This window comes from Carassius auratus, chromosome 4 (genome assembly GCF_003368295.1).
Source record: "Carassius auratus strain Wakin chromosome 4, ASM336829v1, whole genome shotgun sequence".
In the NCBI taxonomy this organism is placed as follows: domain Eukaryota; kingdom Metazoa; phylum Chordata; class Actinopteri; order Cypriniformes; family Cyprinidae; genus Carassius; species Carassius auratus.
Window position 1 is genome coordinate 28679948 of NC_039246.1, and position 144179 is coordinate 28824126.

The following is a 144179-nucleotide window of genomic DNA, read 5'->3' on the forward strand; positions in this document are numbered from 1 at the left end:
TCCTGATTTGATAATGGCAAAGCCTCTAAGCAATATATACATATCAATCTGGCACTTTAAAGAAGGAATCGAAATGGTAAAAATATAAGATTATTTTTGACTTAGGTAAATTCTTTAACTATGAAGAATGCAATGGAAGGGCAATACATTCACTAACAAATACATTGCTACTTTTTGCAATCTATATGGTTGGGATCCTTTTAGGACAGTCCAAGTGTTGTAAACGTATTATAACACACAGGTTTTTTTTGTTTTTTTTTTTACTTTAATCATACATCCAGCAGGTTCCCTTTCGTTTCTCTCTGGTGACCCCTTGTGGATTATTTTGTGCTGCAATATTTTGAGTTGTGTCTGGTTTCAAACACATTTTACTGTCATTTGTGCTTTAATAATTAAGCTCCTCCTCCAGAACTCAATGGTGAAGTGCAGTATGTGTGTGTGTGTGTGTGAGAGAGAGATTGAGGGGGGATTGTGTGTGTGTGTGTGTGTCAGAGAGGTAAGTGTGTAAAAGGTGGTGTGGCAGTTTAAAGCATCTCTTTTTACTTGAGGGAAAAAGCTAATATCACCACACTGCACTGGACAAGAGCTTTACAGTGAGTAGAGCAGAGGTGGGAATAAAATTAATAATAAAATGATTATTATATCTATAAATGATTTTTTGTTTCCAAATGGCGTGTTTATTATTTATGTTGTGAGATTTAAAAAGTATAAATATCACCCATAATCATATATCTACACAAAAGGACCATGTTTTATATCTACACAGTTTTCTGTGATGAGAGCCTGTTTCCTGCCTTTAAAAAAATAGTTAAATAAGCAAAAAAATTTAAAGATTATTGTGAGATAGAGTGTAAAATAAGTTATAAAGGCACTTTATTAGCACATAAATGTTATAAAAGCAGCATTCAAAATAGTTTTGTTATTGTTAACTAAAAATAAAAAAAAAGGTTATTTGAAAAGTCTTAGATGAAAATGTAACCCTGAATGACAATTAAAAAAAATTATGCACTGGCAACTAGTTCAAGTGCTAAAAAAGAAACTTTTCTTTACGTTAATAGATATGTTTACAAAAAGACAATAGTAAAATGGCAAAAGCACAAAACAAAGTGAATTATATTTAAAGTAGAATTAAAACTAACTTTTAAAACTAAAAGTTAACTCTGAATATTTCTCAGATTGGGAGACGTATCCCTCAGAATAGATCAGTGCTGAAGTGTGAGCTTCGATTAGCTCTCGCTCTCACATGCCTTCACAGCATCAGAGTCTTAACTAGCTTGCTGCTATTATATTAAGTGAATATACTGAGGTCTGAAATGAGTCTCGCAGCCGTCTGTGGCACATGTGCTCCCATGTGTGTGTGTGTGAGTGTGTGTTTGCCAATGTGAGGCTCAGCGCCGAGTCTGTTTGTGGCAGAACTGAGGTGTCTGAGGTGCATTTGTCCGCCTCAGGATCACCCAACACTTGACTGTTTGTGTCCAAACTGAGTCTAAATGCCTCTAACTAATTTAGAAGAGAGCTGAGCTGGGATTTTACAACGTGAACATATTGTTTTTTAGTAACAGCACTTTGCTCTAAAAACCAAGAGTGATGTTTAAGATCACCTCATTTTTAAAATGTAAAAATTATGAAAACTATGCACATATGTGTGTGTGTGTGTGTGTGTGTGTGTGCGTGTGTGCGTGTGTGTGTGTGTGTGTGTGTGTGTGTGTGCGTGTGTGTGTGTGTGTGTGTGTTCGTGCCACATTGTTGGGACCAAATGTCCCCACAAGGATAGTAAAACCTGAAAAAAAAAAAAATGTTCGGTCCCCACGAGGGAAAAATATATATATATATATATAAAATAGTAAGATATGTTTATCTGAAAGTGTAACAGTGCACAAGGTTTTCTGAAAGGGGTAGGTTTAGGGTTAGGCGATAGAAAATATTGTTTGGTCAGTATAAAAGTAATAGACGTCTATGTAAAGTCCCCACATTTCAAAGAGACATTAATATATAACACAAGATTATTAATACATATTTTTACATATTATTTGTTTGTTTGTTTGTATATTCAGACAGACAATTTCAACCTTTTGCTTAGACATTTTAGTGACACTAATTTACCCAAAACACCCATCCAGTTTAAAGTACTGGTGGGTATAACTTAAGCAAAAATTATAAATATTATATATACGTTTGTTTGAGCTTGTAAATGTAATATTTTTATTAATTCATATTTTAATATATTATTTCTTTCTTTGTTTATTCTTATATTTTAGTGACAAAAATGTTCCCAAACACACACCCTGTTTAAATTACTGTTGTTATATAATAATAATAATAATAATAATAATACACGCACACACACACACACACACACACATATACATATATTTATGTGCATTTATTATATATTATTTTTTATTAATACTTATTATATTTTATTATATTTGTTACATTTCAGAGCAAATATTAATAAATCCACATAGATTCAAATAAGTTGCATAAAATGTAAAATACATTATAAAGATCACTTGAAATCAGGGCACAATTTACACACTTTTTTAAAAAATTACATAAAAAAATGTATTTTGATTTACATGCACCTATATGTATAACTGCATATATTTTACACAAATATTTTAATATATGTTTATATAATGTTATATGTTAACTGATTCATAGAAATAAATATCAGCTACATTTTCCCCCTTTTTTTAACACATTCACACTAGACAAAATCATCAGATTAGTTTAAAAAAAACCTCACTGAATCATAGCTAGATTCACAATATTGTTTTTGCCAGAAAAATCATCACAAATAAAGAGACGCTTTTAATATCTCTAAAGTGAAGTGTTGTCTGTGACTTAAGTGATGGATAGCTATGATTCATGTAGCGTCATCTCAATACCTGTTAATAAAAGTAGTTCATGAAGCTGACTGACAGACCAAGGTTTGTTTTGCTACTCTGTTTTTCACAGTAAACATAAGCCATATTGAAAATTTTGCAAAATCAGTTTATTGCTGACAAAGACATATTGTAATGGGAACCATATGAGGTATAATGAATGAGTATCATGACTCAGCTCAGAAAACAAGATTAAAAGGTTATAGTAGCAGCCTGACAGTATTTGGTTTTGCCAGTAAAAGTCATTTTTAAGTGTAAGACCAAGTAGAAATAGCAACTTAAGCTAAGGAGAGGAAACATTATAAAGCTGTTGACAAGATCAGGAGAATCAGTTTTCAGATAGATTTGTAAAACATGTTGCAATTCACTCACTTGGATTATTACAATATAACCTTTGTCTACAAACATATCTGTCTGTCTCCAAAGCATCCAGGCCAGGAAAAATGAAGGTTGGAAATAACGAAACTTGACTGGAAACATCAAGACCCAGACGCAGTTGTCGACTTTCCTGTGCGTAGTTTTGGGAATTTATCCACTAATGTCACTGTAAACTCATGTAGGTGAGATGAAAAGAGGAAATGGTAGAAATCCTCAAGCAGACAGATTTCTAAATTGGAAAATGCTGGACCTTTTCGTGGAGCTGGTGTGAAGAAGCTTTCCAGGGATCTTCAGGATGCTAAGGTTTTCATTTTCCGTGTATGATAATGTCCAGACAGGAAAGACAGGGAGAACACAGCTGGACAACAGAGTACTCTTCCAAAAAAATTAACGGGATTGGACAAAGTTGGGCTGGAAAAAATCTGGCTTGGGGAGACACAGGCTTTATGGTCAAATAAAAACATTTATGGTCAATAACAGCAACAACAACAAAACTGCCAACTGTGGTTGCCGGAATATTACTGGAAGAAGAAGATATATAGTGTCAGTGTTAGTCAGTGTATATTTTGTAGTTAATAACTGTGAGTCATTTAATATTAAAATACCGAACTATTTAATTTCTGTTTGTTACTGTGAACTATACTATATCATAATGCATTTTAATTTGTTAATAAAGGGTATAATGCATGATAATTTTTCATAATGTGCATTGTAATATATTATATCTTGCTGTAAATAACTATAACCAAATTTAAAATGCATAGTGTAGCAATGAATTGATGTGTGTTATAATGTATTGGTTACAGTTATACATAAGCTTATACAATGCATTATAAGGTGCATTATTAGGCATAATTAATGCATAATTAATACTTTCATAAAGGCTTTAAGTAAAGTCTTATCTCAAAAATTTTTAAAGCAGTTTTCTGATTTTCATTTAGTTCCATTTTTAACTTAAATAATCTAAAACCGCAATAAAAATCAATAAAAAAAGAAACATGTAGTCATATTTACTGAATGAATATGAATGAATGAATAAAAACATGAAGGAAGACTAATTATTATTATTAGTAAAATTTGACTTTATCCGAAATTAACATAAAAACAGAAAACATAGAAATAAATACTGATTCAAAATATTGGCAAAAATTATAATTGTATCCCAGTGATATTAAAATAACAGTGTTATCCTCTAACCAAAGCTAAATGCCATCAGTTAAGACCAGACTGAAATGAGCGTGTAAAGTGTAATAAGTGACTGAATATATATGTATCATGTAAAAAAAAGTGCTTCTGCAGCCAATTTTTATCATTCAGCAGATGTACCGTTTTTCATGATTTGGGGGCAAATGCAAACCGGACATACCTGCATCAGGTAGAGCTGCACAGGTTTGCCCTGACTTGCCCCTGCTGTGTAACTTCATCCATGATGTCCCAACCTGAGCTCAGCACCATGTGCCTGCCCCACAGGCCTGACAGATGAGTGGAGTGAGAGAGGGGTGAGCTGTAGGGGACGTGACATATGAGGAATGGATGATAAGGTCATAGAGCTGTTGTTATGGGACAGGTATGAGCACTGCAGCAGTCAGATTGATCCAGAGCAGTTTAAGACCCAACGGCATCAGATCTATAGCCTAGCAGTAAATGCACATGCACAAACCATGGTTCTCGAGTATATAACTAGTGTTTGAATCTGACTCTCTCTATCAAGAGATAGTTATTTTTTGTAGCATAGTGATATGTTTAAATTATTTATTTGTTTACATTTATTATAATTTTTTCTGATTACATTTCCTAATAATTTTATAGATTTTTTTGTTTATACTTTATACTCTGTTTTAAATCTGCACTCTAACTGAACGTGACATCTTTGAAGTAAAATTATGATCATAGACCCTACATGGTTTGTTTATTTCAATATTTTATTCATTTTTCTATTATTTATTTTGAATAAACATTCTCAGTGAACCTGACATTTAAATGATGACCATACACCCTGATTTATTAAAAAAATAATAATAATTTTTGTATTTTTAATTTTGAATAATCTTATACTAAGTATAAAAATAAAAATTGTATAAAGTATAAAAATTGTAATACGTATATAAAATCTCAAAGATGTCAGTTTACAAATGTCCATTTACTATTTCATAAGTTTATATATTTTGTTTTACATTATTTTGTGTTAATTCTTCTTCTTATTATTATTATTTATTTTATATTTGGTATGCAGATTTTAGCTTCATATTCTTTACTGATTTTTCAGTAGTAATCAAAGACATAAGTACATAATTTCAGCACCACAGATACGCACAAGGCTTGCCGAACCAACCTCTCATCTGGTTTTCTGGCTTTACTGCATTCCTAAGAAGTGATGTATGCTATTAAAACTAAACTGACCGGCAGTCAGCGCCATCCTTCCCAGGTCACTCATGACACACAGCCCACCACCGTGTGCAAGCTTCCCATCACATAAGTCCATGACCACAGCCAGACAGAAGCCGTCTGGATTTTATGAGGCTTAACATTAAAAGATGGCACACCGTTTGATGATATACAATCTACCAGCTGTTAAGAATTTGATACACTCTCCGTTCAGATAGTCAACACGGTTATGTAAGTCTGGTTTGGCCCACTACTGTCTTATTTGGTCAGTTTTTCCAAATCTTATTTACCTCCCAGTAGTATAATAGCAGGCAGCTGCCATCTCAAGTATAGCCAATTATTTTGCAGAAAGTTTTCCAAATAGTTTCATTAACCTTTGTTTTGTTAAGAATATTTATTTTTATGAGGAATGCTTGCATTGGTTATGATGGAACCAGTGATGGAGGTGTTTGTTTGTGTCTCACACACAGTAGTTGAATGTTTTGTGGGATTGTTTGGAAAGGATGGGATGGAAAAGTGTGTGCGTGTGTGTGGCGACTATACAGGTATATATATTTTGCAAATCCTCCCTAGTGAGCCTTGAAGCCTTGTCCCATGAAGAACTACATCTCCCAAACTGCTTTGCTACACCTGAACCTTGCTAGAATGCATATATTTCTGAGGGAAAAGATGCTGATATCTCCACACTAGACCCGCCTGACTGCTGTTTTCTATCAATCTTGGGTGACTAAGGTCTGGCTTGAGTGTCTCTCTCTCTCTCTTTCTTTCCCTCTCTCTCTCTCTCTCTCTCTCTCTCGATCTCTGCTTTCTCCCTCCCTTACTCTTTCTCTCCCGAGTCCTCGGGGCCGCACACATCTCTACCTGAAGTCGTGCACAGAGAGAGAAGCAGGAAGGTAAGGATATCTAACATCTGCAGTTATAATGCTCGGTTTTGTTCTGTCTGGATGAGATTATTAGAAATCTGCTTGGCAGATTTTTGGGGCGGACTGAAGAAAAAAATGTATTATCATATTGGAGATATTCAGCTTGGTGATGTTTGAAAAGCTTCCATGCATGCATTTTATTCAAAACATTGTGTTAAGTTATTATAAATAGGTTTTTACATAAATGAAAATGCATGAGCTGATAGAAATATTATGCATGCATGAATTCTTTTATTGTGCAGGAACAGAGAGAGATTATGCAGTATTTTCCTTGAATTGTTATTCACAAATACTGTTGCGAAATTGCATGCATGACACCTGATATAATTTATTTTTCTTGTCTTTTAAATTGAAATATTAATTAATTAGTCAATATTATAAAAGTACTCATACATTATTCATCATTTGCAATGCAATAATTCTTCATCATAGCATGCATAGACAAAAGCGATCTATAGGTATGATGTAAGGATAAAGTAACTTGAGATAAACTTGGATCTGCACACAAGCAATGTGGGTCTAATTTGCAAAGGGAGGAACGGCTGCCTTGGCCTATTTGCATTCTTCAGGATGATGTCATCGATTTCCATTAGAAGAATGTTTCTGAGCTTTGTTTATGTCTGAGGTTGACCGTAGAAAGTTCTGTTATTCTTAAACACATTCACATTTTAATATTGCCACTTATGTAACCATAAAACCCCCTACCTTCCCTTCCCTTCCCTTCTCTTCTCTTCTCTTCTCTTCTCTTCTCTTCTCTTCTCTTCTCTTCTCTTCTCTTCTCTTCTCTTCTCTTCTCTTCTCTTCTCTTCTCTTCTCCAGGTTGGATTCGACTGAGTTGTGCCGCCATGTTTGCTCTTGGCTTCTTCCTGTTGGCTGGACTGCTATGTCAGAGTTTGGGTCAATATGACTACTATGATGAATACTATGTCCCCTACGCACCAATGGAGGCAGTATCGTCTCCTAATTGTGCCCAGGAGTGCGAATGTCCATTCAACTTCCCCACTGCTATGTACTGCAATGACCGCAACTTGAAGTTCATCCCTATTGTTCCAAGCGGCATTAAATACCTCTACGTACAGAACAACTTAATTGAGGAGATCAAGACTGGCGTGTTCGATAACGCCACGGACCTTCGCTGGCTTGTCCTGGACAACAACAACATCACCAGCAGCAAGATCCAAGCTGGTACCTTTGATAAACTGATCAAACTGGAGAAGCTCCTCTTCAGTAATAACAAGTTGACCAAGCCCCCTAGTCCTCTTTCGAAGTCTCTGGATGAGTTAAAGTTGAACGGCAACCAGCTGAGCTCATTCCCTGCTAACACCCTGTCTGGGATGGAAAACCTGACCACCATCCACCTGTCTGAGAACAAGCTGACCACCGAGAGCATCACAGGTGCCTTCAAAGGCCTGAAGTCCCTGGTTCTGCTGGATGTGAGCGAGAACAAGCTAAAGAAACTTCCCTCAGGAGTTCCACCTTCGCTTTTGATGCTCTACGCTGACAAAAACGATATCGACAGCATCCCTAGCGGCTACCTGGCCAAGCTCCCGGTCCTGCAGTACCTGCGTGTCTCTCACAACAAGCTGGTGGACTCTGGAATCCCTGCAGGTGTGTTCAACGTGTCTTCTCTCCTTGAGCTTGACCTGTCTTTTAACAAGCTGAAGTCCATCCCGGAGATCAACGAATCGCTTGAGCACCTGTACCTGCAAGTCAACGAGATAAACAGTAAGTCTTGCGCCATTTCCATCTGTTCAAGCTACAGATTTTGCATGGTTTTTACTCCATTTCCAATTCTGTTTCTTCAGAGTTTGACCTGACGAATATCTGCAAGTTCAGCTCTCCGGTCAACTACTCTCGACTCCGGACCCTGCGCTTGGATGGGAACAACGTCACACACCGCAGTATGCCAGATGACACAGCTAACTGCCTACGCCAGGCCTCAGAGATCATCTTTGATTAAAGTCCCATCTCTCCAGTATTTTATCAGACAAATTAAGGCTATTGCTCTTAGTTGACACTCAGATTGACTTATGCGCATCTTTATTCATGATCACGGCAACCACATCTGGTTACATGCAATATTTTCTCTCTAAAAACATAGACATCTGTATGAAAAAATGGGCAGCAGTAGTCTGGGATCTTGAAGATAAAATCTTCAAGTCTTGTACGGTACTGTATAAAGAGAAGTAGTCTAATTAGACAAGACATTCCCATCTAAAGAGAGACATATTTGTGCAAATTGTGAATAGCCAAGTGTGCACTCTATAAGAAACTGCACTATATGGCATCTAACTGCATCTTAATATTTCCGCATGTTAAACACCTTATCATTCGAAATTGTAATCATGTTATTATTAAGCCTGCCGGTAAGGAAATTAGATTGTTTAGAGAACAAGTTATGGAAAATCACTATCTAATTGTATATAAAATGGCTAAATGTGCAGCAATGTTGAAGGATATCTAGAATTCAACGAAAATTGAAATGCACACAAAACTGAAAAAATGCTGGACACTGAGTGAATTTGCTGAGGTTTAGCTAACTGCTAAATACATCTAAAGTGTTTTGTTGTTGTTATTTTGTTTATTATTTAAATGTTGTATTAATAGCAAATCAGTATCAGCTTGAATTTCTGAACTCTGCCAACATTTATACAATATTTTCTGCATGCAGTTCATCTTATTTTGTAACAGCGATTGTTTTCAATTCTATGGTAAACAATACTGACATTTTTCATGTATTCAATACACCATTTCACAGCATCACAATGTTAGTCAAATTATTGAACCCTATGATTACAGTAACTTTGGCGGACTGTTGTAAAAGTTGTAAATTCCCCGATTTGTTGTTTTATTTTGTTAAAAAACAAATACCAAAGCAGTTTGTTCATCTTTATTTGAATAAACCAGATTTCTCACATGTGTGGATGGATACAGATGGTATCAATCCTTATAATAAGATCACATGTAGAAATTAATAGGTTCATATTGTACACATTATTCAGATAATATAGCCAAAACTGTTATCTGTTAAATGTGAATAATTCCCTCTCCATTTTATCAACAAAATTCTCTGAAGCATCATCACAGGAAATCTTCAGTAGATATTAGAAGTCATGAAGTCATTTGATTCATAAACATAAATGCATCGATCTTTACTACACTGAAAGTAAACCCCAAAGCTACTCTACTACTCCTCTACTTCTGTTTTATTATTTTCGTCTTATGGCTCATGTGGATTTCCATTTCTCAGTCCTGCTGTCTGGGATGGAAAAAAACTTGTGGTATGAATCTGTTCTCCATCTTCCTTCTTTCTGGCCTCTCAGCCAAACTTAAGGATGAACAAAGGTCTATGAGTTTTGCTCTGTTTGAAGCAGAGCCATGATGACAGAACTACTTCCTGCAGGAAATGTGTTCTCTTGATGTCTCTAGCTGAAGTACAGGCTATGGATATAAATATAGTAATTGTAAGATGAAAAGGCTTTTGTATGGAAGAGCTCGTATAAAGTGTTATTTTTGTGTGATGCATCCGATGGCGTGGAATGTAAGAAACTACTGCTGCCAAAGGTAAGAACATATCAAAACATCTCATAATAATTGTGATTTAGTAAGGATTATTAAAGTAGTTTAAACAATAAATCCCAGTCTACGATTACATTTCCAAACTTTCAAGCTATGTACTGAATTTGACAACAAACTAGATGAAATATGCAGTTGTGTGGAATAAATAGTCCATTGGCCAACTACATCTGCAATGCTGACATTGACCTTTGACTATATGTTCTTGTCATGTGATGTAGCCCTACTAGCAAAAACCACAAAAAGATTTACATAAGTGTTAAACAACTACAGTTCAGTAGTGCAGAGTATACTTCCTGGTAATTACAACATTTAAACCTGAAAAGAGCCACTCTAGTTCTAGTCCGACACTATTTTTAATTCATCTATTGGCCACATGGGATAGCAAAGCATTCATTGGCTGCACATTTCAGAAGCTCAGTGGCTTGGCGGATGCAGAAGGTCATCCGAGTTCGCCTACTGTATCATGACTACTAAGCAGTCTGACATCCTTCCCATTTGGCATACCCTTTTTTGCATACTGTGTATCTGGGTTGTTTGCATATACAGATGCAGAGCCAGTATTTGAGATAACTGTAAACATTCATTCTCTTCCTCAGCTCAGAACATACCTTGGATGAATCGTAAAATAGCCCAACATTTGGTCCGTTCTTTCCCTTTACCTCTTCCAAGCATCTGCTCCTTTCTCTATCCCAAACCACACCTTTATGTCAGGCATGTCAAAAGTTACTTTTAACGTAACTACAGATATTTCTGCACAAGTCTGAGCTAGCATTAAAAATGAGTGTTTTATGTAAAACAGTAGAGTTGCAGTCAGACATCCCAGCATTCCAGAGGAATGGAGGGTCTGTGGTGACCATGTGATAGTTATACAGAGAGACACTGGGGGAGATCTTTTGTCCATGTGTTAGAAATAGATGATGGATAGGCAGTTCTGGCTTTTTGTTTGAAATATCTTCACCAATGTAAAGCAGACTGGGCATTTAAGTTCACCAAAAAATGAATTTGCAGGACTTTTGATGTTGATGACCAGATGCTGATGATGAAAAGCAGTTTTCTGTGTCCTCACCCACAGTCTTTGGAAACCCTTTTGACTTTATTCTGTGGTGCACAAAAGTAGTTTAGCATAGCATGAGAGTTTCTGGAATTTGGCAGGCCCTGCTCTTTTCAAATCATTGCATGCATGATAGCAGGGTCTTGATTAAATACATTGATTGTTGATTGGATAAAGGCAGATCTGAATGTGAGCTTGCAGGGGATTGTAAGAAAGGGGGAGGATTGGAGAAGTCCAACAGAGAGAAGTCGCTTTTTTTGATGTTGGAAGACTAAGTTATGACTTTTTTTATTTATTTAATATCACAAGCTGGTGAATTTCCATTGCTTTGCTTTGTGTTGTTTCATGGAAGAAAGTCAGTCATCAGTAACAACATGATGACATTTTTATTTTCAAATGAATTATTCCACAACCTACCCTAAGTGCATTGCTAGGATAATGTAATGTTGCTGTGACAAAAGTGAATGTTGCCGTGTCATATGTTTTGTGTGAGTGTACTTGCCAGCTGTGCAATTGAGGTCTTGCTAGAAAACCACAGTCTGTTATTCAGCGTCTAGAAACCCGAGAGACTTAGTGGGGAAAGAGAGCATTGTGATGTTTCTTAGCTCTTCCTCCTACAGTACAGCTGATCTCTTTAGAGAGAGGACACAAGAGTTTAATGTTGTTTAATAGAATAGGACCACTGTGCTGCACTCTCATGCTATGTGAGAACACATAAAAGGCTTGCAAAGGTTCCCTGAGGCGATAAAATCTGTTTATTTGATACATGTGATATCGTCAGAACATTATAAACTTGATTTGTGTGGCTCTGCAGAGAGAAATGTTGGGATTTTTTATTTGAAGTCGACATGAAATGGAAATTTACCATATCTATCTAAATGCATCTTAATGGTTTAATTAAAAAAATGTTTCAGTGGAATGACAAACTTTTCTCATACTTCTCCAATATTTTAGTCAACCCCCCCCCCCCCCCATTCAGATGGCAAAAGGCATTCAGATGATCACAGCTCTACATAAGAATGCTGAAAGTTGCTTAATTTCTGTAATGTGATGAGCAATGTTTTGGTTGCTCTTTTACAGCATAATATCAAGACCATGATCAATCCAGCTTGGGATTGAATTATTCAGGTTCATGAATGATTAGTTTAACATTTAGATAAGACTATGCTGGTGTAAATACTTCTTTTGTGGACCTCTTTGGGCTTGCCCAAACATCTGAAGGACTAACTGGCATGTGTGCTTTGTAAAGTGAGATTGTGTGAGATTTGACATGAACTATTTTAACAATGGCCTTACTACCTTGACTGTGTCAGTTGTGTTGTTGTCTATGGAGGTTCAGAAAGCTTCATGATTTCATCAAAAATATCTAAAATTGTGTTCCAAAGATGAATGAATGTATTACCGGTTTGGAACAATATGAGGGGGAGTAATTAATAGGCAGAATTATCATTTTTGGGTGAACTATTTGTTTAATAACATAAATTATGAATCCTCTTTTATTCAATAGACGATATCATCCTTTTAAAAGGATAAAGATTTGCTTCTTTTCAGCTATGCAATGGGACTTTAATCAGTGCCCTACCCAAATCAAAAGGCCTTCTATATCCCACTTTCCTTTTCTACATCTTGAAATTTCTGTAACAGGATCCAGATGTTGAAACAGATGCTCCCTGGTTACTACCCACTGCCTTTTCATTCATTGTGAAGCTATGTGCAGCTTAAGAAGAGAGAGGGACCTGCTGGGATATGACTAGAGTGCAGGATTAACTCTCTAACATTAATTCTTCCTTTCACGGGTTGGGACGAGTCTCCATCAGTGCAAAGGAACAACCAGATGATGTGCATTACCGGAGGGGGCGGCCTAGTTTAACAGGGTGTAAAATATCCCTCAAAGTCATGAAGGATGGAAATGAGATATGTCCATCAAAAAGAAAAAGTTAAATATCTTGAAGCCACCTGCAACTGTTTGGAGGGTTTCATATTTGCCAGTGGCCCCTACCTCCCTAGGCTACACAGACCCTCACTGAACAAATAAAAAAAGAGTAAGAAAACAGAGAAAAAAAATGCTGTGCTAGCAATAAGTAACCAATGCATGCTTGCGGAAAGACAACTCCACACATATCTTTCGAACTTCTACACACACCCTTTTTTGAAGATCACCAGCTGATGTCAAAGGTTTGGCCTTGGGGAAGTTACACTACCAACAATAGTAATCTAATAAGGCTGTGTCTTCTGATGCATGTCCGGGCCAGAAAGAAAGTGGGAGAAAGTGCAGACTGGACTCAAACTGGAGAAAAGAGCAGTCGGACCAAGAGATTGCCTCTAAACCCAAAAACAGAACCAGACACTTTGCCTCCACCTGCACAAAACAAAATGAGCAGGTAATATTTTTTCATTTCTTTGTACTTTTTTGGTGGTGATGCGATAAGCAAGTGGGTGGTGGATGTGGGGGTACATGGTTTTTCTGTAGTTGAGTTTGAGAAATTTTTTAACGCCACTTCCTTATATTTTCCATATACGTTCTAATTTTCTGCTGCATGACTTTATATAAGTGAATTTTGTATTTTAATTGTAATTGGAAAAAATATTGAATTGTAATAGCTAGCAACAGGATCATGAACTTGAAATGTATGTGTATTACATATGTACTGGCAACTAATTAATAACTTGTTTGATTCAACACAAAAGTGCCAACAAGAAACAGTGTTAGACATTCACTATGATAGCACCATGATATTTTTGAAATACCATGGTAAAGATCAAAATACGATGGTATGACCATATCACCCTTGTATCATGTTACCTGGAAAGTTAGATTTTAAAGGAAAGTCTTTGATTTTGCTTCGGCAGAGGTGTGTTATAATGTGCAATTCAATATTTTAACATTCATTTGTTTATCTTTTTGTAAAGCTAGCATTAATTGATGCTCTAAATGCGAATTCTGCTGATGATAGAACTAATGCAGCTTTTTGATGTTGGCTAAAACAATTAGACCATACAAAACATTTGATTAGAGGTTTCTGTTGGAATCATGTTTCTTAGAAGCATAAAGATGTGAAAGTGGACAGTGGACATTTGGACTGCACACTAGCCACAGAGCTAGAGCCAAATGTGGAACTGTGTGTAATTAACATAGCTGCCAGAGACACAATGCCCCAAACAGGAAATTAAACCTTTTTGAGAGCATGTGTTTTCTTTTAGGTAAAGCATAGAATTTGTGTTCACAATGTTGTATGTCATAGCCTTTCCCCCATCCCCCCATTACTGCATTTGATTTTGATGATTAACTTCTTTTCTTTTCCATTAAAAGATGCTGCTATATTAAGTATTTTGCTTTTAAATGTATTAATTGACCACAAAGACCTAGCATTCAAATATTGTTTACCAGTCTTAGAGTTCAAAAAGTTTAGATGCCTTGTAGGATTTCATGGAGATACTCTCAAATGCATAACAGTTAGCATTAGCACTTAGCACTAAGCAGTTTTGACTGTTCTGTTCATGACCAGTAGATGTGACGATTTAATCCCTGACTTCCTGCTCTCATGCAAGTTAGGAGACAGTTCACCTATTTTAAGACTGGGTGACTAGAAAATCCAGGTTGAAATCTGTAAACCATGTCTAGTCTCACAGTTGTGGCACCAGCTATGATCTGGGGCTTTTGTCACTAACTGTTTCAAAGTTGGAAACAGTTCTCCTGCTTAATATTTTTTCAGAACATGTGATACTTTTTTAGGATACTTTGATGAATAAAAAGTAAAAAAAAAAAAAAAAAAAAAGATGCTATGTTTTTAAAATATAAGCTATTTATAAACTACTGGTCAGTAATTTGGGGTCAGTAATTTTTTTTCTTTCTTTTAAAAAATAAATAAAATCAATACCTTAAAATGTGTTTAAATGTGTTAAATTGATAAAAAGTGATAGTAAAGAAAATATATTATTAGAATATATATTATTAGAAATTGTTTTTTATTTTAAATAAATGCAGTTCTTTTTAACCTTTTATTAATCAAATATATTAGATAGCTGAACTGTTTCCAACACTCATAATAAATCAGAATATTAGAATGATTTCTAAATGATCATGTGATAGACTGGATGTTACATGTGACACTGATGGGTGGAGTAATGATGCTGAAAATTCAGCTTTGCATCTCAGGAATAAATTATATATTTTTTAAGTATATTCAAATAGAAAACTATTCTTTTAAGTTGTAATAATATTTCACAATATTACAGTTTTTTCTGTATTTTTGATCAAATAAATGCAGGCTTGATGAGCAGAAGAAACTTCTTTCAAAAACATTAAAAATAGTAATGTTTCCAAACTTTTGGTCTGTACTGTATATATATATATATTTTTTTTTTTTTTTTTCTGCATGTATTGAAGCCATTATTGTAATATACCCAAGATACAGAGTATTTTAACAGGGTTAAACCTCCTACAGCTAGATGCTAATTGCTGCCCTGAAAATGACCTCTTGTCATGTCCTGCCTAATGCTCTTAGTTGCCAATTTAGTGTTGTAGAGAGCTTGACACAGACGTATTCCATGTTCATGCTTTTCAATTCCTGTGAATAATAGTTTTTGAATTCTGTAATTGGATTAGGTTGGTGTTTGAATGCTTTGCCCTTTAGACGACAGGTTCTAACGTAGAACTGCACCATCCTTGCCACAAGATTCTGGATAATAGACTGGATTGCTAATGGTTGTAGATTTTGACTGTAGGAGACCATTACAGGGCATTACAATGACAGAGTAAGTAGTTGTTGTTGTCAGCAGAACTGAGAGCTAGTAATGACACATTCAGATCAATGATTGGCAGTAAAACAAAGACACAATATGTCAAATCATATTCAAATCAGCCTCTAAATCCAGACTAGTGTTCCGGTGTGGACAGAAATTTCAGCACATGAATTTTGTCAGTTGTGCACACTAAATAACAAACATATGATGACTTTTCTCATTACTCATTTTGCAACTGTAAGCATCTCCAAAAATAAAGCAGATCAGTTGTCACTTCCTCTCAGTCAAGATGAGAGGAAATGCATAGATAGATAGATAGATAGATAGATAGATAGATAGATAGATAGATAGATAGATAGATAGATAGATAGATAGATAGATAGATTTAATGGCCAGGTCTTGTTAAAAACCATGAAGTATTTAACTAGATTTTACAGTAATTTATATATATTTAGCAAGATTGCAAATTTTCGAATGACCTGACTCGCACAAATTCATAAGTTTTGTGAAAAATTGTACATATTTTACAAGGTGCCCAATTTTGTAGGAATTCGTACAAATGACCACTCCTAACCCCACCTCTAAACCTAACCCTCGCAGTGGGGTCGTGCAGAATCATACAAATTAGCCACCTCATAAAATATGTAAGAATTGGTCATGAGATAGCATTGCTATGTTTGGTATACCTTTTATTCAGAAATAGAACATATTTGAACCCTTTTGTTTGCCAGAGTCCAAGTTGTAACTTCTGAATGGAGATGAGTAGCACTGTGCCACGCTAAAGTCAATTAAGGTTGACCTGGCAGCATATTCTGAGTTTAAGGGCATTACTAAGAAGATGAAGACACAGAGAAAGATAATCTTGCAGGGTGGATCTATGGATATTCTTAGTATGGGGGACAAACATTGTCCCAGGCCCAGTGACAACTCTTTATCTCTAAGAGTTATATGGTTTCAATATTGTTAACAGCTGTTTCTATCATTTTTCAGGTTAGACCTAACCATGGAGTGGCTCATGGTTGCATTTGTAGCCCTACTTCTGGCCGGCCAAGTCAGCTCTGAAGAAATTCCATATGAACACCTTATATCTCAGATCCAGGCATGTCCTAAAGAGTGCCACTGCCCTCCAAGTTTCCCTAATGCTGTTTATTGTGACAATAAGGGTCTGAAACGCATACCTGTCATCCCTCCATACACATGGTACCTGTACCTCCAGAACAACCTGATTGATGTCCTGTCGGCTAACTCTCTGCACAATGCCACACAACTAAGGTGGATCAATCTAAACCATAACAAAATCACAAGCGAAGGCCTGGAGGCAGATGCTCTAAAGGCTATGTCTAACCTTGTACACCTCTACATGGAAGACAATTTGCTGACTTCCATTCCATCTCCTCTGCCTGCCAAATTAGAGCAGTTACGGCTCTCCCGAAACAGAATCTCAAAGATCCCACCCGGTGTTTTCTCTGGAATGGACTATCTCACCTTGCTGGATCTGCAAGGCAACAAGCTACAGGATGATGCAGTAACTGAGGTCAGTCTGAAAGGCCTCAACAACTTGATCCAGATCAATTTAGCCAAGAATCAGCTAAATACCATGCCCCTCGGCCTACCACCCACAACCAAACAGATCTTTTTGGACAGCAACAACATTGAAAAGATTCCGGCTGAATACTTCAAGGGTCTTCCCAAAGTGGTGTCTCTCAGACTCAACCGCAATAAGCTGGCTAATGGAGGTATCCCAAACAATGTGTTTAATCTTTCCAGCATCCTGGATCTACAGCTTTCTCACAACCAGCTCACAGAGATACCCGTTATCTCTTCTGGACTGGAGCACCTGCATCTGGATCATAATAAGATCAAGAGTAAGTTCAAGATTAAAGTTCTGAACATGCACTATTGTATATATTGACTTCCTTTGTATTTTTGGTGAAATCCTTTGGTAATTAGTTAAAGACAGGCCCCAAAGTATCTCTGTTCATACTGTTGGCCGTATGGTCACACTATTGTTCTATCCAAAACACATGACTTAATTTTATTTAATTAAATAAGCAATATAGTCCATTTTAGTCAATATAAGTTTCCTTAAGAAGAAACTTCATAAGCAAAACATCATGTTATTGACTGTTATTGTAGTATGTTATTGACTGACTGGGCAGCAAGGAAGCCATCCTAAGGCTCTGGTCAACTTACTTTTCCATGTTCTGCTACATCTTGCATGCAGCTGTGTCCGAATCCTCCTGTACGCGGAAAGTACTTTGGACTTTAAACTTTTGATACACGTCTATGACTTTATCAGTAAGATGTGTATTTTTTTCTTTAATTTCCATAGGTGTGAATAGCTCTGACATCTGTCCACCTGGTGCACTTGATGAATACCTTGATGAGAAGGGTCCACGTCTCCGTTACCTTCGTCTGGATGGTAATGAGATCAAACCCCCTATTCCACGAGAGCTGATGATGTGTTTCCGTCTCCTCAGGGCTATTGTCATATAAAGATGCCACACCATCTAGATACTCCTGTCCATTACATTTACCAGACCTGAAAATGAATGGAAACAAAAAAAAAACTTGAAAAAATTGCAAAAACTAAAAAACAAGGACTATCTGTTTGCAAAGTCAGAAAATAAATATTAACAAATGTACACTGCTGAAAAGACTAGTTAAGTCAAGAATGAATTTCATTGCTGGTCCAGTTTCACTTATGCTGGTCTAGTTCTGGATTAGCTAGTGAAACTAATCTGATAAAGATTTTGACCAAGAAAGCCCTGCTAAATAAGCAAGTTGAGATAGCTGGCAGGAATTCTAGTATCCAAAATATGACAGTCTCCTATTTTGGTCTTTTCAGCAGGGTAGAAATCCACAAGACTGGTTCACATTTGCATTTATAGATGGTTTCTCATGACTTTATTGTAAAACCACTGTGCCTTTCTTAATTTCATACATATGAAAAACTAGCAGGCCTGATTTGTGGGAAACACCATTATCTGTTAAATGTTCTGTATAATGAAGAGAGCTCCAAAACAATTTCCTTATTGGTAAGTAATGTAATTTCCCCATACTGTGCAGAAGAAAAAAAAAAATTCCATCTCAGTAGGTGTAGCATTACCCAAAAGCTTACCTCACCACACATTCTACATTGCTTTTGGACAGAATAGTTGTGGTCTGATTATGGATCCAAATGTTTGGTAGTAGACTGAGTGCATACGGTGGTTTGTTTGACTTTATTGAATGCATGGTTACTCTAAGTTACAACAGCACCAAGAGAAGATTAACTTCCAATTGTTTCTTGTCTGTGTTATAACGATTGACATGTACTGACATTTAATTTTTTTTTTTAAGTAAGTTTATTTTTACTTTTTAAAATCTCTTTATATCTTTGTACGATCAATATTCAATCAATATTTAGTGTGACATTAATATTAAAAGAAGCAGCCATTTTAGGAGAGAAAGATGTACTGAGACTGTTTTAATAATTAACGTGTAAATATAGTTTCAATTTAGCAGTTGACAACGGTACTACCAGTGGACCTTCTAGACTGATTTTAAAATGTATTTTTCTCTATAAAGTATTATTTTTCAACACACAAATGTGATTATTATTTTTCATATTTTCATTTAATACTGCGAACTGTGAGAACCATTAGGCTTGTCAGAGGGAAAACATAAAATGATTTGTTTGGTATTCTTGATTAAACTGGTTTCAACTGTCTCTGCATTGTCTCCGATTCCGTTGTCAAAGTAGATTAACCAGCAGGTAACCTCTTTATAAAGGAATTTATATATCCACAAGCAACATATTCATCTACAATAATGTAACTTGTGGTTAAACTTGTGATTTATTTTAATTTCCACTCAGTTGTAGCTTTTGCTAAACATTCAGTTCCAGCAAAAGCAATTCCCGTCTATTAAGAAGGTTTGTTTAAGATTTTCAGATGCATTGCTAAACTTCTCATGAGAATGTGGTGTATGAGAAAAGCTGCCAGCACGTATTTATGATCCAAGAGAGTTGTGGTTACAAAAACCTTCAAAAAATAAAAAATAAAAACAACCTTGTGCGACTGAAGACTCTAGAACACTTTCTTTTAAATATTTATACACATCTGACAAAGAGAAAGAGCAACAGTGAGTGTACAGCTATCAGTTGAAACAATAGCTTCATTTATTCTGCAATGCCTGATTCATATATTTTTGGTTGCATCAGTTATGCTGACTTTAGACCTGACTGACCTTGTTATATTAAGTTCTCCACTACACAGTGCAGGGCTGTGCAGCTTAAATTGATTGTGCAAGTAAATGGATTTCCTTGGCACTATCCAGTAGGTTTGCACGGATATTGATGCGTCTAGCTAAGGAACTTCCTGGTGCATTTGGTGTGCCTTAAAGCTCAACTATATAAAACATGTTGTAAATCATTTATTAATAATTAAATAAGTAGCTGCATATTACATTTAATTAAAGATGGCAGATAGTAGCACATAAAAGATGTTTGCACACCCATAACTGTCACATATAATCAAACGAAGTGAGATTAGTGGTCAGTAAGACTGCCAGGCACATGCAAACATGTCAATGAGACTGAAACAAAATGCAGTATGTGTCAGATGTTATTTAAAAATCTGAATTGCTCGACAGTCCCAGTGCTTAATAGGCTAATGCTGGATTTTTATTTCATGCGACTCGGCAGCAGAAATATGATTACTGAATCGCAGAGTAAGAGAATTAGTATGGAAAAATTGACTGAGGCCTGTAAAAACATCCCACCGAACATGAAGCGGGCACTTGTACGGCACTTCCTGATAGGTTAGCAGGTTTTCTGCAGTGCATCTCTGCACAGAGGGACTGAGCAGAGTTGTGGAGTTTTAGCACCAAATCCTGGCGTCGAGGAGAATGGAGGCCTTTTCTACCTCTCAGCATTGCACTAACAGAGGAGCCTCACAGAGGGCCCATTGTGCACCGGGGCCCGGCAGATCCCTACATGAAAGCAGAGTACCCCTCATGCTCACCTCAGGAAAAGGAAGACAAATATCTCAGACTTAGGACTGAATAACTTATGTGTCTCTTCAGGAAACAAAAAAGAAAGATGGTTGTAAGGGATTAAAGGATTTTCGCAGTTGGGGGTCTGTCAGCGTGCAACTTTTGTGTCCGTTCAGTGTGTGTGTGTGTGTGTGTGTGTGATGCAGTGTGGTATGGGGTGGGCGCTGCTGTAGATGCGACCAAAACTCGATTTCTCCCTTTTCTCAGTCTCACTTCTTACCTTCACACATACAGACAGGTAGGGCACAGGGTTCTGGGAGTGTGTGCACACGTACACATCGCACACATCCAGAAGTATCCACACACAGATACACACTCACCGTGAGTGACCCATTGCCATTGGCCAGGCCCACCAACCCTCTGCCTGTCCGAGCTGAAGAACAGGACCATTTGGGAAAGGAGGAGAAAGAGGTAAGGGTTCTACTGTATGTTCTTCTTAATCCTCTGCTATGCTTTAGAGCAGGGACTGGACCTAAGGGCTTCTTGGGGTCCCTTCTGCTTCTTAGCCTCAGTGGTACTTGGCTAGCCTAAAAAAGCTAAAATGCAATTCATTGGCTTTACTGAGGCTTTCATTTTTTACAGTTTTGTCTTGTATATGATTGGTTGAACACCGTGGTCTCTTTATAAATCTTGTAGTTCTTGCAATAGTAATGCACATTTGCTATGTTAAAATAGTTCAAGTACACATGACCTACTTTACTGAGGCTATTTTTTTTTCTTCTTCCATTTTGTTTGTGGATTTCTGGCTTGATGATATAATACTTCCATTCTCCATCATCTTCATGAAATTTCTGATAATGACGACAGTCTTGTTGAAATTCCTTGATTTGTGGGGTTTGTTTTGTGTGACGGAAAATGTAAAGCTTTTTATTTAATTTTTAAGCTTTATTAATAAAAATATGACTATTTGTTGAAAATGTGATAGGAGAGCTGTAAATACTGTTACAGACAAGAGATGTTTGGTCATTGGAAATGCGTTTAGGTCAAGGGCCATATTATAGAAACTTTACTTTATTATATCGGTAATCGCCAAACAGATGGAAATTTAACAGATATGCATGTAATATGTGTCTAATTAAGCTACAGTGTGTGTATATATTTATGCAATCCGACTTATTGGAAGTAAATAAGTCATCAATTTGGCAATATTGGCAGAACCACTAGAGAAGAAGAAATTGTAAAGTCAATGAGTATGTGGAATGCTGTCGGGGAGAGCCAAAAACAACATTGGTATAGTTAGCTCTCACAAACACATACTCACACGGGGTCTATGCACTGCAAACACTGTTGAGAGTGTGTAAAAGCCAAGCTCTGTGTGCAGGATAGTCCCTCTTTCAGCATTTCCTAGATGAAGCTGTCAGACATTGGTACACTGAAGCTTTACTGTGAGACGATTTTTCTTTCATAGATACAGACTTAACTAGTTTGCGACTCTAATCGATATCACCACTATGTAATCTCTCTTCATGATGTGATGTGATTGCATGTGTTGATTGGCTGTCAGAAACCCACAGGGAACTGATTTATGTCTAAAACTGCAGCGGTTTCTAGAGTGCAGCTGCTGCCCCAAGATAGCCTTTCATGGAGAGTTACGTGGATATGTATGTGTATGAAAGAAAGAGAGATAGAGGGAGATTGTAACTCATTGGCATGCTGTCCACAAACCTCGGTGGAATTTCGAACTTGAATGTAGAGTCAGACACTCATAAAGGGGCTCTGTCAGAGTTCTCTCTCTCTTTTTCTCTCCGTCTCACCCCGAGGACCATGGTCTGCCCATCTAGTACACCCTGCTCTTCCTCCACTCCAGCTGGTCATTGCTTTCCTGTGAGCCTCTTATCATTCATATATCTCAAATTAGCTCAAATTCTAATGACGATAACTGTTGGAGAAAAATAAATGAACAAATATATATATATATATATATATATATATATATATATATATATATATATATATATATATATATATATATATATATGAGTTTGACAACAAAATATGAGAAAGAAATATGGACATTGTTAGTTATTAAGAACTTATGATTAGGGCCATGTGGATTCTAATCCCAGACTTTTATCCAGTCAGCAGAATTTTCCACCAAAATCAGCATAGACAACCGAAAAAACATCTGCAGATTTCCTCTGGGTCAGCTAATCACAATGTGAATATGATGTTTTACTTACTTTCAATATGTATGCATTTGTGAGCCTTTTAGTGAACAGTTCCTATAAAAAAAAGTCTTATTGTATGGAATATTTATTGATCTAAATGAACCTTTTGTGCAATGAAAAACGGATTTTAAAGGTTTTTCATGGAACCATATATAACTTAATATATATATATATATATATATATATATATATATATATATATATATATATATATATATATATATATATATATACATATATACATATATATATATAAAGAAAATTTCCATGTCATCATTATGTTTAAAAAAAAACCTTTTGTGATGTCAGGCATCACACCTGTGACCTTTCAACTTTAACACACAAAGCAGTCATTGAATGCTTTCTAAACGGCTGCAGCGTTATGTGGTGACATTTTGGCTCTTGCAAGTAAGTTAAAGACTTTAGAGGTTTATATTTCAGTATTACTCTCTAAACCCTTGTAATGAACACTAAGTTACCCAATCTTAAAAATGTATGTCCCACAAAAACATCTTTATACTTGTGCCCACAGAACCATGCAGAGAATGTAAATGCAAGGAAGGTAACAATAGACTATTGATTGGAATTTTGCTTTTTAATTTATCTTTGCTTTTTATGTACCCCAAAATAAATATGTATGTATATACCCAAAAAAGAATGGATGTGTATAAATAGCACTTGGTGAGCCAAATCCTTGATTTTAAGATATGTATGCCTCTTGTCCCAAAATGTAAATTAATCTCCTGAGGGTGTGATATATATTTGTTTCAATTATCACAAATGTTACCTTGGACCACAAAACCAGTCAGAAGTGTCAATATTTAAAATTTATTTCAATTGATGTATGGTTTGTTAGGATTGGAAAATATTTGGCCAAGATACAGTTATTAAAAAGCCTGGAATCTGAGGGTGCAAAAAAAAATCTAAATACTGAGAAAGTCTCCTTTAAAGCAGTTCAAATTAAGTTCTTAGCAATGCATATTACTAATTAAAAATTAAGTTTTGATGTATTTATGGTAAGAAATGTACATAATATCTTTATAATCTTTTATATTTAATATCCTAATGATTTTTGGCATAAAAGAAAAATCAATATGTTTGACCCATAGAAGTAGTTTTTTTTTTTTGGCTATTGAAGTGACATTCAGCCAAGTATGGTGACCCAAACTCATTATTCATGCTCTGCATTTAACCCATCCAAAGTGCTCACACAGCAGTGAACACACACCCGTTTATGTTGCGGCGCCCGGGGAGCAGTTGGGGGTTCAGTGCCTTGCTCAAGGGCACCCAAGTCGTGGTATTGCCGGCCCAAGATTCAAACCCACAACCCTAGGGTTAGGAGTCAAACTCTCTAACCACTAGGCCACAACTTCCCCACTTTTTATTCCTAAAAAATATACCCAAGCGACTTAAGACTGGTTTTGTTGTCCAGAGTAACAAATATAAGAAATGTTATAAGGTTATGTCACTATATATATTGTGGACTTGCTATATTCAACAAGCCATTCTTGTCCTCTGTTTACTAACTCTAGTGCAGCTCTTATACATTAACATTTTAAGACATTAATCCATCTGATTCTATGTCTAGCAGGAAGATGGTAACGCTGAGGTTGATGTGGGGACTCCTGGTCCTGTGTGTGGTGGCAGCCTCTCCCCGCAGATACGTCCGACAAGCAGAACTAGATAAATTCTACAACAACAATGTGGATTTAGACCTGAATGTGGATACCGATGATGTCTATGACTATTATGATGGAATTGATGAACCACAGGTGAGAGAGTCATTCATTAATATCGGGATGACCCCATTTTTGCAGCTTTACTTTCCATAAAGGAGTACATGAACTCTTTCCTTTCAAACAAGCAAGTAAATGTAAAACTGTTTTCCAGTTTATGTCTCATCTAAATGTTTGACTCAAGCTTTATTCATATTTGGACCGTGCCTGCTGATTCCTTTCTCTCTGCATATTCATTAGTTTCCACCAGTCTGTTGAGATGGCTAATGTTCAAGCATTGGACTCAGTTCTAATAGTCATGCAGGAATGTATTTCTGCAGGGTGTTTGACAACTTTTCATTTGCTCTGCTGATCCAAATGTTCCTGGGGATAATAGTATCCAGCTATGTCAGTCTTTGGTTTATGATTTCCATTTAAAAACCGGTTTTAACCCAGCTGCTGTGCTTCGGGGTCGGTCACTGAGGGAATGTGGGCCTGTATTTACTCATCCTCTCTGATTTCAGTTCAGTGTTCGGCTGTGCTTACAAATATTCGTCCCTTCTCAGTGAAGAGAAACTTCATAAGAACCACCATTTTCAGTAAATAACCTATTTATGATACAAAGCATTTGCTGATTGAATTTGCATTCAAAGGTTAGTTTTGGTTCTTGTACGTTGATTAAAAAGCTGACTTTGGACAGAGGCATACTGGTGCAACAAAGTTCAGACTGATTTATCATTCTTTTTTAATGTAAGAAATACTTTTCTTGGACATATCATCGGTATTATGGACAGACCAGATGTTGTTGAATGTGAAATGTTCTCAGCTGAATTTTCCACTGGCAAAACCTTATGGAATAAGTGGTAGACACTGGCATTTTGTACTGTACTGAAATACACTCAAAATCAATAGTTGTACAAGACTAGTCATTCTTGTGCTTGTCAGATTTCTTCACTTAAAGTGATAGTTCACCCATAAATGAAAATTCTGTCATCATTTACTCAACCTCATGTCGATCCAAACCTGTATGAGTTGCTTTCTTATGCTGAACATAAAAGAAGATATTTTGAAGATTGCTGGTAATCAAACATTTGTTGGTTGCCATTGTCTTCCCTAGTAGGAAAAAAACAAAGGAAGTCAATGGCAACCACCAACTGTTTGATTACCATCAATTTTCAAAATATCTTCTATGTTCAGCATAAGAAAGCAACTCATACAGGTTTGAAATGAAATGAGGGTGAGTAAATGATGACAGAATTTTTATTTTTGGGTGAACTATCCCTTTAAGTGATATTTTTTGCCTAGATGCACAATGTTATCATTGGTGGTAGCTCAAAGCATCAAGTTTTCTGTCTAGTTGGTTGTCAATTCTTAAACTACATTTACATTACACGCTTTATTGTATTAAATGTTGTTGTAAACTGAGTTGTACACTGAGGTTTAATAGCCAGACGTTAAGCTGTGGGTATGAAAAAATGTATTCAGTAAAACGATGACACAACAACAACCAGTTCATCATCTTCAGCATGGAAAAAAGTTGGGCTAAAACTATGTTTGACTGGCACAAACCAAGCTGAGTTTTTAGAAGAATTACATTGAAGCCAAGAGGCTTAACTTGATCCTGATGTGAACATTATGTAGTTAAACCCACAATCAAAAGCACACTTGTGAGTTACAACTCATTTTCCATGTGCAAGGCTCTTCATTTTCAACTCTTCAGGATATAATGAATGTTTCATAAAGTGAGGGAATGTTTGTTGTTCTTCACCATCGGGAGAGTTTTTATTATTATTATTATTATTATTGTTATTATTATTAAGAAAAAAACTGTTTCAGATGTGCTACGAAGAAATGCTTCAGGATTGTTGTTTATTTTGATTTCTGGTATAACTTTTATCTTACATATGAGTACATGTTAAGACTCTGTTGAAGTTGCTTGTACATGTAAGAGTGCTTCTAGGTGCCTTAGGTGCATGCCTGTATTTGTCTGTGTAAATGCATGCATGAACAGGGACATATAATGTATGTGCAGGTGTATTTATATTACTCTCTCTAGAGTGACTGCTGAAATGTTGCTCCTGATGCCATATGAATGTTGGGCTCTAAAGTTTGGACTTATAATATACTCAATATACCAGTTCTAGAGGTTTCTGGAAAAGCAAAAGCTATGTCGACAAAAAAGTATGAAATCATAGAATCCTTTATGTATAGTTGCAATAAAATCTATGTATATTTGGACATTTTTATGCTTGCTTTTCTCTATTTTACAAATCAGTCCTGGCATGATGAAAAAATAAAACTAACTTTCAGTTCAATCTAATGACCCCTTTATGTAAAACCATAAATCTAATTGTATCATTGCTTCCACAACAAAAAAAAGATACTTTCAAACTTAAACAACATTTATTCAATATACATTAATTTATAACATCCTCTTTTGTTGACTCTTTTTGTCTGAAGAACAAAATGCTGACAGGCTTGTGAATCACAGGCCTGGCTGCTGTACAACAGATTTTGGTAGGGGTTTCAGAAAGCTCTCATGCATCCTGGTATCTGAGTCACAAGAACTGTTTACACATGGTTGATTCCTCTTAGCCATCCCTTTAGCCTTTGGCTTTGCGTGTTCAGCTAGGTTTTTTTTGTATGAAAAAGCAAGCTTATTCTAAGCAAGGCCTCTCAAAGGCCTGTTGTTTTATGGACTGTCAGCATAGATTTTGGCCATTTTACAGCAAATGGCCAAAATCTATGCTGACAGTCCATATCCGACTGTTGACAAAATTAATAGTGTAGTGCATTTGAATGAAATTACTGTTCTATAGCTTAATGGTGTTTTTTTTAAATATATTATTTAGTATGAAAGCTTCAAGTTGGCCATTCGGTGAGACAACCGAGATACATCTCTGGAGTTATTTCAACACTCGTGAAAGAAGATGTGCAGAAATATGTATTTTTCTGCTACCATGTATGTCTTGGTTCCACATGGACCATTTCTAGAGAATTTCAGCTGCTTGCAGATGAGACAGTGAATGGTTTCACAGCTCCCCACTCTGGATTGTAGTGGAATCGAATATAAAAAAAGCTGATAACACTAGTCAACATTACAACATCTGCAGAGTAAAAGAAATGAAAAATGGATAGTTTTAAAAATCAGCACATCAGTATGATCTGTAATTTGTCTCACACCTTCCAACAATTAGCATTTATAAGGAAAAGGCTGACTCTGAAAGCTTTGAATGCATAGGGCAATACCAGTGAAAAGCCTATTCTCTTCTAATGGGACAGGCATTTGCTGAGTAACACCTTTTACTGAAGCTCTCCTTTTACTGAAACTGTTTCTGTCACAATCTTGTGTTAACGTGTCTGCAATTTTTTTTTTTTATTATATGTGGTGTGAATCAGTTCAGTATAGCTCAAGGGTTTTCAGTCCTACGCATGGAGGGCAAATATCGTGCAGATTTTAGTTCCAATCTGCCCCAACAAATCTACCTTGAAGTTTTTAGTCATAATCACAACTTTGATTCAGTTGTGTTTATTCAAGGTAGGAGCTAAACTCAAGTACTCCTTCCAGAAGTAGTATTGGATGCCTTAACAGAGTGAGATAATTATGTTTTACTTGTTTTCTGGAGTCTTTTTAAACCAGAACTTTAAATTGCTTTAGCATGCTTAAACCACTATTATTTAAACCATTGGCAGTCCAAAAAGGCATTGTTAGGGCTTATAACAACAAAAATGAGTACAGCGTACTGACCTAAATTCTTCTTGCAGATAGAGATTGGCACCTTGAGACCTGATGAGGACGTTGATCCTTCACATCATGCCTCATTGGAGGAAGAAGAAGAGGAGGAGGTGGAGCATGTGGAGCCTGAAGAAAGGAGGACAGCTGAGGGGAGTGAAGACAATGAATTACCCATAAAGCCTCAGCATATTCCATCGGGCTCTGGGGAGTCAGGGACTCTGATGGGCCCTAGTGCACAGGGAGGTCTGTACTATTCATGGACAAATGCACACACTACTAATTGTTATTACCACCCTGTCAACCATTTCATCATGCTGTCATTCCATTTAACTGGCAATCTGATTGGTTAAATGTGTCTTAATAATTTGTTAACTTTCAATTTTTGTGCATCTTATTAAATTCTTCACTTACTGAACCACTCCATATGGTATGGTTCCAAGTGTAATTCTAATTCTAATAACTGTTCTAACACCTAACCTTGTCTTGAACAAGAGGAGGAGCTTCGTCTGACGCCCATTGACATCCTTCAGATTTCTGGGGACATTTCGGGTTCTGGTGACTCGGGCTCTGGAGACTTACTTGATGAAAAAGCGTCCGGTTCTGGAGAGCCTTTGGGCTCTGGAGGTTCTGGGGACTCTGGGGACATATCAAGTTCTGTGGACTCAGAGGACCTTGGTTCTGGAGTCTCTGGGCTTTTTGGTTCAGGCATAATATTGATCTCAGGTGGAGGTCAGTACCCAGAACTTTGGTTTGCTTTATACATTTACACTTTCAGAATAAAAAATGCTTTAAAATTGTATCTTTAGGGGTACAACTGCTTGTCACTGGGGCAGTAACCTTATGCCTTATATCCCTTTAAATAGTGCATATTAGATATCCCTTTAATTTTTAAATAGTATAACTTGAGAGGAGTCTTGATTACTTTAGCACAATATTTGTTTTTCTGTGGATGGAGTACAATTTATGGTCTCTACTTGTTAGAGGTGTTGGCGAGGTATTTCCTGAGGATTTTAAAGCAAGGGATCATGATCTGTAATTCACAACCATGTAATAGTTTGGTATCTGTTAAAATTTTGATCCAAAATGGCTAGCTCATAATCATTGCCAGCACTGCTTTTATCTTGTCTACTTTTGAGGAGGCTAATTTCCTTCTTGCTACCCCACCTTGTCTCTCACAAGAGGAGGAGCTCCACTTGATGGTTGAAAACATTCCACACGAGGCCTCTGGGGATTTTGGAGAGTCTGGAATCTCTTTGGTATCTGGAGCTTCTGGGTTCCCTGAGCTGTCAGGCGAGCCTTCCGCCTCTGGGGTTCTTGGAGATCCTGTGGCTTCTGTTGTACTTGAGGGATCAGGAGAGTCTGGGGCTTCTGGAGTACCTGAGCTGTCAGGAGAGTCTGGGCTCTCTGAGGTGCCAGAGGTTTCCGGATATTCCGGGACCTCCGGGCTGCTTGAGAAATCTGGAGAGCCTGAGGCATCTGGGATGCCTGCGGCATCTGGAGGACCTGAGGCATCTGGAGAGCCTGAGATCTCTGGGTCGCCTGAGATCTCTGGGTTGCCTGAGGTATCTGGAGAGCCTGAGGCATCTGGGTCGCCTGAGATCTCTGGGTCGCCTGAGGCATCTGGGTCGCCTGAGATCTCTGGGTCGCCTGAGGCATCTGGGTCGCCTGAGATCTCTGGGTCGCCTGAGGCATCTGGGTCGCCTGAGATCTCTGGAGAGCCTGAGGCATCTGGGTCGCCTGAGATCTCTGGGTCGCCTGAGGTATCTGGAGAGCCTGAAGCATCTGGAGAGCCTGAGATCTCTGGGTCGCCTGAGGCATCTGGAAAGACTGAGATCTCTGGGCTGCCTGATGCATCTGGAGAGCCTGAGATCTCTGTGGTGCTTGGGGTCCCTGAAAAGCCTGGACCCTTTGATGTTGAATTTGTTTTAAAAAAGCCTAGGGTCCCCGAAGAGTCTAAACAGCCCGAGGTAACTTTGGAATCAGGAGAGTCTGGGAGCCCAGAGGAGTCTGGGGTGACAGAGGCCCCAGTCATCACAAACGAAATATTAATACCCGACTTAGATAAAGGTCAGTACCATGATATCAATACTACACACTTCTATGAAATCTTGTAGTGTTGGTTAGAACTTACTAGAGTCATGTTTAGAAGAATAGTTTAGAAAAAGCTTAGCAAGAATTGCGATCACTTTTGAACTCATTGTTGCACCCATCAATCCTAGGATCTAAGCATTTTCTACCAATTCCCTGATATTATTCCCTCTGTGAGCCCCATATATTTAATTTAACTGTCTAACCTTGGTTAAATGTATGTTCATTTGCTTTGGTGTTCATTATAACAATAATAATCATTATAACTTCTCAGAGTCAATATTACTCACTGTCTGTCTTGTGCCATTGTCCATGTGCTAATCTGTCACCTAACACCTTCATGTTGTTGTGTTTAACAAGAGGAGGAGATACTCCTAACTACCCCGACCACTCCCTTGGAGGGGACTGGGGTACCTGATATTGACATAGATACAACAGGTCAGTATTTCACCTGTATTTAATAATTCTGAAGGCAACTGAAATTATTTCATAATATGCATCCTCAGTAGTTCTAAGACCTGTTCAGTATATCTACTGAAGTTCTGTTGCTACCGGAGATACCTAGGTATGACTATGAAGTTCTGTTCTGCAATATTGTGCAGAGGTGCCAATCCTGCTCCTGGAAGGCCACTATCCTGAAAAGCTCCAACACACCTTCCTGTAAGTTTTTTAGTCCTCTTGAGGACCTTGATTGGTTTAGGTGTGTTTATTTGGGTAATGGAGCTAAAAGGGGCTTTCACACCAGAGGAACCTTTCCATAGTTCCTAGAACGAATGTCGGAAGTTCCTGCTATTTAGCGTGATCACATAGCTGGAACTAGGAACGTATTTAGTTGTAAAAACTCAGTTTGGGGGAACAAAATTATCTTAGCTACTTTAGATTAGGGTCTAAAACAGTTCTATAGGAACTACCAGAGACATACATGTACGGCATTTGGCCAAATGCATACAAAGCACCAGCTACCCAGCATTTTTAAAAAAGCAGTGTAAAAATATTTACTCCATAAACATGGAAAACAACAATGATGGCATTTACTTGTTGTCTGCAGCATTGTGTTCTTTTCTCAGCCTCGATGATATGTAACACTGCAAGTTGTCATAGGACATAAGAGTGTATTCACACCAGGAAAGTCCACTTGTTTTGGTCTGGACCAGATTCAATGTTGATTATTATTATGTATTTTTTTGTAGCTGTTTGCTTTCACGTTGCCCTTTCTGAAACAGAAACTATAAACAAAACCACATGTGTGCTTAAAGTCATCCATTCATTGGTTCATCCATTCAGCCATACCAGAATCTGTGTGTAACCTAATCAGATGGGTCTCGGTACAGTTGTTTGGTGTGGAACCGAGTGTGAATGCTGTATTCACACATGCCCAAAAGATCTGCACACAAAGGGGGAAACAAACTTGAGTTTGATTCAATCGAACCAAACAGGACAGGTGTAAGTACATCCTTAATCTGATTTTCATGCTCTTCAATCGCATAAATTGTACATTTACATTCAATTTTCGTTATCATGAAACCCCTCAACACACAACAAAAACAACTCAGATCAAGGCATAGTCCATTCACGGGTGTTGACATTTGTATATGCCGTGAATAAAGATGTTGGTGTTGGCCACTTCAGAGTTCCAGGTGCCGGTGCATATGAAACCAGGAAACACCCTGCTGGCTAGTTCCTAGAACTACATTGTGCAAAAGCACCTAGTGTCTGCACTAAAGTGGCCCTATGGGAGCAGGATTGGATACAGCACATTCATGTAACCTTTTTAGTCTCTTAACAATATGATACAAAAGTGTAAAAACTATTTGCCTCATGTCTCCAAACAGGTGGCCACATTCATATGCATCAGTACAGTTTCTGTGTTTTAATGTGTATTTGTGTTTGTCTTCTGAATACCACCGGTTAATTTGGTGGTAAGGTATGGGTACCTGTTTGCTCTGCACCTGCCTGGTCGGATCTGTGTACTGTGATGACCTGAAGCTGGACCATGTTCCTCCCCTCTCCAAAGAAACCACTCATTTCTATGCCCGCTACAACAAAATTGCTAGGATCGGCAAGTCTAGCTTCGCCAACCTGAGTATGTGTTTCATCAAAGGGACAGTCAATGTTTTAATCATGTCATTGTTTAATTCAAGTCAATATGAAATATTCAAATCAATCTCTGCACTATATGTTTTTCTAGCTGAATATCTGGTTTCAGAAAAAAATACATCAGATTACTGATTTAAAATAGGTTCCAAATGGCAATGAATTACTGTTTACTTGAAGCCTAGAGTTCATATAGACAGCAGTTTGTCTCACTACATTTCATAACCAGATCTGTTAGCTTAAGCAACATTTGATAATGTTAGCTCGATGCTAAAATATGAATTTGATGTTTTCATGAACTTGAGTGAATGGTCTTTTTGTCTTCTGTTGTCATAAAGATAAATTAAAGAGGATCGATCTGACTAGCAATGGCATTTCCTGGATTGATGATGATGCTTTCTTTGGCCTTCCTGCTCTGGAGGAGTTGGTTTTACGAGAGAATAGTATTAGACAACTTCCTGCTCTGCCACACTCTATGATCCTTATTGATGCCTCTCTCAACCACCTGGGCAGCACTGGCATTCAGAGAGAAGCTTTCAAGGTATAAAAAAAGCAATAATATGGAGTTTAATAGCAAAGCATTATCCCATTCTTAACCCATTCTTTTGTAAGCGTTCATTGCATAGTGTTCCTTGATCCTGTGATAGCCTACTGTTGTGCATCCAGACCTGAGGGAACAACTTACAGTTCATTTAAATAAGAGAAAAAACAGACAGCAGAAAAATGCCCACTTTCTATGGGATTTGCTGCTATTACTAGCTGTGTTGATGTACCTTAGATAATTACTAAATTCTATTTAGTTTGATAGAATTGTCATCAGCTCATGTTTTCTGTTTCCAGGACATGCCAGGGCTACTTTACCTTTACCTGACGGACAACAACATAAACCACATCCCGGTTCCTTTGCCTGACAGTCTGCGCTCTCTGCACCTACAGGTACCTGTACTCCCACCTCACTAGCGCCACCTTGTGGACATCTATGACACTTGCCACCTAACTGCAACATTAACATTTACTCATAGATTTTAATTTAAAGAGCTAGTTTACTTTAAAGAAGTCTTCCTGGTGATCTACCTAGTGCTCTTTAATGAACATTGACATCTTTGCTGAATGCTACATTGAAAACATTCTCCATTTTTTCATTCAGAATAACAATATCCAAATGATGCATGAGGACACCTTCTGCAATCCACATGACTTGAATTACATCCGCAATGCTCTAGAGGACGTTCGCCTGGACGGTAATCCCATCAACCTCAGCAGAACCCCACAGGCCTACATATGTTTGCCACGTATCCCCATTGGTGCCCTTATTTAAGCGGAGAAAACGCACATTCAAATGCACGTGTACAAAACTCACACGTATGCACATGCATCAAAACTCCTCTGTGTGTACCTCTCTCTCCTTTTTTTTTTTCTTTTTCTTTTTTTTTTACTTTGGGCCCAAGCAAACACTTGGATATGAATGGCTGTATTTAAAGGAGGTTGGCATAAATACATAAACTCACACTCTCACAGGAGTTCTGGTGGACACTTCCAACTCTACGCTGCTTGTGTTTCTACCTTTTTACACAGTGCATACTTTTCATTATGTAGGTGGATCTGGATTTATGACGTCTCCCAAACACATATGTGTCTAGCCTCGTAAACAATCTCTTTTAGAGAAACAGAGAACCATGCATAACTCCGAAAGTTTTTTTTATTTATCAAATACTAGTGAACCTTTGAGGAAAACAAGATGTCATTAATTTACAAGTGCAAATACGAACCAAGCCGCACAAAAACCCTCTTTTTGTGTGCTGTGCTGGTTGCCTGTCTGGGGTTAGCTGCAATAGCCAGCCCGAATTGTTTAAATATATTTGTTTTGTAAATGAAATATTGTTAATATTCATATAGAATTTAACAAATGTTTATCATAATTAGCATAACCTAATTGAAGCTGGCGCTCACTTCATTTTTTGAAAGGTAAATTTGACTAATGCAATAAAAGAAGCAGTCTAACGATGAATTTGTTGTAAAGTCTGTACTGTAATATATATATATAAGCTGTTTTCTGTTTTTTATGAGAACTGCAAAAATTTTGGAATATCACAATTCAAGCTGTTGTTATGACCAAAGGCCTTCAAAATGAACATTTCAGAACTGTTGTATTAGCCGAGGGGGTTGAGAATGGCTGGGGGGTAAATATTAGCATTGTGTGTTTTGTATGGAAATAATCACACCGAATAAAGTTTTCTGATGACCTCTACAAAACAGAGGTGCCTTAACATTTTCATTGTCCGCTTCAAAGGCATGAAAGCAACACTTATCGCTCTGTTAAACAAGCATAGCTATTAACATTACAAAACCAATCACTGTAACACAGCACAATCCACTTCTGGGAACAGAAAACGGTTTTACTTCAAACAGAAGGTGTACAAAAATAATAACATATACATAACGGTTCGCATTCAGAACATTCAGTTCCATTTTAGAAGTTCTCAATGAGCTTTTCAAACAGGTTGAGGAATTTCTGCCTCCTCTCTAAGGAAGCTGGTTCCATCACTAAAGGAATCGAGGTGTCAGTTCCTTCTGTATTATCGTTCAAATTAGCCGTCTGCTCCTCTTTTTCCATCCCACGCTGCTGCTCTAGTATGGCACGCTCTCGTTCAAGCTTTGCCCTTTCTCTGTCAAGAATCGCTCGTTCTTTTTCCAGCTGAGCTCGGATGTACTCCACAGAAGCCCTGTCTCTCTCCACAGCGGCCTTTTCTCTCTCCAGAGAGGCCCTGTCTCGGTCCAATGCTGCGAGTTCTCTTTCCACTCCCGCTCTTTCTCGATCTAAAACCATCTTTTCCCGCTCCAGGACCATCCTCTCATATTCAATAGCGGCTTTGTCGCTCTCTAGGATGGCCCTCTCCTGCTCCATCTCGTCCCTGTCTCTGTCCAGCTCGACCCTGTCTCGCCCCATCTCTTCAGACATCATATCATCCTCCTCGACGAACAGCTCGATCTCGCTTCTGTCCGGCTCACGCGCTCTCTTGCTCCTCTTGCGCGAGGTGTTGTTCGGCCGATACTCGCTATCGTCGCCCACTGTGGAAGTGTCTAGAGTGACTTCACTTCCCGCGAGTCTACCCTCCATGGCGTCGTCCATGAGGGAGAACCACGGCCAGTTAGTGGGGTTCACCGAGACGCCAGGTGGGGGATTCTTCATTTCCTGATGCACACAAGGCACACAGGTACAAACAGTTTAAATAGTGAGCAAAGTGCTCAATCATGCAGATTGCATTTACATTTAGTCACTTAGCAGACGCTTTCATCCAAAGCGACTTACAAACGAGGACAGGGTTGTAGAGAGTAATAACACAGTATGTGTGTGAATAATTATAATATTGATATTTTATGAAGTTTGGATGTTTATGTTTATTAAACTAAATGACATATGTGACCCTAGACCACAAAACCAGTTATAAGTAGGTATGTTTGTAGCAATAGACAACAATACATTGAATGGGTTAAAATTATTTATTTTTCTTTCATGCCAAAAATCTTTAGGATATTAAGTAAAGATCACGTTCCATTTAAAGGTGATTTTCTCAATATTTTCATTTTTTTTGAACCCTCATATTCCAGATTTTTAATTAGATGTATCTCAGGCAAAAATTGTCCTATTTTAACAAAAGTGAAAGTGACGTGACATATGGCCAAGTATGGTGACCCATACTCAGAATTCATGCTTTGCTTTTTAAGCCATCCAAAGTGCACACACACAGAGCAGTGAACACACACACACACTGTGAGCACACACCCGGAGCAGTGGGCAGCCATTCATGCTGCGGCGCCCAGGGAGCAGTTGGGGGTTCAGTGCTCAAGGGCACCTAAGTCATGGTATTGAAGGTGGAGAGAGAACTGTACATGCACTCCCCCCACCTACAATTCCTGCCGGCCCGGGACCCGAAGTCACAACCCTTAGATTGCGACTCCGACTCTCTAACCATTAGGCCACGACTACCCCCACAATCAATGGAAAGCTTATTTATTCAGCTTTCACATTATCAATCAGAGATTAAATTACCCTTATGGTTTTGAGGTCCGGGCTCACATTTAGTTAATTTGTGTAAATAATACATTACATAATACATTCATGCACAATACTTTTAAAATAATTTATTTACATTTTATTATATATTTTTATCAATTATATATAAAGTTTATTACATTCTGATCTTTAATATTAAAATGTAATTTTAATTTGTAATTTTAATTAGTTTAATTAAAAAATAATTAATGCATAAAATACATTCATGAAAATATGAAATACATATTAATGTTAAAATTATATATATATATATATATATATATATATATATATATATATATATATATATATATACACACACACACACACACAAATTACATTCATATTTGATGACATTGTGGTGTTTAATATTCAAATTTCCTTTTTTGTGTAATTTTAATTGCTGTTATTTGTAAGTTTATAACACACATAATAATAATAATAATAATAATAATAACACAAAAATAATTACTTATATATTTACTATATGTGTGTGTGCTATTATTTATGTATATAATGCAATCATTCAAATGCATAAATGTATCTGTAATATACTATGAAATATATAAAAAATATGTAATACCTAATAATTATTAAAAAAAAAAAAAGATTATAAATTAAAACCTTTAGAGGACACTATCGGAAGACTGAAAGGTTCATGAAGTCCTGAACCTATAAGTTGAATGAGGTATGCTAATTATGGGCAATATCCTAAATGTGAATTGCTGGAGGCCAGTGGGACAGAGTCAACAAATAGCAGATAGTCGACAAGGCATTAACATACCTTATACTTCATCTTAAGGTTTTCCCATTTCCTCCTGGCCTGGCTGGCAGAAATTTCCCTCTGGAGACCCAGCTCTTTCAAGATGGCCCTATGGCAGAAAGATGTGCAGACTTTACACACTAATTTCTGCAGGTTGTTGGCATAAACATCAACTGTATGCTTCTTTATAGGTGCAAGGACTTGAATGTGTGTGTATGCATGTTTAACTGTCAGCTGGTGGTGACTGGTTTACCTATAAGCCAAAGTTGAAGAATTTCTCTTTCCAGTGAAAAGTGAGTCATTGGTCACGCGTAACTTCACGAATCTAACGAATTCTTCATTTGACACTTGAAGCACATACACACACATAATCACAAATGCAGATATTAATAACGGTAGGTAACGTGATTTGTATAATGCATGCATCCCATTTACTTGGCCAGCTCAGTATTGAACTGCTAAAATAAAACAGTTGATTAAATGCATTAGGACTTTAAATGCATACAATTAATTGCTACTCACTTTTATAAATGAATTCCGCATGATCTGGGCCATCCTTGATGTCATCAGAGGGACTCTGTACAGTGTAAAGTTCGTGGTCCATACTTGCGTCTGTTGTCTTTGAGTCATCAAGTGCGCTACTCATGGCGCTAGTGCACGAGCGAAGGGCACTAGAAGAGAAGATGGAGGGATTATGTTAATTTCTTCTGCTATTGATTCATGGAGGTCCGAGTGTGCATACCGCCACCTACTGGACTGCTGTGAAATCACAATGTAAAAAGTCCGAGAAAAACGTAGTGTATAAATATGTAATTAAAGTGTCTCTAATACCGTAAATCTTTAATAATGTGGAAACATTTTTGCAGATATGCACAACACTGTTGGTTTGCTCACATCGTATCGCAGTAGAATGAAATATTTGAAACAAACATTCTTTATTATTGTAAATCTTAACAAAAGCCTTTTGTTTTCTACCTTTTAGTATGTGCTTGTTTACAGACGATAAAATGACTTCAAATCGTTTCTTCGTAAAACTGTAGTTTCACAGAAAGGGGAATTAATGGTTTAGTGATGGTCGACAGTCAAATCCAGATTGATGGAGAAACCTACAGCATGAAAATAGTATATTATGAAAAATACTATATGTTCAAGAACAACACACTGTATATATACGCACCCTCGTGGAAAACTGGGTGTTATAATAATGCCTCGTGTAAACTAAAGCACCACAAATGTGTTTATCTACAAATTCAGCCAAAAGTATAATATTTTAATCGCTAGGAAGGCGAAAAACATCCCGTTTTGTGTCAGCTGTCGTTGTCTCTGTCTCGTCACGTTAAGTTAGAACCGACAAAAAAGCACATACTCACTAAGATAGGACTAGATGTCCTCTCTTTCATTTTTACATTGTCACTTGTCATGTTTACTAACTCGAGTCCCGAAACTGTTGGACTAAAACTGCTGGCGGTGCTGTATTGGACTGTAAATGGCGGTGCAGAGATGCAAGCACGCCCTTCGATACAAACAAGACACTTTGCTTAATGAGAGAGCTTTTGTATGTAGGGTCAAAATATTAAACGTCTCACACATTTGGGTGGGTTTCTGGAAAAAAAGGCAGACGCGGCTAAGTTTTGTTCCGCAAATAAATGTATTTTATGTTTCGTAAGAATCTCCGATACAAAGATGGCAGCAGAGAGCTTCAAGAGACAAGTTCAAGAAGATGTTTACACTTTCGACATGGACGTAGTGTTTACGTCTGGGAGCGGTCTACATGGAGCTTCAGTGTGCAATATAAAACACTTTTGTTTGGGAAATGACCAACACATGTCGAAGGACAAATACATATTTGGGTTGCTATTGTTAGAAATGTTGTTCACTACAAAAAGTGATTTTTCAAATCTCCCCCAAAACAGTGACTGCGGCCGAACCTAATGTAAATTAACACAGAACAAATTGTCTCAAATTAAAAGGCCGTTTTCACAGAGAACACTTAAAAAAGATACCATTTTAAGTGCTTTTCAACGATAGTTATAATATATTTAATTTATATTGTGACATTTCTTTAGAACGCTAGCCTATTTATGAGATATCGGTTAAACATCTCCGTCTAGCACGTTCGGACAGAAAAGAAAAGAAAGGAAAAGCAGCGCCGTTAAATACAAGATCGTGTTCTGAACTATCAGGCTGTGGTCATCAGTGTCATTTCATGCTGTTTTGGAGTTTTATGTAATCTGAAATATGCAAAATTGCCCCATGTTTATGTCAAACCAAGCATTTTAATCAATAAATAAACAATTCGTGATTTACTCTTACAAACTATTCAGTAGTCTAGGCCCATTAACATGTGAAAAGGCTTGTTTTTATATATATAATTTTTTATTTTATTTACATTTTTAGTATGTTTGTTTATAAAGTTACAAAATGTTTTTCTTCATGCTGGTATAATTTTGCTGAAAAGGACCACCAGTTGCCAACGGGGCACTGTGTTCATATCAGATCACCACTCAACAGCGCCGAACAAGACAAGGTGAAAGCTGATTCGCTGGAAGCGAAAAACGTCACTTCCGTAAGTTCCTTAAGTACGTGAGACACACGTTACTCAGCCACTTTTTTTCTGGATCGTTGGAGAGTAAGCAGCGTGAGCTTCTTTGGGACCTAAAAGCTTGTGGTTTTCTATTTTAACCACTAGATCATTGATTTTTTTTTTAATAATCATTTACTTTTTGGCAACCAAAGACTAACCTTTTTTTTGGTAATGTGTCTTGAATTTACAACAATGAAAGGAAACTTCCAGAAGGACATCAAGGCCGCGTCTGATCTCAAGAAAAAGTGGTCAAAATCAAAGAAGACTTTTCTGCGTGCAAATATGGGAGAAAGGAGGCGGAAGGTCCGCGTTTGGTCGGCCAGGAGACCCCAGCTGAGTCCGGGCCGTGTCGACGGTAACGTTAAAGCTAGCGCCACGCGGAAGCAAAGTCACGTACCGTCTGTAGCCATGGCACCAGGAAACACAACACAGTATCTAATGGACCTGGTGTACGCTGACCTATCATATGTTTGTGATGTAAGCCGTGATTTCTCAACTCAGAATAACGCTAATGTATCATCTGATGAGAGCGTTTTCTCAATGTCGGACTCTGATTACGACAGATCTTTGGACTTCCAACAGAGAGACTTCGAGAACGTGTTCTACAGGAATGAAATCTGACGCGTTTTCCGAAACCTGACTTGGACTTCGTCGGAATGAGACGACTGGGTGGGCAGCCGTGAACGCATAAGACAGTAATAAGTGCGTGCAAACAGTGCCTTCATTGTTAGCCCTGTACAAATATGAAATCGTATCAGACAATATGTATTGAAGCCAAGGCGTTCCAACACAATGCTTTTGAGTTGCATGTTACGAGTTGAATGTGGTTTCATTTGTCGGCTCTCCTTGTTCTCACAGCATTGCGCAGACTCCAACTCAGGGAGGCGGAACGCTCTGCGTCACTGCTGCGTGATGACGTGTACACCACGCCCCGCCGCCAGCAAGGCCGCCACCACGTGGCCAGCAGGTAAACACGCTCCACCCTTTGTGTACGCGGTGTAAGAGCGCTGCAGTAGCGTGTTGTCGCAGTGTAATTGCTGAGAAATGTGCATGCATTGTTCTGCCAACGGATGCATGTGTGTTTTGGGAGACTTTTACAGGTTGCTGATCCTCCTCGGTGGATCTCAGCTGTCTGTGCAACCCATCCAGAGCCTTGGGAAAAGCCGCATGGCTGCTTGCTCATCGCTGCAGGGTAACTGTGGTAAATGTTTGAATGTAAATCTACACGCACTCAGAGTTGCAACTCCTGTGATCTGATCTACTTTGAGAAATTATGTAAATATTGATTGTATTAAATATTAAAATTTGTTAATTAAGTTACATCTGACATGTTCTTTTGTGTTTATTAAACATTAATGTGTACATTACAATGCATTCAGATATTATTTACCAGTATCAGAGACAAATACTTGCAAATACACTAAGCTGAGGTTTTCAAGGAAGCTTTATATATATATATATATATATATATATATATATATATATATATATATATATATATATATATATATATATATATATATATATATATATATATATATATAAAAAAATAAAGCTGGCACTATAAAGGCCTCATACTCTATAAACACCTTGTTTTCATTAACCAAAAATGCATAGGATACCTTTTTTTTTTTTTTTTTCCTTCACCTGGGTACTGCAAGATGACCTTAATAAAATTAAAGATATTGAATGTTAAAATATACATAGAACGTGCCCGCAGATGCTGCTTGTATTTGTCTAGTTTTTATACATGTAGTTTTGAAGTTACAATTAGTGTAAGTTTAAAAATGAGATTTTTAGAAGTGTTGTTTGAATTGCTTTGCCCATGGAGCTTGAGGACTGCTGCTGAAGAACAATGGAGAAGGATATGTGTAACCTGGTCAGGTGAGAACGCATAATGCGTAGTCATTTTAAGTAGGAGTGTCAGTTTAACAAAAGGGTAAGAAGTTAGCATAAATGAGACTTAGTTCCTTGAAATTATACATAGTAAATGGGGTGGTGGTAAAGATGAAATGCTCTGTTGTATTAAGTATTGTTTGACGTTTTTGAAATAAAAGTATATGGTTTTACTACTTCGTTGACAATGACATTCTTGCTTGGGGAGTTGCCAGCCTACACTGGATGGTTGACTTAAACTGGATGTAGCCTGTCAAGTTTGTTACAGCTTTAGTCAACTAAAGTAGATGTCAAAACTTCTCCATAATCAGCTAGTTTTAGCAGGGAGTGCACTCACACAACCCTTAACGAACAACACCTTTATAAATACAGAAACTAACCTTATATGGTACATACAATGCATTAAAACCCAAAAAGGCACTAAAATTTTATCAATATTTTTTTTTTATAACATTTAAAGACCTTTACAAGTGAGAACTTTAGGAAGGTGAAAAATGATGTGTTAAGTAACCCCTGTGAATTTACTTTAAAAAACATTCTAAATTGCTCTGGGAGGTTCCCCTCACTTGAATATAATTTATACATGAAAACACATTTAAGAAAAATCGTAAGAAACTGATCTGAAGTTCAACAAAGAAGATTTGATTGGATTGCTATCCTAATCAAATGCTTCTGAAGGCTAATGTTTTTTATATATAGTAAAAGTACTCGACCAAACTATATTACAATATGAAAGATGGATAAATTAAACTACAGTAAAGCGTAAGACGACATTCTGTAGTAAGACACATAACCCTCCTCATTATACCCGTCAATATAGGTCTATTTGTTCTTTGCTCATCTAATCAACTTGTTCCCTCCAACTCGGAAGTTTCATCAACATAAACTCCCAAGAATTTAATAGCACCTCAATTTTTGATAAATCCTTAGGGTATCCTATATTTGAAGTTTAATATAAGAATGTATGTATTTGTTTGAAAAAAAAAAAAACGACTTTAAAAAAATCCAAAACCACCTATGGAATGAAGTCAAACATGGATATGTTCTAGAAAATCAAAAAGAAATGTGACATTAGTCAGCATGTTAAAATCCCTTAGCATTGTTTCAAGTACCTTGATAGATTAATACAAACTATTCTAGAATCAAAACATTTATTTCCTGACAAGTATACACTGTTGGACAGAGCAACATGTGGGTTTAAAATAGGTGCACAAAAACACTTCATCAAATGAAATGTAAACAAGCTGCGGATCAGCACTTCTGCTAATCGATTCTCTTGACATATGATTGTTTTGAGCACAGGAACACCTTGTTCCCTTCCTCACCCAACGGCTCTGGTTTTGGCACAAGGAGGTTTCAAAGAACCCATGTGGCAAACAGGTGCAAATTCCTAACTGGTTTTCAACACCAGGTGGCCCTAAATTGCCACAGTTGAGGAAGGCCCACCAGGGAAGTCTTTTGTAAGCATTACTGAAGGAAAACTGACAAGAGCAATGTGTTGATAGTCCTTGTGCCACATTTAGATTACAGTGCATGGATGGCATCTGTTTGTGAGAGGCATGAAGCAATGGAGAGGACTTAGGCAGGACAAACCTCTCAAATTACATAGATGATGAGGATACACTCCTCTTTGTCAATGGAAGGAATGAAGGAACCCACACGTCTCTATTTCTCCATGTTCTTCAACTCACTCTGGACTTTACTAAGTTTCAGTCTTATTTTACCCCATTCAATGGTGAGTGTTTCTCCCACTTTGATAGTCCTTAGTGTCAGCTCAGCTGCTCCGGTCTATCTGCCAAAAGTAATAGATGAGACAACTCGTCCCTTGCCTACTGTGTGCTGTCAATGAGATGATGGCAGAATACAAGGCTTGTGCATTATGATTGATATGCAGCCCTCCAGCTAGGCCACATTGCCAGTCTATTGATTATTCGCCAGCCTGGTCTCGTGGGAGGGCCTGTTCCTTGGTCATCCATCATACTGACTTTCTCCCATTTTATTCAGACAAGAATAGTTACCAGGATAAGCTCCTATTTGATAGTGCAGGTGCACCCATTTAGAATAAATATATATATATATATTATTTGAGTTAATGGTATGCTTCATTTAGGTGAGATAAGGTTGTAGGTTGGCTAGGTCATGCTGGCCTGAGCATCATGGGATTTTAAACTAAATGTAAATGAAATAGGCTGTTATCTTTCTTGAACTAAATGATCCCCTTCTATTTCTTTCACATAAAACCTGTGAGTTTATACAGGTTTAATTTTTTTCAATAAATTATGTAATCAGGTACAAAAACACTCTGATTCACTGCCTGTTTCATCAAGGCCAGTTTTTTTAAAGAAAGTGGCGTTTATTCCATTAATTATACCAAAAGGTTCAAATTAGTCTGAAGATTGATAACTCAAGGCAAACCATTTATCAAATTGATTGTAAATGTAAATTTTCTTCTAAATAATACACAAATGAATAAAACATATACAGGTTGTCAGTCTGTGGATTATGGTAAGCCCTTTCTGATTACGAGTCAATTAACATTTAGCCGTAGGTGACGAAAGTGAACAAGTCTTTGAATTATTGAACCGATTCGTTCAAATCACTGATTCATTCAGGAACGTCACAATTATGTTTTGCTTGGAGACGTTCGGTTCGCTGTGGTTACCTTTTCGCTGGCAGAGTAAATTAAAATATTGTGTTTAAAACGTAAGCTTAACAACATTTTATCTACAGTTTGTTGAACTATTGTATAAAAGATCAAGATGCTGTAACACTAACATCAATTTAAATTAAGTTTGGGCGGCTGTTTTTTTTTTCCGATGTCAGTTGTGTAAAAATAGAAAGTTAATGATCCTACACTGAAATTGGTTTAATGTATACGTAGGCTAATATGATGTTTGACGTTTAGTTTACATCAAATCAACTTCATATAAAGTTTTTGCCTTCCGTTTGATTTGTAAATTTGTCCTGTATTTTGATGTCAATTTGAAGTCTTTTCAACATCAGTTAACGTTACACACCTGGGTTTTCTAATCATGCCATTATATTGTTTGTTTTCCAACTTTGCATTTGATTTCTCACCTCAGGTTAGTAATTTGTCCAACTGTTTTGGCAGATCTTATGAGAACAGAGCAGAGAAATATGTGTGAATCAGCTGTTTAGTGCTGGACGAACTGACCAGCTTTTCGCCTTCAGAAAGTACGAGTTGTGTACAAAAAGATAAAGGTAGGACCCCAGGAAGAAATGCTTCCCTTTTGCTTTTTTTCTATTTTGTACACTTAAAATTAATTAATTTAAATTTAAAACAAAACAACAACAACCACAAAAATTGCTGCTTGCACATGCTTGTAGGCCTACTGCTTGTACTTCTAATGAAACAATTTAAGTCAGTTTAATGACATCAGTTTATTTTCTGCAGTTCGTTTGAATTGTAAATTAATTAATTTTCTAAATTCATATTGAATTGATAAACAATTGACACCGAGATTAATTGTCATTGAAGGAACTGGTTGGGGCTGGATAGGGAAAGTAAATTTTTAATTAATTAAAATATTAATTAGTTGAAATATTGCTTACATAATGCCTGGTATTCATAAAATATGCATGTCTATAGACAGAGAGAACAGCACTTTGGCCTTCACAGAGACTGGAAGAGACAAGTGCCTGTGGCGTTGTGTTTGGACACACCCACGGAGTGGACTCTGTTGGGCCGAAAGAAAAGGTCACAGAAATGTCATGCAGTCATGTCCTTGTAAGTTTGATCAGACTTGATAAAAGCAAACCTGCTGCTTGGTTTCTTCCTGCTGTACCTTTCAACATCTGTAATAATACCGCACCAAGCATTTGATCTATGTAGCTTTAAATGTTAGATGTGATGACTCCGCTTACAACCATTGCCTTAAGTTTGCAATGAAATTGAGCATTACTTTTTTTTTTCTTTTCCTTTTTTTTGTTTTGTTCATTATTTCATGTGACCGTTGCAACTGGATAAAAGCGAGCTCTGTTACTCATGTTAGTTTACAGAAGGCAAGAAATACAAGTGTAAACGTGGGTTTAATGTTTATGTTATGATATGGCTATATGATCATTTCCAGAATATCCACAGCGATATGAAGTATCTATTTTGCATGTATTTTAACTGTCTAGCAAGATGTATGCTGAATTTTGGAATGGCATACTGCCATTATAAATACAGGTAGACCCACATCATGAACCAGTTTACCATTTTTTAATAAGGAACCAATTGTTGGAATCGCTTGTTTTTTTTTTTTTTGTTTTTTTTTTTCAGCTGTTGAACATTTAAAACATTGATGTTAACAGACAATCAAGATCCATCCAAGCATTTAAAGCAGACGACCTCAACTGCAGCACAAAAATAAACAGAACAAAACTGTGTGTTAGTGTGTACGCTAATATATAGGTATTGTTATACAGTATTCAACATTTGGAGTGGATCAAAAGGTTCATTTAAATTGTCCTAAAACAGTAACGGGTATTGTTTTAGTTTATGACCACTTTGATCAAAGGTTTTGTTCCACTTTAAATGTTGACTACTATAGTTCACATAATATTATTAATCGTTCTTGGTGTGAACAGGCCTTAAAACACATGATCTTTCAAAAATCATTCTTATAATATGCTTAATTGGTGCTTATTTATTAACTGGGTTTTTTTTTCATTATTGAAAACAATTTTGCTGCTACATGTTTTTGTGGAAACCAGGAAATTATATATAAATCTTTTCCAACATTATTAGTGTCTTTACTGTCACTTTTGATCATTTTATTATACCCTTGTTAAATAAAAATATTAACTTCCCAGTATCACAATTTTGATTGCAAACTGTTTACGACATGGATAATAATAATATTTTATTTTATTCTAAATCTTTATATTCAAATGATTGCTGAAGGATCACACATTCCATTACCTTAATTGCATTTTAAATTATATTAAAATTGGAATTATTTTTTTTAAATTGTAATATTATTCCACCATATTATAGTTTTTACTGCATTTTTTATAAAAGTAAATTCAGCCTTGGTAAACATAAGAGACGTCTTTCAAAAATCTTAACTGGAAACCGGTGTGGAGCAGAGTGAGCTGTGTGGTCAGTGGTCAACCAGGACCTTTCACCCCATGTTCAGAGTCTGTGGCACCTTCAACTCTAAGATACAGGTGTGAAAAATTACTATTCTAAGACTGACAAATTGATATTGAGTTGAATTCTTTGAGCTCAATATTTTGCCTTGACCCAATTGAGGCCCTAAAGCTCGCTCGCTGTGACCATTTTAATGAATTTCTGTAGCGGAAATGGGCCATGGGTGAGGCGGGCAGGGGCTTTGACGAGAGCGTGTGCACCTCCGGGAGCATCCCTCTCCTTCAACCTTGCCTCATTAGTCTAACTGGGCAGTTACAGAGCTGTTGTGTGTCACATCTATTTTGGTCCCCCTAAACTCCAAAGTGGCCCCTCAACTTATCTTCCTGTATTCTCCATTTCCCCTCTCACCACCCAGGAGACGAGGTGGAAGAGATGCGATTGGGCCCGGACCCGTCATCATCAAGGAGACAGGTGGCCAAGGAGGAATCGGTCACTAATGCGGTCGGCTAACTGTGTCAAGGACGCAGAAGCCAAACCTGGTACAGTTCACCTGTGAGAGACCTGAGAGCACGAACGCAGAGAGGAACTGACCCACTAAACCAACTTACAACTCTACAGTCTGCACTCTTCTTGAAATGAAAGGTATGGTTCCACAAAAAATGAATGCTTTTCATTGTTTACTCACTGTTATTTTGATGGAATGCAAAAATTATTTGTTTAAATTTTTTTAATATAGATCGTTTCAATACAATGACAGTTGTCAGGCTGTCAAGCTCCAAAAAGGACAAATATTGCACTATAAAAAGTCTGTATAATCTGTTTGTTATATTTTGAGTCTTTGAGTCTATGATGAAAAAAAATATGTTGAAGAAAAAAATTCTATCAAAATGTTTAGTAAACCACCATTTAAAAATATTTTAGTTTGTTTTGTTTTCTTATAAAGAAATGTATTTATTTAGCAAAGATGCATTTAATTGGTCAAAAGTGACCAATTAAATAATCCTGTTTGATAAAAATACTGTTCTGTTGAACTTTCTATTCATCAAACAACCCTAAAATGTTGATTTTTAAAATAGTTTCAACATTAATAATACATAAATAAAACTGAATAATACAATGAATAATAAATAATGTATCTTGATCACTAAAACAGCATTTTAGAATGATTTCTGAAGGATTATGTGACAATGAAGACTGGAGGAATGGCTGATGGAAATACAAGCTTTGCCGTCACAGAAATGACATTCTATATTTTTGTTGAAATTTATATATTTTATACTTTAGAATTATAAATTCTATTTAAAAACATAAAATAGAAAACTGTTTTTCTAGGCTGTAATTACAATTAACAATATTACTGTATTTTTGATCAAATAAATGCAACTATAATGAGCATATGAAATCTCTTTCCAAAATCTTACCGACGCCAATCTATTGAACATTTAGTGTACCTGTAGTCAGTGAATAATGACTAAAATATCAGTCTGTGTCTCGCACAAAGCTGTTGTGTGACTTTAAAAAACTTCTTATATAGTGCAAAGGTCATATGGACTATTTTATAGTGCCTTTTGTATTTTAGGATTTGTAATGACACGAGACTTTTCATTTTTGAGTGAACTATTCCTTTCACATGTATCAGTTCCATAGCTATAAAACCTAAAGAATGTACAAAACGAATGTTTTTAAGGACATCACTCTCATTGATTTGTCTTTGTGTAGTGTAACCTGGCCCAAACCTGGAATGTGCATGTCATCCGATCGCATAAAACCCTTTAGAGAGTTGAAAGAGCACAGACATGGTCCTACTGTTCAGCAAAAGACATTGCTCAGTTGATACAATCAGATATGTGGTACCTCAGCCTGCTGCTGCTGCTTGTTTGAACCGTTTTCTTTAGAGATCTCTGTGTAGAGACGCCAAACAAAAAATAAGATGAGAGGACCTCACTGTGCGAGTGTGTCTACAGACCTGCCTGACAAACAGTTTTTAGTTTAATTTGATCCAAAGAAGCAGCAGTTTGTGATGAATATAATATGTTACTGGTTTGAACAAAGTTATTGAAACAAAATAGTTTTTGGATATTTTGAGCCATCTCAATTTATGAGCTGTATACTTTTTACCTACATAGAGGTGTCTGCATACCCTCAATATAATTTTTTTTTTTTTTTTTTTTTTTTTATATATAAGATTTGTCTGTAAATAGGTAAGTCTCATTGTTGGTTTAATTCTATAAATGTATTCTTAAAAATAATTCACATTAATATAAAAAATAAATTAAAAAATAAAAATAAAAAAAATAAGAAAAAATCAAATCAATAAAATAAATGCATTCAAAAAATTCATGTTAATTTAATAAAAAAAGAGTGGTGTTACATCAGTGTTTGTTTAGAGTAGGTGTGTCCTCCGCTTTGACATTTGCCCACTTTGGGTTGATGCCCATGTTTTATTTCAAGTCAGTGACTGCATGTACCTCCTTTGAGTGCTGTTATGTAATTCTGTGTGAAAACCAAGACATTCGCCATACAAATATTAATCAACATTGCTGATCAGAGTGAGAATTCGCACTTGAGTCTAACACCCTATAAACACACTAATGTGATTCAAAACACTGGCACATTTGTCTTCCACTGCTGCTCACCTGTCTCCAGCACGTATTCTTGCATGCACACTCTACTGTTCCCTTCTTAGAATCAAAACAAAACCCACCCAAGTCTTCCCAGAAACATCCCATCGCACACGCCAGGCAGAATGAGACCGATGCTGTCGTAGAAGGTCTAAAAACAGCACTTTGTTGAGAGACAGACAGTAGCTGGCTGTTGATCAGTTCAGACCAGATGACTCTCAGTAATGCATCCATGACTTGGATCTTTGATCCGTCTCTGTACTTCAGCAAATGGAAGAGTCCTGACACATTTTGTTTGCTATTCTGTATTTGCTCCTGTGCAAGGAGGGAGATGTCATGGAGTGAGGATGAGGCTTGTTTTATTTTGAGCTTTGGTGGAGTTTAGTGTGAGGCTTTTTGTATTTGCATCATTAGTTGCTTTCTCATATTTATGATTAACCTGTTAACTGTCATCCCATCCCGTATAGGGGATGCACCTACATTTACTTCACTATATAACAATTAAATCCTAATCGAATCAATTTATTAACTGAACTCGGCTGATTTACGTGTGGATTATTGTGATGTTTTTATCAGCTGTTTGGACTCTTATTCTGACGGCACCCATTCACTGCAGAGGATCCATTGCTGAACAAGTGATGTAATGCTACATTTCTCCAAATCTGTTCTTGACCTGAGAAATCTTGGATGACCTGAGAGTACATTTTCAGTGTTAGGTGTTGAACTATTCTTTTAAACAGAGCCATTTCTATTCAAAGTGATCATGTATAGATATACATGAATATACACACACACACACTCTTTTTTACGCATGTTTATTATTTATTTAAAATGTGCATCTTTGTATTGCATCATGCAGCAATTCTGTGGTTCTGTTTCCTTGGGATGAATCGGTTGCATTGCAGCATTCCTAAAAATTTTTTTGCATCAAAGGGTCTGCTAAATAAATAAATTATAAATGTAAATGTCAATAATAAATTGCTTTTTCATTTGTGCTCTAAATGCGCCATGACTGAAAATTAGGAGAAATGTCAAGAGTTTTCAAGATTGCGACCTTAGAATGGACAAACTGGCAGTGTTCGGCTAATGCTCATGTCGAAGGGAAAATCAAGTATAAATAGCCCTAACGCAGCCCTCCGAGTCTCTGTATGCGGTGTGATTCATATCTCGTTAGAGAAGTCAGCCTCGTTAACCTCTATGTAATTACCCAGTGCGCGGCTCCGGCCCACAGCACACACACAGCTCCAGCAAACTGCAGCCAGCGTGCGTCAGTCAGGCCTCAGTGAGTGTGACGGTTCCGATCTCTCAGCTGATTACTCATTCCTGAGGTCCTACTTAATATTATTAATTCTACATCTGAAGTTTGGTTTGGCATGCAGAATGTTCTTCTTAACTGACTTATGGCAGCCCTGAAATGATCTGCTGAGTGTCCTTGCCAACTGTGCTACATAAAAGCAGCCGTCATTTGTCAAATAAGGCAAAATAAATCCCTGATGTGTGTTTTTGTGACCTTCTACCTTTTTCCTCTGCTTTCTGGTTTCTGTCTTGGTGATGTGCAGAAGACTTTATTTCTGTCCCTCCCTACTGTTCTCTTTCCATTCGGGGACATTGCAGAGCCTTGGGAACGGTTTCCATAGCGACCATAACTGCAGACAAGGAGAGTGTGCTGAGACAGGGATGTGAACGCACTGGCACTCTCATCTCATCTCATGTGGAGTGCAGGCCCGCCTCCTTCCATACGTCTCATTTGGAAAATGTGCTGCTATATTTGTTCTTTTTTTTTTTTATCTATTTATTTATTTATTTTTCACTTGGTTCATTGCAAACTTATTGCACAGCTGGTTGCAATTAAATTAAATATTACATTTAAAGACCTTTTTTCTTTCGTAACCTTGTTTTCTTTGCCCCCCTTTTATCATCGCCAACGGGTCAAATGCAAGGTTATTCTTACAGTGTAAATTGTAAAAATCTTTAATAATCTTTAGCAAAAGGAACATTTTGATTTATTTAAAACCCTACATTTAAGATAGGTCATGCTTTATATATTTAGTACTTTTAATAATCAGTTAAGTTGAATATACATATCAACATGATTAACACTTATTTATTTAAAGAACCTTTTTTCTTTAGCATTTTATACCTCCAGCATGTGAATTTAAGATTTTGAATTATTGAATTGAATTATTTATCATCTTCAACACATCATATATATGATTTTGACACATTTATTAATAATACCGTAGTTAAATACAATCTTTAAATAATATCTTTATACTTTATACAATAATTTGCGTAAATGTAATATACTTTTTAGTTTACATATTCAGTATAATATACATTTCAGCAGTATTAAAATTACATTTTTTTTTCATTTTTATCATTCTGCATGTAAGCATAATACTACAAAATCTATAAAATACATATAAGTTATATTTATATATAAATTATTTCCATGAGACTAAATATAGGTTAACTTTGAAAACAGTATTTTTATCTGTGTTGACTTTGAAACTGAGAACAAATGCACTTAGATGTTCTGATATCACATCAAGCACTAACCAGAGATAGTAGTATAGTGCATGCTTCTTTTCCTGTGTGTCAGTCTGTGCAGAAGTCATATCAGATAAATAGGTCAGCTGCAGTGTTCATGTAAACACAGACCCCAGTAGATTAAAGCAGAAAACAGCAACTGTCTTCAGAGTGCTGATCTGTTTCCTCAGATGAAGTAAAGTTGGATCAGAGAGCAATCGGTGGCAGTGGCACACCTCACTCCACATCACTAACTTTAACAGCTCTGAGAGGCTCCGAGATCTGGATTTAAGATGGCCTATACAGCACTCTTAGGGGAGATATATATTTAAATAAGGTTAATGCAGGTCCAGGCACTCTTTGAATCTAAGGAAATGTTTCATTGCCCTTTAGAAATAAGAAATATCACATTTTATTTCTAGCTAGAGAAGAGAAAAGCTTTCCTTCACACCCCCACACATACATATTCCTACTTCTGTATTAATTGGTTTGTGCCTCTTCAGTAAATTTTCCCATCAGCAGCTTTTTGTTAGGTTGTGACATGGCAAGACTTCATAACTCTGAGCTATTTCGAACGCTCAGTGGGTCTTTATTGTAAATCAATTTGTTTTGATGTGGAGGAGAAGAGAAATGTAGAGTTGTCGTTGTGTACACAGATGCTGTACGCCACTGCTATTTCATCCTGTTTGCAGCAGGTGAAGTGTGGAGTAATTGGCTTCTGTCAATACAGGCTTGTGAGTTTTAGCAGCAGTTAAACGAGATTGAAAAGAGGTCGATTCAGAGAGAGAGAGAGAGGCGCAAGGACAGAACTGTTCACTCCCACCCACCTCAAAGCTGCCAGTTCTCACATCTGCCAGCTCACTGTGAACGGCCTCTTTTGATGCTTTTCTGTCTAACCACAGGGACATCCACTGGGAGATGTATAAGCTCTTCATGATTCCTTTACTCCCCCAAAATGTATACTTTTAAGATATTTGAAGTCTTTAACTTGTTGTTTTCATTTGATTATTATTAAGTTATAAGTTATTATTATTGCTTAATTTTTGTCTTATTCTTTGTATTATTTTATTTAAAAAATATATATATATATATTGACATGAAGTACTTGAGCTATGTGCAGTGATTTACTTCTATAATCTTTTCCCCTCACTTTTTAAGTTTGATGTTATTTTTACTGTTTTTATTACATTCCCATTTCTGCATTTAGATTAAAAATTAACATTGTAATAAATATGGTCATACTGAGATATATGGTCACATTGTAAATTACAGGAAACAGATGTCATAATTGCTTTGTTTTTTTTACTCCGAGAACAGTATTTCATTTTGTAAATGCTGTAAAAAATATATATATTATTAAAATTATTATCTCATTACCACAAGTGTCCTAAAGTTATATATTCACTTATTCTGTGGTATGTGACTACCTTTGTTTTATTTGTAATGAATGACTGTGAGATCCTGCCTGTCAGTTTTCTATTATCTCTGCTATGAGTGCCTCTTAGGATTATTGAAATGAGAAATATGTAAATTTGCGGCAGGTGCATTCAAACACCTACTCTCATTCGACCAGGACTTGTGTGTAGTCAGTGCATTCAAGTGGATATACTTAACTATTAAGCCAGAAATTGAATTGCATTTCATGGCTCCCATTTTTTTCTATTCCTCTCTTTATTTGTAAAGGTCAGGCCTTGCAAAATTAATTAACTACATTGGCAGCGTTTGATGGTTATTTTTTCCCCCAGTTTGGAAGACAATTGAAATCCATTTTAAAAGCGTCACATGTTCAGATGTTTAAATCATTGCAATCATTTTGGACTTGTGTAAGTGTGCTAAGCCACATTTAAAGAAATTGAATATTTTGATCCCATTTTGACTTCAGTTTTTGCACTAGACTCTCAGTATGTTTAATGAAATTGATTGATATGTTTTCTTATGTAAAGCGTTCCAATTCACACCTTGAGGGATGTGTTATATTTGGCATTTGAAGGCTCTGTCCCATAGCCACCGCTCTCTGATGGCCGAGCAACGTGTCTTTGAGGACATTACGCACTCTCATGACTAGGCTGTCGTTTGAGCCGCATCAAGGACACTCCATGCACTGAATAACTCAGAAGCAGGTCTCGCTCGCTCTCGTTCTGCTCCTCTCTCTCAAGTGCCATTTCCTTTTCATCACGTTCCAGCCTCTAGGGGGCATCTTTTACCCTTAATGTCCTCAGCTAACAGGTGTCCCATCTGCCCTAAAAATACAATACGCCTGTTGCGTGCAGGAAAATCTTAGATTAGAGCCACCAGGGTCTCACATTTCCACCCTGCTGCTTTCCATTGCACTAGTGCACTGTGAATCTGTGTGCCATTGTGGACTCTGAGAGATGCAATTGAATTATTTTTTGTATGTCTTCTCTATATAATTCTAAAATCTGGAAGAGAATTTTGAGCCATGAGTTCCATTGATAATTTTTTATGTGATTTACATACATTCTGTTAATTTAAACGAAAAATCATAGGATTTACGATGTAACGATTAACTGCGAGCTGGTTGAAAATTTATTAAAATATGTGACAATTCAAATTGGTTGAGATGCTAAACAAATCGCGATTAATTTAGGGGTAGGAGTTTATATGAATGCATGTCTGAGGGGAACTTACTGTCTTTAGAAAAGTTTAGATGGTATTTTTTCTTTTCATCTCGTCTCTGTATAATGCATATTAAAATTCATAGGTGCAGCACTGCTTTGTTTAAATCTGAAACCAGGGAAACGCTTTAAACGCCACCTGCTGGCAAAGAGCGAATATGCGTCTCGTTCAGCTCATCTACTGTTTCTGTTTCATGCAGAAAGTTTTTATCTAGTTTCACAAAACTGAAGTCAAAGCATTCTGTTTTTGCTTCACATTTCAAAATAATATACAATGTAATTTAGATTTAAAATCTGCTCATGTTGCGTGTATGCACTGCAGCAGTTTTGTTTGGATCATGATTAAAATGCAGTGGTTGCCTCAAATTTTAAATGGAAAGATCACAGACAAAGCCTTTTTGTTTAGATGAAGGGATTTATTTTATTTGTGTTATTTATTTGATTTGGGGAGAAGGGTCTGGCTGCAGACTTGCACTTGCACTCTCAGACTTGCACTCTCAGACACTTGTGCTTCCGCTAGCGACGTTACTTTGCAGTCTTTTTTTTTCATTTTGTTCCATTTATTGATAACTTTTTTGTTTGAATCTCTCAACATTTTACAAGAGTAGCCAAGTGGTGAAGACAAGAAAAAATTAACTAAATTACAATGTCACTTGCAATCGCCACTTGCACTCTCCGCAACCTGTGACGTCACTTTCAATCAACACAAATCATGCATGTTGCCAATGGAGACAAGACGCTATGGTGGTAATTAAAACTAAATTAGTAGGCCTACTACTATAACGTACAGAGTCCTGCAAGAAAAAGACAAGACCGACAAATCCGTGGCCACAGAACAGCAGAATATAAACGCAACGCTCAAAGTCTTTCGTTAAAGGGGAGGGGGGGGGGTGAAATGCTATTTCATGCATACTAAGTTTTTAACACTGTTAAAGAGTTGGATTCCCATTCTAAACATGGACAAAGTTTCAAAAGTTAAGTTGTACGTTTGAAGGAGTATTTTTGTTCCAAAAATACCTCTTCCGGTTTGTCACAAGTTTCGGAAAGTTTTTTTCGAGGGTCTGTGTGACGTTAGATGGAGCGGAATTTCCTTATATGGGTCCTGAGGGCACTTCTGCTGGAAGAACGCGTGCTCCCGTAGAGCAGAGAAGAGACATTCACTGATGAGAGCGAGAGACCGAATTGTCACAAAAAAAGTGTGTTTTTGGTTGCCAGGGCAAGACAACCCTGCACAGATTACCAGAAAAAAAAAAAAAAACACATTAAGGGACCAGTGGATGGAGTTTATTTTTACAGAGCATCAACGGAGTTGTGCAAGTGTTTTTGTTTGTTCCCTGCATTTCGAAGATGCTTGTTTTACAAACAAGGCCCAGTTTGACGTCGGATTTGCGTATCGTTTATTTCTTAAGGATAATGCAGTCCCAACGAAAAAGGGTCACGATCGTGTGTTGGAACCGCAGGCCGTGAGTAAAACTGCTTCAAATATCTATGTTGTTAACTTAACAATCGGCGCGTAAGCACATCAAGTAAACAACATGCGATGTTGTCATCAAACTGCATTTTCCACATCATAAATGTGGAATCATAAATATATGCTGAATCTGACTGTTAGCCATGGTTTATTTTGGTTGGTTTTGTCCTCACGGTGTCACAGCTTCCAAACGCTCTCAACGCAAAAGCCTACTCGCGCTCGTGATTCTTTAGCTCTGCCCACACGTCACGCCTCCAGACGCTCGTGTTTTTCCGGGAAAAATCAGAACAGACGATCTTTCTCTTATAAATATAATAAAACTAACTTAATGTGGCTTAATAACAGACATAATATGATAAAGACAATTCAGAAGGCCTAGCCTATAGATCTTGTTATTAACTCAACGCATATACAGACCAGCAAATATAAACGTGCATTATGAAATGCATTAAGTGATTTTAAAAGGATCAACTCTGTACAGGCAAGCAGACGAGTACAGAACGCAGTGCGTTAAATTGTACATTAAACATTTTCCTCCTATTGAAAATCATTATAAATAAAACACATAATGTAGCTTAATGGACAAAGACAGTGATATAAATGAGTTGTAGACAGTTTATTCTATATGGAAAAATGCTTAGCGCGAAACTTTGCGAAATGTTGCGTTTATTCTGGGCTTGCCTGTACATATTAGTTATATATTTTAATAATGTAGAGAAGCATATTGAGTTTGGCCTTTATCATCTTAGTCCATTATGCCACATTTTGCAGTATGTGAGGCAAATACTATAGAGTATACATATTCATTAAAATAATGAACTGTGTGTTTAATTTGATAATTTAATAGCATCTTAATACATTAAGCCATGTTAAGCGTTTATGTTTTTCTACGGGAGGAAAACGCTTAGCGATAAACTTTGCGCAAGCATTCATATTCTGGTGTTCTGGCCAAGGTTTTGCCGGTCTTGTCTTTTTCTTGCAAGACCCTGTACGCTATAGTACTAAATTAGGTTTAATCATTTAATCACCATCACAGCGTCTTGTCTCCATTGGCAACCCGCACGATTTGTGTCGATTGCAAGTGTCACAGGTAGTAGAGAGTGCAAGTAGCATTGCAAGTGACATTGTAATTTAGTTTATTTTTTCTTGTCTTCGCCACCTGGCTACTGTAATATAATGTTGGGAAATTCAAACAAAAAGTAATAAAAATTCTAACAAAATAAAAAATAAAGACTCCAAGTGACGTCACTAGCGGAAGTGAGAAGAAGTCCGAGAATGCAAGTGCAAGTCTGCAGCCAGACCCTGTTGGATTTGGGGCTTGTTTTAAATTTTTTATTTAGTTTTGATATATACATTAACATTATATTAGAATGTTGTCATTAAGCAGATGCTTTTATCCAAAGCGACTTACAAATAAGGAAAATAGAAGGAATCAAAACCAACAAAAGAGCAATATGCAAGTACTGTATTAGTATATTATTATAATATTATTTCTATTTCAATTTCACAAAGAAACGTGCAGCATTTTTTCCAAGCAATAATAAAAGGACACATTTAATTTATAAGTTGTCTTTAATCTCTTTTTTTTTTTTTAACGAAAACTAATCATGAAGCGAATCGTGAAATCAAAATCATGAATCGAATCGTGAGTTGAGTGAATCCTTACATCCCCAATTATAATGAGAAAACATTATCTAAGGTCACCATCCATGGTTATTTGTTTAAAATGGGAAATTTCCCCTGCTACGTCCATATCCATTACAGTAGCCAACATCGGTGGACAGACAAAAAACAACATATGTATTACAAATGTCAAAGTGCCCATTTTGAAATCTAAATAAAGATGGTTTGTAAGGGAAGCACACATACAGTACCTTAATTCACTTTGTACAGTTATTCACTGTTTTTATGTGATTATGGTGTAGTAGCTATAGTATATAATACTATTTTTGTTCTTACAGTAACTAAATCATGCAACAGTGATTTTGTTAACAGCATGTAATTGCAGTTAAGATCATTTTAAATATTGATTAATAATTCAACAAAATATAACACTTAATTCCTTTGGACTCAGAGAAATAACACTGACTGCATATAGACTCAAAGCTTTATTTCCTAGGACTTATATTGTCACTCCAACCAAGATTGAATACGTTAGCGGAGGTATTGTAATGCTTATTGTATATTTGAATAGATTTCTTTGACTAATTCCAGCTATATATTAATGTTTAATATTTAATATTTACATAACAATTTTCATAAAAGTTTTGTCGGTTACATGTGTCAACATACACAACCATCTTAACGATTTCTATATATTGTTTTCCCTGCCCAAAAAGAGCAGAAATATTAACTGAAGTAACTATTAATTTAGGTATATACTAAAAACGAATCCTGCGCGACTTAGTATTAATCCTGTATTGCAACAGCAATACAGCTACTCAAAATTCAAATTCTCAATAATTTATATAGATCCGCATCTACAACAGAAATTTGTGAATTTTCCTTATCACATCATGCATACTCCTTGGCCTTTGTGTTGCATATTCCCCAGTCGTGTGTTTTATTAACTGTTATTTTGAAGTATTGTTTCTGTGTTCTGTCTTCCCGTGTTTAGTTTCTGTTTCCTTTGTTGTCTTTGTTTCCATAGTCACCCTAATTTATTGTTATGGTAATTCATTTAGTGTCACCTGTTTCTCATTTGCATCTTGTTACACTGTGTATTTATAGGCCACTGTGTTTCAGTCTTTGTTTGTCGGTCATTGTCTATACTTCTCATTGTATAGCTAACAAAATGCTACTTAGTAACTTGTCAACAAGATGAGGTTAGTTTAGGTAAAATAATTTCAGACCAACATGACATTACTGTAAAGTTTGCATTTGTGTTTAAAACCCTAAAATGAACCACAAACAGCTTATTTTCTATATTAGTTGTCAGAGAAGGTCTGCTAATTGGCTTTGCGACTGAACGGCTCTATTTCAGTCACAGTCCTTCTCAGACACATCAGTGATGTGGAAAATATAAACATCACACAATCTCTTTAGCGTATTGCTGCTTCTAGCCAATCTTATCCTTCTGTTTCTTTTGTTTTCCTTTGCGACAAGAGGTTGCCCTTTTCTCCACGAGAGTGCTTTCATAACCTTGACTCAAATGTGAGTGTGTAACACTGTGAGCCCCCTCATTGTGGATCATGTCTCATCCTGTATGCTTCATAAAAGCATGAAAGATCATCCAAGGTGAGAAGTGCTAACAGTAGCTGGTCCTTACACTCTCATTTAGAGTCATCCTGGGAATGCCTGACTGAAAATGCATTTTTAAAATCATTTAATTAGTCACGAATGACTGGAAATGTTTTATGTTCAAAAAGTGTGCGAATCCTATTTGATGTTGCTGATTTATTAAGCTTTATTAATATAAGATTCTGCTTGTAAACTCACTAACTGAATGGATTCTGAGATGATTTTTTTCACTCGCTGACACACAGACCATTTCTCTCTCATTCGCTATACCTCCGTTCTGCCATCCCTTCCTCACAGACTCAAAGGATTATCCAACGGAGCATTTCAAATCAAAATGGGATTTTTTCACTGATACTGCACACACTCAGCTCCCTGGACGATGATGTAATCCAGTTGTAGAGCTGGTCCAGACCGGTCAGATCATCTTGTGCTTTGTAGTGACATGCAACTTGTGCTTTCACATTCCCCACATCTCCTACATTGCTCAAAGGAAACAAACACGCACATTCAAAGGCTGCAGGCGATATTCAATTTGGGTAAAAAGGCTCTATGGATGACAGGGGTTTTTCATAGCATTTCTCATAAGAGAGTACAGTGTCCCTTCAGGTTAAGTACTACACCAATTCTGCTGCCAGCAGCGGTCCTGCAGGGTGGATCTCACCTGGGGGATGCTTGGCTTGAATACACTCACACTTGCACACTATCAGGAAAGCTCAAACAGGGCTGCAACAATTCTTTCACTTGATAAAGAAATTGATCAACAATACATTTAATTAACAGTTACTGATAATTAGACTTTTCTGCTGCTTAAAAGTTGGGTTTTGCTGAAGTGGAAAGCTATTGAAAAATATATATTTTACACCATGTTTAGCACAGATTTTGATTTTATAGTCTTCAGTTTACAGATTATTTGGAGGAGGACATTGAGTAAGATGTGGAATAACATTTAACCTTTTAGGTAGTGAAATTTGTATGCATTTATTTTATCCAGTTGTCCAACTAACTGCAAAATTAATCCATTAAAGAAATAAAATGATTAACCACTAATTTAATCAATTCATTTGTAGTTTTGTTTTTCCATTTTTTTTTTACCTGTTAACTGTCACTCACGTTTTTGAAGATAGACTTGAATATGCATGATACAAACCCAAATTTTTTTAATTCATGACTGAAAACATTTTGTAACATGATTTTGATGTACCATTTACATGGTAATACAATGTCTGATTTTAAAATGGGTTTTGAAGGATGAATTTTGAAATTTTATGTTTTCAAGTGATATATAACTTCTGATGATTTCTAAAATGTAATAGAGAAAAAGGCAATGAGGAAGTCTTATTTTTAAACAAAGGTCAAAGCTCCTTTTGTAATGTAGATTTCTGAGGGTGCACTCTTGTCATAAATTAATCTATTACTTTTCCTACATAACTTTTTACAAAAAATATTGGTAAAATATATATTTGGGAGTCTTAGACCTTTCCAACGATATATAGTTTGTCAAGATTAGATTAAATTTGATTGTAATATAGTATAGTCAACGTAGGCGTCCCGTATACGGGACGGGGTGACAGTTAGCAGGTTAATAATTGAATGAGTTTCCTTTTTAAAATTGCATTTTTATAATGTTGGAAAGCTATCTGCATTTTATATTATCAAGTTGTATTAAAATAGTTTTTAACATGTATGCACTGATTTTATAGCTTTTAGTTTTTACATTATTTGAAGGAGAACATGAAGCAAGATATTGAAATGCGTATTTTCTGTGTTTGCAGTGAAATTTCCACGCACACGTATATGTTATGTAATTATCCTGCAAAATTAAATTAAATCATTAAAACATTTTGGTCAATTTGTGGTTTTCTTTATCCTTATTTATTTTTATAAAATTGTATGACTTTATAAAATATCTTTCTACATGATTAAACTTTGTTTTGATTGTAACTTTTATATTTGAATTTGTTTTTCAAATATTTGTGCAATATATTTTAACATTTTCTTTTGTATTTCAAAATTTTGTATATATTTTGCTTTAGGGTTCAGTTTGCACATTTTGTATTTTAATGCACAAGTTAATTCATTGACTAAAAAACTCATTGAATGATAAAATTACTTATTTTTAAATTCATTTATTTCCCCCATTTTTTCAGGTGTGTGTGTGTGTGTGTGTGTGTGTTCAGAAGTACCTGCAAATGAGAGTAACGCTTGTCTGCTCTGAGCTCTGTTCTGCCGAGTTTGTAGAGCGTGGCCAATTCAGACTGGAAGATGAGTGAGTGAACAATGTATCAAATGAATGAAAGCCACTCTGAGGCAAACCGTGTATGACAGCGGGCAATTTTGTGTGTGTTTTTGCTACCCAGGCCCCTCAATTTTCTGCTTTGCACCCAAGAACGCCCCTACTTTTTCACGCTAGACCTTATATTTAGTCAGCTTGGGAAAACCATTTGTTAACTGAAGGTAAAATCAATACTCGTCTCTTTCTCTGATCCTGGCTGGATGCAGACACCAGTGGATTGAGTAGACGAGTAGAGTTTAAATTCTCAGTCTTCTTGTATGATATAAATCCATTTGATGTCTTTGAAGCCAAGGTACAAACCTATCTCGTCTCCCCAGGCTCTGTTTTGGACTGGCGCTGCGTCCATCTGTCCGTGTGTATCAGAGGTCAACAATCAATAAGCACATGCCCAAACATATGGTGTGGTAAAGCACCACAAGGCGGCGCTGTCCCCCAGTCCCTCTCTGGGAGCAAAGTGTTTATTACCCATCTTGCACCCTTGACAAAATGTTCTCTGTATCCTATTGATAGGCTGCTAGATTGTGCACTTCGAATGTCACACCATCTGCCTTGGCATGTTTTAGCTGTGTGTGTGTGTGTGTGGTGTTGTGAATATTTAATGTCTGTTCTGGCTCAGTACAGGTTGGCTTCAACAATTTCTTTAATACACCAGTGGCTCTAGTTACATAGAGTCACACTCTCAAGCACACTCAGTAATATGCATGTAAACCCAAAGGCCCTTGCATGGACAAACACGCAAAGTAATACACTCACAAATGAACATACTGTTAGACATGCTTTTAAACAATGGCTCATTTGAGTTGTTTACATTACTCAGTATAAGATCCTACGCTAACATTTATACTTTCAAGGACAAGTTTAGTTTCCTAGTGGCATTAAATCATGTTGCAAGCATGACTCATGTTTTCCTTAAAGTCACTAGTCTGCCTTCCTGTCCTCATGCTCACCTCTAAAAGGACAAATGACAGATCTAAGACTTTTTGCACTGAATGTTTTGTTAGCAAAAGCAGTAGAATACAAATAGAGCTGCATTACCAGTCAATAGCTTTAATAATTAAGCTTTTTTTTTTTTTTAAAGCTCTTATGATTGCCAAAACTGCTTTTATTTGATTTCAATAAAGATTTTTTTTTTGTCATTTTATTACAGTTTAAAAGGACAAATATCTATTGTAATATATTTTAAAATGTAATTTATTCAAGTGATGGCAAAGCTGAATTTTCAGCATCATCACTCCAGTCTTCAGTGTCACATGATCCTTCAGAACTCATTCTAATATGCTGATTTGGTGCTTATTTATTATCATTTATCATTGGTACTCAATTATTAATAATACTTTTTATTATTATTAATGTTAAAACGTTCTTGCTGCTTATTATTTCTGTGGAAGTCATTATGCATTCAGGATTGTTTAATGAACATACAATTCAAAAGCACACAATTTATTTCAAATACAATTCCTCCATTGTAATTGCTTTTACTGCCACTTTAGAATTCAATGTGTTTAGAAAACACATTGGTTTGTTCGGGTGGGTGATATGGCAAAAATGTCAATTACTTTTCTTTTTTTATAAATATGATTTAATCATGATTCTTTGTCACGTTGGTTTTTCTATTTTGCAAGCTGTTTGAGCATTACAGCCAAACTAATATCCCTATAATAAAGACAAAGCTTTTTAAATTTAAGGTAACAAAATATGAAAAAGTATGGAACAACGGTATTTTTTATCATCGACGAATAAACTTTTTCATATTGCACACTCCTCAATCTCACTTTTATTTGTCTAAATAAATGATCTACTATCATCTTAGGCCTTTACTATTTGATGGATTGCACTTCTATAAGCTCATGTCCCCTACTAAGCCTTATTAGTAGAGAAACGGGCATCTGAATGGGGCCTCCTTGTCTGACTAATGTGTAAATAGACACATGATGTCTCCTTCATTTCACCACCTGAGACACTGCCGTATTGGTGCAGTCTTGCACCCCAGGCACTGGACACGTTGATGGTCATATTTAAGTGAGGGATCGTTTAATATGAATGTGTGTTATTGAGCAGAATGCATGCAAGTGCACGTAGATGGGCTCTGTACTGCTAGGATTTGAATATAAAGTAAATTTAGTGTCCCTTACTCGGCATGTGTAGTAAAGTTGCTGAATTGCTTGCCACCTGTTTTACTTCCATTATGTGACTTTATTATATCCATCAGCAATTTGATTGTAAAATGAATTAGTTATAAGAAATGGGCATTATCAGGGTTTGCTAAAACAATCCCAATACCATTCAAAATATAATTTTTTTTTTCCTTTGCATTAAATTGATCAAAAGTACCAGTGAAGGCATTAATAATGTTACCAAAGATTTTTACGATGTTATTAAAGAATAATGGTTTCTGCAAAAAATTAAGCAGCACAACTGTTGCCAATGTTGACAATCATAATACGTATTCCAAATCAGCATAAAAAAAAAATAAATAAATAAAAAAAAACTAAAGGATCATGTGACACTGAAGACTGGAGTAATGACTGCTGAAAAACTTAGCTTTGCATCACAGGAATAAATTCCATTTTAAAATCTACTTAATTAGAAAACTATTATTTGAAACTAATATTTCACTTTTTTTTTTTTTTGATCAAATAAATGTAGCCTTGGTGAGCATAAGGGATTTAATAAAACATAATAAACTTAATCAAATGCATTGAAAAACTAATAATTATATATAATTTTTTTTAAATATAAATGTTTTGATTAGATTTTGACTTGAACTGTCATGTTTTCTCTGATTGATGTACCTGGCCTGCTCTTCTTCCGCTGGTCTGTGTGCCCTTTAGTTAATGACATCAAATTAGACCTACTTCCCGTGTCACCTCTGTTCTGTACAGAGTCACAGCTCTGGGTTAATCGCATGACTCTTAGTAGAGCAGAGTATCATTGCCTTCACTCAGCAGGGTCCACGAATCTGCAACTGCCCCGTGTGCCTCCGTTGTTCCCTTGAACTCCTCATTTAGTCAGTGTCATCATGTACTCACAAGCCACAAAACGGTCTGAAACCTACTTGATTGATGCACTCAGGTCTGTGGATATTATTTCAGCAGATGATTTCCTATGCAACAGGGTAGCCTGCATTTAAATAGTGAGGCGATTTCATCATTCCCATCTCACTCGCCAGCTCCAGTAACAAAGTTATTGCACTTAACATGATGGAAATGTCAGGTCATGTTATACAGGGCAAACCTATCATTGGATCTGTTCTGTGTCCTCGTATTGCAAGTACACATGGATGAATGTTGTTGTTTTTTTTTTCCTTTTCCAACCCGTGTTCCGTAATCAGGTTCCTGTCAACACACATTTATCATTTTACTGTCCATATATATATCTTCATAAAGCCACACACTTCTGCTATCTCTGTATATATGAAACATGGGTATCCGGATGATAGCAAAAAGGAGAAGAAAAGTTTTCCGTCTGCCACCCATCATTAGGCTCAGTCATTAGAGAGCTGGACCGATAACATCAGAGCGGCTATGTTGTGGTCCAAACACACATTCATTTAGCTGAAGTCTACTAGGTACATGTAATATATGAATGTAAACACTGGGCTCTAATGAGTTGTATCTTCAAAGAACTGTAGATGTAGAGCCAAATCTTGTTTCTTCTTTCCCTGTTTTTCACTGTAAAAACTGAGTTCAGAGCCATTTTACTACATTAGGATTGTTTAACAAGCTGAAGGCGCATTCATTAAAGAGATATTCTAAGTTAAATACATGATTGCTCTAATGACATGTCACTGTGTAACTAAAAGTCAGCTACAGCTTTATAATTTGCTGTGTGTGAAACCTAAACCATGTCCCTTTCCAGGTACAACTAATATATTGTTTTTCTATAATGTTTATTGTTGAGCATTGCTCACAGTGTGTCTAAGACTTATTTCTATATGTTGCTTTGCAGATTTGGTGAAACATTATTTAGAATAGAAATATTTTAATGTTTAATTGTTGCCACATAGACTTCACTGTAAGTGTAGTAACTCATATCCGTCAGCATTTTATTTATTTTTTTTGTTGTGGGGGTATGTAGTACCTCAAATGCTTTAAAATGGGTTCATTTGTATCAGTTTTTTATATGATTTTTCACCTAATAAAAATAATTTCTAAATCTAAACACTAATCATTTAATGGACTTCATTTGTAAATGATTATTATTTGTATTATAGTTTTAATAATAACACAATTATTGCTTGTTTTTAAATTATTTTTTATACAAAAATAAGAATTAAAAACAAAAATACAAGTGAATATTTAATAATAATAAATAATAATAATTCCTTACATTTATTTAGCGCTTTTCTAGGCACTCAAAGCGCTTTACATAGACAGGGGGTATCTCCTCATCCACCACCAGTGTGCAGCATCCACCTGAATGATGCGACGGCAGCCATATTGCGCCAGAACGCCCATTTATAATACAATTATTATTATTGTTTGTTGTAAAAGTATAATTTATGGGAGGAAAAATAATTAAGCCATTTTAAAGTAAAATTAAGCCCTTATTGATACAAATGATTGCATTCAAAAACCCCAAAAAACATTAAATACAAATTAAGCTCTTCGATGGATAAAATGGCATTTGATAAAATAAATTTGACTCTATAACTTAAAATTAAAATAATACTTTAATAATATTAAAAGCTCCATAATCATCGGGAAGGAGGAGACGGGAACCAGCGCACAATCAAACATCATTTTAATATTCAAAATAAACACAAAACAGCATAAATAAAAAGCAAAACATAAAATAATGGCCCAGGCCTGGTCCTCTCTCGTCCTTCACTATAGTCGCTCCAGTTTTATATCCTTCCATCTCCTACGTGGGACTCGATACCGGCGGTGGGGCGCAGGTGCAGCTCATCTCCAATCACTACACCTGGCCTCGTTCCCACGCCTCTCGGCCCCGCCCCACTCGCCACAAATACAATACTGATATTTATTTTCTTATTATTTTGTGTTCCACACAAGAAAGCCACTTTTTTCTGTAAATAATGACAGAAAGAAAATGAGTTAATCATCATTCATTCATGATAAAGTAGCTGTTTGGGTGCAATCCGTGATGATGTGGTGCCTGAAATTCCAGTCTTCTGGGTGGCATGAACACAGTGCAATATTCCAACCTCCAAGGAGCACAGAGGCAAAAAAAGAGAGATATTTTCATACATTCATTGTACACCTGTTTTTACTGTTAGCACAAAGGCTGGGGGGATCTCCCTTCTGCGCTGTCATTGCATGGTAGAACCCCCTCATGCCCCCTTTCTATGCGAGTCAGAGCTAAGTTTGGATGTTGCTAAGTCCCACTTGGAAAATGAATGCCTGTCTTTGTCCCTGAGAGCAGAATGTCTCACATATGACATTTGGAAGAAGAGGGAAGCAGTTAGAGGGAGCAACTTTCAGTTTAGGGTTTCTCAGTCTGGCAGCTGAGAGCCACAGAAAGAAGAGAGTAGTGGTGTGAGTGTGTGTGTGTGTATGTGTGCTTGCACATGTCCGTGGTTCATCACACACTCAATTCTTTTATGAATTATTCATGGCTGTCAATTTAACTCATTAATTTAGTTCAATTGTGCTGAGTGCTCAATGACATGGAAATAATTGAATTCTAAAACCACTTGTAGTATGTAGTCTGTTTAATGATTTTATCTCTAATGTCTTTATATCTTCATTTGGTGACATTTCTCACCAAATATGTTTTTTTTTTAAATAATGCATCCTATTTTATTGATTCATAGCTAATTCATAGACATCAAATTAATTATTTCAGTAATTTATAAAAGCCTTTGCAAGGCCTATTTTAAGGATCTGATATTCTTCTTTCATGCAGTGTCTTTTGAATCTTTATTTGGGAAGATTTTACATCAGGTAATGATATGTGTGGAAGTTTGCTTTCATGTAGTAATGGAACTTTTGTAATATATAAAAGGAACTTTTTTTAATATAATAGACTTTTTTTCCACACAATTCTGAGAAGAAAGCAGAATTGCCTGATTTAAACTGAAACTTTTTTTTTGCAGTGTTTTAACTTGCAGTTGCAAGTGTCTAAAAGTCACAATCACCTTTATTTCCACTGCAAAAAAATAATTAAAAAAAATACTATATATATTTATATATATAGAGAGAGAGAGGGAAACTCAAATTACCTTTTATTTTTATCCCATAGTGGAAATAATCCACCATAGATGTGTGATTAACTTCATTTAAACAATATTTACATATATTATGTTATTAAATTTTTTTCTTTTAATAATTAACGGCCATGGAAATAAATTAACAGTTGTTTTTAAAAGGTGGGATGTACAGTGTTACAGTGAACTCTAGATTTAGTAACAATGAAAACGGTGGCAGAAATATCATCTGGTAGTGGAAAGATGATGTAATGCTCGTCCAACTTTAGAGATGCCTAGAGAGCAAACGTCACAACTACGCTCAACTTAAGCACACGCAGAGATCTGTAGATCCCTCTCACATGCCTTTCTGCATTTATCTTCAGTTTCCTCCCATTGCAAATGTGTTGAAAAGCTGTAAACCAGTCATCAAGGTACAACTCTGTGCTTAAGGATAAAAGGCAGACATCCACTAGCTTACTATCTATAGAGCTGTTAAGTCGTAATGACTTTACAGTGTATGGTTTATTCAGTTTGAGCCAATGCAACCTGAAAGTACTATTCTGTGGCTTCCAAAAGAATCAGGGTCCAGTTTCAGCAATAATCCTTTCCAGGGAATGGGAGCGAGATGTTGTTGGATAAGAGCGAAATTACAGCAGTTTTAGGGGCAAGTCAGAAATAAGGAGTTGGAATTGGCATTGCACTCTGATAACATCAGTGCCGACACAGCATTCTGGGAAGCGTTTTCGTAAAGTCGCTTGTGTTTACCCGTTGACAAAAATGCCAGGATAATGAATGCAGTACTATGTCAATATTTTTTTGATTTTTACCTAAAAGTTTAAATTGTAATTTACTCACCCTCATGTCATCCCAAACTTGCATGACTTCATTTCTTCTGTGGGACACAAACGAAAAACATCTGAAGAACCTTTTCTATATAATGGAAGTGAATAGCAACTGGAGCGATCAAGCTGCAAAATGACTATAAAAGCTCCATAAAAATATATAAAAAAAAAAATCCAAATGACTTGTGTATGAAAATTCATGTCATTATAAACCTGTATGTGCAACACAAAAGGAAAACTTCAGGAACATTTTCCATATAATGAAAGTGAATGGGGACTTGAGCGTTCAAGCTCCAAAATGATAATAAAATCCCTATAAAAGCATGCAAAAAGGAGTCCACATGACTTATGCAACATTTTCTGATTTAAGTAATTTTATAGATTTTTGTAAAGAAAAGATTGAAACATCAGTCCATTTGTACTGAAAACCTTCCTCACTGTAGCTGTCAAATCATTTGTTAGCATTATACTATTTATGAAAAATGACAGCAGTTTTAGTTTATCCCTCACATAAGATTATCATATAGTTTTTAGAAGTCACTTTAATGAAACTTCTATGGCAGTTTTTGTCATTTTGGATCTTGACAACTCCATTACCTATTCACTTTTATTAATTGGGGAAAAACAGCCAGGATATTTGTTAGATTCATCTTTTATGTTCCATGGAAGAGAGAAAAGGTTTAAATCAGCAAGATGAAAAATTGATAACACTATTCTCCTTTTTTTATTAAATATCCCTTTAAAGTTGCATGTGGAGTGAATGTTTTGGACATCTTTAGGTGTACCATTTGTCCTCTATGTGCAGGGCTTTAGCACATTTGATGCTGTAACCTGATTTTTGGCTGAAAGCATCAAACACACTTTCCCTTTCCCTTTTCTCTCCCTTTTATTCATCTCCATCACTTTCGACCTTGTTCCTCCCCACTCCCCCTCTACATGTCTGTCCTATGTAGCAGTGGGAGACTGATGAGTCCACCTGGACTCCCTGGTGTGTGAGATGTCCCTGTGAGAGTGAAACACACCGTCCACTCCGCCTCACTAAGTGTGTGTTTGGAGTCAGAGGCACAATCCACGCTGCTGTGCCCACAGATGGTCACACTACAGGAGCAACATTTTTTTCTGTCTCCCAATGGTGAGAAAGAGAAGGAAAAAGGCACATTTTTTTATTTTATTTTTTCATTCTTGAGAGAGAGAGAAACAATCACATTGTCTGACCTAGAATGCATACAGTGTGGTTAACCAGCCTCATCATTATTATCATGACAGGTTAAAACTGCATTATTTTTAGGAGGCAATATCAGCTTCTCAAGTTAACACAGGTATCCTAAGAGAATAACCTTGTGTATCTTCATATGAACCCACTGTAAATATCCGGTTTAAGTTACAGTTAAAAAGTAAACAAATATGGCAGCTGCGGTTACCAGAAATTCCCTGCAAAACAATTACAGTGAACATTTCCGGTATTACTGGAATACACTAAAAGACAAAACGCCAACAAATGTGACCCATAAACATCCGATAAGCATTAGCCATATAAAATCAAATTTAACATAAGACACCCTAATGTATTACTGATTAGAAATATAAAAATCAAATGTTATCATATGTCGTGTTAAACAGACATGCTCCACTAACATTTGGCAACCAGAAATTAATTCCACAGATTTAATGTTATTAAAGACTGTGTAAATGTATTATATTATATTATACTGTAAACAAATGATTTATGCAATTTTGTTCTTTTCTATCAATAATATAATTATACTGTGTGTAATGTAGAGACTCATTTTCAATGTAAATTATATGGTCAGTTTTTACTTGCAAAAACAATAAAATTACTCAAACATTTTTTCACTGTATATGATAAAGGAACCTCTAGTTAAATGATCAAAATATTTTTACTGTATCATTTTAGACACATTCCAGTAACATTTGGCAACCAATAATCGTCCAATTAGTTTTCTTAACAAACTTCTATCTTTGTGAACTGTTTTGTTTAATGTGCTTATATATCTTTTAAATAAATGTTATAAAAAATAAAAAAAGTAATATATTAACACTTCTTAGACTTAAAGTGTGGCTTAAGCGTCCAAATGCAACACTTTGTGAACTTAAGGTTTTACTTAAATCATCCATCGTGTTTCCACAAATACACAAATTGCAACAGGATGTGTCCTCAAATGCCTTTTGGTTCTTGCCTGAGTGATTATATACACACAGCTTGCTTGACCTTGAGAGACAAAACTATCTTCTATTCAAGCCTTTTGAACACGCACCATTGCTCGCGTAGGAGGGTCTTGATTGGTTGCAGAACATAACATCAGCAGTGACATCATGAGCTGCCAGTGGTCATTAAGTGGTCAGTACGGCCAGCATGAGCTATTTGAATGAACATGATAATTATAGATAATGTTTCTCTAAAAGTGTCACAGATCAATTCTAGCTTCTAACATTAGAGATCTTTGCGTCTATAAATATTTTACTGTAGTGGCAGTCCCTTCCTATTCCACTCCTTTGACCTTCCTTATATAAATCTTTTTGAAGAAGTGGAATTACTTAATCTAATTATATAGCAGTCGTGCGGTTTTTAATAAGCCTTATATCTGAGTGACATTGCCTGCCATTCACTGAGACACTGCTCTGTATCTGCTCTTTCAGCCTCATTCTTTTTGTCAGACACACCGCATTAACCTGGTTTTCTTGCAGTGCATTATAAGTAGGTCAAGCTTGAGGTCAAGTAATGTTGCATTTAGCTTTCAAATCATGCAGCGTTGTTCACCTGGATAAAAGCATGACAGCATTTGTTGCCAGTGAAGAGACTACATTTTATATTGAATGATTTAAATTAAATGTGATTCCTCATTTTTACGCTTGAGAGAACATCACGTCCCGTGCATGCCCTTGTGTGTGTGTCATTCGGCCTGATTTTGAGGTCTCAGATTGGCTGTGTCTCAAAACAGTGAGCTGCCTTCCTTCCTTGAAAGCTTTTTAGGTTTATGGTGTGATCGATGCTGATGCTATTTTATATCTTTATTCAGTACTAGTATCAGTAAGAAATACTAATTCTAACCACCACGTGCCTCTAACATTTAAACTACTGGTTGATCATTATGGGTTTTTCTTTGACCAATTGTTAAATCTTTTTAAAAACCCATAAATCCAAAAATACTGTCAAAGCCAGAAAAAAAAGAAGCAAAAAGCGTGGCAAATGATACATAACAAACCTTCAGTTTAGTGTATTTTGCATTTAAAGATATGTAATAAACTACAGACTCAAATAGTCTAAATAAAATAATAATTTAAAAGTGTATTTTGGATGTTTATATTCCACTAGTCTGAAACAACACGATATGGAAGACCAAATAGGTCAAAATCTCAAAATTGACCAGTTCTTGAATAAAAAAGGTTTTTGCCTGTAGTCTCTTGCCTTAATGGAGTATAGATTTTCTTTTGGAGTTTTGCACACTGTGTGTCTACTTTTTTGTCAGAAATTATTTTCTTTTTTTTCCCCAGTACCCACGTATGACTTGCGTAGTCTTGCTCTTGTTACATGTATGCGATGAATGAGTCAGTGAACCGGTGTCGTGGCCAGTCATTAAGTATAAACACGAGCGCTGTGAGAGCAAGCCTCTGAAATAACACCGCAATCACTCTCTACTGAGTGCATTCAGAAATGCTTTGACAATCTCACACTCCCTTGCTTCGTGGACATTTAAATGTGCTCACTGCTGCCCGGGCAAACTTATTCTAAAGGTCTTATTAGCCAGAAAAAGCTTGCCTTTAATTTTCACTCTTTAATCACCTTGCATATTACCATATGCAAAGTAGATTAATAAATTCAAGTTAATAAGGTTGTATTGTTAGGGAGAAGTAGGTCTTATGAACTGGAACTAGCGCATACGGACACTTACAGACATGCGTAAATGCTAGGATACTGAAAAGTAAAGCAATCATAAAATACACTTAATAGATGAAGCTCAACAGTTTATCTCATACAGCACTTGTAGCTAGGACATAGTTGCAAACTGCGGTCAGCCTCATAGTCTTAATGTAATAGCCGTTCCTCTCTCGTTCTACTTTCTAAACAGCCTGTGCATCTGGGAGCTGCTCTATATATTATTATTGGGCTCCATGTTTTATTATTGTGAACCCCCAAGTGAGCAAATGGCAGGCCAACCAATGTCCTCATGTCCGATAAAAACTGCCCACAGTTTATATCATCTGTGACCACCTGGTTTATAATGTATGTTCTGTATAATGCATTTATTTTTTTATGGTGTGGCTGTCTATATACACATCCACTCATGTGTAGATCATGGATACGATGCGTGTTCTAGTTTGTCTGTGTATCTTGGTCCTTATTTTTGTCAAGCAGAGTGATTGACACACACACATTCTGAATCTGAACTGTACTTATTTAAATATGTAAAATAAGGTTTAAATTGTCTTGCATATTAAATGATTAACTTAATGCTGACAAATGGGTAAAACCTGTGATTTGAAGAATATATCTGCATAGTGGTTTGAAGGATAGCAATTAATGATAAAGATTTAAAATGACAATTTTAATTAGTTTTTAGCACTTTAATACATTAAATATAGTATTTTTAATGTAATTGAATTGTTCTAAGCATGCATGACTTTTTGGTTTACAAATTCTTGTTTCACTGATTTTTTTCTTTTTGTAGAATTATTGTAAAAATTTACAACAATGTCCCTTATTTTATTTATTTTTTGCATTCTAATGTGTGAATTTTTTAGTTGTATTAAACTTTCCTTGTTTTGGTGATTGAAAACACTATTTTTTCCCCAAAATTGTAAAAAAAAAAAAAAAAAAAAAAAGAGTTGTGTATATATTCAGGATATTGACTCTATAATATATAATGAAATAACTTTTTTATACTAAATAACAATATAAGGCATCTATGAAGCTTTTCACACCAGCTACCCACATGATGTGAGACCTTTCGGCGGCCGCAAGACCCTGCCCTGTTTAATTACATTTCATCATCTTTGCAAGCCACACTGGCAAACCAGCTATCCGTGACTCTGGCATTTCACAGTGAGCGTTACGTAACACACTAAAACATCATAGTCAGTGTAATGTTTCACATAATCTGGCATAAGATTAAAATGTTTGTCACGCTACACACAAATAAGTTATGACAGCACCATTTGTGTCTCTTAGATGAGTCAAACTCTTTGATTGCACAGAGCAATTTTGTAAATGTATGAGCTTTTATTGCAAGAAACTGGATGAAGTAAATGGCTGGGTCTTATTTCACAGTTGCCTTTTAGTGTTGTTTTCAGAGATCTCTGCTTTAATTTTCTACATTCTTATTCATGTATTTTATTTGACTATTCATTTATTATTATTATTATCTTATATTATATTATATTATATTATATTATATTATAATTTTGAATATCACATATATCCAAGAAAAAAAATATTACAAAAAATGCATGTTGTTTTATGTATGTATATGTGTGTGTCAGTATACATTTTAAAAAAATTTAGTCAGCAATTTAAGCAATAAACTAATAAAATTACAAAGTAAAAAAAAAAAAAATGTTACTATTAGTGGATAATTATATTCATTATGGTCATGACTTACCACAGGCCAAAATCCAAAGTAATACAGTATTTATATTATAAACTAGCTATAAAATATTACTTATTGTAAATGTATTTTAAAAATTCACATTCATTATTAAATAAGAAACTAAAAAGATGAAATCGTTCAAAATATTATTTTGTCAAGTAAATCAATAAACCAGTAAAAGTTAATTTGTTCTTGTTAAAATATATATATATAACCAACATATTACCTTAGATAAAAGGATATAATCATTATGGTCAGGATAATTTTGTTAGGTAATAGCTGATCTAACATCTAATGGTCCTCACAGTAAAAAAAAAAAAAAAAAAAAAAAAAAAATATATATATATATATATATATATATATATTATGCCTTTCTGCTTAACAATAGCATGTTGGGACACCACAGTGTACCGTACCTGTGTAAAATAGCATGCCTCTTCCTTTCTCCTTCACAAAGCCTGGGCCAGAGAAAAGAGGCATAGAACGCCTGGCATCTCGACAGATGGCACTGCCATGTTGAGAGAAGTGCCCCCAATCCGACTGTGGCTCAGAAAACTAATTATGCGTGTGTCAGAGAGGAGCTAAGCAGCAGTGCTGTGGCATTTAGACATCACAGGCACGTACAATAGCCCGTTTATCCTCTCCGCTTCAGTGCAGAGATCATTATGCAATTAAAATGTTACTCATTAAACAGGGGGAGAAATTTAATTTGTGAAGTCTTTTCAATTTGCCAAACCTGTTCCTTGTTTCGTTTTATTTCAGCACCGTTGACGCACCACCCCAGGGGAGGAGGGGTCAGTCATGCTAAAAGCAAAATTACATCAAGAAATAAAACAAATTATAAACACAAGTTTTGATGAATAACTTAAAAAAGCAACAAGGAACAGAGAGGCAGTGGCAAGGTTATGGCGATTACCTGAAATTCATTTCTAATGCATTTATGCTGTGCATTTTAATGTGCAAATGCCAAATTTAGTCTCTCGTATGGTAGTGTGGTGATTACAGAATGCTGTTAGAGAGGATAAAGGCAGGTGAAGGCAGAGTAATTATCCTCTAACTAAATTAGTGTGGCGGCAGCATCCAGGGAGAAAATGAAAGAGGGTAGCTGAAATACACATCAGCCACATCATTCTTTTCATCCAGTTCCTACACACATTATTGTACTATCCAAAAGATATTATGTATATATCATAAAAAAGGCTATATTTTATACATTAATGTGTATAGAAAGCCAAGGAAAAATTTCAACTAGATAGATCGATAGATAGATAGATATTTTCAATATTATCTGTAAAATTCACATTAGGAAAAAAAAAAAAAAAAAAACGATTTTGTTCAAATATAAAGTACTATTTTGTCAAGTAAATAATTCAGTAAACCAAAAATGTGGTTTATCTGCTTACCCCCAGGGCATCCAAGATGCAGACTTTGATGTTCAGTAGAACACAAAATGAGATTTTTAACTCAAACCGTTGCAGTCTGTCAGTCTTATAATGGAGGTGAATGGGAATCACAGCTTTGAGAGTCAAAAAACACAAACAAAATCAAATTAAACCCTGCGGCCTGTGACGATACAGTGATGTGTAAAGACAAGAAACAATCGGTCTGTGCAAGAAACTGAAAGGTATTTATATTGTTTTTTACCTCTGATTCACGGCAATGTCCGAACTGTCCTGAGTGCGTTCGTGTCTTCTTCTTCAGCCTGCATGTGAGGGGTCATCTTCTTCTTCTTGCTTTACGGCAGATCGCAGACTAGTGCATTACCGCTACCTATCTCTCAAATGGACCATTCACACTCTTTCTACAATCTCAATTGGGAGTGTCAGTGGTCGAAGTCAAGTAAGTGATTCGAGTAATAAATAAAAAATATTATTTATAAAAATTTATGTAAAAATTAACATTTATTATTAAATAAGAAGTCTGAAATAAAATTATTTTAATTAAATTACTTTGCTGAACAGCAAAGGTCTTATTTGTTGTTTGTTTTAAAACAAACAAATATAGAAGATTGCATTTTTATGTTCAAAATACACCACCAATATTATTTATTAAAATGTTTTTTTTACATTAAAGACATTGTTCAAAATATAATTTTAAATGTAATTAAATAAACCATTAAATATTTGTAAATACATAAATATGTACATATTTACCTTTTAATATTCAACACACACACATATAATATAATTGTTTCAAGTAATTAAATAAACCAAATTAATATACACACGCATTTGTCTCCAAGCTCAAAGTCATAGTGTAGGTTGCTAGTCGTGTGTGAGCCATACTGTTGGCTTTAAGATAAACATGTTGGCTTTTGTTCAGGGCTCTGTCATCAGGAGCTGCTATGAAGCATTCACATGAAACGTCGGTGTGATAAACTGGACAAATTCGTGTTTGGTTTTGTTCCACAGTCTGTGTGTGCACAGTGCAAGGCCCAAGGCCAGAGGAAACAGCAAACACATCTGCTTTCTACCCTCTACCTCTCTCCCGCTCTCTCTCATCAGCCCATCTGTCTACCTTTGTCAGTGTGTGTGAGAGAGAATGTATGTGTCGTGTGGGTAGAGGTGACTGCCAGACAGTGGGGCGGCAGGTGTGCAAGCAGAACTCTAATAGACACACACACACACTAGACCGAAAACAGCTCATTGTCTAGAAGTGTTCTGTTTCCTCTACCCATCACATATGCCAGTGTTCCTGGCTTAAGCCGTCCTAAAAAGAAACACTCCTATTTAAGCTCTGGCCATTCTTTTAAAGTTTCCATAGCATCCTTTGAAAATCTGACCTGCATTTTACAGTTAGTTGCATAAAAAAAAGGAAAAAGTTTTCTGGGTGTTTATTCAAGTATGGACACTTCTGGCTGTGGTGTTGTAGAAGATACATATTTTTAACAAAAGTCATTTGTATCAGCATCCAACAGCAAATATAGATGCAGATCTTTTTTTTTTTTTTTTTTTTTTTTGATTTTTCATGATAAATTAATAGAATAAGTGGTGGAAATAACATTTTCATAGCATTTTATGTATCTAAATACTGTAGATGTATTTTTTATTTACTTTACTTTGTGTGAACTTAAACTTGTTTTTTTCCCCCTCCTTTTTTCGTATTTCATCTTAAGCATGCTCTTCTTTGTCTCCTCTCTAAACAAGTTCACTAACTTGGATAAAATGTTTGTTGAAATATTAAACTATTAGGGACCAAAAATTTGCTTTTGGGAGTTATGTCACAACAGAAGTTTTGTGCAAAAATTCTCCCGATGAAGGTCGTGTGACCGAAACGTTGGTGTGATTTAAAATTTTAATTTGCAAGTTAAGATAGTGTGCGGGAGTTCCTTATATGTTGACACAATAAATATTGAAATGATTTATGATTATTTCTGTCTTTTGTTTAGGATTTAATTTGCTAATAGATTTTCATATTTTTTAACTGAACGTCTTGTTCCAGCACAAGGTTAATAACAATACTACTACTACAAAAAACAAAAAAAAATTCTTGAACTTTAGAAGGCATTAGAAATGACACAAAAACAAGTAATGAATGCATGGGTAGAAGTTTACAAGACGTGTGTGATTGGTTATAACGTGGAAGACTGTAAAAACGCAGGAAAAGAAATATAATGCAACAAATAAGCCCTAATATTAATTAGATAGTATCACTAGCCTGATCCTAATAATAATAATGATGATAATTGTCTTGCTATCGTCAAAGGCATCAGCCACAGGCGATATCTCTGACTATCGTCAATACACGATACTGTCGTCTATTGGCACAACCCTACTCCACACAATTAATGAGGAGCATGTGTGAGCTCTCAGATGTACCTGTATATTATTGTATGTAGATGTTTCTGTATTTGAACTCTTGGTCTGTGTTGATCACAGGATTAGACTGTCTGCTGTCAGACATGTCTGTTCTGAAGATAAAGAGGCCTTTGGTTCTTTCTCTTCCAAGACGTTATTGACCGCAGCTTTTTTAAAACTCCTTCCAAAAACAGCGAATTGAGCCCAAAGATTTTTCAGCTTTGAGCTGTCTGAATTGAAAACCTCTGTTGAAGTGGAAAATGGACTTAAATTCTTTCAGTTCAAAATTGGGTTTAACATGGCTCTGAACTTGGCCTGAGGTCTCCAGTGGCAAAGCAAAAAACCGCGTGACTCATACTAACACAAGCCTACGTTTTTGCTTTCAACATCGAAGCTTTGCTAAATTCTTTCCATCAATCTATTATGAGTCTCTTCAGCAGGTGTTGTAGAGGTGGAAAATGTTTTGGTGCTATTAATTGGCCTATACAGGATGAAGTGCAAAATAAGGACACAGAACCTATAGCTGATGTAACCTTAGAGGACATGGCAACCGAAGATGCCCAATGCTCCAGGCTGCTTGCTCTGCCTCTCCCAGCCCAAATGTGGAAATAAGGGCAGAGCACGCTAATGAGGTGTGCTACATAGCAAACATCTGCTCGCCCAATACATCACAGTAATTTAATGCCACGGTCGTTCATTCAAACAACATTTGCAATGGAAGACGTAAGATTCTGTAGTGATGCTGTGTCTTTAATGGTATTCAATGCTAACATACTCTCTATCTGTGCATTAATTGGCTCAACCGAAAGACTGCAATAATCAGGTTTTCTGATGTAAAAATCAATTCATTTTCTCCAGCAGAATTGATTTTGAACAACTTATTAACCGTTAAATGCTGAGCCATGAGCTGTGGCTTTTGTTCATAAGCAATCAGCCCCTCATTATTTCAAATGGGTTTTCAAATGATCATATTGAATAGAGCAATTCCATGTGGAAAGCTATGATTACTCATGATTCTGCACACAAAATCTCAACCAATCAGAGAACTGCAACAAGTTAATGTAAAACGACATTAAAAAGCACCTGCCCATTCCTGTGAAAGGAAAAGTTCACCCAAAAACAAAAATTTGCCTGAAATCGAATCACCCTCAGTCTTTTAAAGAGTTTATTTCTTGATAGGAATAGATTTGAAAAATCACCTGCTCACCACAAGATCCTCTGCTGTAAATGGGTGCCGTCAGAATCAGTGTAAGATTTATTTACAAGTAATCCACACAACTCCAGGCCATCAATGAATGTGTTGTAAAGTGATAGGCTGCATGTTTCAAGGAAATAAATCCATCATCAAGGCTTTTTAATGTTTAAACCATTGCTTCTGGTCAAAATATCAGTCAACAATCCCTTATATTATAACACTCCCTCCTGTCAGCGTATGATGTGGAGTAATTCTCAAATTACTTAAATATCTGTGTACAATAAACAAATGTCATCTTTACATCTATAAATAATTTTATATTCTGTATTGTTCATGGGGGTTCTATAACAAAATGAGTTTGGCTCATGGCTTATAAGAGAGACTTTTCTAAAATCCCTATATGACAAATAAATGGAAGAAGTACTTCAACTGTGTTTGGGTGCAACTAAGGAACTTAAAAAATCAGCCCCTTTGTTGCTTACAATGTGTTATTAAATCTTAGTACTTGGTTACCAAGGAGACAACACCATACGCCAAGAGCTTGAGATGAAATCTGAAACATTTGATTCTGAAAACAAAGATAAAGTGCTCCTAGTTGAAGAAACAGCCTTTGGAATTTTCCGAAGAGCCATAAATGAAAAGTGAAAGTGAAAGTGATGTGACATACAGCCAAGTATGATGTCCAATACTCAGAAATTGTGCTCTGCTTTTATCCCATCCAAAATACACACACACAGCAGTGAATACACACATACCGTGAACACACACCCGGAGCAGTGGAGCATAAACTAGAGATAAAGCCCTGTTGCAACGGAATGATGAAAGTGAACAGATACGGCAGCTTATTTGGAGCAAAAGATGGAGATAGAAATAGATTGGGTGACAGCAAGGGGAAGAGAGGTAGAGAACCAGTGAGAGACAGAGGAGTAAATTGCTGTTTGACTTAGGGGACGAGCCCCACTCCACTGACTCCTATAAGAGCTGAATTGTGTCTGCAGGAGGTAATTAACATATCACAGGAAAGTGAGACCATCCTCTCTCTAATACAAAGACTGTAGGGGTCTGGAGGCCTGCAGAATTGAGGCTCGCAGCCCCAATATGTCATGAGCTTAATAAAGATGTCCCTGAGGCCTCATGCCCTAGACACTAACCAACACTTGCCAAGACGCCTCCATATTTAACACCTTGCACCAATTGCTCCTTGGCTATAGTTTACTTAACAGTAATGAGCATGCATTGCTATTTGGTATTCAGAATATTTGGTATTTGAGGAAGGACATCCTCATTCTAGGAAGCATTTAATTGGACAAAATAAATTGGACACACCAGAGTACAGGATGAGTTGAGCTCTTTTAACTCAGATTCTGATTGGCTGTCAATGTTTTACTGTTCATCAGCTGAAAAAATAAAAATGTATTTTTATCGTTATAGTTGTAATATGGACCTCCCCATTCTCATAGAATTCTGTCATGATTATAAAACCGTTATAGTTATCATTGTCATAAAAACAGAGTTTTTATTATATGGCTTTGTAGAGATAGTAGTACATGGAAAAACTGTCATCATTTACTTATCCTCAAGTAGATAAGTACTTAACCTTCTTTCGTCTGTTGAATATAAAAAGATAATTTGATGAATATAGATATCCACACAGTTGACGGTAGCCATTGAATTCCATAGTATTTTTTCCATACTATGGAAGTCAATGGCTACCGTCAACTGTTTGGTTACCAACTTTCTTAAAAAAATGTTTTGTGTTCAGCAGAAGAAAGAAACTCATACAGGTTTGGAAAATCTTGAGGATGAGTAAATTTCATTTTTGAAATTCCCCCCACAATTCAGCATGACCTTATATTTAACTATTCTTAGAATCAAATCAGATCAACATGTTATTTTGTGTACATTTTTCAGAAGACGCCACACATCTGATTTAAGAGACAAAGCTTCCCGGGTCTTTGTGTGTTGATTATAGTGTCATGTAGAGAGGAAATTAACCCGCTTTGTTGCTGAGCTTCTCTACGGAGCTGCAAATTTGAAACAAAGTGCTGCAAAAATTAGATGTACAATGTCAATGACTGTACTCGAGAGAATACTAATTACAAGGCAAACGTTTTCATTAATAGTTAGTCAATAAAAAAAGTGTGGCCACTGTAGCTTTATATCAAAATTGAGACCAATTTTTTCCAATTCCAATTTTGTCTCAGTGGGGCTATTTTTCCCCTCAAATTTATTAAAAAAAATTTTCTCTCTCTGAGGAAGCTTCCACTTTTTTTTAACACTTCTTCACTGCTAAAGTCCAGCTTGAGTACACTCATCAGTGTATGGACACTCTGTCCAACTCTACAGCACAAATGTGATTTAATTACAACTCAAAGGTGTGTGTGTGGGTGTGTGTGTGTGTGTGTGTGTGTGTGTGTGTGTGTGTTTTTCTGTGACCGCTCAAACAGAGGTAAAAGATTCACATTCACACATTTAATAGAGCATCCACAGTGCTTTTAGTCATACAGTTATGAAGCTGAGTGTGTGTGTGCGGTGAAGTTTTGAGACTTATACTTCATGAGTCTCTTCTGCTTAAGGCCTAAACATCTGATTCACACAATCACAAATATACCAAGCTGCTAATGAGCTCCGATACACACTGCATGTGTGTTTAGACTGTGATTACCCTGATGTGAGTGGGAAGATGTGAGATGACTCCTTCCTCTCTGTCTTAAGCTAAATTTGCCCTCTCATTCCCCTCAGCGATAACACTGGCTTCATTATATAATGAACGCTGTTGTCACTCACACCTTCTCATAACCACTGAACCCATATCAACTAAACTTTCCAATAAAGACTCATATGTACATTGTCCTACATGTGTAAAATGAGGTCATGGCTTTTGCCCAAGTCCATCGGAAAGTTAGTCTGGTGTTACGTGTCTGCTGTTAATCTCCTTCCCCGTCTAGGTAACCGAGTATCACTTATTTCATGTATAAGTGTGTGTTTTGTGAAATACATGTCTGTTTTCCAGGTATCTGAGTGCTTGGTGGTGGGGTCAGGCAGTTCAGAGTGACTGGAGAAAGATGGGATTGTGGAGAGCAGTCACAGATATCGGACTCTGCATTTTCTGATGGCTGATGATAGCAGCTTAAAGGCTTATACTGTAATAGGAATGCCTTGAGATTGGTTAATCATGCTTTGATTTGGACTTTGATATTTGTTGTGGAGTACTGTTTTTTATGTTATAGAAAGAAATCTCTTTCACCGAGGCTGCATATATTTATTGACAAATACATTAAAGCGGTAATATGTAAAAAATATTTGTACAATGTAAAATGTAAAAACAGTAAAAATTCTAATATGCTGATTTGCTGCTCAAGAAACATTTTGTATAACCGTCACTGCTGAACATTTTTGGGGATCATTGTGACCATTTATTTCAGGTTATAAAAAAAATTGGAGTAGAAAAGAATAGCATTTATTTGAAATAGAAATAATTTGTAACATTAAAACATATCTTTACTATTATTTTTGATACCCTAAACGAATAAACGGTTGTGTGTGTGTATACATAAAGTTATATGAGAAATATTTTTGTCAAATTATATGCCAAAATAAGTACAACAAAGGAAATAAGCTAATAAATGAGTTAATTGTACCTAAAAATGGCAGTTTTCCAATCTATTCCTGTTAGATCTACTTCATTTCAGTTCATCTGTAGGGATTCATTTTATTTAGGTGTGTGTGTGTGTGTGTGTGTGTGTGTGTGTGACTTTTGAGGCCCCTCTGATTAGCATATAAGTGTCCCGTCGGCATTCTACTTTATTTTAAGCACTGTGTGGAATGTATAAAATGCCCCTGATTTGCGGTGCTTTATTTCATAGAGAATTCTGCATATGCATACATAATGAAAGTTTATTCTCAGATCTGATTCCCTGCACATTTCAGATGCACGGTCTTAAAAATAGCACCAATGTCTTTGTGTGTATTCAGCTCAGCACTGTGCTCTCTCTCCCTCTCCTCCACTGTCACCTCCCCCTTTCTCGTAACACTTGTGACTTGCCAATGATTGAATAGTTTGGAATAATAAAAAAAGAGGAAAGATGGGTTTCAATTTAAAGTGATTTTTATGTAAGTTTCTGTAAGATTTTAAGCATCCTATCAGACAGACTTATTAGCCATTTCTAGAATTTGTCATTGCTAGATATTATAATTCTACAATATAATTACAAAAGAGGCTTTCCCAAAAAAATCAGTTGTTTACCGTACAAAATATGGAACATGTGTCACACAAGAAACATTTCATGATGGATAAAAGCAAAGAGCTCTCTCGAGACCTTGTTGTAGAACATACTGATGGCATTGGTTACAGAATGTTCCAGTGAGCACTGTAGAGGCCATAGTCCGGAAAAGGAAAAAACATTATTTCACCATAAAGCCGGCTACAACCAGGTGCTCCTCGCAAGAGCCAAGGACCACTTGTGGAGAGCTTCAGATAGATCTGGAATTAGCATGGACAAATGTTTCAAAGAAAACAATAAGTAATGCACTCAACCACCGTGGCCTGTGCACGCTCACCATGCAAGACTCCATTGCATGATGAAGATGAGACAAGGGTGGACATTTCAGCAAGACAATGATCACAAACACAACCAAGGAAACTCTCAACTGGTTTCAGAGAAAGAAAGTAAAGCAGCTAGAAAGGCCCAGCCAATCACCTGCCTTGAATCCAAAAGAAACTCGATGGAAATAACTACAGATCAGAGTTCATAGAAGAGGCCCACAGATCCTTCAAGATTTGAAGACTGTTTTTGTGGAAGAATGGGACAAAATCACACCTGAGCAATGCATGCGTCTAGTTTCTTCATACAGGAGGCGTCTTGAAGCTGGAATTACCAACAAAGACTTTTGGACAAAGATTGAAATGCATTTCAGTGAGCGTGATCAATGGGTCATTCGATTTTATTACACAGAACTTCATTACTGAACTTACTTGTTTTGATTTCTTCGTATGTATGGATTACTTGGGTTGTTACCAACATCTGGTGAACAATTTCATGTCAACAGCACCTTTAGAAATATATTTACTGAAAAAAATGGTGACGTGTTCAATGCTTATTTTAACCACTATATATATTATTCAAATATAAAAGTGTGTCTCTATTATCCCAGTAAAGGAGTATGTTAACATGTGACTCACTGAAGCATATGAAAGGGACTTTCACTTTAATCTTTCACTTTAAAGGGTTTACAGATTATTTGGAGTGTCTCTCTCTCTCTCTCTCTCTCTCTCTCTCTCTCTCTCTCTCTCTCTCCTTCTCAGCTTCACAGTCCTTTTAGTGTTCCAGACAGATAACATGCCTTAGGACTACTTTACTACAAGCTCTGTGAAGAGCCATCAAGGCTACTTAGTTCACATTATTGTACTCGACAGCAACGGATGTGACTCACGACTAAGTTTAATACTTTTCGTTTGATTTTTTTTTTTTAGTTGGAACTTGCGTCATGTGAATTATTTCAGACTTCTTTCTGTTTTTGTCCTTTTTTTTGCAGCATGCGTAATGTGATATTTTTGCAAAATAGGGCTTCTTAGCTTTTGAAGGACAGGAGAATAGAGGGAGAGCGAGGCAAAGAAAAATACAGCTATGAAAAAAGGAAATTGCTAAGACCATGTGAAAGTAGGCGGAAAACTGTATAATGTTAACAAACAGGCCATGATATAAAGAAATAAATGAAGGTTTTAGTTGGTGTGTGTATGGATGATTATGCATTCATCTGTATTTGTGATTTTAGAGTATCAACTGCATCTCATGTGTTCACCTACCTGTTTCTGTCATGATGGTCAGTTGTGAAGATACTCGTAAAACTGACGTCATGAGACATTTGAGTTGGGATCATGAGTAGATGTGGGGTATAACAATTCAAGATAACTACATTGAAAAGTCATTCTTGAAACGAAGAGGGCTGTTTAAAGAATTTAAGGTGCTGCAAAGAACTGTGGAAGAATCTTTATTTTTAAAAGGGTTGGGAAAATCTGTCAAGAATAAATACATTTTTAACCCTAAAAATCAAAAAGAAGAAAGATATATGTGTGTGTGTGTGTGTGTGTGTATACATACAGATATATATTAGTGCTGTCATATAATTAATCGCATCCAAAATAGATAAATATTACTAAAATAGTCTGTGTGTGTGTGTGTCTTCTATATATATAATAAAGATCTTTTATTGCTTTGATTCAACTAATCACATTTCCATCACTTTTGTATGACTGCATCATAATATATGTATTTTAAACTTAAAAATATTTGTTTATCATGGCAGTATTTTGGAGAATGGCTGTTTGTGTGTATTTAAACTTTTCATTATGAACTCATTTCACACAAGCACATACATAAATAATATAATTAATCATTATTTCTCATTACCACAATGCAAAACACCGTCATCCTCGTTTTCTCATGTATATAATCAGCATATAAGAATGACTTCTGAAGGATCATGTGACACTGAAGACTGGAATAATTCAGCTTTGCATCAAAGGAATGAATTACATTTGAAAAAACATTCAAATATAAAACTCATTTCAAATTGAATTAATATTTCAGTCTTTACTACAAATCAATTCGGCCTTGCTGAACATAAGAGACTTCGTTAAAACATCATACATTTTTGTAAAGTCTGGTGTCACATGCAGGTGCAGCAGGAATCAGTTCTCAGATCAGTTTTAACACATGCAGTACACAGCATGGCTCTATTTGTCGTCGTGTTTGCATGTTAAGGTAGTGAAATGAGCTGCACACATCAGCATCCTCAGATGAGCTAAAATCTTGTGTGGTTTCACCACTTCCCTCATCAATACCTACAGCTCTGTAATTAAATAACAATAGATTTTCAGGCATTTACAGCAATATTTATTAGCTCAGTGATTTTTACCAGATCCTCACATGTATCTTCTAACCAGATACATCATGACTTTTTCGGTATGATCTATTGCTGCTTGCCATGTCTCTCATTGTGTGTGTGTGTGTGTGTGATCCCATCACTGCCTCAACATCTGTCCCTGTATATTGCTGATAAGAAGAAGCGCCCTCCTCAGCCAAGTGAGGGAGAAACCATGGCAACGGTCCAGCCTGGTGTTGACATCATGGGGCGTTAAATATAACGTTTTGCCACACAACCAGTCATTCAGCCATTTTAGTCACTCTGCTTTTCTATAAATACACACTTTTCTCCTCCCAACTGTAGCTCAGGCTGTTCAGACTGGACGGGGAGAGGAAAAGAATAGTGTGTGTTTGTGTGTGTGTGAGCGAGGGTGTGTGGGTTTATGAGACAGCCATTACAAATTAGCTTTAACACTCATGTTTCACACAAGCACATTTATGTTTCTTTTTCAAACACTTATAAAACAGACTGCAGTGCTGCGCTTTAAATGCTTAAATATTACTGAGGCCAGATGTGTGTAGTGTTCGTTATATCTTACACTAGTAGATTCATCGTCGTCAATATAGGCGTGATGAAAGAATGAGGGGTGTTTGAGAGAGACAGAAGGAGAAAATGATAGACAGAGGGCAAAAACAAGAAAGACAGAGGCGGAACCGATCAAAATAATGGTCTGTTCTTCCAGCACTTTGATTTAATGGGGTTCAGCTGGGGACGTTTAGAAGTGGTTATGTTGAAACGACAGCAGAATACGGCTGTCAGTCCCGTTTTAGAATTCTGAATCTGCTGTGTTCACACACAGATCCGTTTTAAACTAGAGCACAACCGCGTTCTGTGACATCACACCTGAACTGACTCTTTGTTTACTTTAGTTGCTGTGGTTACAGCAGTTGGTTAATACAGTTGTATGAGGTCATAACTGACTGGTATCATTGCATATAAAAGATTCAAATTCAGTTCAGATTCAAATAGCATTTGTATTTGATTCCTTCAGTGTTTCTCAAGTGCTCTGAAGCAACCACAGATAAATCAATATTAAAAGCAAAAAGTGCATACATGTCATTTCTCTTGCACAGTAGAATAAAAAAAAAACATCTAACGTTGAATAAATATAATTTCTTTTGCATAGTAGAATTAATTGAATTTATGGGTAGATGGTTATGATGTATGTTTAACTGTGTCTTTCATTATTGCCACTAGTTGCAAAGTATCTCCTTAGTTACTTCAATAGTGTTTTTAAACAGTTTCTGACAGATAAGACGTGTCTTAAAATTTAATGCCTTTTATAATCAGTGTTTTTATTGAGCTGCTATCTTGGAACAGATATGCATAATGTATTTTCCACTGATTACTGCTGCAGTCATCCTTTTTTAGTTAAATACATTTCATATATTAAAGCAGTATTTACTTGTTCTTAGGTTTTTTTTTTGTTGTTGTTGTTGTTGTTTTTTCACCCTCACCTGCTCTCTCTCTGTTGAATTGATTGAGATTCTAAACAAATTAGCAAAATCTTTAGGAAAGGTGAGATAAATTGCTACACTAGGAGAGAAAAATCAATGTTCTCAATTAGCATTTTAGACTTGTTTTTTGCTGAAAAATATCTAATTATCCTTAAAACAAGATATATGTGCCTAATTATTTTTTTTACTATAATTTAACTTAATTTGATTTAACAGAATTAAATCTATTTTTATAAGCTTTTTTATATTATAGGTTTATAAACTTTTTATTATTATTATTATTATTATTATTTTGGTAGATTTGTTATATTAAATTATTTACATTTGTAAATGTTATTTACTATTAATTAATAATTTATTTACTAATTATTAATTAATTTGTATTTTACTTAGCATTTTACCATAAAAAAATATATATAATATTATATTATTATTATTTTTTTTTATTATTATTTTTTTTTTGTAGTGCAGTATTCGTTGATGTAACAGTTAATCTAAAATATTACTTCATTTGACTGTTACACCACTTGACTTCATTGTTAAACTGAAACTTTTCTTGAAAATATATACATTTTGAATACCATACAAAATCATTGTGAATACAAAGAGTACATTTGGCATATGATTTTTTTTTTCTTTATCATGAACTCATTGGTTGATGTAGCAGAAATTGATAGAGTTTCATATTTTAATTACTTATTTAAAAATTTAGATCTGCTGATAAAGAACTAACTTTTTTGTTGTGTAATTCTTTCATGTCATTTGTAGGTTGCAGCCTTGTGGAACTTTGTATCTAACATTCTGTTTATCATCGGATCTCTCTCTGCTGTGACTAATTATTACCATTGATCACTGAGCCTGCTGATAAGATGGCCTGAAAGCATAATAGAGGTGAGCTGGCAACAAGGCAAGTGACACTGTGTGTTTGTGTGTGTGATCCGTGACTAACACACAGGTGTGTGCATCTATTCAGAAGCTGCACTGCACTGGAAAGCAAGGTCTTATTTGCAAGACAAAAAGATAGTCAGCGGCGCTGTTACACACACACACACACACATACACAATAAGCGCAGGATGAGTCACACCGTTCTACATTTTACTTTCCTCTTATTTCTCCATTATTGATGCTGAAGGTTTAGATACCCTATACATGCAGTGTCTCTCAGAGGAATGTTAAGAAGTTTGTTTTGTCAAAATTATAAAAGACACCAAATACAGTATGTCAGGCAGGGCCAGAGGTCACTGTGAGTGTGTGTGTGTGTGTGTGTGTGGCACGCTGTGTGATAGTTGAGCAGGAGATAATAATGCTAGCTTTATTTAGCTCCCACTGACTTTCTGCCAAACCCACGACAGCATGGAGGTGAATGCGTACAAACACATGTGTGCGCGCACGCACACTCACACACACACACACACACACCATTAAATACCTTCCAGCACTTCATTAGTGCTGTGTAAACATTTCAGTCATTCATTCAGCCCTTCACTTGAAGTGTTGTTGTCTTTTATTGTTTGATCACTGTTTTTCCACATGCAATTCCATCTGTGTTTGTGGAGCAGACTGTTTTTCATAACATAGTCACTTTTTTCAGTCAAACCTGTGATGTTTATGATGTGGGTTAGCGGATGTCATGGTGATACAACTGGTCTGATATCAGAATGAAGAAAGAGCCTCGTTAAAGCACCTTTCAAAATTAGTTTGACATTATATTTAGTTATTTATTTATTTACTCACTCACTTACTTCATAGAACCCCATGCAAAAATCAAAGTTTTTTGCTTTGTCAGGACAGCTACCCACAAAACAAAATATAATGATATTAATAATAAACAATATTTGTAATAAATAGATATATTTAAATACATTTTACTTTAAAAATATATTTGTTTTATATGTGGTATAGGGATTTATTTTAAATTAAATGTAAACTTTTCTTGAAAAAGGTACAAAACCTTTTGAAAAATATATGAAACCAAAATAAGATAAATGAAAAAGAAAGTTTCCTATTGTTTTTTTTTAAAATAAGTATAAAGATAAATAAATAAAACAAATTGCTTTGTTTTAGAAATTGTACAATTATTGTAAAGTAAATAAATACATAAGGATTTTTCTTTTTGTTAAATTGTACACCGAACACAAGGTTTTTCCTTTTCTTTTGAAACATGCTAAAATGAATTTAACAATAAATAAATTAATAAAATAATTTAGATTTTCATTTTGTCATTTTTCAAACATTTTCCTTTATTTTGGACAGTCTTATTTGTCACTGATCCCTTATGTGTAGGGTTTCCTCTCTTTTGACTTACACAACATTAACACCTTCTTCCACTGCCTGAGCCGTGCAAACTCCAATGGCCCACAATGCTCTAGTGTGTTGTTCAAAAGGTCAGGCTAGTGCATTTTTATGTCTTCAGCCATTTCATATTTCCACCCTAAGATCCCTTTTCTCTCCTGTATAACTATTAAATGTGTGAATGTAAGCATTCATTCTTTCAAAAAAAAAAAAGGCTCAGTTGGCTGTTACCGGGCACCATTTATAACCACCTCTCCAATCACTGTGGGGTTTCACAGACTGGCAGAACTGTTAATAAAAGCCTGTCAGACTGAACCTTTCAGCCCTCAGAGACACCAAGGCTGGACTCTGATAAGAAGAAAGAGAAAATTCCCTTTTATAGATACAAAGAAGCAAAGTGGCTTTGCATGGATGGTCTCGAGAACCCTACGATATAAAGAGCAAAGAATATACGTGTGATCTGCTTATTGTAGATTTTATTTACAAAGAATACTGAATGGGAATGTCCATGTATTTATGGAACTCCCAGCTCTCTTGAAAAGTGTCTCTTTGCATTACTGGTAGGAAAGGGATCCCCAAAAGGGTGAAAGCCTTGCACAACTCTGAAATGTGACTCAAGTCTGATTTACAAGCAGGATGATTTCTTTAAATATCTACAAGGTCTTGGAGAGGGGTTTGGATCAAGGCTTGACTTTTCCACTATATGGTATCCCCCAACTTCCACTCCTATCTCCCTTTTGGCTTCTCTTAGATCACGTGATCTAGCTCAGAATGACTAGATTGTGTGCACGTGTGTGTGTGTGTGTTTGTTATGTGCCAAGAATCTGGTTTGTCAGGGTCAACTCCATAGAAGGTAAATGCTTAGCTCAGCACAAGCGAATTCCTCTCGTTGTTTAGCGTCAAGAATGCTGCTGTGCATCTGTCATTGCGTCTATGACAGTTGTTGGAAATGAGCTCACACTCTGTAAAAGTCAGTTCTCCATTCTGACACATGCAAAACCCTTTACGTGACTCAGCCTGAAAGCTCCTTCAGTAATGAGTGCGGCTGGGATCCGGTGGCCTAGTGTTTGTATTTGGGAAGCTTCTGTACTAAAGAGTTTGGAGGGAAATCTCCCTCAATGCCGGTGGGAATTCCCCCTATGTTTCCACAGCTGTCGGCCGCACCACCTGGGGCTCTTCATCAGAACTGGGCAACTCCCAACAGCTGCCTGTCTGTCATCCTCAGTCCCGCTCAGTCTTCTGGACAACTTCTTTGTTTTTGCTGTATGTACAATTCATGTTGCATGAGACAATCCGACCAGTCAGAAGATTCTGAAAGAGTTATCAAGTAAGTTTTAAAGGGGTTCATATGTAGTGTGGTTTAGAAGTCATGTGTACATGGCATGTTTAGTGGCTCCCAAAAAGTATTTGGATTCTGAAGATGCGTTTCAAAAAAACCCCCAAAAAAACACTGTGCTTTTTGTTTTCTAAATTTAAGCCAATTATTTTTTATTAAGTTTTAAATTTTTTATACAAATCGCTAGAAATATCCATGCCAAATTAAGTTAAATCATACTCACTTTTCACGCACAATTTTATTATATATATAATATATATATCCAAATACTTTTATATATATATATATTCTAATACAGTGATTGTGTGTGGAAAATGTACTATATAAAATGACAATTGTGAAATATGACATTAAAAAAGGTGATATTTCAAACGCCAATTATTAATATAAATGGAGACTTCTAGAAATAGCCCAAATGTTGTAAATGTTATATCCTGTAGGTCATTTATATTGGAAAAATTACTATATACATAATATACAATAATAATAATTGTAATGCAGTAATTTTATTTTATTTATTTTATTTTAATTCTTAATTTAAGTCTTAATTTGGAGCTGTATGTGTTATATATGGTATGTGTATGCTGAAAAAAAGAAAGAAATATAAATATATTTAAGTGTATCCATAACTATGTAAGTGTGGCTTAAATGTCCAAATACTTTCTGGGCCTTGTAAATAATGCTCTGTCAGTAAATCATCAGGCATGGGCATTTGGGGTATTTTTTGATGATGCTGACATTTGTGGACTGACTGGTGTGGAAGTTCCCATCCCAGTGGAAATACAGTTTATGTGATTCACTCTGTCAGATGCACTTTAGCTTTAACCTTGTGACTTATATGACATAATCACCAATCGGTGTGGTTTGAGTTTGAGGTTATGGAAAACTGTGGATCTTGTGACTAGCTACCTGTTTGTGTATGTGGGTGTCCCTTGTGACTTTGGACTAGATATGTGTTGTCTATCTAAGCAGCCATGTAAGATTGAATTTTTATTTCATGCCCAAAATGTATGTCTGCCTAAATCTCTGTGCAAGTAAAGCCTAATGATGTTTAAAGGGACAGTCCAGGCAAAAATGAAAATTCTGTCAATTACTCACCCTCATGTCATTCCAAACCAAACCTGTTTTGTTTCTTGTCTTCCATAAACCAAAAGAAGAGTTTTGCTTACAATGAAAGTAAAGGATGAGCAGGGGATGTGAGGCTATGGCTATATCATTATAATTATAATTTAAAATGCATTGGAATACTTGGAATTTAGTACACAGGTGGTCACTTTTATGATGATTTTTATTGTTTTTGGAGCTTTACATTCTTTTTAGGTTCATCATTCACTTTCATTGTATGGAAAATAGCAGCATGAACATTCTGCTAAACATCTCTTTTTCTGTTCCATGGAAGAAAGAAAGGTCATACAGGTTTGGAACAAGATGAATCATTCTGAGTAGAGTTTTCCCTGACTCCGGTCTCTCTTCATGCTTAGCTGTATGTCTTTGTGGTAAAAAGAAAAGGAACTGAAAGTTCCAAAGTGGAAGGAAAAACAGAGATCTAATATGATTACATCAACAAACTTGTTTACAGTCCAGTCACTCTCCCTATCAATAACTTGAGTCAACACACACAAGCACACACATGCTGCCGCTATGTTTACTAATGTAAGCGTACACCCACACACACACACAGAAGGTGCTGTCTGTCTGGAACGACTCCACATCTGCGGCAAGAGCACATGATATTTATGAAATGGGAGTCATTATGATGGCCAAACATCCATTAGAGCTGTAAGAGCCACTGCGAAAGCAGACGGAGGCTCATAAAATCGAGATCAACTGAGGATTTAGCCCGGATAATAAACAGGTCTTGTTCGGGGAAATGAGTTGCTGAAATTGAAGCTCGTTTTCTTTAGAGGTTATTTTGTTATTTTCCTTTATGGGTGTGTATGTGTTGGTTCAACAGTCTGCCATGACACGCAAGCGCTTTACACTCTGGCTTAATCTATCCTAACCAAAGACTCATGCCTCATGGGAGGAAAAGGGGAAACCAGAACAATCAGCCTCTGATGAGTGGAGGCTTTTGGAGGTAGTTTACAGTAAAACGGCCCTCTGTGCCACCAGTCTGCCCACCTGCCCCTTTGCCCCCCTTGGGAAAGAAAGCAAAGATAAGCTAGTAAATAATAGCTGTTTGAAGCAGGGGAGGGGTCGTGCTCAGGACATGATCTGGACAAATGTGACTAATGGTTATTCTTCTGATCTGAGTGCATGTGGATTGTACCATCTGGTGAAGAAAAAAGGGTTGTGGTGATACACTCTGCTCTAGACATACAGTCATTTTCTCTGTTGTTCGTGTTCTTTCTCTGTTTTCCTACTCCTTCACCTAAAAATTCCCCTTGTGCATCACACTATGATTAAATCATAAAAAGGGGAATCCTAAGTTGGTGAAGGTTTGCTTACATTAAGTATTGAATTATATATTTATCAGACATTGCCTTTAAGCTACTGCTGTCTGTTGTGCAGATTTTTATTTTTTCAATAACATAAAATATAAAGCACTACAAGATGATTCCGTGCAGCACAATACAAAATCCAAATCATTTATTGGCCAGTATTATTAAATATAGTATAACAGTGATCCCCCACAAGGACTAAACCATTTTTAATTCATGAGCCCCACAGGATGTTGAATTGAATGACAGGAAGACAAATGTACTGAATTGCTCTATATACATACTCTATTTCTTCTTTCATTCTTTAAAAAAAAAAAAACTTCACTCTAATTTCATTCAAATTAAACACTGGTAACACTTTTTTAAGGTATCCTTGTTACATGTACTTAATATAATAATAACACTATATTATGCATCATTTCATGCAAGAACCAAACCCTAACCCTAGCCATATAATTGTGAATTATTATTGTTACTCAGTACTTAAGTATAATTGCACTGTAACAAGTACACCTTAAAATAAAGTGTAACCTAAACATCTAGTTACCTCAGTTCAAAGTTAATGCAAAATATTACAAATGTACTCTCAATTCAGATCCAACCGGCACACAGCCCTGCACATATGCAATGACATATGACACAATTACCACAACATCTGTTGCGGGAAAATATACTCTTGCACACTGTCCTGGGATGATGTATGTATTGTGTGATTACAGAATGCTGCTGAATAATTGATTAATGTAGTGGCAGCGGTCAGGCCACTCGTCAGTGGATGGAAATGAAGATCAGTCTGTTTCTGAGGAAACCGTGCACGCGAAGGCCAGTTGCCGCCAGTATGACGTTGGTGACCCACCAACTACTGCCCTGACTAGCGGTTAAACCGGCCTGCTAATTACTGTGGCATTTGGGTTCTCTGTAGTTATCACATCCCTGGGACCATTAGCCTTGAGGGACATGTCTGAAATGACTTCTTTCATTTCATCATTTCGCTCCCTTCTCCTTGACCTCCTCCATTGCGTGGCCTTTTCTCCTCCTCCGTCAGCCCTGCACCACCTCCTCTGGAGAAACAATGAATAATACATCAGGCTTTACATCACCGTTTGTAAGGCGACAATGTTAGCATGTCAAGGCACGGCATTCGATCTGCTCTTCCAATGACAAGATGGAATATTTTGGCTGGTATTGGTTTTCAGAAGGCACGGCTGCAATATTGATGAGGGCTGAGGCAGTTTTTCCACTGTGGTTAAGCTAGTCTCCAGCCACTTCACCCTTTCCACATCACTTGATACGGCCTGCCCGATCCTAGGCCACAGCCTGACTACAGTCAATGAGAGGGAGCGAGAAAAGAGACATTTTCCATCTGCTGTGAAATTAGAGCAGCTCATTATAGCAGAGTGCTCTATGAGTGTGTGTTTATCCCATATTTAATTGCTTGAGGAGGTGACAATGGGAGGCACGATTCCCTCAAGTCCACACCTGGTTCGCGATGGATCGGCGTTTGGTGTAACCCAAACAGCACTACGAGGGATTGATAAAACCCCTCTCAGTGGAGCAGATGACTCAGTGCATCACTTCCTGAATAAACCATGAGTCAAAACGTGCATCAATAATGCAGAGAGCTACTGTAACACATACAGCCGTTAAAGCATAAGGGTACAACTGTTGGATCTAACGTTTACGTTTTTGCAGACCTAGTTAAGTTCCAGGTTATACTAATATCCTGAATGAAATGCAGAACATTAGTCGGGCATGCTGTTTTTTTTTTCTTCTTTTTCATGTCCTCATCATCATTTAGAGTGGGTATCTGTCTTTGAGCCAGTTCAGATCATTTCTCGCTGCTCTCCCCTAAGTTGCTTTATTTCGATTCCTCTTCTCAGTCTCCAGCATTTAATGCAAGTATAACACTGGTTGCTTCTACATTAGTTATTGTGTACGATGAGCTAACAAAAAGTAATCTCAAATGGATTTATAAATGGTTTTGTTATTTAGGGGAGCCAGTTGTCAGCATCTTGCCCTGACGGTCATGTCTGTTCTGTCTTTGTTTAGCATGTGTTTGTTTGTCTTGTGTCTGAGCACATGGATTTGACTTTGTTTTTGTTGGCCATGTGCTCCTCTTACCCTGCCGCCTTGTTTCCAGAGACCCCGCCCACTTGTTTAGTCCTAGTCTAGTCCTCGTTAACTTGATTGTGTCCACCTGATCCTCATTTGCTCTGCTCCTTTAGATTGTGCCCCTTTCCCTAATGTCTCTGTTGGTTTGTTGTGTTTTCTCCTTGTAAGAGATTTCCTTGTCAGTCAGCTAGTCATATTAGTAGTTATATTGTACTCTCCTTGTCTGTCTAGCTTTGCATTTAGTTCTTTGAAGTTTATTAGGTATTATTTGTGTTTGTTATTTTTGCTCCAGTCTAATTCCTGTCTTTTATTTTTGCTCTAGTTTTCTCGAACCTCTAGTTTGGTTTCTGTCTTTATTTTATTTGGTCTTTGCCCAGTTTTTATTATAGGTAGATTAGATGGATAGATAGATAGACAGACAGACAGACAGAGACAGGACATGAACACATTTATGTATAATAATATAATTAGTAGGTCTATAGTGGAAAATGGTATATATGTACACACACACACACACACACACACACACACACACACACACACACACACACACACACACACAAAGCATTTATTTATGAATGTCACAGATGCTGCTACTCAAATTGACTGTGCTTTAAGGCTGTATATTTTGTTTGTTAGGTGCAGCTTTTGTCTGGACTCTCCAAGCCTGGCACGTGATTTAACAGGTTGTCCTTGTAGAATAAATTTCTCCAGCACTCACACAGAAGAAAATGTCTTGCTGATCTTTTAATATGTCTACTCTCACACACCATGGAATTAACCTCCCTCAGCCAGGCACCTTTGATTGATTTCAAGGCCTTTCTGTAGAACAAAGTGCATTCAATCCCTTGTAAGGAATGTGTTCCAGCATATTTGTAGTCATATTTCATATTCAACCATTGGATAGGAATTTGTTTTTTTAATTCTGTGCCCTTGCTATGTATACATTGTCAAGGCAGAAAGACACTGCCATATTTCAAGTGACAGAAGAAAATAGCAACCTTATTTACTTTTTGCAAAATCATTTTATTTTATTTTATTGTAATCCTTTACAGGAAATGTACATTTAACATGCAGTTCGCTGGCTGCAAGTAAGTTTGACCCAGAAAAAGGGCTCTTGAACCATAAAATGGTTACAGTGCTGTAAAAGTACATTGAAAAGCAAATCAAAAATGGCCTGTTATCTTGAATTGGACTGCATTTCAGGAGAGATGTTTTTTTTTTTTTTACAATGGAAAAATCTTTTGATTACAGGTGCTGGCTCCAGACCTAACCTTTAATCTGTTGCAGTCTGCTGTCTTCAGCATACAAGGTCTAAACCTCAATTAAAGTTTAGCTTGTGTGACTTAATCATTCCCCAATGGAAAATGAATGGCGTTTAACGCAAGTCCACAAGCAGAGACCTGTTGCACAATTCCTGTATGCAGTTCTCCAAAACTGTACGTGCTAAATCTATTACTTAATCATAACAAAAATCAATGTTTTAACAGTTAATTGGCAGAAAATTCCATGTTTCTTTGAAATGTTCTACTTATGGCATTTCGCACTGGTAATTTTTCAACCACAAACTGACATTGGTATGAAATGTTTATGGAAAGTTGTGCACTACGTGCATGAGAAGGTGTCACACGAGGAAAACAACCGTTGCCCTCGACTTTGTGTCTTGCATCACTGAGAGGTTTATGATCATCATATTTGAAGTGGCTATAATATGATATCTCTGCATGATGTGGCGGCACTTCAACTGTTGTACATTTTCTTCAATGTTGATGAACTGTTGTGATCGATAACTTGCCTTTTGAACATTGTTTTAGTGATGCTGGAAGGAATGCATTTGTGGTTAGAGTACATATATAGTTTTATATGCATATATATACACACACACACACACACCATAAAGTTTTTTTTTGCTGCCCCCTTCCTTTTTTTGCTTATTTTTCACTTTAAAAATTCAGATCATCAAACTAATGTGAATATTACACAGATTATGCAAGTAAATACAAAATGCAGTTTTTAAATGACAATTTAATTTATTAAGGGAATAAAACTGTTCAAACCTACCTGGCTCTACGTGAAAAATTATTTGCCCCCTTCTTTTAAACCATCAAAGAACTGATTAACAACATTATTTTAGAAAGCTGAATTAAATTTCACTTGCCACAACTGAAGCATGCTTGAAGAGCAAAACATCATGCCACAATCTAAAGAAATTCAAGAACAGATGAGAAACAAAATAGTTGGCATGTATCAGTCTGAAAAGGTTTATAAAGCCATTTCTAAGGCTTTGGGACTCCAGCGAACCATGGTCAGAACCATTATCCACAAATGGAGAAAACTTGGAACAATGGTGAACCAACCCAGGTGTGGCCAGCCCACCAAAATTACTCCAAGAGCGCTTAAAAGAACACAGAACAACATCTAAAGAGCTGCAGGCCTCGATTCATATTAGTATTCATGATTCAACAATAAGAAAGAGACTGGGAAAAACGGCATCCATGGGAGAGTTCCAAGGCAAAAGCCACTGCTGACCCAAAAGAACACAAAGGCATGTCTCACATTTGCTAAAAATATCTTGATTATCCTCATGAATTTTGGGCTAATATTCTGTGGGCTGATGAGACAAAAGTTTAACTTTTTGGAGGATGTGTGTCCTGTTACATCTGGCGTAAAACCAACACAGCATTTCATAAAAAGAACATCATATCAACAGTCAAACATGGAGGTGGTATAAGAGGGTCTGCTTTGAAGCTTCAGGAGCTGGACGACTTGCTGTAATTGATGGAACCATGAATTCTGCAGTCTATCAGAAAATCCTGAAGGAGAATGTCCGGCTGTCAGTTTGTGACCTCAATCTCAAGCACACTTGGGTTATGCAGCAGGACAATGATCCCAAACACACAAGCAAGTTCACCTCTGGATGCCTCAGGAAAAACAAAATAAAAATAAAAATGAATGTTTTGGAGTGGCCAAGTCAAAGACTTAAATCTGAACAAGATACTGTGACATGACCCTTCAGTGTGTGTATTAATACAATTCTGTAAAGAAGAGTGGACAAAAATTCCTCCACAGTGATTTGAAAGACTCATTGCCAGTTATCACAAATGCTTGATTGCAGTTATTGCAGTTATTACATACACATGTATGTTCGACACTATAAGCACAAAAAAAACATGTAATGTCTAGCAAATTCTCCTGCTGGTAACGGAAGCTGTTATAGTTTTGGAGCTTATATCAGCAACCTGGACCATAGCTTAAATGATTTCTGTTCTTCTATAAATGTGATTGTTAGAGCTTGGCCTACAGGAGGAGTGTGTGTGTGTGTGTGTGTCAGAAAGAGAGAGCTAGTCCCATAGTGTCTGCTTGCTATTATAGTCATTAGCTGAGACGGCAGTATGATCATGCTCACTAAGTAAATTCTGCCTTTCGTGCCAATTAGAATAAACCATCCGCATCTGTCACAGAGGAGGGAGGACGCTTCTTGGAATGATGTGGAATTCAATTTAAATAGTCGACTGATCCCACGGGATGTGAGGGTGTAGAGAGGGAGGGGAAGAGAGTTGGATAGGCGGGTGTCTATGTTCACCACTTCAGGATTTGTCTGTATCATAGATTGAAATTTCTTTGACAGGGTGCGTGCAGTGTCCGAAATGAACATCTGCTGATCATTAAAAACAATCTCATGTGGTGCGACTCCCATATGTATTTGTGTGTATATATATATAAAAAAAATTTGAAAAAATAATAAACCAACCAGTGATCTTAAACTATTGTAGTATTCAATAATATTTCGAAATAGTTATTTTTTATTTTTCATTTTTTATTGTAGTTTAGGTTTTAGCAATTGTGATGTGCTTTTGTCGTTTTTATTTAAATATTTTAATATTTCTATCTAGAAACTAAATTTATTATTTTTAGTAATTTTAGCACTTCATCATGATTTCAGTTTAAAGGCAGCATTCTAATTTCGGTAATTTTGAAATAATATTTTTTTTTTCAGCATTATTTGTAATCCAATTAGTAATAGTTTTAGATTAATTTAAAATTAACATTGAATCCAACATGACTAGAGTACATTTGTAAAAACTTGGCTAATTTAATTTATTCTTAATTTTTAACCCACATTTTCTGTCAAATTCTACTTCTTGGAATGGAAAAATGGAATGGAATCATTAGATGTTTGAATTTTGATGATGGAATTTTGTCTGTATTAAGTGTGAGAAACAAAATTGCAATGAGTGAGCCATAACACCTTTTGTCATTATTATGGCAGGTGTTGTTCCCATCACATTTTATGATTTTGATCACCTAGAGACAGTCTGTGTGTGATGGTGCACGTGACACGTGACCTGTACTTGCCTCAGTTTCATGACAGGAATTGTTTTCTCGGTTCACTCGCCATTGGCAGGTGTGGCAAAAAGTTACTTCAGGACTTTGTGTGTACCAAAATGGCAGTAAATATTGTTTTTAGTATACTAGTGCTAACTTTCATTCCACTGTGGAATGGCTGTGGTTTTGGCCTCCACTCAACCAAGCCAGTCTAAAAGCCACAGTCTGCATGGGCTCAATGCCAAGGAAAAGCATAAACACTTGCTCCACCGTGTCGTTGTGATGCTCCAAGCCAATGTTACTGGTGATGATGTCATTGCTCTCAATCTCTCAATTTCTTTATAATGAAGAGAAATTGCTAATGGCAGACACTTGGGTTGGGAACTGTTTTGTTCCGTTTGAGGAGATTATTCAAAGTCGGGTTCACGGACTGAAACGCACCCCCACATTTCCATGCATTTTATTAGAGTCGTGATTGAATTCGTCCACTGAGCTGATTTTAGTCCCGCTGTGAGGAGAAGAGATTGTGCACTCCACTTCCCACTTGCCTGAAGTTTCCAGCTATTTCTAGAGAGGGTGAATTGTATGTGTTGTGTTCCTATACGGAACACTGTGCAGCATGATGGGTAAATTTCTTCACTCTCTGGAAGAAATGACACCACAATCTCTCCATCATGCAAAGCCTCCTTATTTAGAAACTGCCTGCCAATCAAAGTGAAGAGCTATGGCTTTATGGGTGTGATTGGTTGTGTGTTTGTGTGTGTGAATTTGAAGTGATCTAAAATTGTCAAAACCTCCTTTTGGGGACACCATCAGTTATAAAAACTGTATAAAATGAAGTAAATAGGTTTTTGTATTTCTTTATTTATGTAGTTACTGATTGATTGATTTGTGTTTTATTTATTCATTTATGTATTTTTTTTACTTATTTTATTTAAGGGTGAATTCAGATTAAATGAGACCTTTTCCCCCATCAGGCATCTCAATGGCAAAAAAACTAAATCCAACCCATATAACTGTTAAATTGCCTAATTTGTAGAAATTAGATAAACACCTTACCATTAGCTGATCCACTCTACACAAAAAAGGAACCATAATAACTTTTACATTTTGCAAATCTAGATTATTAATAATTTAATATTGTTTTAATAATGTTCATTGTTTTTTTATTAGAATTAGATAGTGTTTGCAGATAATCAGTTGGTAACTTTCCTGTAAAGGTTCATATTTTAACCCACAAATTGTCATTTGATGCCTTTAGTGTTTATCATATAATTTTTTGTAAAATATTATACAAATAAAGTTAAAAGTAATGACAGTGGTTGTCATGTTTTGTCCCCTTACTGCCTTATACTAATCACAACGGAGAGTGTTTGAGCAGCATTCTGTTTCTATGGTTACCTCCTCAGGGAGATGCAACTTCTGTTTGTGAGCGTTGCAAAATAATATGTAGTTTTAAGACCCCCACCCCCTGCAATTTGCACCCTGTGCATGTGTGAGAGACAGAGAGAGTGTAATTGAGTTTGTACGAGTGTGCTTGTGTGTGCATGTCCGCTGCGGTTTGTCTTTGACCTGATTGCTGAAGTGATTTGTCAGACTGGGCCATTGGCTCTTCTAGCACTCTGTGGCGCCCACCTACTTTTCCAACTCCACTTCAGTCAGCTGGGTCAGTCTGACTCTTTCTCCCCCAACTCAGATCTGGGACATGGAGCTTTTTGAAGCCTTTGAAAAACCGTGTGATTCTAATCCAATATGCCACAGTTTGATTAAATATTTTGTAAAGTTTTCCACAAATCCAACAAAATATTGTTTCAGAGAGTCTTTACTGGTGTGAAGTTTAATGGAATGAAAAACAAAATGTCGGTGCTTTTATTGATTTTTTTTTTTTTTTCTTTGTGTCACTGTAGGGCCAGACCCCCCACTAAGTGTGTAAAATGGCCCTTTAAATAAACTACATGCCTGTGTCTAACTGTCTCTAAATAATCCTCAGCTATGTGTTCAAAGAATAGTGAATCTCCTGGAGAATAAAAAAATACATGAATAAAGTAAAATAATAATAACAATAATAATGTTAATAATAATAATGTTTAAAAAATATGAAATAACAATTTAAAGCTAAATATAAATATACAAATTGAAAAGTACATAACAAAATTATTCAAACTAATAAAAGAACAACAACAAATATAAAAATAAAAGCTAGTTCTAAATAAGATTAAATTTTGTATAAAAAATATAACAATTACTTAATTATTTTTTGTATGTGCATGTCTACAATGTGCTAATAAATTGTGTATGATGTTTATCATCTTAAAAATATATTTTCTTTTCACGTGTATGGTGTTATGTTTATTTTTTTTGTTGATCATGTATATTTTGAAATTATTATTAATATTATTATTATTATTATATGCAATTTGAGTAGTGTGCATATCTGTATACATATTTGTATACATATTTTCAAATGTGGCCAATGTATTTGATCATGAAGATGTACGATAGCTTTGTGTGAGGGACACAAACACAAATAATTGTTTAAGTATTAGGCTACATTCAGAATATAGTGAACTAGTCATATTATAATTTTTGTTAGTGTGTGTGCTTTTTAATTCCTGTCCTTTTTGAAGCTTGACACTCCATAGTCACTATAAACTGTTGTAAAGATTCGATTTCATTTTAGACAGAACTCTTCCTTTTAGTTGAGCTAGTGTGTAGCAGATAAAAATAGATAAACCCAGCATTTGCATTTCTCAGAATCGCAGTCTCTGAAGCATTGCTCAGTCTGCGTGAACAGTGTGTAATTTGCGTATCGCACATGCAGTTGCATCACTGCAGCGGAAGTGGAAAGATTGCATTAGGCCATGGCATGATGTCATTGTCGCTGCTGATGCCCTCAGCTTTGCCTGGAAAACCATGATGGATGTCGCAAAGAGTGCTGGTGTAATCCTGTGACGTGTGTTTTTGGAGGCATGTGTGCTTCTCTGTAATCCCAGTGTTGTCTGAGTGTGTTTGTAATCCTCTGTGTGTGTCTATACTGCATTGGTCCATTTGTTTTCCACCTCTTAAAAAACGTTATGCCTCGTTTAGGTGCTTATTCCTGTATTTTATTCTCTCTCTCTCTCTCTCTCTCTCTCTCTCTCTCTCTCTCTCTCTCTCTCTCTCTCTCTGTCTCTCTTTCTCTTTTTCTCCTTCCTCCATGCAGCTTTTCCCAGGGGTCCATGAGCCGTCAAGCTGTGAATAGTAAAAAGCTCTCCCTTTCACCTGTGGAAAATTGATACAATCCTTCTGTGAATTGCTCCCATCCTTTTGAAGATTGCTCCAAACGTTCAGAGATTTCTGAATGTAGAGGGAGCTGCGTGCATCTGTTTTCTCCTTCATTGTTTTGCAATCAGTTCACTATCATTCCTTGACAATGTCAGCATGAGCTGCTCTTGTGAGTGATGTAGTATGTCAGAGTTTCCAATGCTCTTAAAGGCCCCATATACTGTTTTCTATCTGGCCACTCATTTTTTTTCTCATGCATGGCCACATATGTCAGATGTCATGTGCCAATTGTGCAGCGCAATAGACCTATCTGTAAGCCCCGCCCCCTTAGTTTCTGTTGCGAACTCGGACAAACAGTTGCTAAATGGAGGGATATAAAAAAGATTTTAAAATAAATATTGTGGGCATTTATTTGGAAGTGAGGGTTTACAGATCAGAATGCAAGTGGGAGAGAATGCATGTTACGTTCATCATGATCGTGGATGACAACATCCTGGATCAACACTGTATCGCAGGGTACGATTAAATTAATTAACATTTAATCAATTTAATATGAAGAAACAGTGAAATGTTGACCTTTGTCTGTTTGTTTTTGCCCTACACTGTATAAGACGCAAGAACAGTCCGCTATTTAGGTTTGTACTTTAGCATGGACACACTAACTTTAACTTTAGCTCATTTTAGCCAGATATACCTTGCTGAAGCACAAGACGACATTAACTTTCTGCTTGAGCAGATGAAAATTGTAAACTTAATGAGAGTATAACAACCAAAAAATAAATGCTTTGGTACATTTTGGTCCTTTTTCTTTGGGTTTAAGAAATAGAATAAAAGCAATTCCATTGCACATCCTCTCAGGATACCTGGAATCAGTGTTAAAAGTACCCCGGGAACGTCGTTTTTCCATTATAAAGCAAATACCCCATAAAAACGATGCAAGCTTCGGATCTTCCAATGTTTCTCTATGGCGCTAAAACCATCTCTGTTACGTATGGTAACCTTCATTCCCTGATGGAGGTAATGGATACTTTGTGTTGAGTTAATGACACTGGGGTCACTGTTGGTAGCCCAAACACCTCTGACATCTTTGATAAAAGGCCAATAAAATAAGGTGGGCAGAATTCGAGAATTCGAGAAAGTCGAGGAGCATCTCAACCCACTCAGAGGCAATTTGTTGTGTTGTGACATGAAGGACACAACATCTGTTCCCTCCATCAGGGAATGATGGTTACCAACACGGATAGGCGAAGCATGTGTAAGGCTGAACTTTCCCCTGGCCAAGGGGGCTTGAGGCAAACATGTCACTAAATTGTACAAAAATGCCTCTGCACAAACAAATTATATCTATTACGTCGGTTGATAAAAAGTTGAAATGAATAGAAAGTGTTGACCACAGCATTAAATTAAGATTTGCTCATGTTGCACCATATTTCATTTTTAGGCGTTTTTACAGTGTTGCAAATTATAACCAATCACACCCGATTCTGTTGAGCTTAGGAATGCAGTGGCCAATCAGAGACTCTCTGATTGGCCTGAGAGTTTCAGAGCTGAGTTCAGATGAGTCATCGCAGAAACTCATTCGCTTTGTCGAATGCTTTTGCAGTTCGTTTTGCAGTGTGTTCAATTTCAGTGATTATAACAATACATGCGATAGAACGAAGTTAGTGATAATGTCAGTCCTGTACACGATTTATTCACTGTTTGAATAAACATGAGAACGAAGTGTTAGGCCTATATAATTATCCATTTATAATGTTTTAATTACATTTTAATCACATTAAATGCAATTTTTGTCCCATTAAACATTTTATTAGCCTACATGACGTGTGGTTCTTGCCTAAAAAGACATGTTTACGATGTTTGTAGCTAATAGATTTAATCATAATATAATTCACTTTATATTCCCTTTTACAGTATTAAAGAATTTATATTAAAAGGGATGCTGTGCTATGTATAATGTCAGACGTCTTTAGAATATCATAGACATGCCCAATCCAATTGATGATCAATGTGCTATCTCTTGCTAGATGAAGAGAAAGCCTTTGATCAGGTCGAGTGGACGTATCTTTGGTCAGTTTTGAAATGTTTTGGATTTGGTCCCACATTTTATACATATGGTACAAACTCTCTATACAAATTCTTTTGCACGGGTTTCAACAGGGATGAGTTGCTCGAGTGCTTTTCTGCTGACAGAGGCACAAGAAGGGCTGCCCATTGTCACCATTGCTGTTTGCCTTCACGTTAGAGCCTCTGGCACAAGCAATTCGTCAGGATCATATAATGTCCCCCATTACTACAGACAACTTGAAACACCACATTTCTCTTTTTGCTGATGATATTTTACTGTGTCTGTCTAATATTTCTTCCCCAATTTATTTTTTAATGTCTTAAAATATTCAACGATTTTAGTAAAGTAAGTGGTTATAAAATGAATTGGGAGAAACTGGTACTATTGCCACTGTCCATGCTGTGCGATACTGCATCTGTGTTGTCCTCAATCACAGTTACTAATGCATTCACATACTTGGTAATTCAAATCCTTCCCTCACTTTAGGCTGTGGTCAAGCAAAATTATAGTTCCTTATTCAATAATATTAGACGAGACCTAGAGAGATGGGGACGCATTATTACTTTCTTTGCAAGGTAGGACTGCAAACATTAAAATAAATGTTCTTCCTAGGCCTCTGTTTTTATTTTCCATGATTCCTCTTTCTCCATATAAAACTTTTTTCAAAGAGATGAATTCCATTATAACTAAATTCATTTGGAACAACCAACATCCAAGAATTCACTTTAAAACATTACAGAGAAGTCCTGCCAAAGGAGGTTTGGCATTTCCTAACATTCAACTATATTTCTGGGCATATCAGCTGCGCTCTATTAAGACTTGGTTGGAGTTAAACTTTGAGATTACTTGGCGCCACATAGACACATCTGCTGTACATCCACATTGACTACAAGATATGTTATTTATTGGTTTATCTAAGAAAGCCCTTAGGTTTGACAATACAATTGTGGGTAACTCTCTTAAAATTTTGTGCGATGTTTGCAAATTCATTGGATGTTCTAGCAAATTTGCAAAAGAGTCCTCGATTTGGTATAATCATAATATACAATCTGGAAAACAGATACTGTGGGGACCTATATGTGTATAAATGTGGAGTTTTTTTATTTTATTTTTTTCTTATTAATGCAAACCCTGGCTTATATATAGTTATTGTAAGTCATGTATGCTGGCTTTATTCTCCAAAAAAATAAACAATAAAAAAAGAATTTATATTTAAAACGAATGAAGAATTTATTGCAACAGTGTCTGTTTCTGTCTTTGGCAGCTCCCCTGGTTTTGGCTTTTTGTTCTGCTCTGTGGTTTCTGTTTGTAGTAATGATGGAACATTCTAACTTCCTTGTGGTTGTAAGCTGTTTTTTTTTTTCTGTGTGAAAATCAGGCCAGTGGTAAAATCCATGATGTCATTGTTTATATGTTTGTCCACATGTGTTTGGGGGAATGGCAGAAATGTAGTGATGTCACCACAATACTCGTGTGCGTGTCGTATGTCTGTCTGCACTTGTGTGTGCATGCGTGTGTAAGAGAGGGAGTTTAAAATGATGACGTAGTGTAATCTGAAATACAGGGAATTGCAGCTGTGTGCTGATTCCGGGTGTGGAGTAAAGCAGGCTTAAGTTATGTCATCAGCTCCGCTCTGCTCTCCTGTGATGATGCCACAAGCACACACCGCTCTGCTCTGGACTGAACCAAAAGACAGTGTTAGTGTGGCATGGGGAGAAGGAAGTCATGTATGAACAAGCATTTACAATACCATTTTGAATATACACTGAACAAAATTTATAAATCTAACACTTTTGTTTTTGCCCCCATTTTTAATGAGCTGAACTCAAAGATCTAAGACTATGTACACAAAAGGCCAATTTCTTTCAAATATTTTACACAAATCTGTCTAAATCTGTGTTGGTGAGCACTTCTCCTTTGCCGAGATAATCCATCCACCTCACAGGTGTGGCATGTCAAGATGCTGATTAGATAGCATGATTATTGCACAGGTGTGCCTTAGGCTGGCCACAATATAAAAAAAAAGTAGATCTTTGAGTTCATTTCATGAAAATGGGGGCAAAACCAAAAGTGTTTGCATTTATAATAATCATTATTTATTATTACTAGCAGATCCTGAAATTTTGTTAATTATTTTCAGAGTTGGCATTAATAAGTGGTCTTTGAGTCAGTCAAAACTAAAATATATACAGTCTGATATACAGTCAAACCAAAGATTATTCAGACACCAGATATCATTTTTTATATATATATATATATTTTTTTTGAGGATGCAGTACACTAGTTCATAAATGTATGCTGTAAAAAATTACTTAATTTAACAATAAAAGACTGTAAAAATGTTACGGCAAAAACCTGTTAAATGGTTAACGGTAAATTTCCCTACTATATACGGTGAAAACCGTATTAGACATTACATGTAATTTTATGGTAGTATACCGTTTTTGGAAGTGAAAAAGTATAATTTACAATAACCACAAATTGACATTCACAGAGTTTTTTTGTTTGTTTTAAATAACAGTTTTTTCTTATTTTTTTCTTATAAATTTTGTACATTAGGTTTGAATGTTACATCTCATGTTGTTAATGCTTATTGCATTATTTCAGTTTCATGCTGCTTGTGATAGGCTTTGGTTCATCATGTGACACTTATTACCAAAACAAATTTCAGTACTTCAGTAGGTTGGTATATTGAAATTATATCAGTTTTGGATGGTATTTGACTGTAAATTTAAGTTAAAACCTAAAATGTTGCAACCATATATTTTTTTTAACACTTCAATTCCGGCAACCACAACTGATGTTATATTACCCTAAATTTTTACGGAACATTTTTCATAGTGTAAGTGTTTTTTTCTTTAATTACTAGTACAATCTTTTGACACCACAGACTAAACTAAATTAAACATTGCTTGGTAATTGGTTGACCTAAATTGGTATTATCTAATTGTGTACTTAAATTTAACAGCTGAATACTCTTTGGTTGATTGTTATCCATTACATTCCTTTCAATCAATGTTATCTGACAGTGACAATATCAAGATGAATTTGTTCTTACACAGTTTAACTCTGAGTTCTTGTCATATTTTGCTACCATTTTCTGAACTATAGAGAATATATTGTGAGAAATGTTGAAGGTGTTTGACTATATGAAAAAAGAAAGAGAACAAAAAAATATTTTGGCATAAAATAAATAATACATTTAAATATTAAGTATTTATTATAGATGAAAAAAATTCAGATTCTGCACCAGACCTACAAAGAGTGGTGTTTTGCATTCAGGTGCAGGTTTACTGCCTACATACTCGACAGCTGCATTTAGCAGGGTTTGATATATAATTTAATTTGCGATACTCTCTCATTAGGAAGTTGGGTCACCAAACTCATGATTGTGGTCATGTTGAATAGTGCTGTTTTATGCATTAGATGCTGATGGCTGTGGCATATTTACCCTGCAGGATCTGTAATGAGGTCACCAACAGTTGCAGTTGCGTAATTATTCTTACACTAGCATGGCTATTTATGGCGTATTTCTTCTCTAGGCAATCTGTCTCTCTGATTTATTCATCTCTTCCCAATACACCTGGGGTCATTTATAAAACTGAAATGAAAAAAAAAAAAAAACAATATCATTTGACTGGACAACCAGCCCCTGAGATTGATGTCTTGTTTAAAGGGATATTAATGTAACTGCCATAAGAAAACTCATTTCATTCTGCCCGTTAGAGTATTATTAAAGTCTGTTTACATAAAGATGTTTTTTTTTATTTGTTTCAGCACACCACTGGGCACAGACAAACAAAACCTTTTTGGAGAAAAAGCCTTTTTGTTTGCCATCTGCAGATTGGTACTCTTGAGTAGTATGAATTATTTATGATTGTTTATGAGTTGATAATTAATCATCTTCATATGAAAAACCAATTCACAACAGCTAGGTTATTTGAACTTGGTTGTTTGACTTCATAAACAGCAGAAATGCTATGATAGCATTCATAGTTATTAAGTGCATTTCAGGAATACATGTTATTTGCGCATATATATCCCATTAGCATATTAAACTGCTTTAACCCAACAAGAAAGTTATCGGGTTTGTTAAAAATGCTGTTGAATTTAGAACCAATCTTCCATTTTTTTAACTCTGAATAATGTGTATTTGCTTGCATTTGCACATCTGGCAGTCCAGAGAGTAACGTTTTATATTCATGTGCAGTTGTTTTTGTAGGTTAACCGTCTGTATTTTACAACTCGTTCTGTAGGCTGCATTTCTGTTGATCGTTTTTAGATGCTCTTGTCAAGTTGTAAGCCACTTTAGCTGGCATGATTTACCACAGACACTCACTTGTAATGACAAATCAAGATGGCAGTGATAAGTGTGTCCCTGAACCTCTGTTTGACCCTTCAACTGTGCAGTAGAAGAGAAAATCTGCGTAATTTCTTTCTCATCTCTGCCAAAGCATTTGCCGCCACACACAATCAGACTGCCATTTATTCATATATTTACATGGAGGCAGTTCAAGTTTTCAACAGGCTCCGAATCAACCTCCCACATTAGCATAAGCGCCAAAACCACTGGAGTGCACAAACCCGGATCTGACCGGAGGTTTTATCTGCCCGCTGAACGCTTGCTGACATTTACTAAGGGTTCTGGTCAGATATAGCGAGATGAAGTACACGGTTCACTTCAAGTCCTGCTTCAAGTATTAAGTGTTACATTGATAAATGGAGTGGAATACAAATCTAACATTATGAGGGGAGTTGCTGTGGTCTATGTATAGCCAAGCTATCAGACAGTTTCTCAAGTCTGCCAGGGAACTAGCCAAGCTCCAGTGCACCCGGCATTTATTCAGAAAGGACTATGATTATGATTGGGTAAAACACACAGTATAATTAGACGAAAACATGTTGTATGTCTTGATGTTTTGAAAGTAGATTCGCTGTGAGATATCTATCTATCTATCTGTCTATCTATCTATCTATATATCTATATCTATCTATATATATATATATATATATATATATATATATATATATATATATATATATATATATGTGTGTATATATGTATATGTGAATATATATAAATATATATATATATATATATATATATAATGTATATGTATGTGTGTGTGTGTGTGTGTGTGTGTAATATAAAGTAAAAATGGCATATTATAACAACAGAATAACACACACTGACTGAGCTAGTGTCATGGGTGAGTCAAGTGAGACTGAAATAAAATATAATATATTAGATGAAAAACCAAAATAAGTAATAAAACCAAAAACTTTAAAGGTAAATGAAATAAAATAGGTTTAGTACTAAGATTATTAAAACTACATTAATAAAAAGAATATAAATCTAAATAGAAATATATAAATAGAACAGAAGTAGAAATTAAAAAAGCAAGCTGAACTTAAAATAAAATCAGGACTGGAAATATAATTAAAAATATAAAATGTATGAATATTAAGAGTATTTATATGTTGTTCTTATATAGTAATAGCAGTGCATATATACAAAAAAATTAACAAACCAATCACTGAATCATATCTAAATTGATTCATGATTCACTGAAATGAATTCATCTTACCAAATCTTAACCAAGAACGATAACTATAAGGATAGTGATATCAATGTCCACACCAACACACAATATTGTTTTGTTAATTATGAGACTGCATGGCCGTTTGGTCAACTACCGCTTTAAATGCTAAAGACTGGTGAATTCTCATTGGCTGTCAGTGTTTTTATTTTTCATTAGCTGGAAAAAATCTTTCTAAAAACCGATTCCAATCATGTTTATTCTATGTGTTGTTATCTTTCTAGTTGTTATGTGAACTTACCTATTCTCAGTGAATTAGAATGATAATTAAAACTTTATAGTTATCTATTGTTATTGTCTTCGGTCAATCATTGTAAGGATAATCATTGTAAGGATATTGTGAATATTCAATATTCCAATATTCAGTCTCCCTGCCGTATGCAATGGTTTCTTGTGGTTTTAACACAGCATAAGAAAATGAACCTGGAGGTGTTTTCCAAAATATAAAACAGCCTTCTGACTTGTTCGCTTCATACCAAAGCAAATCTACTGTCAAATCTGTTTAATGTCAATGAGAAAGCAGTTAGCACCTAGACAAAGAGAGAGAAAAGGAACATTGCTCACAGTATTTTTTATTTTTTGTCACCTTTGGCCTTCAAACCTAGTATGTCAAGCTGTGGCCTGTACTGGTGTGAATGATACGCCTGTTGGAGACAGCCGACATGTCACCGCAGTGTCACTTCACATTACTCCCCATCGCTGTCACATCATCCACGTTCAGCAGTTTGGTTTGTCCTGCAAACACATTTTATAATATGTATTTTGCCTATTTTAGTCTGTCTAAATATTTGACTAAATCTTTATCTGTTCTAGAAGTGCCACCTATCATGTCTTCATTCTGTGTTTTGATGCTCAAACATTTTTACATGGTCATAACAATTTTGCGCAGTGGGTATATGCAAAAGTGCCCAGCGTCCCGTAATAATCTGACTTGACTGGACAGTTGTCTCTCATTACTTTCCTCAAGAATGGCTTGATGGTCAATAACAGCATCAGTTCGCCCTGTAAACAACAATCAGTCCAGTCCCAACTGCAATTCTGTTTGCAACATTCCTCTTCAACACAGGTCACATGGACGGTCATGTGGATTATGTTGGATGATATCAGCTCAGGTGTGTTTACAGTAGCTGACCTGAGCTACAATGTCTGTGTTTGTGTGTGTGTGTACGTAGCATAATTAGCATGATGCGTTATTTATACCGTGCAGTGGGTACACCATACAGCCTGAGGGCTGATAAAGCCATTTGCCAATCAATTATTTATGCCCTCTCGGAAAACTCCAATTCATCCTTTTTTGCAAAAAGCCATGGCAACACAACAGGAAGAAAGTTCTGAAACCCAAAAATGTTGTTGACTGTTGTATGATAAAATATTTTAGTGACGTCTTTACTTGATGTCCAATGTAAAACCTATTCTTCAGCAAGGATTCATTGCAAAAGTTGCAAAAGTTAATATCAGATAATTTTAGAATACAGTAAAGGATGAACCGGATATTCTTCAGTTTTATGCAAAACAGAAATACAACAAATAGAATATCAGATGTCATATGGCCAAAAATGTATGCAAAAAAGCTTTTGTGTTTGACACTGAAACACTGTAACAATGTATCTTACAAGATAACCTCGCTCTCACTTGAAATGTGTTCCCACATTAAGTCTTTGAATTTGAGGGTATTGGACCTGGAAAGTCCTTGAAAGGTCCTTGAATTTAAAGTTAATTAAGGGGATCATGGGAATCTTGTGTGTATTTCTGTGTGTGTGTATGTATGTGTATATGTATGTGTATATATATATATATATATATATATATATATATATATATATATATATATATATATTACCAAGTTGTTTTGAACTATCAGCAGTAATTATAATTAGTTAATTATAAAATTAAGCAGTAAACTATTTTCATTGTTGATAATCACAATAAATGTTTCTTGAGCACTATATAATATTAGCATATTAGAATGATTTCTGAAGGATCGTGTGACACTGAAGACTGGAATAATGGCTGCTGAAAATTCATCATCGCAGAAATTAATTAAATTTTTTTCAATATGTTCAAATAGAAAACAATTTGGAATAATATTTCACAATGTTACTGTTTTTAATGTATTTTTGATCAAATAAATGCTGCCTCTTGGAGACTTCTTTAGAATACATAAAATGATATATGCGGAAAAAAATACAAATTATTTTCAAATGATTATTAATGTTAATACATGTATTCAAGTGGTTCATCGTGTGAAATGTATTTTTTTTAATCATAGATCTTGACAAAATATGAGTATCTTCATTTTTAAACCACATTTGATTAGACGAGAAATAAAATCATCCATCTTGTATTCATTTGAAAACAATTCATTTTTATTTTGTTAATGTGCATTTGTGTAATTAAAATGCAGTTCTAATTTTATTAAAAGAAACCTGGAAAACAATTAATTTCCAATTAAGTGACAGTCAGTTTATTACAATTATCCATTCCAACATGATGAATACATATTCAGTGGAACTATGTACTCATGTTTATGAGCGTACGTGTGAAATCTGCTGTCTTTCAGTCCATCACAGAAACACCCACATAGAGCAAACTGTTCCTCAAAACATGCACATATACACAGAAACATCATTTGTGCATTACAAAAGCTAAGATGGATTTCCATTTAAGAAATACTATGTTGGCCTCAAGAAAAAGCGATGAAGAGTATTATTACAGCAGAATTGATTGACAGGCCAAGTGTGCTGCTCTGACATCAAACCCCCGAGTCACAATGCCAACCTGCAAAATATGTTTCCCATTTTGCGTAGACATTAAAGGTGTGGCTTTACAGGTGCCCTGCTGTTTGCATAAGCCCATTATCTCTGAAGAGTTTAAAAAAATATATAACATTGACATGCATTAGTAAATTATTTTTTAAATGCTAAGGCTAACACTAGTCATTTAACCTGTCATGCATGCATAGATTTCTCTCCAAACATCCACAAAGAGCTTTAAAATTGCACGTAGAAGTGACTCATAAAGGCTTGAAAGCTCATAGCCTCCTTTCTAATCCACAAGTGCACAAATTTGTGCACCAGTGATCTGACGTCATGTTTCCATGGCTCAGTGTATCAGGTGAAATGGTAGCCACTCCGTCAGAACACTTTGGATGTTGTTTGCTGTGCGTTCGCACGTGATGCCGCCTCAGATGGTGTTTGGAAAGACACATGCTCACACACCCTTCAAATGTTAGCAACACTGTAAACCTTGCAAGCGTATTTACTTACTTGTGAATGAGGATCCGCACACACCATATTACATGTCCCACCCAATCAGTAGCTTTAAATGATTCATTATGTTCCATACAGTTTAGGAACTGGAGATACTGGACGCTGAATCTGAGAGGGCAACACAGGATATGGTCTAAATAAACTAGAAGTACCAATGTATAAAATCAAAAATCAAATGCATACTTGTATTTAGCGTAGTTTGGTGTATTTTTTCATATTGCTATGGCTGTTTAACAAATATTATTTATAATAAATATATTACCATTTATAGTTTATTTTCCTATATTATTTTAAAAGATCTAAAGTGTATTTTTATTAACAATGTTCAAATTGGCAGTTCAGTAATGATCAATCAAATATTCATGTCATATTTTAGTTGCATTTTTGACCCCGTTAATTACTGCTCTCATCAAAATAGGTGGAAAAGTTTCAAATGAATGATTAAAAAATGTTGTGTGGTGTAACCATCAAATAATTATTAATAAATGACATTATTCATTCAATTGTTTTTATGTCATTACTTTTTTTCTAAGAAATAATAAAAAAATAATAATAGTAAAGAAACATCACACATTTATATCAAATAATATGCCAATTCACTCAAGGTCCTCTTAACAATGATAACAATGAAATCAGGACACTTACCTTATTCTCCTCAAAATAATCTCAAAGGTTTCATTCAGAAATTAGAAATATGTATTCAAGTGATTGCATCTGTAAATTGCATTTCAGTGCATTTTTGAATAGGACAGAAAGATACGTCATTGACACAATTACATGTCTGTGAATGTGTGAAAGAATTAAAGAGAGATAAAAAGAGTGTCATCATGTTGAGCAAAAGCTGCTGATGTTTGCTAGAAGTCAAGCAGTGATGCCTCACCTCTAATCCCTCTAAATATAGGCACACCTATGACATCATCATCTCAGTCTCTCCCATTCTCTCTCTCCCTCCCGCTTGCATGCGTAAAGGCACATTATCTCATCTCCTCAGGGATTCATCTTTTGAAGTGATGAAATAGCACAGGGATTTAATAGTCTGCTAGTCACAGTGCTATCAGTGCCCGCCGTGCAGGGACACAGTGTTAGTTATTAGCCGCTGACTACACAAACAAACCTCATCTTTTTACTCTTTGCTTATTTATTTATTTATTTGTTTCTCAGCGAGGGCTCTGATTTGGTAAATTGGTACCGGAAAAAAGACGGGGTGGGGGTTCTTTCACAAGAGTTGAAACTCTACCACCCTTATGGATTTTAGGACGGCGTGTTGAGAAGACCTTGGCCGAGAATACAAAAATTGTGTTAATAGAATGTCATTAAATAGACCATAAACTTTTCAAAACAAGTGTATAATAAGCTGTTACATAATAGCGCAGGACTTGTTAGTTTGACCAGATGGAACTGTTTTTCATTATAGGCCTTAGGTGGTGCTCCCAGTACACAGAGCCAGGCTTCTGCTAATTTGAGACATGGTTTGAAACTTTTTGAGCGGAAAATATTGGGAGTAAGTGCAGCCGCTCATAAAAAACTCCCAACTACTGTATCAACGGCACACAGCTCACGCTCTGCTGGAGAGAAAGAAAAGGGGAGGGAAGAGGGAACAACAAAAAGAGAATTTTTACATGTACTTTTTAAAAACATTTTTTTCTTATGGACCATGCAGTGTTTTTGCATATTTACTAAAATAGGAAACAATTTTTTTTTAATCCTAAATGCAAAACATGCTAAATTCTTAAAAAAAAAATAGTTCACCCAAATAAACTTACTGAAAACTTCATATATTTGATAAAGTGAAGTGACATTCAGCCAAGTATGGTGACCCACACTCAGAATTTGTGCTCTGCATTTAACCCATCCGAAATGCACACACACAGAGCAGTGAACACACACACACACACACACACCCGGAGCAGTGGGCAGCCATTTATGCTGCGGCGCCCGGGGATCAGTTGGGGGTTCGATGCCTTGCTCAAGGACACCTAAGTCGTGGTACTGAAGGTGGAGAGAGAGAGCTGTACATGCACTCCCCCCACCCACAATTCCGTCTGGCCAGAGACTAGAACTCACAACCCTTCGATTGGGAGTCCAACCCTCTAACCATTAGGCCACGACTAAGTTGGCATTACTGACTGTTACTTCCCTGTTTAATACTGCTGCTGCTTAGAGAAATTTTTTACATTTTCTTAGCCTAAAAATACATGATTTATTGCTTTTTATTATATGACATTTCCTCCGATCCAAATGTGTCACAAATGCATTGATTTCACATCTGTGTGGTTTTTTATTAATGAACTGTCATTGTGTTTTACAGCTGAAATCTAAAGTAGAATCTGATATGTAGCTTTTCCTGCCTCCGGCGCTGACACTGTCTGTTCTCTTTTTCCTTCAGACACACACACACACACACACACCTCTTTCTGTTTGTCTCAGAGTGCTCTGTCCGCCTGTATCATTGCCTCAGGATCCAATACCTTTCAGCCCTCCCTTTGGATCATTCACACACACACACACCCACACACACACACACCTTCCTCTTTACATTAGCACTTTTCTACAGGAATGTTACATCAACATCGCCACTGCAACAACTGGCTGAGAAATTCAAACGTTAACAAAGTAAAGAAAAGCATGTGAAACAATGGTGCAGAAAAAAAGTTAATTTCAGCATAAATGAAATCAAGTCCTTGCAAGGATCTGGCTTTTATTCACACTTTCCTTTTTTATCTGTAATATAGTTCTATGAGTACAATTCCCATGCAGTCTCACTGGCGCTCTCAGATTATTTTTTTTTTTACTCATTTGTTGACACTGAAACATCAGTGATCTTTACTCATCAGTGGCTCCTTATCTCATACTAATGCATGCAAATGTGCACTAGGACTCATATCTTGCATATCATGTGGATTTAGAGAAATATAGTATTACTTAATTGCAAACACACAGCTTTTCACTTCGCAATGCATTAACTGATGGACTTTTAAGTTGTGTGGATTACTTGTGTATTATTGTGATGTTTTAATCAGCTGTTTAGACACTCATTCTGACGGCACCCATCCACTGCAGAGGATCCACTGGTGAGCAAGTGATGTAATGCTACATTTCTCCAAATCTATTCCACTGAAGAAACAAACTCATCTACATCTTGGAAAGCCTCAAAGTGAGTACATGTTCAGCAAATATTCATATGTGGGTGAACTGTTCCTTTAATGCAGCACAAAATGCTGTGTAGGCAACTTGTCTGATTCTACTTGTGCAGATAACAGTTATTAACTCAAATCTGTCCTTTGGACACTAGTGTTGGTTATAATCAGCTCTAACTGTTTGTCATTTGTGTGTTGGTTTTCTGGGTGTGCCCTGTGTGTGTGTCTGTGTCTGTTTTGAGAGGGTCAATACACACACATTTTCTCATAGACTGCCAATCAGTCATTTACATATCACCAATAATCATGTTTGTCGTTTCAAGCACTCACACAGAGCTCTTTTCTTTCTTCACAGCAGGTGCACGCATGTACACTCACATGCGCACAGGTGGTATATGTCGCATGTCTACCATGCTGGGTTTGAGATGACTGTTGCCATTCATGCCCTGCATTGACTCGCCCTGGGGTCTGGTTTTTATTAATATCTCTGACGCCGTATGTTTTCAGTTTGAGAGCTTGTTTAATTTTAATGAGCCTCAGGCATATGTCTCTTAGTTATTTATAAAACTTTTTTGCTCACGGGCATCACAAACAGCACTGAATCCCATACCGCTTTTCCTTTTTTCTATCTCTCCCTGCTTCATCTGCTTTTAAAGATGCAGGAGATGGAGCATCCTAGCTTCTAGTTTTTGTTTATTCGTGATGAAAAAGTTATGAATGATTAAAAGTTTGCTAATATTCCTACAAGTCATAGACAACCAAAGCCAAACAAGTAAGTGTTTATCAAGCCAATTTGCAATGCCAAAAATTGTTTTCTTCAATTGCATACACTAATAAGATGTCTTGCAGTAAAATCTAAGAAGGAAAAGTAATATAAATAATTATCTCTTGTTTTAGTAATAAAACATCTAGTGAGATTTAAGCTTTTAACATACTTTATTTAAAAAAAATGTTATTTTAAACAATTGTGCAGAAGAAATTATTTGTATTTTTATATATTTTTAGTTAATTAATTTGATAGATTTTTTAATATTTTATTGGAAAGAATTACAAGACATGAAACACATTGTGAAGTATTACAATACTTTCATTGGTTTTCTGTTTCATAATTTAAAAACGGCAAAGCTTTAATTTCAGCATGTATATTAATTCTTTCTTTCTTTCTTGATTTCTTTCTTTCCTTCTTATATTTTTTCAATGTAAAAAAGTGGATTGTTAAATAGCTATCCAAGTGAATAAAATAGGGATAACAGAGGAGCAAGGGTAAGACAAAAAGTAGGTCATTCCAAAGATGTGACAAACATTTCAAGGATTATGGACCCATGGCAAAAGTAACTGGACGGTGATCCCATGATTTTATTAGAACATTCCATTCTGCTCTGTTTTATGTTTCCCTGAGACTGTTGATCATGTACTAAAGTGATGAATAATGTGTGATATTAAAATAATGCCTGTGTGCTCAAAGTGGGTTCCATCTCGCTGTCTGCAGGTCTGTGTGGAGGAGACAGCACTATAATAGAATCAAATTTGATTTAGCTCATGATGGTCGAATGATGGTGTCTGACCCTTCAGCTGTCAGTCTCCAATACTTTAGATTTAACACTCATGTCTGCTGAATGCACTGTGTATTTTGCTGATAATGGCATGTATATATGTATATATATGAATGACGTGTAGGATTGTAGGAATAAACCATGTGATTGACGTGGATTCGCTCAATATAGTGAAAGAAGATAATTCAGCTCTGTCGTAAAGACCATGACTACTGTCAAAAGACATAAATCAAAAATCTATATCAAATTGTGTTAACCTGGTGCAATACTGATAAATATTATATCAATATTATATCAAACATTATTCTCAATTGGTTTGCTTTAAACATTTTACATTGAATATCGTAACATTTCATATAATTTAACATGATCGTGAAATGCATATGCCTAACAATATGCTAAATTATTAACATATACAATTGACAATTCAATGCATGTGGCCAACAATATTCAAAATTATTAACATATAGTTTTAATAGCAGCAAGGTTATTTCAGTTTACTACCTTAGTTACTAACCCCTACTTTTTCAGCAGTTTTGATACTCCATTAGCCCCTCCAAGTCCATTTCCAATGCTCCAGTATCCCAGAATGCAACTGGAGTTTAATTTGAAGCCATTAAGCTCAAGGGCATTGGCCTGCCAGAGCATCGCCTCTCAACAATTGCTGTCATGAGTCATATGTGCAATCACTGAGACCTTGCCCTTGTCATAACCAAACAGATTGATTTGGGATGTGCGTGCCAGGTAAGGGAATCATGGGTAATATTAAGAGATTAATTCTTGTGGTTCATTAGCAAACTGTTCCTCAACATCCAGCCCTGTTGCACAGCTATACTTCTGGTAGGGGTCATGTGACACGTAAGGTGATTGCGACATCTCATTTTAGCATGACAGCTGAGAAATTTAGTTTTAGAATTCAATTCGGAAGGTAAAAAGGAGCCTCATACATTGAGATGAGGTTTGATGGATGTGGCGCAATCTCTTAACACTAAATGGATCTCCAGGATCGGTTTCCCCAGGGTGACACAGTTAACTCATCAGTGTATGCAAGTCTTGATGGCATTTCGTGACCGAGATTTGACACAGGGGAAGTACAGGATGGGAATATGTTCGCTGCGGGACCCCGGCCGAGGGCCATTATTGCAGTACTTGTCAGTTCATGAGCAACAAGTCAGCATGTTGCGTCTATGATGCTCTACTGAGGGATCAGTTACTATATATTGTACAATAAAGAGGAAAGACACAGACGCCCCACTGCGCAGACATGCCACTGAGTTGAGCAGACAGGATGCATCCTCCTCTGACCTTTCTCTTAATCTCCCCCCTCCATCTTCGTCTCTCTTCATCGTACCACCCCTCTCTCCTCTCCCAGCTGATTCACTGCGCTGCCGTGTTTGAAGTCAAACATCAGAAGCCTTGAAAGCTTTTCTCATCCTGTATTGTTCATTTATTCATTCTTTTGTTTTTCATAATACATTCACTCCTGCATGTGTCACCGAAGTGTCCAAACTGCTTTGCGCAAACACATACAGCCTCGCGGTCATGCAGGGAAAACGGTCAAACAAATGAGCAGCTACTGACTAACTTAACTTTTTCTGGAACAAGCTACTTTTCCAGCTTGTAGAGTACAGTAGCACTGTCAATTGATTAATTGTGATTAATCACATCCAAAATAAAAGTTTCTGTTTACTAGTATATATTAGGGCTGTCAAAAATAGCGCGTTAACGACGTTAATTAGTTGTTTGTTGTTAATTACGTCAAATTTTTTTACGCGTTTCACGCATACGCAGTGTGTCAAATTATTTAGGTCAGGAAAGTCTCGTCGATCTCTGTATTCTCAAGATAGTAAAAAACAGCGGCGAGCGCAATGACGAAAACACCGAAGGAGGTTAAGGTTATCCCCTAGTTACTCTCAAATACATTCATGCCAAGCTCGATAAACAGAGACAACTTTGGTAGTTGATACGCTGGAGCTTCTTCCTGTTATAGCGTCCTGTGTTTCACACTGCGTATGCGCAGAACGCCTACATGCAACGCAGCGAAAATTACAGCTGTTTGGAAAAGCATATGCATTTTTACTTGGTTTTACTGGCACTTGAAGCATTCAGAACGTGAAAATATCGATCCTAAAGTATTGTGGCAGAGCAGATGAACATCTCCCAAAAACAAGAGTGCCCAGAGTGCTGCTTATGTGATGGTGGCGCATGTTTGTGTTTCTTAGTTCATTCTTTCGAGTCTCTCTATGCATAATGTCATAGATATGTGGCTATATTTAACCACTGGTTCACCTAAAAACTCTTACACTATCTGTAGTTAAATGGCATGGTTTGATATAGTGCTCAGGTAAATTTGATCCAAGTAAATGTTAAACTTTTGAAATTCAGAAAAAAAGAACCACATATTGATGAATCAATAAATGAAAATTATGATTATGGTTAGGATTCAGGTGTAATTGCAAATAGTGATTAATCATGATTAATCCACTGAAAATTCTGATTAATTTGATTAAAAATTTTAATCGTTTGACAGCCTTAGTATATATGGGGGTGTATTGTTTATATTTATATTGTATATAAATAGACACACACACATAAATTTATATATTTTTGAACATTTTATATTTTATATAAAATATTTAAATGTATTAATAATATTGATTGTAAATAATTAAAACTGCTCCAGTAAAAAAAAAAAAAATTGTACCCCAAAAGGTACCTTTTTCAAATTTGATCTGACACATCTTCTGAGACTGCACTGATTCTGTCTCTGCCAACCGGCAAGTTTCTATAAAGGAAGTTTGCAGGAGTCATAATTCCAAATGCCAATATCATATCATCACCTAAGCCAAGACAGATGATGATTGGCCATTTATTTCGTCCCTATACTACTGACTTGAATACTCCATGACCTTATCGCCCCAGATGTGCTCAGGACTCGCTAACTAAAATCAATGTTTTTTCTTGTTGCTGTTGTTGAGCTGTGGAGGTTTTAATTAATTAGATGGAGTTGGTGAAGGGGACGGGCATCCATACCTGCTGGGCTGCGAGGGTCCTGTCATGTGGATCCACAGCATTCCAAACACCTGTGTCTGTGAAGATAAAATTCAGCAGAAACACTCACAGTAAGTGTTTTTCCATTGTTTAAATGAAACACCTGGGACACTCATTTCTTTCCACGTAAAAGTAAACATCCTCTCCTGCTCTCCAGACAGATGTACAACACTCCTTGCAGTGTTATCAACATTAGGCAGAGTATCTGGCTACCGGCGCAAATTAAGAGTGGTCCTTGAATTATGGAGATGTGGTCTTGCACTAGTAAGTTTGCAGAGAAATCCTCCACACACATCAAGGCCACTCAAGAGTCTGTTAACTTGAGTGTTCTTCTTCCACTACTCCTTGCCAGGCCCGGAAAGATGATACAAAATGATACTGATGATACTTTTTTCCAAATTATGGTGGTCATTTCCTTCTCTTTTTAATTTATAGCTGCCTCCGTTTCCTGTTTTATTATTTTATTATTAGCCTCTTGGACCTTAGGTTAATATCTTTCTTTTTTTTTATTGTCTTTTTTATTTTTTTTTTATTTTTTTTGAAGTTGAAGGGAGATGAGGTTGTGGTTTTTTTCTATCCCACCTCATCCTCAAGTTACTCACCATCCTCATTCATTATTTGTGGACTGTTTTATAATGAATGACCAGGTACAATGCACACGGCTGCTGAAGCCACCATCAGCCCTGCCTTACATATCTCTGACCCACATAGAGATGCCTACAGTCCACTCTACATCACAAGTGAAGATGACCATGACAGCTCGATTTAATATAATGAAATTTACAAGTGGGTGGACCTTGGTGAATTAGGATGGATGTTTACCGTGCCTACTCTCTGTAATTGGGAATGTGTATATAATTAGGCATATCACATCTTTTATCTTTTATGAGACAATATTTGTCCATTTTACACAGTTAGCTGCATCATTAAGTGTACACTAAAGGGACAGTTTACCCTAAAATAAAATAATTCACTCATCTTCATGTCAAACCTGTATGGCTTTAATTTTCTGCTGTGTGTGTGTGTGTGTGTGTGTGTGTTGTTTTTCTTAATCCACAGATTAAACCGAAATGTATATTAATTTCTCTTCCACAGATTAAATAGTCATACAAATTCAGTATGACATTACATTTAAAGGGATAGTTCACCCAAAAATGTAAATTATGCAATCAATTAGTAACACAATAACATCATTTTCATTTTTGGGTGAACTATCCAGCAGAACGTGGTGCTAGAAACAAAAGTTAAAGTAATGGTTCACCCAAAAATGCTAATTGATTCACCCTCAGGCCATCCAAGATCTTCTTCGGAGCAGATTTAGAGAAATTTAGCATTACACCAATGGATCATTAGAGTTCAAACAGCTAATAAAAACATCACAATAATATACAAGTAATCCACACAACTCCAGTCTATTGATTGATTGATTGTTTTGTGACTAAAGAAATCCAAGAAATCTTTAACACGAAACTGACTAATATATGAAAAAGAACAAATGGACTCTCATTTAATGTCATTTTGTCTTTACTAGGAATTACAAAGTTCTCAATATAATACTCGGTACGACATCCCTTGGTTCAATATGTACTTTTTTTTTATATGCCTACGTTTGTTTTTTGTTGGGGGTGGGGTGTGTTTAAATAATTTCCGGGGACTCCTTTTATTTTTTTTTATTTTTTTTTAATTGGCTCTGCTTATGTGCCTGTGTCTACGCACTTAGACGAGGAAACGCCTCCCTGTTTATAAAGTACATTGAACAATGCTTCATGCCGAGAAACCTGACAAACCTTGACAAACCTGATGTCCAACAAAAGTGAACATATAACATGTTTTAACTCTACAACATCAGTCGAATGTTTGAAATAACTTCCTTTTGTGATCTGATGCATCTTTTTACTGTAAAATGTCGATTTTCACTGGATTATAATATAATTATTATGAATATACCCGATATGGCTTGAGTAACACAGGTAAACCATATATTATCATAATCCAGTGTTTACTATCTTCATGTTTTGTCATTCAAAACATTTTCTATCTTTTTAATCAGGACAGCGATAGCTGGTTGTTGTTGTTTTTTTTGCCATATTAGGGATTTCCTGGAACGTTGTTAGTTCTATTATTTCTGTTATGCATTTGTGAAGTTTCTCCGTGAAGGGGCACCATTATGAATGCGTTCAACAATGGCCAATCCATCCTATTTTGGGTAAAAATAAGAAAATAATATTTTTCTCAAAAGAAATTTGAACTAGACATGAAAATCCATGCTTTTCTCCAATCGTACAGAAGTGTTCAGGAGTTTAATTTGTTTTAAAAAGCACATTTTAAATTGCAAAAAAATAACAATCTGATGTACCAAATGATCAGAACCAAACTGTGGTTAAAAAACTGAGGTGTGTAATGAACCATGGACCAACAGTATTGTTGCATCTCTAATCTTTTACTGCAGGTTCATGTCTGTATACTGTACAACTGATCGTGCATGAGCCGCTGTAGACAAAGATGGCAGGTTTTAAATCAAGTGCTTCAGGGAGGTCCTGTGCCATCTGTGGCAGAGATTGCCTTACTATTGGGAGATGAGAAGGTCTGTACTTACTATTGGAGAAAGCGTAACAGCTAACTTGGATCATGTGTCCCTTAATAACCAATCACATTAAAGCGTTGATGTAATTGAATTTCAGTCAGAGTTTTACTAAACTCTATCACCGTTTACGGATCCCATAGGAATGAATGAGATGTGCTGTAAGCTGAATCCCCAACAGCATTTTTTTTTTCATGGTAAACTCTAAAAGTAGTTCAATCCAAAAGTATTGTTTGGTGTAAAACATGTTGAAGATTAGCACATAGGCTGTTGATACATTAAATGATAAGGCTTTCCCTCATTGGCATCCATTAAAAAAAACAAACACCTTTTGGTCTCCTTTCCCACGTACTGCCAGATCAAAAGAGTTAGCATTAGCCGTTACACTTTTTTGACTAATGGTTGCAGGTTTGCCGCCTTTGATCTTTGGATCTTCCTTTGAAAACAATGGGACTGTATACTTCAGGTTATTATGGACCTCATTTTTTCACAACAAATGATATGCCTGCTTGTGAATTTTATTTATTAATATATTTTGCCAATTAAAATTGGGTGGCCGGGCTTCAGTCTGGGTGTCCCAGTGCCACCCTGGCTCTTACGTGTCCTCAGTAGCTTATATCTTGCACACTGTGTTAACTCATAGGTGTGACAGCACCACATGGAGAAAGAACAGATTTGTCTTCTTTACAACAAACACAGAAGAACATCAAATGCTGCAGATTATTAGCAGCACTTACCTTCCTTCCAAACATTTGTCAAGATTTCTACCCTTATTTAGCCCTTTCTTCAAGCCGTTTCTTTAGGGAAAGCTCTGGGGAGTGTAGTTTTTGTCATCTTTCCACAAAGTTTGACAGGCTGGAGGTTCTTGTTTGACAGGAGGATGTAAATGACTGTTGGATTCCAGCTGGCCTGCATCACACAGCCAGACGATCAACAGACCGGGCTCAGATGCTGACATCGGGAGCTAGTTTCACCCTGCGCCGTTTACACTGACCATCGCCATGACCATGTGGCAACATAATGACTTCTAGGGGTTAGTGATGGAAGAACGTGTCAGTTGGTGCAGTGGAGTACAGTTTGTCTTCATCATGTACATAGACGCTGCTACTGGGTTGAATGACCTGTTAACATCAGCTTCCAAAATATACAGTTTACCGGCTGATTCACATAACTCCAATCTTTCCAGGGTAAAGCTTTTCATTTGCACAACAACTAAAATAAGCTTGACTCTGTTTTTTGACTATTTAGACATGAACAGAATTACTGAAATGAAGTCTCAGGTAGTTGCTTTTCAAAAAAAAAATGAAGCAGGTCCAAAAAAAGCTGGTTAATTTAAAACTTGTTGATTAAAGGATATTAATGGAACTGACCCATAGTATCTTTTCATTCTGATGTTAAACTAAAATCTTTTCTCCATGTTCGCTGAAATGTGTTTAACCTGGTTTTAGGGTTTGGCAGTGACTTTCCAAACAGGGATGTGATATTTTTCCTTCACTGTACGGAACAAAGTGAGGCCTGTCTCAATGCTTTTACACCCTCAGGGGGTTTAGGCTTATGAAACATCTGGATACACAGTGAAGCATAGTCGAATATACTTAAAGTATTTTCAGAAGCATCTACTTTTATTTATATTTTTACATTTAAAAAACCTTATTACCATATGGGAATATTTTATTTTATTTTACAAAAGCACATTATACAGGTTAGACATGAAATATATTAAAATTCTAGAAAGTTTTCTTGCACTAAATATTCTATTTAAAAAAAAAATATATCAGAAAGAGACCATCGGATGTAGCAACTTGATGATATAACTTTTGTGCCATGTAAAGGACAGTGATTTCTCTCTCCCTACATGCTGGTCATGCAAAACAAAAGGGCATTTACAGAAAAAACAGTGTGGCAGGTTTACCAATCACCACTGGCAGCATTGGTCTGGTTCGGGGCCATCAGGTTATCGTAATGAACCTCCCAATCTCCAATTTTGCATGGCGAAAGATATGACGGCTTCCATCAGTAACTAAACACTGCTAAAATGCTATAGTTATTAAATATATAGAACCTCAATCTGAGGATGAAAATACTCACCCACGCTCTGCATTTACTGCACTTGAACATCATATACAAATAAAACGGAGAGTTCAAAAGTATGTAAATGTATGCAAAGCAAATGTAAATAAAGTAACTGATACAAGGAAACAAAAGCAGAAATAGAAAAGCGAGCAAAAAGAGGGCATTTATAGTGGAAACAATGAAACTGTTTACACACCTAAGATTGGCCAAGATTGCAGGCTAAATATAAGAAAAAAACTATACTGGCTAACATGAAAGTACATTTTAATAAACATGATTAGGTTTATAACAGTCCAATTAACCCAATGTTAATTTAGATCCAAAGAGTCTGGGTAGCTCCGCCCACCATAAAATCTTATTGGTCTAAATGTATACTAAACGTTTTGATTGAGTCAGTGATGCAGGTCTACACTGTGTTCTTGAGTGCTGATATGCTGAGGGTTGGCATGATTATGGTGTAAATTCAACGAGGGAATTATTCAAGCTCCAGTTGACTGTATTCTCTCCTTTGTAGCAGAACCATTGATCCTTCCTTTGCTGCATTCTGAGCTCCGACTTGCCCATGAGATCGCAGCCGTTGCACATCAAGAGGAAAGAAGCTACCACCATATGCCTTTTGCGTCATGCTACCAAGATTCACATCTGAGGAAGAACGACTCTCTTTTCAAAATATAGGCCATAGTTTTGCTCCACTAGTAGACACTTCTCCTGTTCCCGTGATCAGAGGTAGGAAATTTCAGCTCTTAAAATGGTTGTGGTCTAGTTTCAGCTCTGCACTTCACTTTCCACTTTCTCCCTGTTCTGTTTATGGGTTAACCACACGTTCACTCATTCATTCAGCACAGCACAGATGCTGCTGTAGGCATCGTGTGGCCTGGGTGCTTGTGAATTATATGGGTGGCAAAACACTGGAGTTAAGAAAGTCAGAGGATGCTAAAAATGCATTGATTTCAAGGTGTGCATCACGATGTTGAGATTCAGAAATTTACGCTCTCTAATAGAATAAAAACTTTTTCTGCAACACTCTTATAAAGCCGCAATCACATTTCCATGTATACGAAATTCTTTCCAACAGGAATCCATGCAATTGGGAAATTAGCGCAAAAGTGAAAGATTTCTCTACACAGATTTCGCACTAGGTTCAAGTTGGTCACATAAACGGGCCTCATTGATGAAAGCTGAAATTTTACAGAAAATTGTGAACAAAAATTTGATTTCAAAGTGGGTGGCTACCTGGCACTATGGTACAGAACAAGAAACCAAATGTATTTACAAATGTATATATGACAATATATGAATGTTTTCATATAAAATCTGCATGCAATGTCTAATTTAAGTGGATCTTACCCACTTTTATCTTCTATTTCTTATTCTACTCCCATATAATGCTCGTAGGTCAGGACCGTCACCTGTTATAGACGAGGGGGCATGTGCATGTGTGTTTGTGTTACTGAACTTCAGGATGTGAAGGCCCTCTGTATTACCCCGTTTCCTCTTCCTCTCTTCTCCCTTATGGATCACATCAGGTATATAGTCCATGGGAAAAGGAAGAGAGTGAGACGAAAGGGCGCCATAAGAGCTGTTCCAGTTCTCAACAATCCATAACCAAATTAACCAGCTCAGGTCAGTCTAGGGTTTGCTTTATTGTTGTGAGTTATTTAACACGGGAGCAAATAATGGTTGATTGGTACATGGTTTGAAGCCAGACAGACACTTTGCTCTAATAAAACAAGGTGAAAATGACACATAAGTACATCAGTTTCAGCCAATTTGTTAATTTGCCAACCTATAGGCTCTCCATTTTAACAAAAGCACATGCCAAAAGGCTTTAATATCAGTATATGATAGTAACTCTTCCATAAATGCATTATTTGGCACAGGTTTGTCAATTCAGAGGAAAAGCAGTCAGGGGGGCCGCTCACACAGACTGTGTTTTTGTATTCCAATGCTCTGCTTTTCCATTGTTTTTCTATGTAAATTTTACACTGGATGGACATCTTTGATAGTTATACTCATGTCTTTCGCACATGAAACAACATTTTAAAAATGGGGCACTCAAAAAAAATAAAATCTGTCTCTAGACCTTTTAAATTGATGTAATTTGTGACATAATAGTACAAAAAAAAATTCTGACCTTTACTCAACGCAAAAGCAAAATCTGGGTTACAGCAAGGCACTTATAATTTAAGTGAATGGAACTGATAACTCGCAGTTTAAAGAAAAAATAAACATAATTTGACTTTTTTTTTACTCAATCATGAGTAACTCAAACAGGTGTATTGTTATAACATGAACTTAGTGTAATAAAATCAGTTACTAAGATTTTCTTTCAAAAAATCCATCTTCCACAAAAATAGACCTCATTTACTTGTTGTAAGTGCCTCTCTGTAAACTTGATTTAGCCTCTTCTTATTGAAAACGTGGGATGAGTCGAAATACTTTTTTTGTTTGAGCTGCACATTCTGTCAACTAAACTTAACTCATACTGAACCCGGAATATTCCACCCTCACTGTAAGTGTCCATGGTGGTTCATTGACCTTCTTAAAGAAGCCTTCTGCTTCCATTACACAACATACACAAACACACTCAAACACTGAGTGTAAATATGTCAGACCTTTACATGGAAATGGTTTGGAATTGGAGGATGTTGGGGGCGGGAGAGGCATTCCTGTAGCCTTTAGAGTGAGGGATGTCCTCTTACACATATGCACATACACACTGGGCACTTGAGATGAATTATTGTTCGCAAGTGGAAACTTGGCCCCCCGGCCCGGCTGCCGGTCCAGTGCTGACTAAGAGTGCTGTCTGTGTTTCGTCCCTCTCTCTCTCTCTCTCTCTCTCTCTCTCTCTCTCTCTCTCTCTCTCTCTCTCTCTCTCTCACACTCACACTCACACTCACACTCACACACACACACACACACACACACACACACACACACACTGTAGAGCTGCAGTCTTTCTCCACTGGGCCATTCACCTCTGAGCTCCCGCTGTAAATTCCACTGGAAACTGGAAACACAAACATGCCCCTGCCCAAAGCGGACTAACATCTTTCTTGCGGTCTTATTTTTGAATGTTATATTCTAACATATCCCATAACCCAGCCCTAGCTGCTGTTATGCTCACTGACGCATCATCAGACTGCATTATGTGTGTTTTGCGGGATGCTTTTTGTGCGAACGTTATTTCTACCCTCTCATGGAAAATAAGCCAGGACTGTCTGTCAGTGAGGGGAGTTTATTGTTGACTTAATTAAGGAGTCTTACACCACACAAACCCCATATTCACCCCCATGTAGTATTTCTGAGAAGAGACAATTATTGTAATTACAGCTGTCTGATGACATGTTTGGTATAATGAATGTTTCTCATTAAGTTTCTCTAACCCCAAACAACCTGCCCCAATAGAAACCCATGCCTGTTTCGCATACTGCAGCAGTAGCAGCGTCTGATAGCAGGAAACCCCATGTTTATAGGATTTAGATCGTTTGAAATTATAATAACGTGTTTTGCCACTAAACCTTGATTTTAGTTATATGTCTTCTGGTATTTCATTATACAGTGACCCCGGAAAGTGCTTGGACACTTAAGAATTTCATTGCATTAGATAAATTGTCAAACAGAGTGGCTTTTTATTTATCTATTTTTTACAAATAAATATAGCATAAGCATTCTTTTTTTAAAGCAAATATAACTTAAAAAGACCTGCAAGATTTTAATAACACAGTGAAACAGCAGATGCAGTTCAATATGCTTCCTTCCAATTATGCTACAAAGACAGAATTGAATACATCAAAAATGTATATATATATTAAAAAAAAAAAAAATATATATATATATATATATATATATATATATATATATATATATATATATATATATAATTTGGTGTTAAAGCTTAATTTTATCGTTACTCCAGACTTTAGTGTCACATGATCCTTCAGAAATCATTCTAATATGCTGATTTGATGCTCGAGAAACATTTATTATTATTATCAAAGTTGGATTTTTTTTAAATAGGTTGAAAAGAACAGCCTTTTTCAATAGCAGTCTTTTGTAACATTATGAATATTTCTTTACTGTCACTTTTAATCAGTTTGTTTCCTTGTTGTATACAGTATTCATGTATATTTACAAATCTTACTGAGCCTTAACTTTTGAAACATAATGGAACTTTCCCGTCTCAAACATTAGTGGAAAATGTTCACACTTCATCCGAGGGAAATGTTTTAAAATAAATGTCACTTTAAGACACATGGCTAAAAGTGCCAGAAGAAAAGGCTCAGAAAAGTGAAGTTACAGTAACTCTAGAGAAGCTCTAAAGTTGCTTATTTGTGTATGTCATTATGTTTGATATTTTATTATCTTCTCAACAAAATGTATATATTTCAAGTTTGGCCTATGCATCCACAAACCTTTTGAGGCCACTGTATGTATATTATTATAATGCTAAATATAGTCAGACTTCTGTCTTTTCTCTCTGCTTTCTCTGTGTTTTTTGTGTCCCATCAGAATGAAGGAAGTTCTGTGCTGACATTGTGGAAAAAGCTGTATTAAGAGCCAGATTGCTGGAGAAGCGAGATTGGTGACCAGAGGAAGTAGTAATAGCATATGTCCTGACTGATAGGGTACTGGACCCTCTTGTGTAAGTCTGTTAATGAGCCATTTCCACTGTCCTCTTCTTCCACATTGATTTGAGTCAGCTGACATTCCATGGCAGCTCTTTTGTCATCTTCTGCAGAGTTTCAACAGTGACGCTAAGTCTCATGACAGTTTCGTTGCCTGCCCTGAGGAATTTTTCCTGTCAAAGAAGTAATTTTGACCCAAGAATGCTTTGTTTTTCACTCTGAACAGCTTGTTAAGCAAACATCCTTATCTCAGATCTCGATAAGAAACCAAGACAGCCACCAACTTCCCTCTTCTGACATCAATAGTATGTGTAGCATAATGTCCAGCAAGGTCATACATTAGTATTTATTTTATTATAGTTCTAAGTAATTATATTTTTAATAATAATTGTGTGTTTTTTTTATATAATTGTGTAGAATTAACTATATAATAAGTAAAAAATGGTGGCTGCACTTGCGCATCCGTGTGCTGCTGGGACATCTGCTCAAGGGCCAGGCATCACTGTGTGCCGCCAGTGGGAGAGGCTCCAAATAAAAATCTCAGAAGTGGAAACTGGAACAAATAAAAATAGGATTCTTGTCCTCTCCACTTCAGAGGTTTTGGAAGCCTGGAAGGAAACTTGTTTGTCATCCTCTTGTGGCTTAGCAAGGGCTATATGTTACTTTTAGATGAAAATATGGTGCAAACCAAAGTGGTCCGGCCTAATAGATAACTCCAGAGATTCCTACAGCAAACATATGCATCACATGCTCCACATTTACAAGCTGCTTGCTCTAAAGCTGAGCAATCAATGCACTCACTGACACCTCCCCTCCCTACACTATCTGATTGAACATTAGCAAACCTTTGAGCCTTGCTTAACTCAAGTTAAAATTACATGGTCTTAAAAAGTTCATCAAAACCCATTGCTCAGTGAAGACAATCTTGTGGACTGATGTCCTTCTTGTTAATGATAAAACCCATTAGATGGAAGGATCTTGTCAATAGCACCCAGCACAAACGCTGCTGCCTGTTTATCATCAACTCTGTCTGTTTTCCCCCAGCAGGTTGAGCAGAGGTCCTTGTGTGATAGTATAACCAGGAGATGTCTTGATCTTTGGGTTAAAATTATAGCTACTGGATGGTAAGACTCTCTGGCTATATAAAGGCTCAACACAAAGATGGTGAGAGCATGAACCTCATCATAGTGGAATAATCTTCAGAAGAATTCCTCAAAATCAGAAAACCTTGATGACACAGCACTGATTTGAATACCTGAATCATAACATCATAACCGTCTATACTAAGGCAAGTTCTACTATATTTTGATAAATGTATCGGTAGTAGTGGTAGTAGTTTTGGCATTTAAGTATGTATTATTGACATTTAATTGTAATTTAGTACACACACATTGGCATTTTTGCCATTTTACATTGTCATTTAATTTTAGTTTAGTACATTTATATATATAGGTATTTGAATAACTTTGAATAAACTCACAAATGAATGCCTGTAAATGTCAGTAGAAAAGAATCAAAAGAATGAAGAGAATGAAGATTGTGATGTGGCTTCTTCTGAGGCCTTCATGGGGAAACCCCCAACACGGTTCTTCTTTTGGCATCATCTTTCAAGTGCCCCACAGTCAACAAATGACAACAGTGGTTACCATGACAAAAATGAAGCTGTGTAGGAAGAAACCACGGCCAGTACTAGGGGACTTCTCAGCAAATCTTAAATGTCACGTGTGAGAAAACCAGTTTTCTCCTAACATTGTGTCTTTCTGAATATTTGGTTTCAATATTATTTCCAGTAAACATGTTTGAAGAACAGGATATGCCATCTATATCATGATTAAAGGAAGCTGTGGTGTCTCATGCAAAATGATAAATACCACAGTAGGCCTAACATGTAAGAATTTTTTGCGCATTATTAGTGCTTTAAAATATTATGATTATTATTATTTTATTTTTTTTTCAGTTTTTCTTATCTTACCAAGGATTGTCAATCGTTGTACAGGTAGTCCTTGACATGAGGACTTGGCATATAATAAAGGTTCAAAAACAGAAATGCTCTGGGGCTTGTACTGCAATTTTTAAAGATACCAGACTGGCTGCTAAACTAAGTGCTTCAGTGGACATAAGTTTGATGAAAATGCAGAGAGAGAAATGCTGGCGATGCAAGTTCGCTCCATTAGCATGAAAAAGAAAAAACAGAGGATTGCGCAATATTTTGCACAATCTGTCTAGTTATCTATTTCAATGAATAAAAAAGCCTCAACCTGTTTCAAATAACCAACAGTTATATGTTAACCAACTGACAAATGTTTAATTCATATTCATGGGAAAGCGCTGCAGAATGCAGTAATCAGACTCAGATCTGAGATCGTACTTGGTTTCTTCACACTGCGAATCAAACACAACGCCAGAATCGACGATAGAACGGACGACGTCATGGAAAAAATGACGTCAGGTTTAACTAGCCGCGGGGGAAGACTCGTCTGTGACTGTGGGCGGGGCGTACAACACCGGCTCGCGCCGAAGCGTGTAGTTAAAATACACCACGACGCCTAACAAGTCATTTTACACTTAACCGCTCTCAGAAACATCTTTATAAATTATGTTAATGCGCGCGGACGCTGTGCAGAGGGTGAGCCTAGCGTGATTGACATCGCGTCTCAGCCAATCAGGATCCTCCTGCATGTCAGTGGCGGTCCTCCTGACGCGCATCACATGTCTCAAGCGACGCGCGGCTGTGGGAGGGATTTCTCTGCAGATTGGAAGAGCTCGATAGACGGCAGAGTGAGTCTGAGGGAGACCGAGGGAGTGAGGGGGATCGCTGAGGCGCTGTTCGGAGAGCATTGTGAGTGTAATTTCACCGTTTCTCGCACGCTTGCTCGTGTTACTGCCGCGTTTCAAATGCACCATTTTTTTTACTTTCTCTCCGCTGACTGCATTCACCGCGGTGTCCGTTAGCTTGCATTATTATCAGCTAGCCAAATTGGCTAGGCAACTCCTGCTAGTTGGTAGCAGGCAGAGAAAGGGGAAAGAAGGCAACCAGGCTGCTGTGCATTTTTAACCCACACCTGCCTATTGTCACTGCAGGGAAGGGGATGTGTGGTTAATCAGTGGGGTTTTAATGTATCGCACCGTGTCGAGATGCAGGGATGATGTGTAGCGCACGCTGGAAAGTTGCTTTTGACATATGAAGCTTGTGAAATGTGTGCGCACGCCGCGTTTCTACATCTAAGATCGCGCGACAGTGAATATTTTAGAAATACTACTAATAAAATGACATTATTTTATAATAAACTAAATATTTAATAAAATAATAAATGTGGCTTGGAGGTTAAACATCATTTAAAATATATAAATGTGCATGGTTTTTGACGTTATTCCGGACAGGGTGACCCTAATGTTATTTTAACGGCCGTACATTTTTTGAAAGCCGCCGAATAGAAGGCTCGCGCTGTGACTGTTACAGATCCGTTGACTGTCATTAATTTGGTTTTTGCGATGAGAGCGTGAACTCTAGTGAAACTAACGCACTGTTTCTATGATTTTCTCCAACTCGAAGAGAGTTTATTATCGTACATGAACATTTTGGCGTTTATTGGCAGTTCGTTCTTATGAAATGCTTTCAAACGAGCTAACTTGTTCCGTTAAGCGACCGTCTCTTGTCAGTTTAACTGTCGGTGACTTGTGACATTAGCCGGGGGATTTTTAAGGTTTTACCTAAAGTGTGTGTTTGAGTCGCGTTGGAAAGTTGGAGACCGCTTCAGTTTCGGGTGAGGTAAGATGCTGATCTGTTGTCATTATCAAGACTAAACAGTAACGTTTACACCCTTTTTTGACAGGATTATTTGGGTTGAGACCGCTAGCAGGCTAAAGCCAAGCGTGAGGCTCTTCAGCTGTCAACTTGCTTTTCGACCCCATTAACGTTACCTGCTTGTTCACTTATCGCATTTCGATGCGTATTTTACTACAACAGTTCAGACGGCGTTCAAAGCGCTTAAAAAATGCCACTTTTGTCATCGTTTACTCGCCACTATGTTGTTCCAAACCCGCGTCACTTTCTTGTTAAGAGATGTTAGTCAAGAGTGACAGCCACAACCGCCATTCACTTTTATTGTAAGTTACGTTACTGACTGCCTTCCGTAACGTCGACGTTTTTGCAAAGAAAGTACGGTTTGTAACAACATAATGGTGACTAAATGATTTTATTTAATTTTGGGTGAACTGTCTCTTTAAGCTTAGCGCGTTCGTGTCAACAGTTGTAGTATAGCGTCCTAATTCCTCCTGTCATGTGTGACTCGGCATGCGGACTGGAACAAGCACTGTGCGACACGTCAAATTTGCCTTCATCGAACTTGAAGGAGCAGATGTGCAAAACACAATGTACCCAACCTAATCGGCGGACTTATATTATCTGCTGTCTGCCTAATGTGTTGAGATTGAATATGGCACCTAGAATTCCTAGATCAACCCCGGTGTGCGTTTAAATGGCGTGTCAGGTCTTTTACTCCTTGGCGTACATTATTCGCTGCCCTGTTGCTTCTTTTGCTAAAGCTTTTATAGCTCCTGATAATACCTCGCTGTATGACAGCAATGCTGAATTTGACCTTGAGTCTACAGTGTATATTCAGCTTTATTTAAATAAATTCTTAAGGGTGTATTTGTAAGTTAACTTTTTTGATCTTCACAGAATGCTTTAGATGTACACTGACCTTTGACAGATGTAGACTCAGGGTTTATTGAGATTTAAAGGGTTTATTGAGATTTAAATGTCTTTGTAATTAACATATGTTGTCATTGCAAAAATAATTCCTGAGAAAATCTCTAGAAGACAAATTTGGAGTAAATCCAGTTCAAAATCATGGTCATTGTACCTGCTGCGCATCAAACTGTGTTAAAAGAGACAAGTGTTTTCTTATTGCAGGATGGAAATGTGATTTTACCTAAGTTTTTTTTTTTTATAATGATTTACCCCAACATTTAAATAAACTAACCTTTGGCACAAGTGAGCTTCAGAGGCCTTTGGACTATTATAGGCAGAGGCATGGCCTAGTTGTATATCTATTGATTTAATAAAAAATTTTGACCTAGATATTAGTATGCAATAAAATATTGAGTTTAGCAGAATTGTTATTTATAGGCATTGTGAGAAGAGGATTGCATTCAAATGACAATTATGATTAGTCTTGTCATGCTTATATTGTTATATTAGTGTTATATATTTCATGTTGTTTTTTTTATATTGTTGATTAAGATGGTTTTTATACATATTTTGAATTAGGCTAGTTTTTTATATTTTTCTTTTTCATTTTAATTTGTTCAGAGTTTAGGAATTTTGTGAAATTTGGACTATTTATTTCCTTAGTTATTCTGATACAAGAAGTTAAGCTAAATGACAAATTATACATTTAAATAATTCAATGAAGGTTTATATTTATTAATATTATTTAATATAATGCAAAATGCACTTATTTTGTAAGATGCACATCTGCATGTGAGATTTTTGTTGTTGTTGGTCTTTAGCATATGTTTTGTTTAAATTTTACACTGTAAACCCAAATTATTTTCTCATGGACAATGGCTGTACCTCCAGTAATGTTTTAACTATGGTTTGGTCAAACAAAGTGTACATGCTTTGGTGCAGAGCATGTAGTACCAAGCTGTAATGTTATATTATTTTAATTAAGTAAATGTGAATGTTTTCCATGCTGACTGGAATGGAAAGATGGTAACTTAGCCCCTCTCTCTAGTATTGTTTATGTAGAAGGCCACTGATTTGGTGTCACATTAATCTGAGGTGACATTCAACCCCTTATAAGCTATTATAAACAGCTAAAATTAGAGTGCTTTGCTATTAAGTGCATTTGAATAATGTTGCAATTTAATTACTGCATAGCATCATGCTTGATGCTTTAATTAGTCGTCGATGAGAGAGATAAAATGGGCATCTTAGGAGCAAATGCATTTTCTGTTTGCAATCTAAATGAGTTTTGTAAATAAGAACAGTGTACAGTTATTTTCTCTGACCTCAAATGACGGGTAAATTACCACCTCCAAGTAGATGAATGATTGCTGTTCAGACTCTGTTCTCATTAAAATTCGATTTGCATTCAGATTTATTATTTGATTAGATGCATTTGATTTGATGCTCAGTAAAAACAGTGAAATCCTATTTCGCTGCAAAGGAATGTGTGAGCAGTACTGCTTGACTGCGACTTACAGGTGCTGTCTTTAAAAAGTGTGCATCTAAATATAAAACTCATAAAATTCAAGGCAGTGATGTTTGTCTACAAAACTACCACTGGCTCTGCACCCCTTTACCTAAATGAATTACTTCAGACTTGTGTGCCCTCTAGAAGCTTGTGTTCTGCAAGTGAACGTCGCTTAATTTGCATCCCAAAGAAGCACAAAGTTACTTTTAAGAATTTGTAAATTTCGTATAAAAGAATGACCTGCCCAACTCTATCCCAGCAGCTTAGTCCTTTGCCATCTTCAAGAATCGGCTAAAAACACATCTCTTCCATCTTTATTTGACCCTCTTACTTTAGCACTCATTATTCTAATTCTATTCTTTAAAATATATATATATATATATACGGGTCCTTAAAATCCTTGAAAGTTTGTGAATCTTTTTTTTTTTTTTCAAGGCCCTGGAAAGTTTTTGAAATAAACATACATTGATGCAGGTCCTTGAAAGTGCTTGAATTTATTTTTTTCAAGAATTTAAGTTTTCTGAAAAAAAAAATCCATATTATTCCATCTGGTCCGCTAATGTGTTATTTCGCCAACAATTCATGGCCAGTGCATAGAAGCTTGCTTGATTTTTCATTAGTTACGCACATTTACGTGTTACGTAAGTGTTTCGCGTGTGAGGTACTTTGTGTTGTACGTTGCCATGATGTTACAGTGACCATATTTCCTCTTTTTTCCTGGACCTGTCATCTTTTTGGAACTAAAAAAATTTCTGAATCGCCCAAAATGTCAGGAATTCAGCTTTTGCTTTCTACAGTCATTATTGCCTGCTCCCGTGATTTTTGTGTCCAATCCAAACATTCTAATATTGCATAATTTTCCCGCTGTCAATATGTTGAGTATTTAAATCTTTTTTGAATCAGCCATCTCTCTCTCTTCAACCTGTGAACAGTCAAATCTGACTCCTGCAGCTCTTGTTCAATGCAGGGTTGCCATTGACTACTTTTAAACTGTTAATGGGATGAATATTTTCCCCGTGGGTTAAAGGTTTGAAATGTTGCGTAATAACATTTGACTAAAATACCTGTCTTGAAACATTGTGCATTCTGCCTATGATAAATCTGTGCTAGATGTTAAGTTTTATGAAGGAGGGACACTTTTAAGGGGGTCGCACACCGGACGAGAAGCGCCGCGTCGCGCCACGTCTTTAAAATTCGAACACATTATTCTCTATGAGTGTACACACACCGGCGGCGCCATTCGGCGTCTGTCCGCGGCGCCCAGCTACGACTCAGAATGCTGTTCAAATTTCTGCCGCGCCACAGAGCGCCATCTGCATAGTTTTATATTAAAAAACCCAGTTGTTATAAACTGAAACTAAAATACAGTACATTTGTTTCATTCAAATAAAACATTACAAAGTGTTTGGTTACGTTTTCAGTCAGGTTGCACAGTTGCCTAGACAACAGATACAACAAAACAATAACAGACTTTATTATAACACAGATTCTTTTCATTAATTAACGTTCAAAACTCAGCTTTTATCAATTAAAATCATATATTTAAAATAATAATAATAGATGAAGTTATAACTTACCCATCTTGCTGCGAAATTGAGCTCGCGCATATAGAATGTGCGTGTCCGGTGTGCGATACCTCGAGTTGTCCTACATGTGGCGCGACGCGACGCAGCGCTTCTAGTCCGGTGTGCGACCGCCTTTAGGGAGCTTTTTAGCGGTTTATGATCAATATCCATAACAGTGACTGTAAAATATGTATTTTATGTATGGAAATGACATTTTTTAGTTTTGATATTTTGCATATGGTCATTGCACTACTTTGGGCACTACTTTAACCACCAAATAACCACACCCCAGCCCCCCGTCCTGCCCACACCCACTGTCCTCCTTTTGGAAAACTAAAATATGGTCACCCTACATGACGTTCATGCATGCACAAAAGTACTAGGATGGTACCTCTGTTACACAGACACACCTGGAAATAAATGTTGAGTTGATTTGCTTGTTATGAATGTAAACCCATGAGGCAAGAACTTCTGCTTACTTGAGCCTAAGCTCTTTTCAGTAAAATCCATGCAAAAGTTAATATCAGATAATTTTAGAATACAGTAGAGGATGAACCGGATATTCTTCAGTTTTATGCAAAACAGAAATACAACAAATAGATTATCAGATCACTGTCATATGGCCAAAATTTTATAAAAAAAAAAAAAAAAGAAGCTCGCTCTCACTTGAAATGTGTCCCCACATTAAGACCATGAATTTGAGGTAATTGAACCTGGTTTCATTTATTATACAACTTACAACATAAAAAACAAACAAAACAAAAAAAACACCTATAACACTAGCTTAAGCAAATAAAAATTCTTAAGCCTCCTCGTGCCCATTATCCCATCATGTATAATGGTTCAAGTCATCCCTGATTCAATGTGCAGTGTCAGACATGGAGGCAGGGGTCGGAGCTAATGTCTATCTTGTGTACTGTGCATGGCAATCGTAACAATCAAATTAAAGGTTCCCGTTTTTGAAAATCACTTCTTTAGATATGCTGTTTTAGGTCCTGGTGAGAACATGAAAGCATCAAGCTTTTAAGTATGTAGCTGTTTGAATGTAATACTGTTCCCACTGTGCTCATCTAACAAAGCAGAAGGTATAATTAGGGCCCTATGAAATCAGTTTTATTTTTTTCACCAAGTTCTGTGTTTTTAGCTGTAACTTTTCTAAATTGCTTTGTTTAATACGTTTATAACAATCAAAATGTATATCTAATTAATTGAGTTTATAAATTATTATTTTTTTAAATGGTAACAATGATAGAAATGTTTACTATTTTGGATTCATATTTAAATGGCAACCTTTTTGTGGTTTAATTTTCACAGAGGCTGCATCTGAAATTGTATAAGTAATGAGCGACAGTTAAAAAAAATATGTTCTATGTTCTAGTTTTGATATGGTAGCATTAATTGAAATTTGAACCTACTATATTTTTCATGTTGTCATTGTCATGTGACCAGCATCACTTCCATTCACAAATCTTTTCCTGTGGCCTCAAGGGATAATAAAGGTAGATTTCACTTCTCTAATTCAGTTCATTTGGTCCAAACCAAGGGCAAGCAATTATACATTGTAGCATTTTTAAGCATTTTTGGTTCCTTTTCACACCATACTGATTGCTTTTGTCCGGACCATTTGAAACGAACCAAAATCCAATCACATGACAATGTCCACGTCATTGGCCATGACGTATTTTCTAAACTGCTTTTTGATTGGTCAGAATTTACGTGCGGAAAATTCCAACATAAAAGGGAAAGCCAGCAAACAACACGGGGACAACACAACTATGGAGAGACGACTGCTCGGGCTGGTTTTGTCCATGGCCATAATCTATTACATTGTTTGTATACACCACAATATGCAAACAATACATTTCTATAATGAAGTGTGGATGCGGCTTGAAAACAACATTCTAATGCACTGCCTACTGTTTTATGAATATATGAATACAGTGAATTTGTACATGATACCACCTTGTTTTTGCTTACTTTTTAGTAGACTAGTATGTAGGGATGGGTACCGAGAACCAGTATTTATTTGGACCGTTACATAATTGGGTCGATACCGGAATACCTATAAGCTTCAGGACAAACAATACAGTTATTGATACTTGCATTGTTTTATCTCCGTACACTTCAATGTTAACGACGAATTAGAAGCTGCTGCTTGTCATTTCCCTGCACTGAAATATGTGGGCGACGTTTGCTCGACGTGCGTGTGATATCCAGCGCAATGCTCTCTGTGCGTGTGTGCGTACTTGCAGGCAGTAATCATGACATGAGTGAAGCGTTCAAAAGTGTGGGGTCTCGTTACAAAACTAAGTAACGAACACTAGTAATATAATGAAACATTTACTAACAAAACACAATATATACCTCAAGCAATGTGCTGTATTATGTCTTGCGGCTCTAGCTCCAATTGCAACTCACGAGAGACATTCACATCAAATGATGATTCAGCGGTAGAGTTACACTCACGAGACACTACTTGTTTGTAATCACAAAGGTACATTATTTGCGTGTGCTTAAGGCCTTGCCAGTGAAACATTAAACAGCACCTGATTATTTAGTTACTGTCAAAAACATTCAATGTTTACATATAAACACCGTTAATTATGTATAAAGTGAAAGTAAACAGGCAAGAGAGAAATGGGTTTGTGCTTCTCTTAAAGGGACAGTACTAAACATACTTTAAAGAGAAAAATAACTTGCTGATCTTGACTGAAGAACCTTAATTCAGTTGCTAAAATTCAGCAGTAATAAACAGTGTTAATTTCGTTGACTAAATATTTTCGTCATTATTTTCGTAACAGGCGAGACTGCATGAGAGAAGAGAACCAATCCGAGCCTGACTTATTGAGACGTGAAGCGAAGGTTTTCAGTTTTTAAATGAGCTCAAGGGAAGACGTCATTCGAAGAGGTGATGTCTAAAAGAGCGACAAAATGTCCACAGCTCACTTCACGTTTGACGACGAACAAAACAAAACAAAGTGTAAAGCACGCGGAGCGCTCATTCGTGGCAAGAACACAACCAATTTGAAAAGACATTTACAGACGAGCCACCTGGACATTTTCTCAAATGTAATTTCACAACGATGTTCTTTTGTTTATTGAGCTAAGCAAAATTGGAAGACTGCAGTGCGTAGATGTTGTAGCATTAAATATTACGAACTGAAAAGTAATGTAAAATAGCCCCTTCTTCAAGTTAGATGAGAGCACAATACTAATACGTAATATTATGATACATACATTTGATTAATACTAATGTTTAGTATATTTTATAATGTTCTACTTGTTGACAATATCACAAATGTTTCTATATTAGTCATGTGAAACGTGAATGTTCACATCCTATCATTATACATACTAATCTAGCAATATTGTAGCATTTAAAACATACAATATTGCTAGACAAATGAATACCTTAAGCTTTTGAATCGAAATAAAGACACAGTTGTGTTGAAATAAAGTTGAATTTGTGTTTTATATATTTTGGTTAAGTTTGTTTCCTATACCAGCTGTAAAAAATTGTCTAGTAAATCTGTTATTGATTTTAGTCGGCTAAAATACCAAGCAATTTTAGTCGACTAAAATAAGACTAAAATTAAAACAAATCAGATGACTAAAACTTGACTAAAACTAAAAAGAATTATAGTCAAAAGACTAAGACTAAAACTAAATTAAAATTTTGTGTCAAAATTAACACTGGTAATAAAATAACTTTACAACAAATTCAAGCCAAATTGTATCTATAACCGTATCGTTAAGCACTATCGGTATCAAAATGTAAATGATATCCATCCCTACTATTATGCAATTTTGGATGCAGCAAGACAGTAGTCCATGTCATGATTTTATTCTACAGCTCTAATTTTCATTTATTCATCCTTAAATTCTGTGAAATTCTGTCATACCATGAATTCCATTTTTATGACTGTGTTGTGTGTTTTTTGCATTACAGAAATCAAACTTCCTAGGAATATGAGGTGTTATTTTTCAGCATGATGGATAGGTGTTGTTAAATGGGCTTTTTTTTTTTTGAGGTGTCATTCAGGTTCTTGAGGAGTTGTGCTTTGTATGGTTGAGTGGGTGGCCTGACGGCTGCTGTGAGTTGGCAGGATCAGTGTCTGAGGGTATAGTAGAAGTGCCCAGTCGGTGGTGTGAAGTGGACTTAAGTGCACTGAGCCATGTAGCATGAGTAAGGCGGGGCGTCTCTGCATTGTACCCTCCACATAGAAATGGCCTGAACCATTTCAGCAACAGCCAGTTAGGGGGGATGTGGTGTGGGCAGTCGGAGGCTGCTAAAAATACCCCATTACCAACAGCTCCACTGCAGAGGGATCCCTGGAATCGCTGCCCTTGACTAGGTTGAACTTGGCTTGCACAGTATAGGGTCTCCAATTGCCAACCAAGACCGAAAGGGTTTTCCTTGAGGTTTTCTTGGAGCTGCACTTCTACTGCTTTCCAGTTCATTGCATTCTGTCATAGTGGAGCTCTCAGACCACATGTAGGCCTGCATGTTTATTCACAGGTGCTTAGAAAAATGTATAGTTTTTAGGGAGAATTGAATGGTGGTAAAATGCATGAAATTACACACTACCATAAATGCCTGCTGCTTTGTATGAAAGACCATAAAAGTATTTGATGTAATGCTTAAATTATTAGTCTGAAGGCAGGTGGGTGCAATCCACAGGCGCTGGTCCAAAATTGACCTCTAGCTTTGTACGGCAAGGGTTAACATTACTG

At 36.3% G+C, this 144179-nt stretch overlaps 5 protein-coding genes and 2 long non-coding RNA genes across 21 annotated transcripts in view; 6 read left to right on the plus strand and 1 right to left on the minus strand.

The window, feature by feature from the left end:
• The first annotated feature begins 6389 nt into the window (after positions 1-6389).
• Positions 6390-9503, plus strand: LOC113065501 (lumican-like). The gene is made up of 3 exons (XM_026236779.1): positions 6390-6544; positions 7394-8299; positions 8380-9503. Exons 2-3 carry the CDS (start codon positions 7420-7422, stop codon positions 8532-8534), a joined length of 1035 nt encoding a protein of 344 aa, XP_026092564.1. The 5' UTR covers positions 6390-6544; positions 7394-7419; the 3' UTR covers positions 8535-9503.
• A 3703-nt stretch (positions 9504-13206) lies between these two features.
• On the plus strand, positions 13207-20008 carry LOC113065495 (keratocan-like). Its single transcript, XM_026236765.1, has 3 exons — positions 13207-13585; positions 16938-17812; positions 18280-20008. The coding sequence occupies exons 1-3, from the start codon at positions 13293-13295 to the stop codon at positions 18441-18443; spliced, it is 1332 nt and encodes a 443-aa protein (XP_026092550.1). The 5' UTR covers positions 13207-13292; the 3' UTR covers positions 18444-20008.
• Positions 20009-21108: 1100 nt separating this feature from the next.
• LOC113065472 (epiphycan-like) lies at positions 21109-34131 on the plus strand. Of its 4 annotated transcripts, XM_026236726.1 has the most exons (11): positions 23467-23560; positions 23685-23714; positions 24741-24924; positions 28633-28846; positions 29096-29332; positions 29783-30670; positions 31052-31129; positions 32616-32774; positions 33124-33326; positions 33626-33721; positions 33933-34131. In XM_026236726.1, the coding sequence occupies exons 2-11, from the start codon at positions 23704-23706 to the stop codon at positions 34101-34103; spliced, it is 2241 nt and encodes a 746-aa protein (XP_026092511.1). In that variant the 5' UTR covers positions 23467-23560; positions 23685-23703; the 3' UTR covers positions 34104-34131. The 4 variants fall into 4 exon arrangements, with proteins under 4 accessions (XP_026092529.1, XP_026092520.1, XP_026092511.1 ...); XM_026236744.1 differs by lacking the exons at positions 23467-23560; positions 23685-23714 and adding an exon at positions 21109-21395 and having other exon boundaries at positions 24744-24924; XM_026236735.1 differs by lacking the exons at positions 23467-23560; positions 23685-23714 and adding an exon at positions 21110-21395.
• A 1029-nt stretch (positions 34132-35160) lies between these two features.
• LOC113065503 (SAFB-like transcription modulator) lies at positions 35161-39111 on the minus strand. Of its 2 annotated transcripts, XM_026236794.1 has the most exons (6): positions 38973-39082; positions 38578-38708; positions 38125-38273; positions 37856-37949; positions 37624-37711; positions 35161-35978 (listed from the first exon to the last, which is right to left on the minus strand). In XM_026236794.1, the coding sequence occupies exons 3-6, from the start codon at positions 38246-38248 to the stop codon at positions 35256-35258; spliced, it is 1029 nt and encodes a 342-aa protein (XP_026092579.1). In that variant the 5' UTR covers positions 38249-38273; positions 38578-38708; positions 38973-39082; the 3' UTR covers positions 35161-35255. The 2 variants fall into 2 exon arrangements, with proteins under 2 accessions (XP_026092579.1, XP_026092586.1); XM_026236801.1 differs by lacking the exon at positions 38578-38708 and having other exon boundaries at positions 38973-39111.
• Positions 39112-40201: 1090 nt separating this feature from the next.
• On the plus strand, positions 40202-41508 carry LOC113065512 (uncharacterized). 2 transcript variants are annotated; one of them, XR_003279043.1, is made up of 3 exons: positions 40202-40663; positions 40750-40888; positions 41045-41508. It is a non-coding gene; the product is annotated as an uncharacterized LOC113065512 (long non-coding RNA). The 2 variants fall into 2 exon arrangements; XR_003279042.1 differs by having other exon boundaries at positions 40202-40888.
• A 196-nt stretch (positions 41509-41704) lies between these two features.
• LOC113065519 (uncharacterized) lies at positions 41705-89842 on the plus strand. 7 transcript variants are annotated; one of them, XR_003279047.1, is made up of 4 exons: positions 41705-45304; positions 45693-45830; positions 47596-47822; positions 88714-89842. It is a non-coding gene; the product is annotated as an uncharacterized LOC113065519 (long non-coding RNA). The 7 variants fall into 7 exon arrangements; XR_003279046.1 differs by lacking the exon at positions 88714-89842 and adding an exon at positions 82575-83095; XR_003279049.1 differs by lacking the exon at positions 88714-89842 and adding an exon at positions 69917-70962.
• Positions 89843-134262: 44420 nt separating this feature from the next.
• LOC113065535 (plasma membrane calcium-transporting ATPase 1-like) overlaps positions 134263-144179 on the plus strand; it is a 35690-nt gene continuing 25773 nt past the window's right edge. For 2 of the 4 annotated variants that reach the window (XM_026236847.1, XM_026236876.1), the window contains exon 1: positions 134263-134516. The gene's annotated coding sequence lies outside the window, so the exon portion shown is untranslated. Of the gene's footprint in view, positions 134517-135127; positions 135447-144179 lie in introns of those variants that run through there. The other 2 variants (XM_026236858.1, XM_026236868.1) reach the window with 2 other exon arrangements.

What these genes read in the sequence shown, in the direction of transcription:
- LOC113065495 (XM_026236765.1), top strand. Translation starts at nt 13,293, where the DNA reads ATGCATGCTTGCGGAAAGACAACTCCACACATATCTTTCGAACTTCTA. An exon ending in GCACAAAACAAAATGAGCAG is followed by an intron (nt 13,586 to 16,937) that starts GTAATATTTTTT and finishes ATCATTTTTCAG; the next exon opens with GTTAGACCTAACCATGGAGT. An exon ending in GGATCATAATAAGATCAAGA is followed by an intron (nt 17,813 to 18,279) that starts GTAAGTTCAAGA and finishes TAATTTCCATAG; the next exon opens with GTGTGAATAGCTCTGACATC.
- LOC113065503 (XM_026236801.1), bottom strand. Translation starts at nt 38,248, where the DNA reads ATGAGTAGCGCACTTGATGACTCAAAGACAACAGACGCAAGTATGGAC. An exon ending in TGCGGAATTCATTTATAAAA is followed by an intron (nt 37,950 to 38,124) that starts GTGAGTAGCAAT and finishes ATGTGCTTCAAG; the next exon opens with TGTCAAATGAAGAATTCGTT. An exon ending in TCTTCAACTTTGGCTTATAG is followed by an intron (nt 37,712 to 37,855) that starts GTAAACCAGTCA and finishes TTTCTGCCATAG; the next exon opens with GGCCATCTTGAAAGAGCTGG.
- LOC113065472 (XM_026236726.1), top strand. An exon ending in GGGCCCTAGTGCACAGGGAG is followed by an intron (nt 28,847 to 29,095) that starts GTCTGTACTATT and finishes GTCTTGAACAAG; the next exon opens with AGGAGGAGCTTCGTCTGACG. An exon ending in GTCTAGCTTCGCCAACCTGA is followed by an intron (nt 32,775 to 33,123) that starts GTATGTGTTTCA and finishes GTTGTCATAAAG; the next exon opens with ATAAATTAAAGAGGATCGAT.
- LOC113065501 (XM_026236779.1), top strand. Translation starts at nt 7,420, where the DNA reads ATGTTTGCTCTTGGCTTCTTCCTGTTGGCTGGACTGCTATGTCAGAGT. An exon ending in GCAAGTCAACGAGATAAACA is followed by an intron (nt 8,300 to 8,379) that starts GTAAGTCTTGCG and finishes CTGTTTCTTCAG; the next exon opens with AGTTTGACCTGACGAATATC.